This window comes from Cinclus cinclus, chromosome 2 (genome assembly GCF_963662255.1).
Source record: "Cinclus cinclus chromosome 2, bCinCin1.1, whole genome shotgun sequence".
Lineage (NCBI taxonomy): Eukaryota > Metazoa > Chordata > Aves > Passeriformes > Cinclidae > Cinclus > Cinclus cinclus.
Window position 1 is genome coordinate 39,994,712 of NC_085047.1, and position 110,282 is coordinate 40,104,993.

The 110,282-nt window shown below is 44.8% G+C and overlaps 2 protein-coding genes across 3 annotated transcripts; one reads left to right on the forward strand and one right to left on the reverse strand.

Moving 5' to 3' along the window:
* The first annotated feature begins 14,793 nt into the window (after positions 1-14,793).
* Positions 14,794-77,586, forward strand: AMOTL1 (angiomotin like 1). Its single transcript, XM_062514390.1, has 14 exons — positions 14,794-14,878; positions 17,500-17,550; positions 38,172-38,318; positions 39,645-40,521; positions 50,806-51,082; positions 54,852-54,996; positions 56,067-56,156; positions 62,811-62,956; positions 68,828-68,977; positions 72,492-72,682; positions 73,970-74,095; positions 75,332-75,558; positions 76,269-76,538; positions 77,483-77,586. Exons 1-14 carry the CDS (start codon positions 14,794-14,796, stop codon positions 77,584-77,586), a joined length of 2,886 nt encoding a protein of 961 aa, XP_062370374.1.
* A 13,980-nt stretch (positions 77,587-91,566) lies between these two features.
* CWC15 (CWC15 spliceosome associated protein homolog) lies at positions 91,567-107,129 on the reverse strand. Of its 2 annotated transcripts, none has more exons than XM_062514401.1 (7): positions 107,029-107,129; positions 104,429-104,567; positions 102,881-102,993; positions 101,921-102,009; positions 101,092-101,202; positions 92,686-92,804; positions 91,567-92,402 (listed from the first exon to the last, which is right to left on the reverse strand). In XM_062514401.1, exons 2-7 carry the CDS (start codon positions 104,557-104,559, stop codon positions 92,273-92,275), a joined length of 693 nt encoding a protein of 230 aa, XP_062370385.1. In that variant the 5' UTR covers positions 104,560-104,567; positions 107,029-107,129; the 3' UTR covers positions 91,567-92,272. The 2 variants fall into 2 exon arrangements, with proteins under 2 accessions (XP_062370385.1, XP_062370389.1); XM_062514405.1 differs by having other exon boundaries at positions 104,429-104,564; positions 107,029-107,079.
* Between the last annotated feature and the right edge of the window lie 3,153 nt (positions 107,130-110,282).

Sequence of the window (110,282 nt, forward strand, 5' to 3'; positions counted from 1 at the left end):
TCCCGGGTAGAGACACTCAATGCCCAGTTTCATAAGAGAGACCCCTAAGCCTTTGCTGTGCAGGTGGTTCAGCCACACAGCTGGGGGAAAGGAGACTCTGGGGCTGGGAAAATTTGCAACAGGAGAGCTGGATACAGCTGGCAGTGCAAGGAGAGATCTCTCAAGGTAAGCTGGAAGTGGAACACTGTTATTTATTGATGCAGTGATAGCCAGAGAGCAGGCTTGGGGGTGACTGTGTTTGGTTTGGCTGCTGAACTGATGAATTGGAAGAAGAAAAAAACACACTCGGGTGTGGATCTAAATCGATGTTACTTTCTGTTGTTGGTTTTGTCAGTAAAATGGCAGAGTAAAGAAGATAAAGTTCTGGTCAAAACAAGATGTTGGATGGTGCTGGAGACATTTGACTCACTTTGGGTGCTGGCTAAAGGAAAACAAAGGAAACAAAGGGCTCATTTCACAAAAATGCTGGATAGGTGGCAGCTCCCCAGGAGCTTCCCATCCACCTCACTCCTTCACTTCCTGACCCCAAGAGGCAGAAGTGCAGCACCCTGCCAGTGCTCAGGATATGGACTCGCTCCCACCCATCTCCTCCCTGAGAAGTGAAGCCCAGAAAGGCTTTGTTAGAAAAAAGTGTCTGTTTTCAGACAGAATTAGTCAGCTACAGAATTTCTCATCCCATTGCCTCGTACACACATCTCTCTCCATTTGTCTGCTTTTTTGGAGGAGTGCAGTGCTTGCAGCTGGGCAAATGTTTGGCACTTTTCCCCACCAGTTCAGAAGAACTGGCGAGCAGGATGAGATGTGAGGAACAGGAGTTTTGTGGTGAAGATGTTTTGGTGGGGCACTGTTGTTTGTGAGGATGAACTCATTCGGTGCTAGTAGGGAAAAGCAGTCCCAGCTGTATGCGATGTTTTGCTGCCTGGGCAGGACATGGATGGGCAGAGGGGCTGAGCCAAGTTAGCACAGAACGTCCATCACCTCTGCATTTCAGTCAGGCTTCAGGCTGTTAAACACCCCCTGGAGCCTTTCTCATCTCCCAGAGCTGAGCTGCAGAGGGTGTGGATAGTGTCATCTTGGCACGGGATGTGCAGCATCGCTGGAAACGTGTGGAGAGCTTACCCTGGGATAAAACAGTCTGAGCTAAGGCTGCAAAAAAACACTTTTTGAGCTTTATACAGCTTCCCTCCCCACCCCAGCTTTACAGGAGGATCAAATCTCATCTTTATGGTTTTTTGATTTACTAGTTTTGTTGGAAGAAGACTTAGAGCCCAAGACTATACGCAAAGGGTTAAGGATGTAGGAAGCTCAGGCCAGAGATCTGTATTGACCAGGCCTGATGAGGTCCCACTCTTGTCCTGCCTTGACTGCTGATTGCTGCTGCCTCCCAGGTGACTTTTCCACACATGGACTAAAAGTTCCAACCTAAGAAACTTCCTGGCAGAAGTTTTATTGAAAGTGGTACATTCCTGAAATAAGATGGGAAAAAGAAAAGAAAAATAATTAGTTGATAGTTTCCAGGAAACTATTGATTTCTCTGGAAATTGGGAGGCAGTGGGGTGAACACAGGAACCACAGGAGCTGATGCTGATCCTCAAGAGTCCAAGTGTTGAGTGGACAAGGCACTTCCACGGGAAAGGAACATCCCTGAGGTCTCTGTGTGTCCTGGCCGCTGCAGACACAAATGACAGCCCTTTGGAAAACTTCAGAGACTGGTGGGTAAGCTCCAGCACCTGGGAAAATAAACAGCTATGGAAAACCCACTGGCACACCCCAAGCCACAGACAGCCAAGAATAAGCTGTCACAGCTTTCTCCTGAGGGAAAAGAGGTAAATTTGGTCTCCTTCGGGCTCCATCCATGGAACTTACACAGTGTTTTATCCATCATGAAAAATCTTGAAGGAAAAGCCTAAATCTTGGTGTTGTAAGATAATCCATTTGTACATCCAATGTGGTTCAGTGTCCCCAAAGGAAAGGAGAAGATGGGTTTGCAAGGGACAATGTCTGTTTGCTGGGGAAAGACAAGACAGAGATATGAAGGGGATCAAAGACTGCCATAATTTTCTTGGGGAAGCCTAAATGTAGTGGCTTACTGGAAGGAAAGAAAATGGAAAGTGCAGCCTCTGCCACACCATCATTTTGGGAAGAGAGATGGAATTGCTCCGTACCCTAGAGGAGGGTGTCCCCAACTTGCTCAGACCAACTAAAAATGCTTCCAGCATAAGAACAGAAAAGGGCCTGAGAGAAGATGCTTTCTTTGGAGGAGAAGGAGTCAGGCAAAAATTAATGTATTTAATAGAATTTAAAGCTTATTCTTCCTTTATTCATGGTAGCAAAAAACTCCTAAACAACCCCTAAAAAAGTTCGTAGCTATGATATTTCGGATTAGAGGATCACAACGTGGGTAGGACAGACTGTTACAATTAAGTGTATGATAAAGCCAGTTGGAAGGTTTTTTAGTTTATTTGCAGCATCACAAACATCTCGGTATTAATGGAGGTATTTTCTTGGCTATTAAGAAATGTAGGGCAATTGTTTGGTACCATATAGTAAAAAAAAAAAGAGCTATCACCATCCATTTACTTTGCTGCAAATGGAGGGTCTGCTCCATCATTTCCTGAAATCAGGGAAAATATTTTTGACAGGATGAGGTCTCTCTTTGGCCCACACCTGGAGCTGTTTCCATTTGAGAAGTGGTACCACCACTGTTGGATTGCTGATGAATTTTTCAGTAATGTGCGTATGAAAGTAATACTACCTCAAGGGATGATTAAATCACCAGGTGTCTCAGCCTCCAGGATGCAGCTGGATACATCTTGTCAGACTGTTCTTCCATAATTGACCTGAGCAGACACATTTTATGGTTGCTCCTCACCCATAGCTCATACTGGTTGCATGGCATCAGTGTTCATCAGAGTCTCTTGTGAATCACCAAACCAGGGGGTGGATAATTGTTACTTTGGTTCCTTGCTGGGAGTTTAAATAACACACACAAATTGAAACCCCCTTATTGATATAAAATAGAAGTCTAACGAATATTGAGGTAGTAACCTGAAAGGAGAGGAGATGACGTGCTTCACATTTCAGCTGGAACAAATGCCACTGCAATGCTGATATTTTTTATGGTGGAGTCAGGTTTTTTTCTTAAGCAGCAAGGAGACCTGGCTGGAAAATGGCATTTCTCTTTACTGAGATATTTAGATTTCATCTTTTGGGTTTGTTCTGATGCAGAGCATCAGGTCTTCTCTAGTTTTTCATGAACACAAAGGAGAACAAGGCAGGGACTTGGTGACAGGGACTCCCCCACCACCATGCCTTAGATGAGACTGGCAGCCAAAATCTTGCTCAGTGTAATTAGTGGTGGGGGTTATTATTGCATCGTCCTCATGCCATGGGAGTAGCTGCAGCTCCCCCATGCCAGTGGGCAGAGGGAACCCTGTGTCGGGGGGGTTCTGCCCTGGATGCATCCAGATCCTCCTGCAACTAGAGAAGGGACCTGCAGAAAATGTGAAGTAGGAAGTGATCATGGCATCCCACCACACAGTTCACAGGAAAGAGCAGGCAGCCAGGAGAAAATCAGCAGAAAGCAACTGTTGGCTGCACTTATGTGATCCCAGTGGCAAGACATTAGGTGTCTGTGTTATTTATGGCTGGCCCCAGAGGCAGAGACCATCACACCCTCAATAAACTAGCACCAGACTGTTGGGTGTAAGGAGACAAAAGAGATTTGTTTCTCTTCTCCCCAGCACCACAGCAGGACTTTCACATTCACAGGGGAGTGGGTGTGGGCTTGCCCTTGGATGGAAAAACACAGGGCTGGGGGAGATCAGATCTGCACAATGGTGAGTCATGGGAAGCAAAGGTGCTGGATCAGCCCTGAGCTGAATGAGGAAGGTTTAGGGGCCAGACCAGGTGCAGGATGCCATAACTCCCTTAAGAAGTCAGATAGGGAAGGATGGACAAGGCATCATTCACACAGGCCACTGAGGTCTGGTTTTGCCATCAGTTCCTCCCATAGTCATCAACATCACCACCATCTTACCAACTTCTTTTCTGCTCTTGTCTGATCATGTGGAAAGTAACTCGGCGAGTAATTCAGTAAGTAATTCCTTCTGTATTTTTCTCTTCAAAGTTCTGATTTTGTGCAGCACAAGAAGATTGCCCCAAAAGCAGGTTTCTCCAAAGAGAAAAATGTAAATATTTTAGGTCTAAGTCAGTCCTTTGGAAAATATTACAACAAAAAGTGTTTCCTACCTGCAGTAGAGATCCTGCCTCAGCCTCAATTGCATTGAAGGATGTCTGTAGATATTTGAGCAAAGAAACTTCCTCAGTCTGCCCCATCCTTCACCTGAGAAAAAATTATGGTGATTATGGCTGTGCTGTCTGTCAGGGTCTCGATGAGACAGAACTCTTCCTCTCTGACTCCCATCACTGAACAACCCAGGCACTGCTGCTCTTCTCTGCCTGCCCCACAGATAACCTGAGACTCCCCAGGCCAGGGACTTATCTCCTTCCTACCACCAGTCACACTATCCTCCTCTCCCTGGCAAAGGTAAGCCAGCACTGTCTCTGAATAAGACAGCATTATAGGCATGGCATGGTCTAGGGGATTGGGACAAGCCCTCAGCCAAGAAACTCCACTGCTTCTCAAGAGGCAGCTGTGCAGCACCCCACCAGTGTTCAGGATATGCACACCCTCCCACTCAATCTCACTCACGCCTGAGCTGCCCTGTGAGATGAATCCCAGAAAAGCTTTCCTAGGAAAGAGTGTGTGTTTTTAGACAATTTCCTGACAGCAGTGGCATGGCCGCTCTCATCCTGTTGACTGGTATGACCATCTGTCTCTATTTGCTCCAATCTTTTGGGGGAAGGCAGTGTTTCCATCTGGGCAGATGTGTAGTAGAAGACAGGCCCCATTGTGAAGACTTCTTCCACCAGTTCAGAAGAACTGGTGAGCAGGATGAGGACCATGGGATGGGAGTTTCTACATGGGCACCCAGGGGCACAGCTCAGGTGATGTGGCTAGAGAAAGGGCAGGAGGCTGGTGATATTCAGCACCATCCCTTGCCCTCAGCACAGGGTAGGAAGAGAGGAAAGAGTGGATTTACCCACTTTGTGGGTAAACCTTTCTGCAGCAGATGCAATGCCGTGCAATGACTGCTCATCTCTTCCTTGCCCAGACTCACCTGGGAGCTTGGCTTGGGCTGAAACCATCCACTCCATTTGAACCAAGGCAAATTGGTGCCTCTGGCTGTAAATCTCCTGGGAATCTGATGATGCACAGTGAAAGAGCAGTGGAGCACCTTGAGTTATGCAGCACTGGCTTCTCACCCTCCTGAAGGCGGTTTTGGCTCCCCAGGATGTTTGTGCAGGAGTGGATGAGCCTGTGCCATGGTGGGGTGACCTCAGCCCTGCACAGACATGCCGGGAGGAAGGTAAGAGCATGCCCTGAATTAACAGGCCTGGAAAAGCCATCAGGATTTGGTATCCCTGTAATTACAAGCCTACTATTTGGTGGGGTTTTTTTTAAAGAAACTTAACCCAAAGCCTCCATCACACAAATATCCATCAGTTGACTTCTATCCGACCAGTGATTTCTCCAAGTTCCTCCCACTACAGAAGTTGAAGCCTGGTGGCATCCCCATCCTCCAGGATGGATTCTGGTGCATCAGCACATCAGGGGCTTGCTGAGAGAGCTTTGACACTTTCAGTGCTGCTCCTGCTGCTCTACAGCTGTGGTGAGTGAGCCTGGGTGTGAGGAGGGCCTTGGGACATACCTAGCACAGCCAGGGCTCTCTCAGCTCCTCCCCTGTGCACAGGTGGTGGCATGGTCAGTATCTTTCAATGCTGCAGACACTGTCTGCCAAGACAGCCAGCACCTGTTGGCCCCATGCTGGCAGTCACCAAAATGTCTCTTGGCAAGAGCTTGAATGCTCTTTCCTTTGTGGCCAGAGCTATGCCATTGGAGAAGGAATGACAATGCAGGGTATCTGAGGGTCTTTCTTCCCTGGCTGATATCAGCTGCTTCTGGGCCTGCTGGCTTCCTGAATACACAGGCAGTCTGCAACCCACCTCGTGCCTGGCAGCATCCCAACCTGCTCACACTGCATGAAGGTGCTGAGCACAGCCAGATACTGATGGATGCCTTAGGCAATGCTGGCCAATGGAATGGGGTGATAACAACAAGCCTCAGTGTTGGCTCGAATGCTGCACAGCACATTTCTCTTTGTCATCCAGTACGCAGGCCTCCTGGCCCTGGGAATGTGGGCTGTTTGCCTCTTAGGTATGAGTTTTTCTGTCTAACCCGGTAGTTGGAAGCACTTAACAACTAAGGTCAAAATTTTTTGTAATCTCCTGAGTACCATAAGCTATCAAGAGACATGATGGATGGTGATGGTCTTTCAGGAGGTGGAGCTAAAACCAAGACCTGTTCACATCTGCTGCAGGTGTGTGGGCTGCCTATGGTCAAATGAGCTTTTGGATGTCGTGTGGGGTTTGGAGCTTCACTTCTGGGATGCCTTTGTTGTAAATCATATGGGAAAACTGGTCACTCTGAAAAAAGATTTCAGAGTTTGAACATCTGCTGGAGACATTCTCACCCTGGTAAGACCATATTTTCCCTTGTAAGAAGGTGGGGGTAATCAAGGCTCCCTTCACTCTTTGCTCTTCATTGTCACCCTTGTCTCCTCCCATCTGCTTGGTACAAGTGGCTTCTCTGGGAAGTTAACTTACAAGGTATCCCATTCTCTCATGTCATTTATTCCTCTTCTGAGACTGCCCGAGGTGGCATTTGATCATGGCAGATATCCCTTTCCTGGTATCACTTTCCCCAGGTGCTTCTGACTCAAGGGAAAACCCAGGAAGACATCCACCACCCTTATCAAGATGTAACTAGCCCAGACACGGCTGCATCACATCATTTTTTCATTCTGTGTCACCGATGACTCAGCCTTCATTAGCAGCAGTCATCAGGGACTATTTCACCCTATATTTCCTCCTGGCTAGAGGCCATGCCATAACCTGTGCAACCCAACGAGCTCCAGGTTTTCTCTTGCAGTGCTGTGGTTGCTTTTGAGACTGGGCTGCTCCTTTTCCTTGGCACTTCCCACATGTGGTGCTGCAAACTGCTGAGGAAGGCGGGAAGCAGGCAGCCCAGCATCTCTGCTAGTTTTGGCATTTTGGACACAGGAACTAGCAAAGCCTCTGTTTGAGAAGATCTCCTTGCAGGGGTACTTCTGACTGTCGAGGGATTTAGACAGCCAGTTGGGGATTTTTTTCCCCTCTGCTGTGTTTCCGCGGGTTACTTTCCCGTAGATAATTACGTGACTCAGGAAGACAGACGCATACCTCGCATACTTGTGGGAACCATAATGCGATAGGTGGTGTGGAGCATTTTGGAGCTCTTTGAACACACAAGAGCAGCTGAATTCCTGTGACTTACCTGCCCAAACTAAAGCAAGTCCAGGCAATGGCTACATAGTTTTTGTGGAGCTCTTACCCAACAGAGGACAAGCATTTCCCAGGAAAACTCACAGCACCAAGGCACAGGCGCTTTTTGTCACCAGAGAAATCACAGGTGTTTTTTCAGGTAAGATTTACCATTGCTATGTTACCATTTTTTTTAAGATGTTTTCTGAACTGAGGCTGGAATAAGAACATTTCCTCCTATGGCTACACCAAAAAAAAACCAAAAAAAGGGCAGTCGTGAGGTCAGGGAAACAGCACAGAGAAATTATCCTCTCTTAAGTAGATCAGTGATTGTTATGGCTAAAATATCCTGGTAGCTAATTGCCTGTGAAGATAACTGGCAGAGCTGAGGTGTGGCGGCATTAAGAGACACAGGCTTCGCGTCAAGTATTTTAATATTTCAATTGTGGAGTTGCAATACAATTTTCTGACTTTTGAAGAAAACGAGAGAAGTAAAAATGAGAAATTTTATTCCACATGGTGACTTGCGGGAGTTTTCAAATCTCAAACTCACCCCAAATCTGTATTGATATGTGCACCCAGCACCTCCTGTACTGTCATCAGAGCAGTGGTCCTGGAACACTGCTAAGTGGATCCTGGTGTCCTGTCATACCTGTGAGATGGCTGAGATAGGTTTGTGAGCAGCTACTTTGGGACCATTTTGGGGGGCTACACTTGCTCAGTAGTGAGAGTTTGGCTGAAACTAAGGATACTATTTTCAAAGGTTTTCAAGATTTTGTCTGGTTATCTGTGTAGATGGTTGTCCCCAGTTAGAGGTGAGCTATTTAAATGAAGTCATGACACGTAAATAGCAGGTTTTTTATTGGTTTGCCACCTACCTTTACATCCAAAGGGATGGAGAGGATAGATAGGAACTTCTAGTGCCCATCCCCATCAGTGCAGTTGACCTGAAACTACCCACCTGCTATTATGTCCCCTGAGACCAGACTGGGACAGGTCCTCCAAAAGGGTTTTGTCCTACAGAAAGCTTATCAAAAATGCCTTAGGGTTCCTGAACAATGCTGGGATCCTGTCCCTCAGCCCCTTCCCTCTCTGGTCATCCTTGCAGCCCTGAACTGAGTCAGGGATATGGTGGCTGTATTTTGGGGAAGGTTCCCTTTGGAGGAGATCATGTGTTTCCTGGCTTGTGAATGTTTTTGTTTGCCAGGGTGAGGGGAGCAATACAATTTGCAGCTTGCCCTGACATGTGCCTGCTGTGTGTAAACCTGCAGCTTTTATAAAAAGGGCTCCTGTCTTGAGAACTGTGAAGTGTTCAAGTGCTTCTTGGCTCTGGGCTTCTCCTTTAGCTGTCGTAAGATCAGATTAATGATGTATTAGTTCGAGATAACTGCCATGAGATCATGTAATTAGCTTGTGATCATGCTCCATGCCAGTTGGCTGAAACTCAATGCTTAAAAAAAAAAATCTCTTTCAGACCAGCTACAAAAAGGGCTTTTTGATTGATGACATTAACAAATAGTTCATTAGTCACCTTTTGGGCTAATTAAAGGAGAGCATACCCAAGGCAGTAACGAACAGCTGCGGGTGATTAAAGGCAGCCGTGAGGCTGAGCTCTGGGGTACAGGGTAAGTAGTTTATCACCTTGTACCTTTGACCGTGCTCATGCTGCTCCAGGTTAAATGAATTTTGTAATGTCCCCCTCAAAGTCCTGATCCTGCCCTGCTCAGCTCTGTAGGGCTCAGTCAAACCTTCCCATTTCCACTCATATTGCCTTTGGGGAGACGAACAGCTGCAGGAAGGCAGTGCCTTCACAGAGCACTGATACCTGCCCAAGAGTAGCTGCTGCTTGCCCAAGCGACAAGACTTCCCCTTGGCACTGCTCTCACATTCCGAGCACTTGACCTTATTGTTACAGAAGTTGTCTAAAGTTACTCAGTTTTTACTCTGGGCAAAACTGTGGGTCAGGGAATACTTTAACTTCTTGGGATACATTGGGATTGGGAAGGATCTGAGTTATTGTGCAGGCACCATAAGGCCCCTTCAGTGAGCATGGGGAGGGAAGCTCCCAGTGCATGCTTGATGAAAAGGAGGCTATCCCTGTTTTATTGCAGGGTGTTGGGACACATCACAGATAAAGGGATCTGCCTCACAGCACTCAATCCCATGTGTGATTCCTGCAAGGCTGCTGCCTGAGACCTTCTCCAACAGTCTGGCCAAGATCCCTTCCTCTTCTCTGGCTGGACCAATCTCTTTTCTTCTATCCCTGCTTCTTGTCTCAGCCTCAGTTCCGCCTTGGCTGCCCATATCATCATTTTGGTGTGGTGAATATTGATCCCAAGCTCCAAAAGTTGCCTGGAAACCCATGTTAGGGTCAGTACCCTCTCTTGCTGGAGAACACACTAGCAATGGCCAGCCACCCCCTGGGGTCTGCAACATGAACAGAAACAGATTTTTCTCCCTTGTCCCAGCCTCCCTCTCCAAACTGATACTGAACCCCGCTCTCCTTGGTGCACTCCCTGCTGCCCCATCTACCAGACCTCCTATGACTTGTGGCCACCTCAGCTGTTGTGTGGCCTTTCTCTTGTGGCAGCCCCTGCCATGCTCACTCTTGCAGCAGGCTGCTACAAGCTGGTGGTGGCACTGCAGTCACCAGCCCTGGCCTGGCCACCATGAAATGGGATGGTGTGGCTTGGGGCTGCTCTGATCCCAGGAACCACTTGTGTGCACCCCACACTGCCTGGCTCCCCCAGGACAGATGCTACCCAGAAGGGATCACACATGAACACTTCTTAGGTGCTACAAGGTGTTGAAAAATTGCCCTTTTAAATCAAGAAATCATTAAATGCAAAGGGCTCCAGTGCGCTGTTCTGGGGGCACAGACCAGCAAGATGGTGTGTTTCATCAGCCCTAAGTGATCACCAGCCTCAGGTGGTCACCAGCCCTGGTGGTGATCTAGCTGGATCAGAGTGAATTGAGTATCTAATGACACTGTGCCCTGGTTCATTCCTCATGGAGAAAAGGAGAAGTAGCTGAGTTTGTGTCTTCTGGAAGAGTCACTGAGTTTTCCTCCCAGTCAAGTAGGTGGATGCAGTTAGAGCTCTAAAGCTGAACCAAATGCAAGGAGACGTGATAGCTCAGAGAAATGTGAGATCCTTTGTACAGCATCTGCATCTCCACTCTGCAGCACCTGAGTCAGGTGGATGGAGCCAGTTGTGAGGGCAGTGTTTGGACAAACACTTCCAGCCTATACTTGTCCACCAGATCAAGCCCTTGCATACTGTAGCATTTATGGTTCAATACTTTAATCCCTTGTCTGTCTGGGTTAATCTCAGGCCAATAACTTTTATTTGCCTGCTGTTCTGGCCATGTGCATTCTACAGTTTATAGTACTAAAAAAAATACCCCCATGGAGATTCTGAGTGCCCCAGAGGTTGTGTGGCAGATTGGCTTGAACTGGAAATGCTCCAGAAGAGGAGTTTAACTGCGGCTTGTCCTCCAGCAGCCACTCCTGACAGATTAGAGGGACTATAAAACATTGCTGAAATGGTCATTCCAGTATTATGCTATTTTTTCCTGTGGTTTGGAAGAGATTTGCAGGTTAGATTGAAAATGGACAATGTTTTGGGATCTGCATTGCTGTTTATGAGGTACAGTAAAAGCTGCAGAGTGAAAGATGTCTTAATGTATTTAGCCCCTGTTATTTTTAAAATATTATATCAGGATATAGGAGGGATGTGGGTCTTTTCTCACCTTGTTTTTCCTCAGAGGAATGGTGAAAGCTATAGGTGTGTAAAATGAGCATCCCTTGCCCTAAGTGAAGACTTCACACAGAACTCTTTGGAATATCTCACATTTGATTTGTCTTCTTGAAAGGTGGAGGTAATGGGTGTTGATTTTTGACTGCAGCAAGGCTGAGCCCTTCAAGCAGCTGGAGCTGTCATCCCAGCCCTGGTGAGACATCAGCTTGAGCAGTGATGCCTCCTTCTCCAGCTCCTTCTCCAGCTCCACATTTTAGCAAGAGGTCTATTGCATGAATATAAATGCAGCTAGTGGCCCCTGTCCTGTCTTTTCACCCATCCCTTTCCTTCCCATCCCATGCTGTTTGGCAGCCACAGCAGATGGTGGGCACAGTGGTGGACCTCTCTGTGGTGAGACAAGGACCACAGACCCATCTCTGATCTCTGACGCTGGCACTGAACTCCTGACACCAGCAGCCTCTGCTGACGTCAGGTTCTGCTGTGAAGAGAAGAGATAGATGCCCCAAAACTAGCAGCAAGGACTTTTAAGGAGGTTTATGATCTTCTGGGTGCTTGTCATTGCTGGTGTAATTGACCCAAATAAATTTTAACCTTTGCTTTCTCTGATGGTGGTTAGACATGGGTACATGTCAGTGAAGTCAGAAGGCTTTACACCTGCAATTAATCTTCTGTGTGATGAGAGCTCAGGACTCATGTCTATATGATTTTAAGCAGAGTGGGGCAACAGGCAAAGAACTAAAGTTCCTTCTTTCAGAGAAACCAGTAAATACGGAAAAGCCATTTTGTCTTCTATGCTATGTTGATAAATTGCCCTTTCATTCTTTCTGTCTTATGCTTTTATTGAACTTGCAGAAAAACTCCTCCTTTGGCAGGTAGAAAGAAGAAATTGCCATCAGTACACATTGAAGTGATACCTTCCAGTAGTGTAGCTGTACAAATAATAGGTTTTTCATTTCAGTGGCTGAAGGGAAAAAATGAAAATACTTTTTGGTTTGGATCACCCCCTAAAGGAGAATGTTTCTTTTCTTCTTTGATTTCTTTTCACAAGCGTAGCATGAGACTTTCTGGTTTGAGATTGTTTACTGCTTTTCATGACCTAAAAAAATAAGAAAAAAAGAAAAGAAAAAGCAAACTAGGTTACTTTCAAACCAAAACCAGCACTTGAAAGAAAAAGAAAAAAAATTCATTTTTAAAATGTCAAAATGGAACCTTGCTGCTCTTCTCAGGACTCATTTTCTTTTCTTTCAGTTTAAACAAATTACTTAGTCAACCCAAATTCACCTGAAGTCTCAGTACCTCTTAATTACAATTCAGGTGAATTTGCTACATCAAAAAACTCCAGTCCAGCTCTGCCTGTGCATGCAGTGACCTGTCCTGCTCCCTGCTCACCAAACATATATGGACAAGTATTTAATTCTACTCAATTAAGGTGTTGAGCAAGAGAATGTGTGAAATGACTTCTTGCAGGTCTGGCCAGTCAGGGAAGCACCAGCACAGTCCTGGTTCATGCTGGTGAGACCTGGCAGTGGGCTGAGGCAGGGGCTTGGGCTATGCCATGCAGGGATCCACTGGGAGCCAAATACCTCAGCTTGGGGTTGCTGCCCCTTCCTGCAGCCCCTGTCAGCAGGATGGTCTCTGAGAGGTACCAGTGCTTGAGAAGTGCAGTAGGATGGCTCAGCCATGCTTTGCTTCCCTGTGGAGACAGGGCCCCATCCATCTCTTTCTTGGCCTCTTTTCCTAAGGAGATGGTGCTGGTGTGGTGATGTCCCTCCATTGCTATCTGCCTATTCCTCCCAGGAGTGCTCTGAATTAGGGTTGTGACAGCATTAAGTGTCAAAAAAATCCCTACAAATAATGTCAAAGAAAATGAGAGGTGGAGCAGTGATGACCAGCTGCCAGTGTGGTGTGTCTCATGGGACTCCCCTCACCGTGAAATCAGCTCCATTGCTGCCATTTGGGGTCTGGGCTTGCCTCAGACAGTGCTAGGGAAAATCCTTGTCACCTCCTTTTCAACATCTTCCAACAGTGGCAAAAACTTGTTGCATCACAACACTTCCTTAATAAATCAGAGGTTGCCGATACTGCAAGGACTCTATTCCCTTCCAAATCCATGTAATCCTGAAGATCTAGAGATGCATTAAATGCCTGTATATTTTACCTCACCAGGTATCATAGAACCATAGAATCACAGAATTGCTTGGTTTCGAAAGGACCTTAAAGATCATATAGTTTCAACACCCCTGCTGTGGGCATGGATGTCACCCACTAGACCAGGTTGCTCAAAGCCTCATCCAGTCTGGTCTTGAAGACTTCCAGCACCACTCTCACAGTATAGAATTTCCTCCTAATATCTAATCTGAACCTTTTTATAAGCCACCTTTAGGTACTGGAAGGTGTTATATGGTCTCCTTGGAGCCTTCTCTTCTCCAGGCTGAGCATCCTCAACTTTCTCAGCCAGTCTTCACAGGAGAGATACTCCAGTCCTCTGATAATCTTCAGGGCCCTCCTTTAGACTCATTCCAACAGGTCCATGTCCTTCTTGTGTTGAGGACCCCAGAGCTGGACCCAGCACTGCAGGTGGGGTCTGAGCAGAGCAGAGCAGAGGGGCAGAATCCCCTCCCTGGCCCCACTGCCCACGCTGCTCTGGATGCAGCCCAGGATGAGGTTGGGTCTCTGGGCTGTGAGCGCACACTGTTGGCTCATGTCCAGCTTTTTATCCATGAGAACCTCAAGTCCTCCACAGGGCTGCTCTCCATGAGTTATTCTTAGAGTCTTTACTCACATCTGGGATTGCCCAGATGCACAGGTCCAAGGAGTCAAGGTAAGGAAAATGTCTCCATAAGGATTCCCAGGTGCAACAAACTTGTGGGTTGTACAGAATAACTAATAGTCAGGAAAATAATTTAGTGTCTACACCAGAAAGGAACTTTTTAGGGTGGAGAGCCCCCATGTTAACTGCTCAGTAATCCCCATCCTTCCCTGGTGGCTCACACCCACCTCTCTATGGCTGAGGCAGCTGTGAGAGCCAAGTGGCCAGTGGTAGTATTGCCTTGGAATGTATATCTGACTGTAACTTCCAGCCTGCAACTCCCATCCATGGAGGAGCTGGGATGTGGGAACAAGGGCCAGCAAGCCTGCCCAGCCCCCTCACTTGCCAGGACCTGATGGCTGTAAAGCCAAGACACATATCACCAATGGAGGTCTTTGTGAAACATTACCCAAGTCAGAAGCAAAACACCATCCCTGAAAGTATCATGATGGATTAGGAATTTCTAAGTGTTGGTCAGACCTACTACAGAAATTTAAGAGGTCCAAGTGTTGGTGGCCTTTTGATGCAGTGGGGAGGCTTATTGATGTGATGAGTAGAGTCAACAACTCCAAGAGTTGGTCCAAGAGTTCCCTGTGAGTTGTGTGGGTTTTTCTTCAATTTTAAAAGAAATATTTTCTTTTTTGCCTGAAATATTGACAAGATTTTCCTCTGCTGAGGTGAGCTTCTCAGCAGCTGGCTATGGTCTAGCACCATGACAGATGCTCAGAGTATCTTTTGGTTATTCCCCAGAGAGAGCAGCAGGAGACATTGCAAGCAGATCTTTGATGCTGTGGATCAGAGATGGACCCTGGTGAAAACTGGAAGCTGGATGAAACAAACTGGTTGTCCCATGGTGGGATCCACCCCTTTTCCAATGTGAAAGGAGGTAGGATATAATTGCTGGCTCTTAATCCACCCAGTGAAAATGCTGAAAGCCTTCCCAATGTGCTACTGCCATTCACTGTGCTTGCAGTGGTCCCAGAGGTTTTGCTAGCCTACGTCCAGAGCCAGGCAGTACTTGCTATGAAGGTGGGAAAGGTCAGATCCAAACTGTCACACTGACCACTGACACAGTCACTTGGTCTGTGGCTTGTTTTCCTTCTTTGGAGTGGACTTTAAAAAAAAAAACCACCCCCCCCCCCAAAAAAAAAAAAAAAAGAAAGGAAAGGAAAAGGCCTCCGACACCCATCTTTGGGCCAGTTAAAGTGCCACTTGTGCTTGATATAACCACCCTCACTCTCCGCAGGTAGGACTCTGTAGATGATCATGGTTGGGAAGGAGTGACAGGGGAACTGATAGAATATTCTCTTCAATCATATTTGTGTGGGACATTTTAGGTTGGCTGCAGGGATACATGTTGTCCTGGCAATGACAGGGGTGCTGCCCCAAATGGGGCTCCCTGTGCAAGGACTGTCCATCATGGCTTCAACCCACCTTAGCCAGACACAAGATGTTCCACCTCAAGGCTAGAGTTCATTGCTCTCCAGAAGTTCCCTGTTTCAGGAAAGCACTTGGTGCAGATGCAATGAGGAGTAGTCAGCAGTCCTATTTCCTCTATCTATTAATCTCTACCTAATTTCCAGTCAGCTGCTCTTATTTGCTTTTTAATCCCCTTTTGAACATTTGGCAGGAGCAGCCACGAGTGCTCCTTGGTTACCCTCAGGTCATCTGTTTTAACAGAGGTCCCTGTCCCCTGGGCCAGCCCAAGCTGTCCCTCCCTGGGCAGAGTTCCTTCTTTGTCTGGGATGTGCTGTGCCCCAGACTAAAACCAAAATAAACCCACAGCCTTCCAGATGGCAGCACCTTGGGAACTTGGGAACGGAAACACTTTGCTTTGGTAAAAGCACTCGCTTATCTCCATCTGTTTCCCTTGGCTTCCCGCTGATAGTCCAGATGCTGGGGGAAGGGAAAGGGACAAACCAAGATGTGGCATCGCCTTCTTTTCTGTGAGAGCTGAATTACATAAGTAGCTTTATGCTTTTGAACCCATAAGTAGATATATGCTTTTGAGCCCTGGGTTCAATATCCCCAGCAAAGCACCACTGGGCAACATCCTTATGATGGAATGTCTGTTGCTTCTGCAGGTACCCAGCCCAGAGTGGCTCCAGGGGAACAGCACAGGGATGCATGCTGCAGTCCACTCTTCTTCACCATTAGAACAATCTCTGCTTCTATTGTTTCTTAAAAGCCTTTGCTATGTGCATGGTCTGTGTTATTGTTTATAACTGTACTGGTTAAATGCCTGTAGACTTCAGGATTGCACTGTGCTTGTGTCTGTAAAGTAGAGGATGGCAGAGTCACTGCCATCAGGAGTTCATAGAAATCCAAACCAGTTGAACAACTGAACGTGGATATACACCGGCTTTTGGTTTTGTATGCAGACCATTGCTATCCTTAACTCATGGCTCACAACTTTTTCTAGCTGGTGGGTCTAAGAGACTTTTATAACAGGGGGCAAGATCTCTTAGAAAGGGTACAGGTATGGGATTGCTGTAGGGTGTCATGCACCTGCCCTTCTCAAATGTCCTCCTGGGACCCCTATGAATGCAGAGATACAGAGACTCCAGACCAAAAGTTTTTAAAGTCAAGCCCATTCATTGAAAAAATGCCATGAATTGTAAAGGGAAAAAAAAAAAAACAAACAAAAAAATCCACCACAAAAACTCTCATCCTCTGCAATTTAATTTTTTAAAAAATTTGCATTGGGTTTTCCAATTTAGCAGCACTTTTAACACTGCAATAAATATTTGAAAATAGCAAAATCCCCATCAACTATTAGGCAAAAATGGAATTTAACTCTTGGTCACATGTTCCTGTGTGGTTGTGGATCTTACTGGCAGCACACACACTGGTGTTACTGGACCTGTGTGTGCTGTGCTCTGCAGCTGGGAGCATACAAGATTGGGTAGGCTCATTTATGGGATGCAAATAAATCCCCACATGTTTTTGGTGAGAGATGGCACCAGCTCAGGGATTTCCAGAGCTCATGGTCTCACCTGTCACGGGCACTGAGTTACTGCAGTGCTGTTATCAGATGACTCAAAGGTTTGGTCAGCCTCTGAATAATGGTTGCTCCTGCTGGTTAGACCTTCTCCAACTGCTGTTGTTGGAGGAGACTGTAGCGTACTGGAAAGCTTTGCTGCAGGCAGGGTGCTCCTGGCCATGCCCTGGGCACCAGGTAAACTGAAGAAAGGGAGTGAAGAGCTGTGGTATGGACAAAAAGGGGAGCACTTCCAGAGATCCCAGGGAGGGTACAGACAGGGCAATGGAGCTTCTGCTCTTCAGGGTTCATCCTGACAAGTCCCTGTCTTGAGCTGGTTCAGAGGTTTTTCAGTGACAGCTGAATTAAAAGAAAACCCACAACATGCACAAGAAAGCTGTCAGGGTGAACTGGAAGCAAGCTGAGCAGGGGCTTATCTTCAGTGTGATTAAAACAGTGTTGTCACCCCATCTGTCCTCATCTGCCTCTCCAGCTGACTTCCCTAGCATTTGTTCTTCTTCCCTCAGACAATGACCTCTCCGAAGGTGCCCCAGCCCTCTTTGCTCTGGATCAGCTGGGTAAGTCCATGCATGACACATTTTCCTCTGCCTGTTTTCTTTTATTTTTAATGTTGAGTAATTAGGAGGTTATTTAAATGACAGAGCAGCTGCTAAATGCTTTTATATTTATCAGCACCAGTGCCTACTTTCTGTGTTGTTTTTGAATGCCGGTCCATCAGAGGGATGGAATAGCTCCACACTGGATGTGTTTGATAGCTTTCTGTGTTAAATTCATGCAGGGTTTTTTCCCCGGGGAGAAAAGCTGTTACCTTTCTGGTGCAGAGCACTATAGGATGCTGTTGTTTCTTGGCTGGGGGTTTGAGGCTTAGCCAGCACCTGGTAGTGGAGTTTCTGTGACTTTCTCATCCTTGCAAAATGATGAGGGATTTTTCTTCACCTGGGAGGCAGAAGTAGAGATGTGTAAAGCAAGAGAGAAGAGTAAGACTTGGAAAGAAAACCATGTCAAATGAGCAAGGGAAGCTGAAGGCTTCAGAGGCTGAATCCATAGGGAAACCTCATCTGGCAGTGATCTCCCCTTAATCCCAGGGCCAAAGTCAAAAGAGGTATGATTCTAAGGATGAATTAGAGGTGTTCTATGTAAGATGTGGTGAGGACTTGAGCTGCAGGATGGGAAGCTTCTGGAGGAGGGCTTCTGGCCACCCAGCAGTGGAGGTCTGATGTGCATGGAAAGGGGAAAATAACAGAATCACAAAATGGGTAAGGATGGAAGGGACCACAGTGGGGTCATCTGGTCCAACCTCCCTGCTCAAGTGCCATCAATTGCACAGAGTTGCATCCAAATGGTTCCAAAATATCTCCAGTGAGGGAGATCTGCCAATCTCTCTGAGCAGTCTGTTCCAGTGCTTGACAACCCACACAGTAAAGAAATTTTTCTTCATATTCAGGTGGAACTTCCTGTGCATCAGTTTCTGCCTATTGCAGCTTGTCCTATTGCTTGGCTCCATTGAGAAGAGCCTGGCTCCATCCTCTTCACACCCTCATTTCAGACACTCACAGACTGATGAGGTCACCTCTCTGTCATCCCTTCTGAACGAGGCTGAACAGGCCCTCAGCTAATCCTTGTAAGAGGGATGCTCCAGTCCCTTAATCCTCTTTGTAGCCCACCACTGTATCTGCTCCAGGAGCTCCATGTCTCTCTCGTACTCAGGAGCCCAGAAGTGACCAGCTCCCAACCCTTCCTGAGAAAAGCATGCTGGAAGGTGTGAAATAAGATGTGCTGGGAGATATGCCAATCTCAGGACCAGGTGTTGGACCCGCCTTGCTGTTTGGCAGCATGGTGAGGTTGCTCCGGCACAGCACAATGTGCACCACCTTGACATGATTGAGCACTGGCCCTTCCTCACAAAGAAAAGGCACCCTCCTCTTCATTTTCAGGGCAAGAAATTCTCCATACTTGGAGATACTCAAAAGCTCTCTAGACACAGACCTGGGAAATGGGCTGTAGGTGGCCCTGCTCGAGCAGGGGATTGGACCAGATGAACTCCAGATGTCCCTGCTATACTCAGCCTTTCTGTGATTCTGTCACTACCCTGCCACTCTTGAAACCCACCTTGACCCCAGTAAAGGGGTCTCACCATGGGTACTCACTGGGTACTCACCATGTATGGCAATGGTGGAAACTTGGAATAGGAGGGTAAAACTGCAGGAGCTAAGAGAGTGTTTTTTATCAAGTATAACTATCTCCAATGTATGTTTCTGCTGCTAGGAGATATGTTATTGAAAAAAAAATCCTAGAAATACAAAACTGCTTAAAAACTGGTTGGTGCCTCACTGGTTCTAGAATGGGTGGCTCATCAAGTGGGTGTCTTCACTGCCAGTGAGGATATATATATGATCATATTTTAAAGTAGTCCATGTGAGCTCTCTCCACTTGGTGTCAGGAGAGAGACTGCTCTGACATACATTTCACCCAGAGGAGTGTCTTAACAGGGAGTGGGAATAAAGCCAAGAGCCTTCCTTTGGCTGCCTCCTTCATTACCTGATTGTGGTTAAAACATGTCAGATAACTTTAAAATGCATTTTCTGTGACAGAACTTAGAGCAGCTCCTTTTATCCCCTTCGTTTTCCTACTCTTATTTCTTGAATGGAGTCTTTCCTCAGTGGCATGTGCCCACTTCTCCTAACCTTGGCAAAACCTCTAGATCTCAGTATTTAGTGACAAAGAAAAAGCACCCTGTCACAAATAACAAGTTGTGGTAGATTTTAGAAGGAACTCCTTGGACACCATTTTCCTCTGCACAAGAGTTTAGACATCACATCAGTCTGGAAAAGATTATCTAAACCAGTGCTTATATCACCTTACAATTCCACTCTGCTTTCCAAACATAGCACAAGACGTGATTACTTCATCCAAGGTAGACAAGACAGACAAAGAATATGAGATAGCAATACAAGTAATGGAAATATGATTTCTCCTCTTGCTTTCCTCCCAGCTGATGAGTTTTCAGCGGGATTAGACCCCTGATCTAAGTCAGGCACAGCTGTCTGGTTTGCAGTGCCAGGTATGACCAGGCACAGGTTGGAGAGGTAGAGGACAAGACCATCCCAGTAGCACCTTGGATTTATGGTGTGAAGTGATTGTGTAACCAAAGAATACCAGGTCAAAAATACTCAGCTCTGGTCAAAACAGCCACCTGAACAGCAGGATTTCTTAGTAGAGGAGCAGCAGGTAAAGGAGTATTATAATAACAACATGCTGAGACAAAATATCAATGTTGTAAAAAAGCATCGTCACAATAAAAATCACAGAAAGGCAGGTCTGAGCAGGACTTCAGGAAGATAGATACACCCCACTTCTGCCTGGAGGCAGGGATAGTGGCTTCTGTTCACCTATCACCCTGTGTGCAGGGCCAACTCATCCTAGCAGCCTTCCCAGGCAACTCACCTCAGTGCTGTGCTGCCCTGGAAGGGTTTCCTCAGTGTCTAATTAGATTTCCATAATTTAAGCCAAAGGCAGGCGTAAGCAGAGAAAAGGCCTTCCATGGATCAGACTGAGAGTTTCTCGCCCACTCAGCAGGGGATGAAGGGGGCATCCAATGGAGGATAAGTGGAGTGTATCCCTTTTTTCCCTGGTCATGATGTTTTTCTTGACCTCTAGTCCTGTGTCCAGCTTTCTAACAGCTTGTCCCAGCTTGCTGTCAACTGCAAATGTAAAACACTGTGCATGGATCCTGTGCTATTTGTGGAAATGCTGGGATCAAATTCACGAGAGGTTTTTATCATATCATGAGTAACTAACCTCTAAGAAAAGTTTTGACCAGTCACACATCCATCCTTTAATATCTTATTGCAGCCCAGATGTTCCTATCTTGCCTATAGTGACACCATATGACACAGAAGTCATGCTTATACATCAACACAGCATCTGCACCTTCTCTTTCATCTACCAGATTTTTCACCACATTGCAGCAGGTCAGATGAGTCTGACAGCTCTGTTCTTGCTGAATCTGTGCTGGATGTTACTTACACTCTCCTTTTCCACATGCTTGCAAAAATTTTAATGGTTCCAAAGCTTTCCGTGATGGAATTAATAATGAATGGGAAATCCCTTCCTAGCTCTTCTTTCTCTCCTTATCTTAAAGATTTGTGCTCTGCTTTGCCTTTGAAAACCTCTCTGTGGTCTTCTACTGTGTAAGCCAGTGCATGGCTCACCTGTACCTTGTGCAGTAAGAACATTTCTGACGTTCCCTGGAGAAGTACCCAGCAAGGGTGGCAAAAGTGACAGAGGGAGAGAGCAGTTTCTGTGAAAGCAGACTCTGAGTTAACTAGAGCTGAGTTAGGTGGAAAAGAGATGCTTGAAGAAAGGTACAATAGCAGTACAATAATTATGAATGTCATAGAAGTAAATAAGTGCAAGAGAGACACTAACGTAGGGGATGTAGTCCAGCAAAGAACTACAAGGGTGATGAAGGGACTGTGGAACTTCTCCTGTGAGCAAAGGCTGAGAGAGCTGGGTCTCATCAGCACAGAGAAGGAATGGGTCTGGGGCATCTCATCAATGTGTATAAATTCCTGTAGGAAGGTTGTGAAGAGGCTGTAATCAGACTCTTTTCAGTGGTGCCCAGTGCCAGGACCAGAGGCAATGGCACAAACAGAAAGACAGGAGATTCTCTCTGAGTCTCAGGAAACAGTTTTTTTCTGTGATGGTGACCAAGGACTCTCACATATTTCTCAGGGAGGTTGTGGACTTTCCGTCCTTGGAGTTATTCCAAAGCCTTGTGGACATGGTCCTGGGAAACAGGCTCTAGGTGGACCTGCCTGAGCAGGGTGGTTAGACCAGATGACCTGCAGAGCCCCTTCTGATTTCAACCAGTCTGAGATTCTGTGAAAGACAGAAAGGCTTAAAACAGTCTAAAAGAAGTATGCCTTCACTCAGCACACAATTCCATTGTGCAGCTTGCTGCCACAGAATGTCCAGGGTGTCAAAAGTATGAATGGGCTCAAAAAGTGATTAGAAAACATCATGAGAGAAAGGTCTATGAAGGGGTCTCAAACTTGATGATGCGGCTAAAACTTCTGGCTCAGGAAAGGAAATGGGATAATGTACTGGAGGAAACAGCACTTTTAATGATGTATGTATTTTCTTTGCAGTCATCTACTGGGGGGGACAGCAGGAGCTCTTAAACTTCGCAATAATCCAATGTAGTCCTTCTTGTCTTAGGTCAACTGTGACTGACCAGGAGAAAGAAAAAAAATCAGCACCCTTTCCTTTCTTCATCTTCTCTCCCACAGCTTTAGCTGCTGGATTTCAGCAGATATGAATCAGATGGTGACTGTTGTGTTCCTTTTGTTCTGTAAATGATTAAAACAGAACATTTCACACTTGCTTTGTGGCCCAGCAGAGAAATGCTACATTTTTGACTTGGCAAATCCTGAGGTGGAATTTCTGGCTATGGAGAAAGTGAGATGAGGGAGTGAAAAGCTATCCCAACAGAGGAACATATGCAGACTGCTTTTCTGTCTCTCCCGTGCTTGGCATATCTTCTCCCCATTTTCCATTTCCTCATCCCGCCTCTCTTTTCCACCTCCTTCCCACCCCACTGGCATTTTTTATGCTTGCTGCTTAAAGATTATATAATTCAAGATCAGAAAAAAAGGAAGCAGACTGAATAAAAAATGCAAGGTGGAAGCCCCCAGCACAGAAAGCTCTGGGTAGAGTAATGGGAATGTGATGAAATGGAAAAATAAAGAGGGACTGGGGGCTATGAACCTCACCCTGCCAAAATCAAGATGAATATGTATGGGAGATGCAATATATCAGTGGAAACCCCTAGGACTTGCGCCTCACATTTCCTGACAGCCGATCAGAGAAGGAATTAGCTGGCTGTGCTATTTATAAGTGCACCCTGGGCATGGTCAGCTGCTGGAAGAGGTTCCCCACAGCAGCAGCTTGCAGGAAATACTGCTTTGGTGATACTGTCTGCCTGGGGAATAAACACGCCCAGAAATGAAATCCCATTGGATATAAAAGGGAAGGAAAGAAGCAGCTCTGGTCCTTGCCCTGTTTCTTCCCACTGCTTCACAACCATTCAGCTGTTTTTTTTTTCTTTGTTATCCTGACCTCATCCCATACTGGAGTGAATCCAGAGAGCGAGTGCTCTGCTTAGCCGTCTTCACCAGAAACCAAAGAGGTCAAGTTATTAGAGAAAAATGAAAGCTCTTTGGCAGAACTGGAAAAACAGATGTGGAGAGATATTTCTCCTGCCTCCAAATACAATGCTGCCTATGAAATGATGTGTATCAGAGGCAATGTGATAAATGTGCACAGTTGTCATGGTAGAAATCTTAACAGTGGCTAATTATTTAGCACGATGGGTTTCTTTGGGGTTTACTGGAGCTGAGTTTACTGGCTGCCAGGTGACAAGATTACTTAAAACCCTTCTACAGATGTGATTTAGAAAGTGGTGCTCCAATGCTGCAAGAGGATCTGCCTCTGCCCAGCAGCTACAAGTCTCTGCAGGGCAGGTAAAGACTGTGACTATCAAGAAGAGAGAGAGTGTTCTCCACCTGAGGTATGGTAAGGATATCTTTTATGTCAAAGGCTTTGTGGCTTTTATTTGCTAAATTTGCCTGGGTGGAAGCTTCTATGCAGTATATCCTGATTCCTTGATTCAGCTCTTGCTGTGGTCTTCGGATTGCAGGGCAGCTATTTGTGCCATCCCTAGAGGTGGTGTTAACAGGACTGGAACCCTCTGTCTGCCCATCAGCCACTGTTAAAAGCAGCAGCGACAGCAAGAAGTGGAATTGTGCGCAGGCATTTGGGGTTGCTGCAGTGTCAGGCGGAGCGGGACGATTATTTGTTTGCTTGCAGCATTTGGAATCTGTGGGATTACACGCATGGCTGGCTGCAAATGTAATGAGCATCAATACCCGGGTGCACTCATGGTTTGGGACGGCTGATGTAGCCTTGCTACAGGGCCTCAGGGGTCCAGCCCCAGGTCTGCCAGTAGCAATTGCTCAGAGCTCCCCAGCCAGCAGGTGTTTGGGATGGTGCAGGGATGCTGAGTGATGCAGGGGGCTGCTAAGGACCAAGCCATGGTGGCACCTGGAAATGCTTCTCCCTTCCCATGTAGCTCACCAAAATGCTTGGGATATCATGAGAGGTGTTTGTTTTCCCTAGTGGGGTTTAAGAGACATGGGATGTGTAGATATATCAGTCTCCTGAATCCAGGGCTACCAGGGAAAAGCAGGAGGGAGGCAGTGAAAAGAGGTGGCACTGTCATATCCTGAAAGGAGATATCACTGTCATATCATGTCTGCTGACCTTACTACTGGAGTTCTGTGGCACTTGGTCCTGGTTGAGCAGGTTAGAACCAAAAGGGGTGAAAAATCAACTTTCCTTTCCCAAATTCCTTAGAAGAATGACATAAAACAAACAAACACACAAAAAATATTAAAATACTGGAGCTATTCCCAGATTGAGGGAACAATATATTTTAATAAAATATATAAATCAACAAATTACTAAGTACATATGAAATTTATTAACATATTTGAGCTGCAAAGGGAAGAAGCTTGAGTGGCAGTTGCCTTGCCCTCCTGGGCAGACACAGCTCCCCAGAGGTTATCAGACATATCAAACCACAAGGGGTTAGAAAACTCCCTCTCCAATCTGCCATCCTTTGTGGCCACTTACCAGTTTATCATATCAAAATGGAATTGCACAGGAAAAAAGATTTTGAAAATAATGTGGAAACACACACCAGAAAATTAATACTAGGAGAGAATATTGAAACAATACTTTAACTTCAGCAGAAAAAAATCTTCCTTGGGAACATAACAGCATGGTTCACCAGGTCCTTGTAATTTTGCTGAAAGACAAGATGGCAGATAATTTTTTTCTTGATATATTCATTCTTCTAGCACCAAAATCAGCACTGATCACCATGCAGCAGTAGGTGAAAAGGGAGTACAAACCCTGGAGCCAGAATGAGAAACAACAGGCTGGATCTCCTTGGCCAGGGGCAGTACAGCCAGATTGCCCCCAGGCTCCCATGACACAGATTGGGAAGCAGAATAACCAAAATAATGTGTCCCATTTTGCCCAACCAAATGATAAAGTTGGAACATGACAAAAAGTGGCACTTGAACTGCCACTTTGAACTGGACTCAGTGGACTCACTGGACAACAGTGCCTTCATCCCACTTCATCTGCCACAGTGAACAGGCACTTAACAAGCAAGGGTAAAACTTCACCTTCATTTTACAGCTGAACTGGTACATGGTTCACCTGTGTTTATGGGCAAAGCTAACCTCTCTGAGGGAGGTAGGAAAATCTGGATAATCCAAGTCAAATTCCTCTTGTGGACTGAGGTGTTTGTATTGTCAAGGTTCCCCCATGACTTTGCAGAGGATTTAGGCACTTGAAAACCTGAATTTGGGCTTAATCTTCTCCCACATACTCAGGGCATCTGCAGATCTGCAGATCTGCAGACAAAGGAACTGAACATCTACCTCTAATCCAAGTCTGGTACCCTAAGCACTGGCCTGTAGTTTTTCTTCAGAAGAGGTCAAGGATGTGATGGTTCCACTTGCCCCCACCTCAAAAAGCAGCATATTTGCAATTCACTGCTCCCCTGTTTGAGCATAATCCCAGGGAGACAGGTAAAAGATGCTTTGGTTTCAAAGCTTCAGAGACACATTGCAGGGACAGCACCTGGCTGGCACCTCACCTTGCACACAGGCATGAGGGAAGGGCACCTCCAAGGATGCCCAGCTCACACAGCAAACATTGCTCTGGTGTAACTTCTGTCACGGGAGATACACAGATGCAGGAACTGAGGAACCTGATTTCACCACCAAATATTTTCTCCTTTGCCTGTTCCCGCATCCTATAGCTTCCCTGCATCTTGCATCTGAGCAAAACCCAAACTTTGAGCAAAGCTGGGTTTTGTGATGCCTCAGACTTCTGTGATCCACAGCACACTCCCAGTGCTGCTGGCAGTCCTCTGCATCCATCCAGTCCTGTGGCAACGGCACTGGGCCAGGTCCTGTCTTGCTGTGCCCCTTTATGGGGCTGTGGTGACAGTGAATGATTTCTTCAGCCTGTTGCTGCATTTCTTCCTACCTGCCTTTATCAATTCGGCACAATACTGAGGAGGGAGAAGCCACCATCTGTCCCTGAGAGAAAGAAATACAAATACAATGGACAATCCTGGCATCACCTGGCAGCTTGCTGGACTGAAAGAGGCTGAAGCACAGAGACGGGGAAATCCAGTGTCCTGGCAGTGCCATTCATCCCAAAAGATGCCTACCCTATGGGGCAGTGCTGGGAACAGGGTGTGTTGGGACTGCCCGACTCAGCCTGTGCCCACATGGCTGTAGAGATGGGAATGAAGAGCTGTGCAAACACCAGAGGAGCTCTTCTGCCGTGTTCCCTCCGTCAAACACTCGGCAGCAGGGCTGGAGCGGTCTGGGGAGATGGAGCAGTGGGTCACTCCAGCCCTAATGAATACTCATCCCGTGGAGCTGGTGTGCCAAACCACAAAGACGTGTGGTGGAGCAGGTGGGCAGCAGGGCAAGGGGCTGCGCTCAGGAATGGGGCGCTGAGTTAAGGGACGGGGAGCTAAGTTATGAACGAAATTATATCCCCAGTCAGTCCACGAACAACCATCGGCTCCTCCACGCACAGGGAAAAGCTAGAGCTGGGGGAAACGAGGAGGATATCCAGGATTAATTCACGGGACTCGGCGTAACTCTCACCAACAGTCCCGCACGGGACCAGGGAGCCTGTGCCGGCACTTGGTCCGGATTTAGAACCCGAGCATCCCCAGACAGGGGACAGAGCAGCCGTGCTGCCGCACAAGCTCATCCCGGGCGTACCCAGGTGTGTTCAGAGGCTCCGGGCGCGGCTGCAAGCCTCCCCAGAACGTGCCTCCCCCACATCCCCGACAGGAGGGGGAGAGGGGCGGGCAGAGACGCCGCTCGCCGGGAGGTGCCTGGGCCGGCGCCGGCCCTGCCCCGTCGGCTGTCCCCGCCCCGGCCCTGCCCCGTCGGCTGTCCCCGCCCCGGCCCTGCCCCGTCGGCTGTCCCCGCCCCGGCTGTCCCCTCCCCCGGCTGTCCCCGCCCCGGCCCGGCCCGCGGCGGCCGGCGGAGCGCGCCCGGCGGCGGGGAGCGGCGCGGATGGCAGCGGTGCTGCCGGGGACGGCGGGGCGTGGAGCCGGAGGTAATAGCGGGAAGGGGACGGTGTCCGTGTGTCCCCCTGCGGGTTCGTGTCCGTGTGTACATGCTTGCGCACACGTGTGTCTGTGCACCGGGGGTGCGGGTGCCCGTGCCCACGTGTGTGCCGGGGAGCGCGCCGGGGTGTGCGGGGTGCCGCTGCGGGATGTCGCTTCTCATGCCCGCCCGTGAGTGCTGCCGTGCCCCGCCGCCCTCCCGGGAGGATGCGAGAAGGCCTGGGCAGCCTTCCGCCGGCTCCCGGACCCAGCGCACCCCGCCGCTCCCCCGGGCTGCGCGGAGCCCGCAGGCGGTGCGGGAGCGGCCCCGAGTCCGCGCTAAGCTGGCCCCGAGTCCGCGCTAAGCTGGCCCGCCGCTCCGTTAGACCCGAGCCGCCAGCCCAGCGGCCGCCGCTGCTCCCACTCCTCCGCTCCCGGGAATCTTCCCCTCTCCGGGAAGGCAGGGCAGCGCGGGGCGAGCTCCGAAACAGCCGCGGTCAGAGCGGGGTGTCCGCAGTATATTGGGAAGGAGGAACGCGCCGGGGGTCCGCCGCCCCGGCGCTCCCGGGAAGAGGGAAGCGCCGGCCGGGAGCGCGGGGAATGTTTCCAGCGGCGCTCGGAGCGGCCGCTGCCGTTTCCGCAGCAGCGATCCCCGCGGGTCCCCGGAGCCGGGCTGTCACTCGGAGCGGCCCCAGATCACCCACGGGGGACTCCGGCCCCGTCCCGTCTCCTCCCGCGGGTGCATGGGGACACGCAGGAGGGGCCTCCTACACCGGGGGAGCGCTTTCTCACGTTGTTGTTGCAGGGGGATGGTGAAAGGGAACTTTGTTTTATATTTAACCTTCCTACCCATGCAGGGAACAAAGATAAACTCCGGATAAAAAAAAAAAAAAAGTTAGTATTGAAAGGAAAAAAATTCCCCACGACGTGAATTTAACCCGAATCCTCCTGCCAGGTTTTGTGATTCATAGCTTCAAGTACAGGAAGGTCGCTGCCTGTGCTTTTTCCTCTTTCGATGGAAAGAGTGGGTTTTTTTTCTCTTTCCTGGTGCTGTGCGAGCATCCCGGGAGCTGTGGGCAGCTGCCACTAGAGGTGAGGATCTGGTGGCTGAGGGTCTGCAAGGCCCTTCTCGGGCATCCACTGAGTTCAGGTTATGTCTTTTTATGTATAGAAATAAGCCTAAAAGCTTCCTGAGAGAAGGGTGGCAGTGAACATGAGTTGTATGAATTTTCCTGAGCACAGCTAGCTGGCAGCGCCATTCCTGCTAACAGGTGTGCATGTATATAGTTATATATAGACATTATATATATATATATATGTAGATACATGTTTGTGTATTTTTATATATTTACATATATATAGACATATACTGTTGCGTATATTGTGTATGAATAAAATGTAGACTATGTGTATATATTTATTTTTATACATGTGTATATATACGTAGTAATTTCTAGTGGCCAGAAAAGCTCTTCCAAGGGCTCTATAAATACCTTATCAAGAAATGTCTAAGTGGTGAGGGCAGGGAATATTGGCCGGGCAGGAGCCCACTGTAAAACCGTCTCTGGGGCTGTGCTGGGTGCATGGTATGGCCCTGCATGGAGGGTCTGTGTGCTGCCCAGCCTTCCTCATCCCCAGACATGACTGGAGCAGTGATGTGAGGGGATGAATTTGGGGAGGCTGGTCTTAGGTTGTTAAATGGGGAAGATATGTGCCCCACAGTGTTGCTGTGGCTGGGCCTCCCAGTTTCCCCAGGCTGTGTGTGGCCAGTGGGACACCCCCAATCACCTGCATATCCATTCTCATCTGTCCTGATGTCCATTGCTCCCCTTTTCTCTTGGTCAGCATTTGGGAGGGGAAACTTGGCTTTTCCTCTTCTTTTGGTAAGCACTCAGCTGCTGGAGGAGGGCAGCTTCAATCCAAAAGGGCATGCGTAGCCTCTCCTAAATCCAAATAGCTGCAGGATTAGTGACAGGCAGTTTCCAAGTCCTGGCCTCCCACGGCGATCTGGTCCAAACCCTCTGTGCATTAGTCTCTGGATGGAGGGATGGATGCATGGATACAGCTCTGGTGCTCCTTGCAAGAGCTCCTCTGTGAGGAAACGCCAGCACAGAGCCAAAGGCTTTGCATTTCTCCAGCAAAGACACACCTAAGGGGGTTGAAAGGGATCCCAGCAGCAGGGAGGGTCAGGTACAACCAGACACTGTGCACACGAGTGTTTCAGGATTATGCGGAGATGTTACTGCTGATCATTGCAGCTTTCCTTCAGGAAATGAAAACCTGAACCCACAGTACCTTTTCTTCTTACTGATAGACACGTAACTCTCTTTAAAGGCCAGATCTGGTATAAATGTTATTTGCTGCTAAGGCAGGAGTGTGTGCCCTGTGCAGCCTTCTTGTCCTGGAAAGCATTAGGAGAGTGGCTGCATACTTGGATTTTCACACACAGACTATCTGCTAATGTAATAGTCCCAGTGGAAAGTTTAGTGCTCGGGAATATTTTGCAGATTTGAGAAAAATCCCAGGAGGATTTTTGGTTTCATACAGCAGTTGCTTCTTGGCAGCTTTGGAATAGATATAATCTGGTCCCCATTTGTGTCCTGAATTTTTAAATGGGATGGCCTGCCTTCCACTCAGGGCAGAAGTAGAAATACATGGAAGTAGAAAATAATAGCAACAAGAACAACATCACCTCTAAAAAAATAAATTCTTAGGCCAACTTTTCTGTTCAAATATTGCATTTAGGAAATGTATATGTCCATTTTTGGTCCTTCTAGTGACTTTTTGAATAGGTGAGATGCTTCTGTGGGTGTAAGGTTCAAGTAAATCTGTAGAAGCTGGTGAAGCTGCTCCAGGTTTGGATTGGTGCATATGGGAGCAGAGTTTGCTCTTACCACACAGTAAGGTGTATCCCTGCACATCCACTGGCTTCCAGTGGCCTTGTCCAGGTCACATGTGTCCCACCATGGTGTGTGGCTGTGGTTTTCCTGATGCATGTCTGTCCCACATCTTGAAGTTGTAGCATGTCATTTTTGTGCAAACCAGGCAATGACAGCACATGTCAAGGCAGCACCAGCTGAGGAGAGGGGTGATCTACAGGGGCATGCCACGTCTCAAGGACACATACCATGGGGTTAAATCATTGAGCAGCACTTGGGACTATCTGCTCTGACCATGTTGGATGACACAAATATAAATGTGCTTTAGACATCAGTAACTCCAGTGATCAAGTCTCAGGCTGGAAAATAATGACATTGTTAATTTAATTAATGAATTAATGATTTAAAATGCTTTTAGTGAAATTCCTCCCTGTGATGGCTGCCTGGGACGGACAGAGGGTCCCTGCTAGTGACATGTCCCATCTCCCGGGATGTGTCCCTCTCTGCTTGTGACCAACACCATTTTGAGGCTGGTTTTGATATGATGGCTCCACAGCGGTGGCTGTTGCTGTGATTTTCCCTGTTCTAAATCTGAGCTGAACCATCTGGGAGCAAGAACTACAGGCAATTATCTTGTTAGTACTTCTGTGTATAACACCTTTATTAAATTTCTGCATTTTGAAAGTGACTGAATGTAAATTGAATGTAATGATTTAATAACGGGAGGATCATAATTGTAATATATATTCTGGTGGGAAGAAGATTTAATTTCTTTTTGCTTTAAGTTATGGCACTTAAGAATTGTGCAAAGACTCTGCTTAGTGTAGGGTTATCACAAGCAGTTCTTCACATAGACCAAGTGAAGAGCTGTGGATCCTTAGGATGCTTTATTGCTTGTGTTCCAAAAAAAAAAAAAATTGAAAAAATCTCTAGAAATCTGTACGATAGAGTTCAATGCCCGCCTTTTCAGTTAGAGAGTACTGTACAGCCTTTGTACTATTTTTGTTCTGTCCTTATCCCAGGCTCCTTTGTACGCTGCAAGTTTGTGGGAATGACTCAGGGAGAAAGCTATTTAACCTAAAGGACACCACTGGCAAAAAAAAAAAAAAATAGACGGATAAAGAGCAACGTCTGTGACTGTGAGTGGGAACCAAGAGGAATATTTGTGTGTGTCTGAGAAAGAGACCCCAAAACCTCCTCCAAATGGGGTGAAAAGAATTCCTCTTCTTCAAGATGCTGTTTATTCAGTTCAAGAAGGGAATTTTATAACACAGTTGCTTGAAGTGACAAGAAACTAAGACTGAATGATCCACAGACCTAGTTCCTATTTCACTTCTGGTTAATTAATGGAAGGGCTTAAATATCCAAGGGACACTGATCATGCCACTGCTTTTCTGTAACGTGATAATTTTTAAAGGCAGTAAGTACAGCAAAATTTATCATGGCTTAAACTCCTGCTCTACAAGTGTCTTGTCTGTATGTTGTAGGTGATTGATGATTTTGCTTTTTTCCCCCCAGTAGAAGACGATTTCCTTCCCTAAGAATTTATGTGATGAATTTTTTATCTTGGAGGTTTTTTTATTGCTTGGAAATCAGAATTTATAGTGTAATGAAAATGTCTGCAGACGGTTGCTGGGCTGACAAGTGGTGTGGCTGTAGCAGAAGTGTTGTATCACTCATGAGCTCCATGTCAGCCTTTGTATTTCACTCTTTTACCAGGAGTTTCTTCCCCTACTTTCAGCTCTGAATAATACTTATCCTTTCATCTCAGAGCAGCAGTGCTGACATGAGCCATCATTGTGCCACTGGCACTTTGATCAAAGCAGGAGTTTCAATTATTGATTCAATTCTTTGAATAAATTTAGGCTGTCTGTATATGTAGACTCAGTGTTGTAGCTGCGAAGGCAAATGTACTTATATTGTAGAGAGACCATAAAAATGCACATATTTTTGCAAAGCCCAGCACAGCTGCCTAAGGAATATGCATCTCTTACTCCATCGGGTTAATGCCCAGGTAACTGTTTGGCACCTGGAGGTGTGATGAGAATACTGTGCCTGTATCCTACCTCTCCTCTGGGGTGAACTTGGGTTGAGGGAAAAACCAGCATGTTATTCTAGCATTATAAAACCTGCTACCATCTGAGATGAAAGAGTGGTGATGGGCACGGCTTGCACACCTGATTTCCATTGGGAAGGCGGAGAAGTGCAGGCATCCGAGGGGATCTCCCGGGGAAGGCGGGCTTGGCTCCACTCTTTCCTGTATCCATCTGATCTCCTGCCAAGTTTGGGAGCTGCTTTCAAAGCACATTTGCTTTGCTTCTCTCATAGGTTTTTTTCTCCCCTGCTTTGGTTTTTGCTGAAGGGAAGCATATATGAAAATAAGCATTTGATGCTGAAGTTTCATGGCGGATGTTCATCCTTGTAGGCAGTTAAATTTGGACATGTTAGCACAATTCTTTGGTAGAGATGGGGTTTGGCTGCCTCCATTGCCTATTCCCATTAGTCTTGCTCATGCTTTCTTGGACAACGTACTTTCTGGAAAGTGAAACTACAGTACCAAGAATGGGTGACTGCAGGAACTCTTCTTGAACAAGGCAATAACACAACGAGGATCCTGGAGCTGATACTGGGATAAGGATTTCTTTCCCCAGAGTGGTGAGTTGTGGAGGTGTAGCTCGGTCTGATAATCCTGCAAGGCACAGGAGTGCAGCTTCTTTTGCTTTCATGTGGGAAATGAGAGGTGCTGCTCACTCACATCTGGTGTGCATGATGTGTTTTGGATTTTTGTCCTGCAAGATATTGCTCTGCTCCTGTGAAAATAATATTAGTGATGCTTGTTCAGCCCTTGCAGGGCTCAGGAACCCTAGTAGCAGATGCAAGGTTTACACAATTATGGGGTGTGAGGATGAGTCAGCCACCCCAGAAGTGACCTAGAAAACTCATGCATTGACTGGGGAGCTGCTGATGGAAAGCAATCACCAGTGGCTGCCTGAGCCCCTGCACTTCACTGAAGCTGTGGCTGCAAAAGAATCCCAGAACTGCTGGAGGTACCAAAAGCATCACTTGTGGCACTGTGAGGAGTCCAATTTTAAAACCTAAACCAAGAAGCGAGACACGCGAGTTTTGTTTGTTTGTTTGTTTGTTTGTTTGTTTGTTTGTTTTTGTGCCAAAGGAAACTCAAATCTTCCTCCCAGATTTGGGAAAGTGGCATGTCTGAGTGCCTGGGATACTGCAATTCCTGCTGTCAAGACTGGGCCAGTGCTTAGGAGAGGATGCACATGGAGGGGTGTCCAGCCTCCACAGAGGGTCCCTGTGACCCACTGCAGGGACTGATTGGTCCACCCTGGGCAATTCATGGCACAGTCTTTGTGCAGCCCCTGGGACCTTGGAGTGTTTTACTGTCCTTTAGTTATTTTCCTTAAATAATTATCTTCCTTTTTTTACCTGAGATTTTTGTGCAGCAACAGGGCAGAGAAAATATTTTAGATGTGGAATAAGGTATTTATACTCCTTTTTGGCACAGCTATGATACAGAAGGACAGATGTGGGTTTGGAAATGATGTAATTTTTGTTCTGTCATTTTTGGACTTCCCTTATGTACTGTGGCAGGGTTTATAGGAAAGTGTAAAGCTGCCTTACTTACTTCTTAATTTCAGATGATTGCTTAGGATGATATTTGAAATACCTCAGTCTCTTTTGAACCAGCCGGCCAGGGTACAGATTGAAAGAGGAATTTTTGGAGGTCAGTTCTGTGGTTTTGTTTGGCTGGGTGGCTTTTGGGTGCTAGAGGAGGAGTCATACGTGCCAAGAGCATGAGCTGTGCTGCGGGCAGCCACATTATGTTACCTGGGTGGGCAGTGGGGTGTGATGCAGAAACTCATTACCTGTGCTCTGCCTTGAGGTATTGCCTCTAAATAGCAGCTGAAAAACTGTGTTTTCACAGCTGGCATCTTTTCATGTTCTACTGAAGACGAGAGTAGTAGTACAGTTTGGCTGTAAGAAAGCCATCTTCTCTTACTGTTTTTGTAAATTTGTTTCATGGAGATGCTGTTACTGCTTTAAAAACATGGCTTCCCTCTCATGTCACAGCAATGAGCTTTCTATGTGGTTTACTTAAGATCCTTTTCAAAACCAGACTGTAGCCACATCAGAAAAAGGAAATATTTAAGTGTTGCTCCACTGTCTCTGGGTCCTGGCTGGCTGTCTGGTGTTAATCTTAGCAACTGATTCATTTAAATAGTTTTGAATCTTCAAATGAATTGCACTGCTGTGCAGTAACCTCCAGGATAATATGGCTGGTTCTGTACAGTAGAATGCATGCTTATCTAAAAGAAAAGGAAAACTAATTGGTGTCAGGCAGTCACTTAGATGTAGGAGAGTCAATAGAGATGCAGAAATGAAGGCCTGGAGCAACTACCAAATTTAACTGGGCCAGAGCTTGCCATAAGAGACACTAGATACATGGCAATTGGAGGCATCATGTCTATGGACTGGGCTGCTTTCTGGGGCTGAGGAGGAGAGGAGAGGAGAGGAGAGGAGAGGAGAGGAGAGGAGAGGAGAGGAGAGGAGAGGAGAGGAGAGGAGAGGAGAGGAGAGGAGAGGAGAGGAGAGGAGAGGAGAGGAGAGGGCTCAGAACGGCTGGCAGCTGCCTGCAGGCACCTATAGACACGATGAGGTTGGTTCTGCTTGGTAGTGGCTATCATAAAACATAGGGCAGCAGCTGTGGTTTGTGTCTTGTTTGGATAAAAAGCCATTCCCCAGGGACATGCCCCTGGCGGGGTGATGATCTTCATCCTAGGTTGCCCCCAACTGGCTTCTTATTCCTGGCTGCTGGGTATCACTGCTCTGGCACCAGGAATCAGTTATAGGGATGAAAATTGCTCTTCTGGTGAGCATTGTAGAGGAATGAGGAGGTCTGGGAAAGGAACAAGTGCCTGATCATTGGATGGGTGCCTTGCATCATGTCAGAGCTGAATGTAATAAAGCTTTCCCTTCAGAGAGGGAAGCTGGGATTTGGAAGGCTCCAATGACAGCAAGGGGAGAAAGAAATCAGCCTTGCTCCAAATGGCTTGTGAGGTTCCACTAAGCTTTCAAGTGGTGCCTTATTGCCCATGATCTGGATTGTGGCTGTGTGCCAAGCACTGATCTCTTGGCAAGTGTTTGCTGTGTTACACAGAAACTGGTTTTCTGTGTCAGGTACAGCTGACATTTTATTACAACCTACTGTGAATGAGCATAAAATATTGTTACATAATTTTTAACCTAATAAAACATCATTACATCATTTTATGATGATAAAACATCAACATGGGTGCAGTACAGTTCCAGTAGTTTCTGCCTGGATTGGTGCTACTTGATTTTGACTCTGATGTAACAGAGATCAGAAACTGAGAAGTTTGGCAGATGCTGGCATTTACCAGTCCTGATTTCAGTAGAATATTGCTTTGCCACGACAACCAAGGAGAAGTGGTTAGGTGAGAATTTCTGCTCCTGTTAAAGAAAAAGCCACATCTTTGTTCTCCATCTTGTAAAATTTGAAACCATGACCCAAGGGTGCCTACTGACTCAAAATGCAGAAGGCGAGGATACAGTTTTACTAACAGTTTATTTCTTTTGAATTTTCTTGGGTGAATGGTGGGGCCAAGCCAGTATGTGCTGGCTGCCCAGGTTGCCTGTAATCTTTGAAGCTGCTTGCCTTCTTTGTTGGGTGTGCAGGTTTTCTTTGCTTCACCCCAATCTACTTTTTATTCATAAAACAAGCTTAGGTTTGAAATGCACTGGTTACATACAGGATTCCAAATTCCAAGGCAGGACTGTGTGTGTGGAGGAGCAACGAACGGTGTCTTTAATCCTATTCTCTACCAAAATAGGCCAATAATTTTGGGAATTGGTATACTTGAGATTTCCCTTGGGTCTGTGTCAGCATCAGCACAATTTACAGACCAGTCTGCTATGCTTGTTTTCACAAACATATATGGCTTAGATCTACTCAAGCAAGCAATCTTTCCTTCTTGCTCTCTAAATATAGATAAGTGCCATACACATTCATGCATAATATGAATGGTAAAGTGATGAATTCATTAACATTTTGCAGAAATGCCTATTTCCTCTCCTCTTGGCACAGAAGAAAATAGTATCTTCGTGCCTGTAGAAACGACAGGCTGGATCCTACCCCCTTGTTATCCCCCTGCTGCCTTGCTCCGTGCAGTTGCATGGGGTTAGTGATGACGTGTGTAGTGTATACAGGGAGCATGCAGTTAGCTGAGTGCAAACCAAGCAGTCAGGATTAATAAATCCAGGTCATTCGTGGATGACTGTTTTTCTTGCAGAGTGGGGTGCTGTGGATCCCTGTGCTTGTGAGCTTCCTGCCCCTCAGGGATGGCTGGATGCATCACCAGTGCCACTTTGAGCGCTCTGCCTCCTGCTCAAGCAAGTCCTTGGCAGTGGCTGGTGCTAGAGGTTGATGAGCATTCCCTTAGCCTAAAACCTGTGACAGCCAGTGGGGTGAGTGGAGAGTGAGCCTGCTGTGTGCCTGTCTTGCCAGGGAACTTGTGCCAGGGAACAGCCAGGAGATGCTAATTTCCAAGGTTTGAACCTCAAAGAGCCTCTCTTTACAAAAATGAATAAATTCTCAGAAAAAAAGATAAAGTAAAAAATCATAGAATCGTAGAACAGACCAGGCTGGAAGGGATCTCACAGATCATCTCATCTAACCTTTTGAGGGAAGGAGACAATTTAGATGAGATTATCTAGGACAGTGTCTAATCACATACTGGAAACCTTCAGTGATGGGGAGTCTGCCATATCCCTGGGGAGGTTGTTCAGTTAGTGATTGTTTTCACGGTAAGAAGTTTCATCCTTATGTCAAGATGAAACATCTCTTAGTGCAACCTGTGCTTGCTGCTCCTTCTCACTGTAGGTCTTTGTGAAGAGAGAGCCTCTTTCCTCTCTGTAGCCTCCCTTTAAATGCTGGAAGACTGTGATGAGACCTTCCTCACAGCCTGCTCTTCTCCAGGGAGAAAGGACCTAACTCCTTCAGCCCTTCCTCACAGAACAGGTTCTACAGCCTACTGATGATCTTTGTGGCCCTCCTTTCAACCCTGTACAGTCTGTACCTTTCTTGAATTGTAGAATTATGCCAAAGTCGGTTGTGGCTTGAAATACAGGGTCAAGCCAATGTCATTCCTGGTTTAACACTGCTGTGATGCATTTTGTATCAGCTTGTTAAAACGAGCACCCCTGAGAACAGATTTAGGATGAGCCTTGTTGTTTGCCAAGTTGTGAGCAGAAAAGGCCTTAATGCTGTGTAAGTGCTGCTCAGCAAGACTAAAACGTCCCTGTGTTATCAACAATGTTTCCAGCAGAAATCCAAAACACAGCCCCACGCTAGCTACTGAGAAGAAAATTGACTCTGTCCTAGCAAAACCGGCACAGTCCAGCCATCAGTGTCTGTGGGATGCTGGGACTGGGGCATGCAACTCCTGTGCAGTTGGTCTCAACACAAATTCCCATGGCTCTCCAGCTACATCTGCTCCTTACCATATTAAGAACATCTGGACAAAATGATTTATAAACTCTTTCCCTTGATAGCACTGGTTGTATTTTATGTCTCAGCAATTTTCTGTATTGCTAAACTATTACTCATGAGCAGATTTTGTGGTAAAAATATTCCTACACATTTAATGTGTGGCTGTGTCCTCACCTTTCATTCCTTTTACCCGCTCCCTTGTTCAGTTTTACACTGGCTCTGTTGGTTTCATGTCCTGGGGCTATGCCTTGATTTGTGAGCTTGTGACTCCTCACTGTTAGCTCTTAGAAATCTTTCTCTGTACCTGGACGGAGGACCTTGTAGGCCAGGCTGGGTCAATGCATGGGACAGTGCTGGTGACTTGGTGTTTTGTTCCTCAGAGCTGATGTTATTTGGGAAGTGCGGGCTGAAAAAGTGGTTTGCTTACTGAACTCAGGAGGGCTTCTCAGCACCTAGCTATGCTCAAGAAATTTTTTTTGACTACTATCATAAGTCATGGCTTCATATTTTGTCATTCATACAGTTTCTTTACTGGCATTCTGTTATTCTTTCTTACAGGCTCCACATCTGTTTGTTACAAGCCTACCAGCCCTGTCCCAGTGCTGGAAGACACTGGCTTTCTTTACCAGGATCACCAGTTGTTTACTGGTAGGCCTGAAGCGTCCCTGCTAACAGCTGAAGTGATCAGTGCCAAAGAAAAAGCTGGTAAGTGCACGGCCACACTTCTGTATCAACCTACTGTATTTACTTCCAGGTTTTTCCCAAAGTATAAATTGAGCAGTTTAAACCATTTGCAAGTAATAGAGAGTTGAAGGGCTCTAGGAGGGAAGGATTCTAAAGGTCTCAGCCATGATTAAATCATAGAATATGCCGAGTTGAGAGAGATCCATTGGGATCATCAAGTCCAACTCCTGTCCTTTTGCAGGACACCCCAAGAATCACACCATGTACCTGAGAGCCTTGTCCAAATGCTTCTAGATGCTTAGCTTCAGGCAAGCTCCACTGCATTTATAGTGCAAAGATGGTGCCGTTGACTCTGAATGACTTCAGTAGCCTGTGTTAGGGATGTGTAGCTAGTCTGCTGTGCTTCTTAAAAAAATGCTGGCTTTACGTCTGTGACCATAATGCCTTCCTTGTGTTGACCTAGCAAAATTACAACAGTTAGTATTGACTCCCTTAGAAATAGTGTTTTCAGTCAGAAGAGAAATTACAATTTTAGAGGAAGATTCCAGAGCACATATTATTTTTAGACCTTTAGGGCTATTTCATTATCAGTTCCATTTCACAGTTTTTCTGTGACACATTTTACATTTTATTTTGTTGTGGCACACAGTACACTTACACTTTCGGCCATCAAAAATACAGCAGTTGCTATTGCCATGCAGGCTGCCTCTGCAAGTTGTGGGAGCCATCTCCAGGGAGAGGTCAAGCACTAGAACAGGTCAATGCCCCAAGCCTGTCAGTGTTTAAAGAGGCATTTGGACAAGGCCATTAATAAAATGCTTTAACTTTTTGTGAGCTTTGAACTGGTCAGGCAGTGGGATGAGATAACCATTAGATGAGATGGGCTCCTATTCTATCCTGTCCTATCCTATCCTGTCCTGTCCTGTCCTGTCCTGCCCTGCCCTGCCCTGCCCTGCCCTGCCCTGCCCTGCCCTACTTAGAAAATACCAAATTTCCCCATGACATGGAGTGCCCCTTGTTGGTTTAGAGGGAGGTTCAGAGCTGTGGGTACAGGACACATGGAATATTATGGAGGAGAAGGCCAGAGAGGGGACTGGAATGTGTTCCTAGGGGCCACTCCAAACAAAATTAGGGTTTAGGGGTGGAGGATGAGCAGTGCTCTGCCTCCTTCGTTGGCTTCCAGCCATATCCCCTGTGCTGCCAGGGGAATCCTGGCAGGACACTGCCTGTGGGATGCATCCTGGGCACGGGGTCACCATTGTGGGATGTAGGAAGGGAAGAAACAGCAGAGGGAATTAAGACCTCCTGGACAGCAGAGCTAATGGCCACCTCTCTCTCCCTGTCCAGCTGAGGAGACCGTCTGCACCCTGCGCCCACCCAGCTTCCGCCGTGTGCCAGAGGCGGAGATGCGAGGGGCGGAGGAGGTGGCAGCCGGCACTGTCCTGCAGCGCCTGATCCAGGAGCGGCTGAGGTATGGCAACCCCAGCGAGAACATGAACCTGCTGGCCATACAGCACCAGGCGACGGGCAGCGCCGGCCCCTCCAACAGCACTGCCAGCACTCTCTCTTCCGCAGAAAACCTTGCTCCCGAAGACCTGCCAATGGTCCAGCCGTCAGGGCGGCAGGAACCACAGGGGCAGGAGCACCAGGGGGACGGTGCTGCCATGGAGAAGCAGCCTCGGGCCCCGCACAGCACCGAGGAGCTCCCCACCTATGAGGAGGCCAAGGCCCAGTCTCAGTTTTTCCGTGGCCAGCCCGTGCCACCGGCCACCGCCGCCACACCGGGTTTTTATGGCTCCTCCAGCCAGAAGTCCAGGACGGAGGGGAGGCCGACAGTGAATAGGGCCAACAGCGGGCAAGCGCATAAGGATGAGGCGCTGAAGGAGCTGAAGCAGGGCCACGTCCGCTCGCTGAGCGAGAGGATCATGCAGCTCTCTCTGGAGAGGAATGGGGCCAAGCAGCACCCCCCAGCCCCAGGAGCTGGGAAGGGTTTCAAGGCAGCCCCACAACCCAGCAAGTCCACGGACCCACGGGGCCCGCCTCCCGAGTACCCCTACAAAGGCAAGGCAGCAGCCCCAGGCGGCAAGGGCCAGGAGCACGGGCTCTTCTACGGCGAGCAGTCATCACAAGATGTCCTCAAGGCCGCCTATGCCGCCCCCCAGCCCGCCCGGGCAGAGCTGGCTCTCGTCCGCTACCAGCCACCCCCAGAGTACGGGGTCAGCAGGTAATGGCCATTGGGGTGGGCCTGCAGGGTCGCCTTGTCCTGCCCAGGAGAAGCCGGTGTCTGTGGGGCTTGGGCCTCTCTAGGCATGGCCAGAGTGAGCTGTAGCTCCAGGTACATGGTGGGGACATCACACCCTGCTGCGGGGACGTAAAATCCTGTGGCCAGGATGGCAGGCCTGGGTGGTGGGGGAACCTGCATCTCCCAGAGGACTCTATAAACTTATATTCCACTTACGTGCTCCTTAAATCTTCCCACAGAGCTCACATGGGGCCTTCACAGTACTGGGCCCCTCATGCCAGGCCTCCCTGTGAGCACAGGTTTATTGCAAACGCATTAGAAATAATCCAGTGTTTGCTGGCTGTGCACTGATCCCTGTGAGTGGTGCAGGTCCTGCCTTCCGAGATGTGGTGGAGTGTTAAAAGCTCCTTTTCCTTGCCGTACCTAAATGCAAGTGTTTCTCTGTGTCATCTGTGTCTCTTTGACCTCAGACAGTTACTTTGTTCGGTTTGGAAGTTTGGAATCCTTTGGTGTGAATGTGAACGGTTTCCATGTTGCAAGCTGCCTCATTGGGTCTTTACTGATCCCAGAACCCCCAAAGGTTTTGTTGGCATCACCTTTTAGTTGCACAGTTTTTTTACCACAGCACAGACACCAAGAAAATGTTATTTAACTGACCTGGCTCTTTCTGTCCAAAATGTGTAAGGCATGAAATGCAGGAGGGAATGCTCTGCTTTCCCATGTTTGCAGAAAGGATGGGTTTTGTGTCGAGACAGATAGAAACTCAAAGTGTAGTTTCAGTGACAGGGGCAAGCAAGGTGGCTCTGACAAGTGGCAGGCCTGCATTGAGTCTTTCTACAGCTACATGTATGGCCATTGTGTGGAGTTTATGCAGTTTTTTTCAGAGCAAGATGGTATTTTTAAGACCTCAGCAAAAATGTCTGTTTATACAAACAAATACCTATATTGATGTGAAAGCAGCTAGGGCCACGCTTTCCTGCAGTTGTTTGTGATGCTAACAAATATCTCTAGCACCAAGCAGATTCATCGTCGCAGAAAAGGAGCTGCTTTGGGTGCTTTTATCACTCTCGCAAAATGCTGGTTCAGTAACCACAGAGTGTTCTGAGTCTGTGCAAGTAAGTGGAGCTGGATGCTGCATGCAGTGCTTCAGCTAACTGGGAATGCCAATGGGATCAAGTGGAAAACCCTTTGGGGCCACTTCCAGAGCTTTACCCAGTTGCCTGATCAGCAAGGTTAGTGCTGAGAAACCCTCTTGATTCAGTGCAGATTTCCGTGCCAGTCCTCAGCAAAGGCTGGTTCACTCCAGCAGCTGTGGGGAGAAATTCACTGGCTCATGATGGTGGTCACTGCTCGTTCCAGGCAAGGCAATGTTGTTTACCCCCAAACCACACTGCAGAGGGCATGTCTGCTACCCTTGTGTACTGTTTTCTTTGCATGCTGCTGGAGGAGTCTCCCTCCTGTCAGGTATGGGGGCACCAGGGGAAAGGATATGCAGTGCAGCACAGGACTGGCAGCATGACAGAGCAGAGCTGCCAAGTTTTGCACACTTAGTTCAAAAATCTTCAGTGGTAACTTTCTTGAAACTCAGCAAGGGCCTTAATACTTCTCAGTCTGCATCCATCCCTGCTGGCTATGACAGCAAGCTTGTACGGATGTATGTTAGGGGGTTGGCATGGCTGGGGGTGATTTCACCAAAACTAGGTTTGCTCTAAGGTGTATGGTGTCTCTTGAGCTTTATTTAAGGCAGTTCTGGATCCTGATGTACAGGTGGTTATTTTCAGGTTATTCTTGGCTCCTTTCACATGATTCCTGGATTTTGGGGGGGTTCCTGTCAGTGATGGGGGAACATTTAGCTGTATTCAGATGTCAGACAGTGAGCCTCTGGGTCTCAGCAAAGTGGTGGTCTTCATCCTCATCTCAGGCTTCTCTATATTTTTTAACACAGGGATGTTCACTTTCCTTCAGCACACTGAAATGTTCATTGCCTGGGCTTTTTCTCAATTATTATGAACTGCTGTCACTTAAAACCAGGAAATAAACTCAGTTTATTCTTTGCTTATCCCAGTTTATAACTGGTCCCATGGTCTGTAGGATCCCTGCATAGTCCTGTCACCCAGGAAGATTTGGTTGACAAAACCAGTTAGGAGGTGACTGTAGTCCCTTAGTAGTGTGCTTAATCATCACTTGTCATTTCTCTATCTGCAGCAGCTGTGCTCCAATGCATCCTTGCATGCATCTTGGGCTGCATGACAGCATGGGCTTGCCCACGTCTGGGATGGTTAAAATGCAATTTCATGAAGTGGCCTCTGCGCTAAATATTTCAGTCTTTGGAGAGGATAAAGGCTGGTTGCCTATTTTGGGATGTCAGCCCTGTCTTTACTAGAGTATTTGTCTGGGCAGCAGTCACTCTTGGAGCCCTGCTGGAGGAGTGGGGTGTGGAAAGTGGGGGCTGTGTTACACTCCTGAGTTGCTCCCAAGCACAAAACCTTCCTGTGACTCTGCACTTGCTCACTGCTTCTCCCCTTACCTGTGCTCTGGGGAGGCTCACTGCCAGGACCTTGAGAGAATAGGCTGAGATGGTGGACTGCCTGGTTTCATAAGGTTAACAGTAGGGGTAATGTTTGGAGAGGCTGGTTTTTCTGTTAGAGGAACAAGTGAGGTGAGGAAGTTCAGCTTTCATCTCATCAGGAGAAAAGAAGCTGATGGATACAGACCTTTGCTCATGGTCAGACAGAAATCTTGCATACTCCAGAATCTCCTTCCCTCTGTCTTGATCATATTAGCTCCCCATCCCATCCATCCTGGTGTCCACTGGACAAGGTCCATACAAGACGCTTCTGTGTTCCAGAAAAGAGGAGAAATACAGAGTGCATTGGTCCAGAAAAAGCACTCAACAGGGATGGAAAAGACCTGAAGGGTCACTGAGCCCCCACTTCCCCACAGTGTTTCTTTGACAAGGGAAGTGTGGCTGGAAATGGACCAATGCTGGCAGAGAGCTGTTGAAGGATAATGGAATAACTGTAGCTGCTGCTTAACTTCCTTTTTTGGTTTGACTTTTTCTTTTGCACATGACTGGTTTTAAAGGAAACATTGCCTTTATAATCATCAGGGTGAAATCTTTATTGTGAATTTCTAGGTAATCGGTGTTTTACTGAAGAAGTCTGATAGTTATGTCATGTAGGGGTGGTCTCAGCATTTATATAAATTAGATTTAGTGACATCTGTTTTATGGATATCACAGTTGCAGAGCAGAGCTTGAAGCTTAAAGGACAAAACAACCAGAAGGCAAATAAAAATAAACCAATTTTTTCCTTTTAAAATGTCAGTATTTTTAAGCCAGTTGCTTGATGCTTGGGGCCCTGACTCACAACTTCTGAATGCTTTAAGTTGGCCAAGTATAATAATCTAGAAAACGTTTCCTTTCCTAGATGTGCAGCTATTCCTGAATGGTGTCTTTGCTAACTTTCCTTAGGTACAGCTTTAGAAAGTCACAGTTTGTTAGGTAAAAGGGCTTGGAACTAATCTAATTTGTTTTTTTTGCACATTGCCATGAGTTAATTCTAGTTTGTGAAACACTCAGTCCTGGTGAGTATAACAATCTCCATATGGAGAATCCATCACTGCCTTTACAGCCTTGTTCCACTAGCTAATTGCCATCTCTGGCATAGGTCCCCATTTTAGTTTCAGCCTGTATTTTCTAGTTACCAGGGATTTTGCAAAATCTTTGTCAAATACAGTGAGGAGAACTGTGATATCAGTCCTTTAATACGTTTAACAGATGGAGCCTGGAGCCCTGTACTTACTTCTCTATTGTCAAAATCCCCTTTTTTTTTCACAGTGGAAAGCCAACCTGAACACTGGTTCAGTACCAGCTGAACCAGAGGCTAATCAGATGTAGTAACACCTCTGATTTGACTCAGTGTTCCTTGTTTACATAGTTCATTAACACTTGCAGTTGGCACCCTGGGATCTCCCCATACAGCTTCTTTTCCAGTCAGCCATGTGAGGGTTGTCATAGCCCAGGATAGTATTTTCCACCGTTGTACTTTAGCTTGCTGCATTTATTCCTGGATGGATGAACTTGGACCAGCTCAAGTCAGTACTATTTCTCCATGTCCTGCTTAAGCAATGATCCTGACGACTTGGTGCAATGAATCCTCTTCATTGATCCCACTGGCTCTTGTCAGATCCGGGTATCTTTTATTTGGAATGATTTCTTTCTCTCCACTATTAATAAAAATTGTGTATGATGCAAACGAAGCCTTGAACTGGAAACTCTGCTTCTTACTGAGGGGAATTAATTTGTGGTACGTGCAGAAGACGACCATGCAGGAACCTTTTCATTCTGATTTAATCCATGAGCATTGAAAGTCAGCATGCAGAATCAATGAAAAGAGCAAATCTGGGCAGTTTTTAAATACATCCAATTTTTTTTAATGTGCCTCACAAAATTCCACCTTGCCAGGATGTAGAAGTCTAAAATTAACTGCTGAAATAGTCTGCTGCTTCTCTAGTTATTTGTGTATTTATTCCCCCCACACATATTACTGCTGTTTTCAGACAACCTGTTGATATTTACTGATTCAGCCATGCTGGTGGCTGCTGACAGGACACGAGGAGCTTGTTTTCTTCCCTGAGACAGCCCAGGCAGGCAGGTTTGCTGACAGTGTGGACAAGCTGAAGGATGTTACACCCAAACTGACTTGTCCTGGCTTTTCTCTGCAAGGATAGCCCAAATGTGAGCATGGGTTGGAGGCTGTGCTTCCATCTGACGTGAATGCTGGCAGCCCTGCAGAGGAGCTTTGCTTTGTATCCTCTCCTTCTGGTCTAATATGCCTCATATTAAAATAAATGAAAGAGAAATGAAGCTGTTTCCACAGCTTGGTGTGATGCTTTGTCATTTCCTATTACCCTGCTCTGTTATTATCTCAGCTGGTTCCTCTAGAAGTGCTGAGGTTGAGGAAGGCACCTTTTCCTTATGTTGAGAATCTGTTCTGAGCGTGGATCACTGTGAGGAAATACAATAAATATCCTGTTCCTACTGAGGATATGTTTGATAAAGCATATCTCTTTTTGGATTCTAATTTTGCCCTGCAAAATCTTTATGTAATCACGCCAAAGAAGCTGAGTCAAGTCTTTCCAGAACTAACAAATGTCACCAACAAAATAGTGAATTCAAGAGATGTTGGTCAAGTCTGCAGAATGTTTTTTGAAACAAACACTTGTGTTTATGAGGTGCTGCAACTATTGCTGATTCCATAAGACAGAGAATACCATGAGGGCCATCCCATTTCTTTCTGTATCACCATTTTGTGATGGATCTATAATTGTGTTTCCTTGCGCCATGACCATCAGACCGGGCTTGCTGACTTTCCCGGGATACTGTTTTTTCCTGCATGGTCATAATACTGTTTCTTCCATGTTATTCAGTGAGACAGAATAGCTTTGAAGTCTGCTTTGTGACTGCAGAAATCATAATGAAACCTGGTCTGAGGTTAGTATCCAGACTGAGGGCTCCCAGTCAATGGGCAGGAATAAGCACATTTCACACACATTTTTATTCTCACTGTAAGGTAAAGCCTAAGGCAACTTCAAAGAACTGCACCTCAGAAATGCCTTATTTTCATCGCTGACTCAGCCAGACCATCCACAGAAGATACATGAAGTTGTGAGATAAAGTTCCTTGGGACAGTCTTTGAAAGATGAAATAGGCCAGTCTCCCCTAGAGGCAAAGTAAGGCTGAGAAAGATGAGCTAAATAGGTTAGAGGAGAGTATTTTAATTATGAATGTAAATGCCATCATGTGTTGGAAACAAAGTCCTTCCTACACTGGCCCCTTTCCATCCCTAGACAGGGGAGAGCTTCACTGTACCTGTTGCAAGGCTGAGGTGGAATTTCCTTTCCAGAACATCTACAGGCATTTTAATTTTATTACTAATACTGTGCTGCTTTATCCGACAGCAGGTCTTTTGTATTTATGATTTTCTGGTCATCAACAGCAAGTGGATGTTACTAGTTTTCCTTTCTATGTTTCTTATTCCTACATAAAGTTACAAATTCTCCCCAGACTCCTCTGTCTTGGTAATTCTTGCTCCCAGGTGATCCAGGATAAGAGGAGTAGTAAGACCATGCCTAAATGTGGGGGCTTGGGCAGCCCCAATATCTTGAGGGACTTCTTATGAAAGTGAAGTCTGTTAGGTATTTTGCTGAAGACATTGTATTGCAAGCTATAGGTAGTATGCTGTTATATGTGTATCATGAGCTATGTCTGTGAAAAGAAAGAGAATGCTTGGTGACCCCAGCACAGTAGCCCTTGGAAGCCTCACTGCCTGCTGGTGCTCTTTATTCAAAAAGCTGTTTTCCTTAAATAATTTTTCTTTTTTTCTTTCTTTACAATACACTGCAGAAGCTTATGGGTGCCCTACTTCTACAATAATGTCAACAAAAAAATTGTTTTTAATAGAAATGTTGTTGAAATGTTGTAGAGATACCCAAAGCACGTAATGTCACACTGTCACATGCTTTTAAGAAGGATGATTTTCTACTAGAATGTGTTTGGCTGAAAGATTTTTACCTGCTGTAATGCAGAGTAAGATCAACATTTAAAATACAGTAAAAGCATTGTGAGAATGTCATTCTTTACTAAGCCCAAAGGACCTCAGGATAATCCTGATTGCTGCGTTTCTTTGGAGCTTTACATGAGAATTTGGATAGGAACTAAGCTGATGTTATAGCATTCCTATTTTTGCACATGTTTTGCAAATATTTTGCAAATGATTTGTTAATGTGAATTGCTGTGTTTATTTTATTGCATATGTAGTCAGAGATTTTGGAGTTGGATAAGTCAGAACTAAATTGGGACAGATTGAACAAGTAAAAAGAAAGTTAGAAATGTTAATTTTGTTGAACAGCTGTGCTTTGAGAGGTGTAAAGTCAGTTATACCTGTTCAGTTTCCAATCTGGGAAACACTGGAGAATCTCTCCTGCGGCCATGGCTGCTGAGTTTCTGGTGGCTGGCAGCTGCTATTTGGTGTAAATCTTTAGTAGCTCAAAAAGTCATTTGCAGTTCAAGAGCATAGACATCTCTGTGGTGTTTCCTTCCTCTGTAGTGTAAAGCTAGACAGACTATAAAGTGACAAGAAAATATTAAATTGATGAAAGGCTCAGATTTCCCAAAAGTACAGTGCCAAAAATTTATGCAAGTGTCTAAAGGGTGGACACTATCCACTATCTATGGACAAAGATTGCTGTGCTTCATAATGAAAAACTGCTGTAACTCCACTGGTTCAGATATGGAGATTAATTTAATTCTATTGCTCTACACTATTCCCATAATGAAGTGAGAAAATCTGTACCTGCAGCAAATCTAAATTTTCTTCTTGCTACTAAGTGTCTTTGTAGGGGTGTAGCTGTATCCAAACAGTTGAGCTTTTACTTGCATAAAACCAGTGGTGCCTTTTCTTTCGGTAAAGACGAACAAGCTCACAACTGAATTAATTGCTGTGGTAAAACACATGAGCACAGACTGGCTGTCAGCAGCATTGAGGAGGTACTGAGTTCACATTCATTTGTGGAGCATTCTTTGCACTGTGAGTGACATCCCTCACTCATGATGTTATTTATTGTTCAGATTTTTGAGCAAAAGAATATTCAAGTCCCACAGTGGGCATCAGGTCCCTTGCCAGGTTTGCACAGAAGGAGCACCAGAAGGAAAGAGGGACTGTAGGGATGGTGTGAGAACTATACCCATGATCAGAGGGCTAGAGCACCTCTTCTATGAAGAGAGACTGAGAGTTGGAGTTGTTCAGCCTGGAGAAGAGAAGGATCCAAGAGAGATCTTTTTTGCAGCTGTCTAATACTTAAAGGGGGCTTATAAGAAAGCTGGAGCAGGACGTTCCACCAAGCCTATAGAGATGGGACCAAAGGAAATAGCTTTGAACTGGAAGAGAATAGATTTAGATTAGATACAAGGAAGAAATTTTTTATGCTGAAGGTGGTGGGGCACTGCAACAGGTTGCCCAGAGAATTCTGGATGCTCTGTCATGGGAAGTGTTCAAGGCCAGGTTGGTTGGAGCCCTGAGAAGCCTCCTCTAGCGGGAGGTGTCTGAGCCTGTGGAAGGGTGGTCGGACTAGATGGTTTTTAAAGATCACTTCCTATCCAAGCCATTCTGTGATTCTATGAATTCCTGTGTGTTTTGTTGTGAAGCACAAAACATATGGCAGCTCCCTGGCTTCCTGTCTTTTGGAAAGTTTTATCCTCTTTCAGTAGACATTTAGCTCCTTAGTTATTAGGCATCTGGCATCTCTGCCTGTGACTGAAAGCAAACTCTTCTGGCCCTGCAAGCTGCCCAGGGAGAATGGCCCCTCTCCTGTGCTCTTGAGCTGCCTCCATGGGTGTTTAATTTACAGGAGAGACATAGCCTTGGAGCATGTCTATGCCAGGCAGGTAAAGGCCAGACTGAGCTGAGCACAGTTTTCCTCAATGCTGGCTGAATGAAGCTCTGCAGGGATCTTCTTCCCAGGGACATTGGTCTCTACTTCTGACCAGGTTAGCAGGATGCTTCTGTTTGGTGCTTCCTCCATTTCAGTACCTTTCTGTGCCAGAATGGATGCATTGGGCAAAGCTGGGATGAGAGTGTGGGGCTATGTGTATGCTGTGTCTGAGGGCCTGCAGAGCCTGATTTGCTTTCACTCTAGTTTGGACAGAAGATTAAGGCTGAATTGTTGGCTTGCTTTGCTATCGTGTGTCTTGGCAGGGACAAGTTTGTTAGAGCAGTGTTGTTCATTTTCTAGGGCAGAATTTTAAAATTGCCTTCACTTTTCAGCTTTGTTCTACTGCAGTGGAAGGAAGTGGTGGGTTATTTTCTGTAGAATTAGGCCAACACTGAAGGCTTTTTAAAACCCTGTTTTGAGAAGCTGTGTAGGTGCTGAAGACAACAGTAACCATAATTACTATGTATTTATATAGCACAAAATTGTCTGTCTAAGAAAAAGCATTCATGGATCTTTGAGGCCCAGTGGGGTAAATACATCTGTTCATTATGCCTTGTGCCTGTGTAGGATACAGAAATAAAGGTAATGAAATCAACAGCAAGCCTAATAGCTTGTAGTTACGTTAAAATACAAATCCCAGAAGGTGCTTGATTGCAAACTCAGGTGAAGTCCAGCAGCCAGCTTATTTTCTAGACAAACTGGGCCCTGAGGTACCATGTGGTCTGGTGGCCTTTAACAATATCAGTGTAGAAATTTCAGAACTTTGGCATCGGGGCTGAGGAGTGGCTCAGCCTGTACACTGAGATTTTGCCTGGGGCTGCTTCCCCTAGCTGTGTCTTCAAGGGCTGCCTGTGCAAGGGATGGAGGGATGGAGATGGATAGGGTGAGGGACTCTGATCCCACCTGGCTGTGAGCTTACCCTCACTGCTGAGACATCCTTTTGGATTATCTTCCATGGCAAATTATGATTCAGGTGTATTAAAGAGCTGCCTGCTGACAGCAAGCCTAGCTCACAAGCAGATCCACTACCTGATTTCACTAGAATATTGCTCTGCCACGACAACCAAGGAGAAGTGGTTAGGTGAGAATTTCTGCTCCTGTTAAAGAAAAAGCCACATCTTTGTTCTCCATCTTGTAAAATTTGAAGCCATGACCCAAGGGTGCCTACTGACTCAAAATGCAGAAGGCGAGGATACAGTTTTACTAACAGTTTATTTCTTTTGAATTTTCTTGGGTGAGTGGTGGGGCCAAGCCAGTATGTGCTGGCTGCCCAGGTTGCCTGTAATCTTTGAAGCTGCTTGCCTTCTTTGTTGGGTGTGCAGGTTTTCTTTGCTTCACCCCAATCTACTTTTTATTCGTAAAAAAAGCTTAGATTTTAAATGCTCTGGGTAGGGAGCAGTGTTTGAAGGGTGAGTAATGCATCCCTTGTATTTTCTTCAAGCCTGCAGGCTTATGCTTCTCAGCCATGGCATTTGTGGGAAGGGGAGGCAGGGAGGGGCTGGCTGCTGCTGAAGTGTTAGCTACACACCTAGACAAAAATGCTGGTTTTGAGTCAGTGCTTCCTTTATCTGTTCATACCAGATGTGTACGTCACTGTCAAGAGCAGGTGAGGAGACAATTTACCCAGTCTCTGCTGCGACTGTTGGTATTTAGGATTTGTGACTGTCCAGTTACAACACTATTAACAAACCACACAGCCATTAGGTGGAAGCTCCCATAAGCATTTAGAGGGCGTGTGGCTCTAACACTTGGCCCATGTGTGCTTTCCCACAGCCGACAATGCCAGCCTCCCTTCCCGCCGCCGCCAGCCCAGCAGCACAGCCCCATGTCCTCACAGGCCACCGCTGGCCCTCTGCTCCCGGGCTCCTTGCCCCCGCTGCCAGCCCCTGCGGCCACCCAGACCCCGACGCTGCCGGGCCAGCAGCTGACACCCGACGCCTTTGCCATCGTGGAGCGGGCACAGCAGATGGTAGAGATGCTCTCCGAGGAGAACCATGTGCTGCGGCAGGAGCTGGAGGGGTACTACGAGAAGGCAGACAAACTACAGAAGGTAGGTGTAGAGATTGGGATGGGGCCTGGCAAGGATAACCATCTTGGTACTGCTGCCTTTGGGCAGCTGTTCTTCATAGTTATGTCACTTCAATGGAGATGCACCACTGGCCATTTCTAACCACTGCCTCTCCATGGTGGTCTCACAGAAGGATAATCCTGTGCCTTGTGGGCTCCAATGCCTTTAGGATGAAACAGGGCAGGCAACTGGATATTTTCCTCTTCCATCCTTCCATGCTGGCCTCACTGGTGCTTTCCCTAGAAGTCTCCATGGGCAGTATGTTCCTGGTGCAGCGGGGTCCTGCATCATCGGCACAGGGGTTAGAGATGCAGGTGAGAATCATATGAAGAACATGTTCTCATCTGTCCAAGCAGTCTTGTCCACCACAATAAGCTCGCGTGGTGCTCTACAGTCTTTGGAAGTGTAACAGCCACCAATGGGGTTGTCCATTGTTTGGGAATGGATTAACTGGGTTGTCTTAGAGGCTTTCAGTTACTGCTCCTTGAGTTTCTAAGATCTGATGTCAGGCATTCATTTGAACATGTTGGTTCCAAAAGCGCTGCCCCTTATCTGAAAGAACCATTTGGTAAAGATTTTGCTCAAACCCCATTTTTCTGAAAGGTCCTGCACGCTCTTTCTTTTCTGTAAGCATGCAGTTTTTTTCAGTGGAGAAGGGGGATGTCTTGCACACTGGCTGGGGTCAGAAGGTGAAGAGTTATATCAAATGAAGTAGAAGTTGCTTAAAACTGAGGCTCACTGAAGGCAAATCAGAGATGCTCCCCAGATCTGCTGGCTTTGTGTCCCAAGGGCTCAGTCCAAATAACTTTTTTAGGACCCTGCACTACTATTTCATCTATATCTCCCCACCACTTATACACAAATGAGCTTAGACTGCAGGTCTTTTCTCTCTGAATTTAGGAGTCTATATAGTAGCTCACTTTTTTTGTATGCTGCGCAGATCACGGTGCTCTTGGAGACACCCTTAACAGAAGAAGAAGCATCTCTGAGACACCATGTCCCAGCCTCAGCTTTAGGAAAGATCTGTGACAATCTGTTCAAACAGATCAGAAAAAAGACCAGGTGTTTTGTAGCTGCTGTCTTTTTTGCCTCCTTTTCTGCAACAAGATGAGTTGAGTTTGTTCACAGAATTTCCTAAACTTAGTTTAAAAATTTTTTGGCAGCAACATGAGCTATTTGTGAAGAAATCTGCAAAAACTTTATTACTGACTTCCCTGTGGCCTTTGTGGGCAAAAAGAAATATTCCAGCTATTAATTTTACAAAAGCTGCGTTGTTCAGTTAAAGGTATTTAAGTGTAATGCCCTATAAATATTCTGGTTTCTTTCACACTTGGAAATGGCTCTCTCTTTATCTTGGATGCCCTGCAAGTCTATTGCATCAGACACCAACAGAAAAGTATTCAAGCACGGGCTGAAGTCTCACTTCAGTCAATAAAGTATGGACTTGAGTCCCATTGACTTTGGGGGAATGTAAGCGGAGTATTAAAGTGAAACACACACTCAAGTGCATTCTTTCTTCAGGAAACCAAATCTCTAACACATGGTATCCCTCCCATGCTGCTTTTGCTGTGTTTGAACACAAGGTCAGGGCAGGTCTCCCTTGGTTCCCACAAATAATTGCCTCTGAAAATGTGACTTAGTTAAATTACGTACTTTGGATATGAAAACCCTTCCCTCTTGTTGCAAGTGGAAAGGTCAGGAAGGAGTACTTCTTGTTTGTGGGTAACAGTTTTTTTCTAGGTTGGACCACCTTTCCATTACTTTTGTTTGTTACAGAATAGGAGATGTTAGAGAAAGTCAGCCTGACTTGTAGGACTCCCTAGGCATTTGTACAAACAGATCAGATTCTGAGGGTTGTCGCATTCTCAGTTGTGTGTGCACAGACTTTAGTATAGAGGTACAAGGTGGTGATGAATCCCTGTGCTGTTTGATGAGTTGCCTCGTTTTCTTACCTAAAAAGAGTTGGAGGAGGAATTGTGTGCATTTAATTTTGAGCTTTTTGAGTGATTTTCCCTTTTCTGAATGGTGTTACCTTGCTGAAGTTTAATTGCCAGCCTGGGCTGGCTCTTCCCCATGCCTCATGTGTGGGTTGTTTTAGTGGGTTTGCTTCAGGAGCTACAAGGCAGAGAAAAGGCTGAATTGTCTTTTTTCTCCTCCGTGGAAGAAGGAGAAGGAAATCCCAGAGCTGTTGAGAAACACCAACACAATTTATGGCTGTTCTTCTGCTCTGCTTTAATTTTGTTCAGTGCTGATGGAGCACTTGCTACAGTAAGTTTTTGCCTCCAGGGCTGAAGGCTGTGAGGTGATGTGTTTTGGGAAATACCAGCATAAAGAGGGACAAGCAGAGCCCTCGTGGTAACCAGCAGCATCGGGCCAGACAGTTAGGCTGTGGAAACCCACTTTTGTGCTGGCAAATCTGCTTTGCTGTGGTAGGAGCTCTTTGGAGAAAGCATCTTCTCCTGCAGACAGTGGCTTACCAACTCCCTGAACAATTCAGAGTGAACCAAATTAAAGCATCTTGCTAAGGGGATTGTTCAAATCCCTCTAAAGCATTGACAGGGTTGGGGCATTGAACACCTCTCTAGAAAACCTGCCCAGGGTTTGACCACCCACTCAGTAAAGAAACACCTCCTCATGGCCAGTCTGAATCTCCTCACTTGTTTCAGCTTTTCTGCTTAAGCACAAGCTGGAAGCAGAAATATTGAGGAAGGCAATCTGTTTTCCCCATCATGGCTCTGCCAGGCTTTCCGTGGTGCATGGTTTGGAGGTGCTACCTGCCTGTGGGCTGTATCTTGACAGAGTAGCTCCAGCATTGTGGGAAGTGCAGATCCAGGCTGCTGTAACCTGGCTGCATGTTCCTACGCACCCAGTGGGGTGACAGCTCCAGTGTCCTTGGAGCCTTCATTCTGCTAGTACTGGAGCTGGAAAATCATTCCTGAAGCTTACTGAGAGGGACCTAACTCTTCAGCAAGTGGAGGTGAGCTCACACCCTGGCTTCAAAAATCATGAATCTGTCCCAGCCGTGGCTCAAGAGGCCAAAAAAGCACCAGATTTAGAAAGGTATGTGGGAGGCTGTATATGTCTTTTGGTTTTCCAGCCTGTGCACGTTATCAAGCCTTTCTCCACAAACACAAGGGCCAGGCATGCAGGAAAAGATTCCCACATCAGCATTGATAATCTCTGCTGCAGTGATTTTACCAAAGGTGTATCACTGAATATGACATTATCTTAAAGATACATGAGGCCAGAGCTGAGCCTAAAATACTTTTGGTGGCATTCAGAGCTCAGAGATAAGTTCTGGATCAGGAACTTCTTGAATAATATATGTTGCCTCCTACGTGCTCTGGGAGAGAATACAGCCCACACAAGTACACCGTTTCTTGTTTTTTCTCCTCTTGGTGGCATTAAAGCAATCCCCTTGTCATAGATCAAAGATGAACAAGCAGTTCCATCAAGTCTAGCCCATCTCAAGCTTTTTTTGGAGCTGCCAGTGGGGCATCCTGGGGTGTTGTGACATGGTGAGCTGCCCCACAGGCTGTTTACAGGGGTCCCCTCTGCAGGAGCCACCAGCATTGCTGGGGCTTCGTGCCATTCTCTGCCAGGGAGATTTGTCATTGCCGAGTTGGTGACTGGCATGACACTGGACATGAGCATTGCCCTGACCCCTTGTGTCTTATTGGAATGTGTTGGGCAAACATTGAGATGGGACAAATTCCTGCAGGGCTTTAACAGGAACTCTCTCTCCTTTCAGTTTGAAATTGAGATTCAGAGGATTTCAGAAGCTTATGAGGGTTTGGTCAAGACCACCACTAAGAGGGAGTCCCTGGACAAAGCAATGAGAAACAAACTCGAAGGAGAAATTAGGAGACTTCATGACTTCAACAGGGATCTCCGTGGTATGTTACAGCTGCTTGTGGTTTTTTCCCCTTTGGTTAGTGTGGTGTTTCACTTACAAGCTCCAGAGCAGCAGGCTTTAGAGGAGTGGCTTCATACAATATTTAGCAACACATCATGAAAAATAAGGCCCTGCTCATTGGCATTAGACAAATCTGCTGTCAATCCCCTGGTGGCAAAAAAACCCTTCTGGCAGAGTGTAAGAATTAGCTCCACATGGTGCCTTTGTGTTGAGCACTTGAAAATATGGATTTGACAGCAAGGCCACCAGTCACAGTATCCTGTCCACTCCTGAAGAGCTGAAGAGCAAATTGTAATGTAGAACAATGCTGTGTTACCCATAAATCCCCAAGGTCAGTGTCTTCACAGACTAGTAGCGAGTATCAAAGGGTATCTCTTTTTAAGAAACTTAAAATTGAGGATGCATCCTTTTGAGAAAGGAAATGGAGGATATGTTGGGTAACTATTGCCCATCCAGGTTCCTGGTGGGGGTTACTTTGGTACTCACTGCTCATGCAGTGAGGTACCTTCTGCAAGCTGACTTACAATTTTTGTAATGGTGCAAGTTGGGCCATGTGGTCTTTTTGAGGGGCAGAGGTTTCTGAAGGCAGGACCTTCCCAGGGGAAGCTGTCCTTGGCTGCAGAAAATGCCTTCTTTCCCAGGGCATCCTCAAGGAGTGGTGTCACTGGGCTTGGGACTGCCTTTCCCCAGGATGTCTTGCTGCATATGGGGCAACTCTTCACTGCAGGAAAGCAGCCATCCCCTTGCAAAGCTGGATAATTCAGATTGCAGATACCTTGTGCATTTTAAGTAGTGTGAGAGGTGATTGCCTTGGCATGTCAGCTGTGAGTGGCAGAGGCTTTTTTTCCCCAGTTTCTGTGAATCTGAATAACACAGCTTCATGGAAGAAGTCAAAGGTCTCATCTTTTATGTATGTGTCAGCCTCCATTTTAATATCCTCCTTCAGAGAGTCTATTTATACTGCTGTGCTGGCAAACGTCTTATTTTCTTGGTTGGCCTACAATTTTACATACATATATTTATGCTTGAAGTATTTCCTGTTTTTTGCAGAACGACTGGAGACAGCCAATAGGCAGTTGGCCAGCAGAGACTTCGATGGGCATGAGGGTAAGGGAACAGAGGGCCTTTATGCCACTCAGAGTGAGTACTGTGCTTATCTGTTTGGAAGGTGCAGATATATATATATATATGTATGTATGTATGCATATATACATGGTGGAATAGAGGTGAATACTTTGCTTTTAATTGTTGTCCTGCTTGTGGCTTGGTTTTACTCAGCTAATTCATCACATACTCTTGTTTAAGCTGCAGACTGGATTGTTTAGGGTAGAGTTATTTCTCTCTGAGCACCAGAACCAAGCAGTGGGAGTTTATGGTAACACAACTTAGCTTATTTTTGATAAATATTTATCTGAAATTGTGAAGTGTTGCTTGCAGAGATGATCTCTAGGGATACATGCTTTTTAGAGAAGCCAGATTCTTCTCTTGGCTGGGAAAAGCCCAGAGTGAAGTCTGCTGACTAGTTGTCAGTGCAGTGGTTTGACTAACAGTAGAAAGAGCAGAACTCAACCATGCTACTTACAAAGGACTGAAGTGACAAAGATTTTACAGCTTATATTGCTATGGAAACATCCATTCCCAATACATTGTAGGCTCCCATGCTGACTGGCCATAGTGCTGCTGATTTCCTTGCCATGCACTGATGTATGTGTGACCATCCAACCTGAGCAGCTGGATGTTTTGTGGCAGTGTGTGGCTTCTTATGTATCCTAAGCATCTTCAGCATGCTTCCAGAGGGGCTTGGCCACCTGGAAGCTGTACAGTATCTTGTGAGCTTAAATCCCAGAGCAGCTTATTGCTGTGTACAGCTCATCTTTCTGTTTTATTGCACCAAGAGCTTCCTTGGAAGATGAGCTGCGACTGCAGTGGAGAACCATCCACCTCCATTAGCATTGCAGAGTTTGGTACTATTCAACATGCCTCACCACCAGCCCTGTAATGTCCAGCAGCTCCTCCAAATCCTGGAGAGCCTTCTCCTGGCTCCCACCAGCAGCAGTGATGCCAGCACAGCTGATTGTTTGGTACATCTGTGCACAAACTAGAAAAGAATCCTGGGATCTTTTCCATGACGTGTTAGCTTTGCCATATTAGCAAATGTCTTAAAGGTGTGTAGATACTGCTGCAAATCCAATGGGATGATCTCTTAAGGAAATGGCATTGCTGTATAAATCTTGTCATCCTTGGGAAGAATTCAAATGGCATAAGCTGCTCAGTAGAAATTGAAGACTAGGATCTGCTTTCTTCGTGTAGAGACAGCCTGGCAGTATTGCTATATGCTATTAGCTACAAGGAGGAGTTAAATCCCTGGGATGGACTCAATTTGAGTTCTTTTCCAGTAAGAACATAAACATGCTCTGTGCTTCTACTGATAAATATCTAGCAATGGAACTTTGTGCTGTGCGCTCAGCATATTGCTGCAATCAATTCACAGCTTACAAACAAATATAGCTTTTTGGATCCTATCACATAAGAAGGTCTGGATGCTTGGAGTATCTCCTGGCTAGGCCAGAGAGCTAAATGTTACTAATGCAATGCAGAGTGCTTCCAAGAATAGAAAAATGGGCACATGTAAAGCAGGTCCTCTTCAGTCATGTTCTTTGGGCTGCTGGGACATGCACAGTACTGACCTCGATGTCAGGGTATCTGCCTGAAACACCCTTCTCAGAGTCCTTAAAAGGTTCTGCTTGGAAGTCCTCTGTTGCTGACTGCATTTATACGCTGATTTTTGTGTGTTTCTGAGTCTTCCACAGGGTCAGACTGTGACTGGGGTTCTGTTGTACCTCACTGCTGACCTTGGAAGGACAGTTGGTATCTTCCTCATGTCTTTTAATGTGGTGCACAGGCAGAAAACTGAGAAGAAGGAAATGAAGTTTTAGCTGCTTTTTATACACTGAGATTGAAATAATAATTTTTAAAAGAAGAGTAAAAAGTTTGCTGTGAAAGTGATGGTTTGTTTTTTACCTAAGAGTAGCAGGTTGTTAAGTAAATGCAGGTTAGTAAATGCAAAACTTAATTTTCATTAGGAAAGCAAAAGCGGATTTCTAGTCCCTATGTTTGTAGAAGACAGCTGGGAAACATGACCCAAGTTATATAAGAAGATTCCAACATCACCAGTTTCCTAAAAGTTGTCATTTTTAAGCTACTCTGGTGATGAGTTGAAGAAAAAAAGAAAATATTCTTAAGGTTGGTAATACTGCATACCAATTTTTCTATGGTAAAATTCCAGTAATGGGAAAAACTCCTTGAAAAAAGAAATCTGACAAGCAGGATGTTCAAGGATCATTTCTTAGTTGCTCGCAGAGCTTACCATTAGCAGTACAGCAGTGCAGAGCAGGCATGCACTCTGAGATGGAGACTGCAGGTGACAAAAAATACTTTTTCTTTGCAAAAATAGACAAAGCCAGGCCACATGCCTCTAAGTATTGAGTACTAGGCATTTGTGCCTAAGAGAAATGCTACTGCTCTGTCAGGGGCTGGAAAATATACCATATTAGTTTCAAGATAATTATGTGATGTTTTGTCAGGGAAAAGGACTTTTTTAAGGAAAGCCATGAAGCAGTGAATGATGAAGGCATATGGGCCCATACAGGCAAGAGAAAAGACAGGAGGAGGTTAAGAGATGCTGTGGAAAGGAAGAGGCAGGAAGACTGAGGATGGTTTCAAGGCTATAGGGCTGAGAGGAAGCTTACAATGTCATATCTTGGGAAAAAATATGTTTTGGTGGAGTGTGAGAATTTTGTGTGTTTTTTGTGGGGATTTTTGAACTGTGGGAGCACTGTTTTTTCAGGTGTCTGAGACAGATTGAGGCCTGTGCCCATCCACATGGCTCTGCATCTGTTAGTGGGGATGCAAGGACAGTTTTAGCAGAGTGTTGATAGAGTCTTACGCTTTGTGGGAGTGTTCAGTTCATATGCCATGAACTTGTGTCTGTATCTCTGTCCCAGATATCCCAGGCAAAGAAATGTTCCCATTTCCAGACTGGAAATAATCAGGAAATAATCTGCATTGCTGCTCCAGGCCTTCCTTGGCCCAGCTTTGTCAGCATCAAACCACAGCTGCAGAGGACTGAGTGAGGTTTGGACAGATGGACAGTAGCTCTGCTGCTCCTCTGGAGGGAAACCTCAGTGTCTGAGCCTGGCAACCTGGCCCTATTTAATGTGCAGAGAATTTAGTAAAGCTGTGGAAAACCCTCTCCTCTTTGGCTTCTTGGTGTAAATACTGATTCATTTATTTTGCTTATTATTATGGGGTGGATACCAGCTGCTGAAAGGTCTTTGGAGCAGACAACAACATCCTGTCCTCATTTCAGATTCCTTCTGACAGTCAGTCTGGGGAGACTGTCAAGAGCATGAGGACCCATCCTGCTCTTGATCCCCTGTCTCAGCTATGGCTGTTTGGGAAGGTTCAGCCACTGGAGCTGGCTGGGACAGAGCTCAATCTAGGTGAGCAGAAGAGGTGACTCCTGTGCCCCATCCTGGTACATCAGCTGGTCCAAGAGTGACTGGCAGCTGCTGTTGTGGTGTACACCTGTGACCAGGGATGGTGGGTGGCAGAGTTCCTCCACACACTTGCCAGTCAGGAGCTGCAAGACTGACAGGAGGTTAAAGAAGTCCCTCAGGTTTCACTGAGGAAAGGCATGGTTGCTGGAAAGCATCTGTGGAATTAACAGCTGTGAGTGAAGAGCCACCATTGGGAAATGAAAACTTGCATAAGAGAAATTACTGGAAGTGCTGCAAGGGATGTGGTATGGGAGCCGCTCTTGTTTGCAGGAAATCTCCTGCAGCCAAATTAGTCTCTGGCTGCTGTAATTTGATATATTTTCTTCTGCCAGCAGTGGTCATTTTGTAGTAGCAAGGACCGTCTTTAAAATAAGTCTATGTTGCCACTGTGCAACATCAGAGCAAGGCAAAAATCAGCTTGGGATGTACTGAGATGATCATTAAATCGGTCAAATAAGTTGATACTTGGATGTAATGTGTGCTAAGGTGGGTGTCACATCTGAGTTACACTAAATTTGTGTCATCTCATGCCTGTGTTTTTTTGTCTGAAGTTTCCATTTCAAAGCAGATTCAAGACTTTCTACTTTTGATGTACTTGCCCAACCTGGAAAGTCAGCCTGTCTGAGAAGTGCTGAAACAGTCTCCTTGCTTTATCCCCTTTCTTCTACCCAGCCAGAGTACAGGTGTAATATCCACAGTGTGTGGAGGTACAACAGTCAGAGGCAGTGTGTAGAAAGCTATGAGATTACAATTGTGAGCTGCAGCAGTGCAGCCTTTTGGGAACTGTTCTGTAATGGGGCATGACAGAACACAGAAATAATTCTTAATTATTAATAATTAAATTCTTAATTTTAGTACTTTAGTTAAAAAGGTTTATGCAAATGTAGTGCAATAAAGCAGTGTTTTTAGACTTTAAGGATACCTTGTTTAGGGTGTGTTCAATTAAGTCCTTCTTCACTAAAAATTAATGCAAGTACTTATAAAATTACCTCAAGGATTTTACAGGATGAAGCTGATGTGGAGAAGTGTTAAGAGCTGGGGAATTTTTTCTTTCAGGGAATTTTTCTTGCCAGCTTTCTAGTGGTGATTATTTTGTGTGTTTGTGTATAATTGGTCCTCTTCTGGTGGGATAGAAAGCACAATACAACAGGGTAGGCTGAGGACTTCAAGTTCTATGAATGGAAGTTGGAGATGAAGATCCCAAGTCCTGTTTTGCTATGTATTATCCCCATGTGTAACATGAAACATGGGTTTCAAATCCAGAGCAGAGCACGTGTGGTCCCAGTGTGAGATGCTGGAGTGCAGGGCTGAAATAGCATTCATCTTCCAGCTTCCTTACTCTCTAATGACATTAGCTCCCTGATAATTTGCCCAGATTTACACTTTTCTACAATTGATATTACTGTTCCTTCTGGCTAATCTGATTGAAGTGAATATTTTTACACTGAAGGAAGAGGTCTGCATGTCTAATACAAAATCCCTTGCCAACAAGGGAAGAAGAAGGCCACCATTGTGCCAAGATGTCTCATAGTGGCAGTTAGTGGTGCAGTGTCCACAGCATTCACTGGCTTTGCTTGTGGGCTTTGCAGTGACCAGCACGATGGTATTGCTGACAGGAATTTTTATGAGGTGCTGAGTTCCTCCTTTTAGGATAAATGAGAAGACAGCTGGGTGGGTTTGAACTCACCTCGTCCACTTTTGCATTGTTTCATGTGGCTCAGCTTGTGTACATCTCACCTCATTGCAGGCACCTGCTGATGGTGCATGAATTAAACCTGTTCTCATCCCACCTGACATTAAGGAAGAATGTTGCCTTGCTAGGGGTAGTTCAGGTCTGAAATGGAATGGCTTTGACTGCGTGAAATTTTCTGACCTTGCTTGGGGGAAGGTAGATTGTTGGGCTTCCAGCTTGAGTGGTCACATTTGGGTGACATGGGCTGGATATTTGGGGCAGATTTCCCATGTTTCAATGTTTCTGAAGTAACTTTTCACTTCAGTTAAAAAATAACAAATTATGTAATGCTATGTTTTAAAAATCAAAAATCAAAGCAACATTTAATTGATGTAAAATAAATTTTTGGAGGAAATTTTCTTTCCTGGAGGATTTCCAAGTATCTATTTCTGTTGTCATTCAGAACAAAGGCCAGATTTTGAAATTTCAGATGTCACTGCCCCTACTTACTCAAGTCATTAACGGTTTGTGTTCTAACATCAGGGATCCAGTGATTGGCCTGTGATACTCATGTTCCCAGAAAAGGCTTCTCAGCACTGTCAGGGCAGAAGCAGATGGAGACAAGCATTTTCCCAGGCAGCTTGCCAGCAAAGTCAATGGTGGGCCTGCAATTTGTTGCTGAAGACAAAAGATGTGAGCAGAGCTGACTGAATTTAGCCAGATGTTTATTTTTTTAATGCTGTTTATTTTTTTAATGCTGTTTTAAATCTTGCCCACAAAAGGGAGGATTTTTCAGCACAGAGGTTATCTACGTGTTTTAGTCTCGCTTGTGATGCTTAACAGAAGGGTGGCACTGGTCACTGAGTCCTTAAGTCCTGCAGGTCTAGAAGGTCACTCAGGGCCCCCGTAGGCCGAAAATGGCTCCCACAGCCTCCCTTTTCTCTGCATGGTCAGAGGAAGTGTGTACAGAGGCCTCCTGTCGTATTCTTCATTACCATTTTCCCCTCTTTCCATTTTCAGTCTGTCCAGCCCAGATCTGTGCTCACTATTTGGCTTCTTCATGTTTTCTGTGTGTCACGATCACCATCCTTGCAAATAAAAAGCACGAGGCGCAGCGCAGCCCACATCCATGGGGCTGAGCTTTCTTGGACCATTACAGAAGACAGCAGCATTGAAGCTGGCAGCTATAAGTTCTTGATATAGGGTATTGTGTAAAAAAAAGGGTAATTGGTGCAAACCAAAATTCTGCTGGGGGATGTGCTAGCTTTGGCCAAATGGAAAGCTGTGAGGCAGTGCTGGAGGCCACAAGCTCTGCTGGTGCAGATGCAGCCCAAGCTGCCCCTTGTCTCTGCTGCTGATGTAAGGCTGGGCACTGAGGGGCTGAGTCCTGGCAGTAGAAGCTCCTTACCTGCTCTGTCTCAGCACTGTGTTGTAAAGGCCCTACTCGCTGCTGCTTTTCATGATTTTTGTTTTTCTAGGGAGGTGACAGCTTACCTCTGGTCTGTGGCCTGGGGCCTGTGAGCTGTCCTCATGGAGTGGCTCTTGTTCTTGTCTTTCTTTCAGACAAAGAGCACTTGAAGGAGAAGGAAAAGTTGGAGATGGAGCTGGCAGCTGTGCGTTCAGCCAATGAGGACCAGCGGAGGCACATCGAAATCCTTGACCAGGCCCTAAACAATGCACAAGCCAAGGTTATAAAGCTGGAAGAGGAGGTGAGGCATGGACAGTATTTCTGTGAACTGAGGGTAGACATGGCTAATGGTTAAACCTTTCTCCATCCAAGTCCTGATTCTCTTCTACGCACAGGGTGCTAGGTCTTCCTGTTTCCCTTGCACTTGTCCTTTTATAGAGAAAATGTGTAGTTGCACAATATGGAGCCAACCAAGCAAGCAAAGGAGACCACAGATGTGTCTGGAGCAAAGTCTTCAATGTATAACCAGGAACAAGATCAAATTCGACTAGCTGGTGGCTGAGGTAATGGTAGGATTTAACAGAAAAGTTGAATAAAAAGCTGACTACTCACTAGCTTAGGACTGTGATAGAGACATGTGGTGTTAGTGTATCCCATTTCTCACCAAAGAATACCAGGAAGCTTTTGAGATGCATACAGCAACACAGCAGTGCAGGCTTGGTGATTTCACATCTTAAAATATCTGGCCAGTCTGGCTGGAAGCAGACTGGCTGACCAGGATTTAGAGCTACAGGTTTCATTTGAGAGCTGAAGAGAACCTATCATACTGTGAGGTCCAAGAAGTGCAAAACTCCCAGGGGATCTTTAAGCAGTAATCATACAAGCCTGATAGTGAAAATAGGTGTTCAGATAGGAAGAGAAATCCCAGGCACTGGGGTGGATCTTTAAACTGACAGACAGAGCAATACCTAGTACTTGGAAGCTGAAGCTAGACAAATTCAAAGTGGAAATAATGCTCAGTTTTAACTGTAAATAAGAGTGACATTATCAATTCTCCATTACTGGTGAAGAAAGTCTCAATTTATTGTATTCCTTAAGGACCTTCAAATCAGGTGGTGTGGATCTAATGACTATTCGAAAGTCTATGCATTCTAGCAGATCGAGCAAAACTGTCAAAACAGGCCTTTTTGTCCTTTTTAGACCCCTAAAATCTCTGTCCCTGGGACCAAGAGAGGAAGAATGTTTTATGGGGGAAGTGAAAGGAACATGGTCTTTACTACCTAAGTGGCCACATCATTGGCAACAGGAAGGCCCTTGATGAACCTCTGCCCTAGCAGATTTGGTAGAGGTTCAGGCTCTGGCGCAGACTGTTGGCATGATCTTGGGCAGCTCTGTTCCCCTTCAGAGCCTCATTTTCCACCTGTGCCATCTCCAGGGCTGGCCAGGGGAGCAGGGGATGCAAGGGAGCTTGTGGGGAGCAGAGAAAACCTTTCCCAAATGCCTGCAAATAACTTAAGTGCCCTTCATTGTCTTGGAAAGATTAAGGGAGAATTGACCTCTGCGATTTTTGAATGTTTATAATTGACATTAAAATGACAATGACAGACTCCCTGTTAGGCTAACCAGTGGTTACCTAGAGTCTGGAAGATTTAACGTTCTATATGTGGGTGTTGAAGGCATTGCTGGTTTGTACCTGACCACTGGCCCATTGTGACTCCCTGTTTAGAAATGTTTTACAAACACCATTTCCTCAGATGGGTGCACTCAGCAGCAAGAAGAGGATCACATTAAGTTTAGCTGCTCCTTTGTTAGTTAGACTAAAGCCTGTTCACTATCTGGGTGTATTTGGGGCAGTCCCTTTGGGCTAGCTGCAGGAGCCAGGATATCTTTAATTGTACATAATTCACTTGACTCTCCTTGGCTGAGAGGCAACCTGAGGTTTCATATTTGCATTTCATTACAAAGGGCTGAATAAAGGAATGTTATAGGTGGCAATGCCTGTTTTTGCACTCATGGCATCATGCAGGGGATGGGACGAAATAGTGTTTTGCTTGTGTCTGGTCCACAGACTGTCAGTGTGGTATTGGCAGATAGCATTGACTTGCTGAGTAAAGACTAGTGAAGGCAGAGGCATATACAGTGATTTCCAGGCAGGTGGTTCAAGAGCCTACCTTGTGTCTGCTGTATTGTAGTAAATATGTTTGGAGCCTTAGGGGTCTAAGAGCTTGGCAGTAGTCAGGTTTTAGTCCAGTCATCCAACAGAAATGTACTTCTGCTGGATCCTGGATGGTGGACAGGTAGAGCTGAGGAGAAGTTAGATGTTCCCCTCTAGGGAGCTCCTAACCTGCCCAGGGTATGGTAAGTGTTATGGAGGTGGTAAATTCCTGCCTGGGGCACTGTAGTTGTTACAGAGGTGGTAATCTCCTGCCTTGGGCATGGTAGATATCAGAGGTGACATATATGAAACTGATGCCATGGTATTTGCCAGAGTATATCAGAGTCCTCAGCCTGACAAACCCATGTTGATCTAGTATCTATCTTTTAATTTCTTTTTTCATTCTAGGGGCAGTTCAAATGAATTTTAGCCTAGCTGCTGTGTTTTAATGGTTCAAGGCAGTGTCATGCAGCTGGGGTGAAGTGCAGTTAACCTGAGGCTGCCAGCATGTGCCCGAGCTCCAGCACTCAGTTTCCCTTTTGTCCTGTTTCATGGCTGAATCAGAGCATCTTTTCAACAGTCTCCAGTGATTCTGGATCTTAATTAGACACAGGCAGAAGATATGTTGCAGTGTTAAACATCCATTTTAAACCAGGCATTTTTACTATAACTTGGAATACGTTGAGGGAAACACAAATTCAGTCAAATCAAAATGACTGTTATTATTGTTAACAGAGCTCTAGCTCATGCACTTCTCTGTAAATCTGCCCAGATTTCTTCTACCAACAGCATGTAATTAGCAGCATTTTAAATCAAGCCTTGAGAAACAAGCAGTAGCTACTAGGTTGAATTAACATAAGATACTGTTCTATGCAAATCTGCATTATCCTGAGTGCCTGCTAGTAGAAGGATTTAATTTAAAATGTGTAGGTGGTATTATCACCACATGTCATTTAGCATACTGCTGCTGGAATCATGTGTCTGTTCCATGCTTTGAGTAGAAAACTAAATAACTGGAGACGGCTCAGAAAGGAGCTGTACAATTTGTTTGGGGTCCAGAAGCTGTTCTTTGCTGGGAAGAATTAAAGTGAAAAGTTGTCTGAGCTTCAGTCTGTGCACATGAACATGGATCACAGAATGGGTAAGATTAGAAGGGACCACAGTGGGTCATCTGGGCCAACCTCCCTGCTCAAGCAGGGTCATCCTACAGCACATGGCACAGGATTGTGTACAGATGGTTCTTGATTATCTAAAGTGAGGGAGACTCCACAATCTCTCTGGTCAATCTATTCCTAGTGCTCAGTTGCCCACAGAGTAAAGAACCCCCAGGTCCTTCTCTGCAGAGCTGCTTTCCAGCAGGTCAGCCCCCACCCTGTACTGGAGTATGGGGTTATTTCTCCCCAGGTGCAGGGCTCTGCGTTTGCCGCTGTTGAATTTCAGATGGTTCCTCTCTGCCCATCTCTCCAGCCTGTCAAGGTCCTTCAGGAGGGCTGCACAGCCCCATGAGGTATCAGCAACTCCTCCCAGCTTTGTGTCTGCAGGGAACTTGCTGAAGAGGCATCTGCCCCTTCACCCAAGTAATTGATTAATAGGTTTAACAATGCTGGGCCCAGTATTGAACCCTGGGGGACACCACTAGTGACAAGCCTCCAACAGACCCTGTGCCACGCTCTGAGAGCTGCTGTTCAGCCAATTATCAATCCTCCTCCCTGTCCACTCATACACAATTCCTGAGTTTACCCATGAGGCTGTTGTAAGAGACAGTATCAAAAGCCTTGCTGAAGTCCAAGTAGACAATATCCAGTGCTCTCCCTTCATCCATCCAGGGGTGGAGGAAGAAGGGATTGCTGTCAGAGAGATTAAACATTGATATTTAACATGAGGAGATAATGACATGCAGTGTTTGGAGGCTGAAGCTGAGAAAATCAGGCTGAAAATAAAGAGTTAAGAGTAATTAGCACTGAAACAATCTACTTAGAGTGATAATGGATTTTCCATCTCTTACAGTCTTCCATTCAGATCTCATATCTATAGAATTCAATTGTTCAAATTGGAATTACATTTCTAGCATGGATATTTTTCCAAGACCCGCTCACCTTTACTCAGATTTATTTGTTTGGATGATCCCCTTTTAGCCTTAGCTCTTCTTCATCTTTATTTTCCTAATCTCCAGGACAAAGGCAGTGTGTTCTGGCAAGTTTGCTGATCTAGTGAGGAAGTGAATTGTTTAATTAAATGCTTCTTGCTCTAGTAGATCACAGTTTGGAAACAGAACAAGAAGTAATTTGCTTAAATTGCATAAGAGAAAGCCAGATTAGGCATTAGGGTAAAGGTTTTCTGGCAGTAAAGGAAAATAAGCTGTGAAGTAGTTTGCAGGGATAGGTCATGTAATTGCTACCCCTGGGTGATTTTGTAAACAGCTTATACAGATATGTGCCAGGTTTTATGTGCAGTTGATCCTACTGTGCAGCAGGAGGATGGATTGGTACCTCTTCACTTGCCATCCAGTTTTGGGCTTTTTGGAGGCTGTGTGTCTGTGAGGTGTTGGACCTTAGTGTTACATATCTCTGACTGTAGTCACCCCTCCCTTGTGGATCCATGCTTCACTGGCAACCCAAATTAATTTGAATTACATGGTTGTAAACTTTGTGTTTTAAATGCATTGGTGATTTTTTGTTGTTGTTATTGTTGTTGTTTTTGTTTATGAATCTACATGCAGAATAGAGAAGTCTGGAGACTTGGCTGGAGAATCTCCCTATAAACTTATGAATGTGAGAACTGTCTTGTTGCATATCTCCTGCAAAATTGTTTTCGAAGGTGGTGGGAATGTGAGCATTGCCTCACTCACACACCCAGACGTGTGTGAGTGTGAGCCCTGGGGCCTAGAGGGCTACTCCTAAGCCAAGTTGTAGCTGTTGTGGTACAGGACCCTGCAGCATTTGGCAGGACATGGGACAGCAGATGAGGTCTGCTGCCAAAGAGAGACCCTGGGGGAGCTCCCTAACCCTCTCTATCCATGCTGGTGTGGGTGGAGGTGACACAAACACCTTCCTACTACCAAAATAGCGCATGCAACAAGAAGCCTCTGCTGTGTGGGTCTTGCCAAGTTGTGAGCTTCTGAGGAATGCAGTCTTCACGCTGCTGCCAGAGACTAGTGGGGATTATAATCTCATTAATTTTCAGGGAAAGCCCAGGGAGCTGTAAGCATTAGCCTAGATTGCAGCAGGGCTAAGGAGGTCACTCTGCCAGTTGTTGGTGCTAGGTGTTAAGGAGGCTTGTTTAGACCAAGCTATGCTTTTGCTGTGAGCAAGTCTGTATTTCACTTCCCATGATATGGATGGATTTAGGGTGACAGAAGAGGAATTCATACCCCTTTCGGGGTATGATGCTTGATCAGTCTCTGGCTGTAAAACCCTGCATTGCAAAATCCTTGTGTCATGTTTAGCCCTTCAGTAGTTGCATTATAGATGTAAAGAGGGCCTGGCTTTAGCTGCCAGGACATCCCATCTACAGATCAGCATGGACAAGCCTGTGAGCAGGATAGAGTAGGTGGAATGCTTCTGTCTACTGGTACTCTGCTTGTTCCACCTGTGTTGAGCAAATATACAGGAGTGAAGAAAGAACCCCTTCATTTGGGTGCAGGCGGTGTGCCGAGTGTCAGCAGTCAATAAAACCCACAGGGAGTCCTCTTAACTGGGTCCATCCTGTGTGTTTGCCCAAAGAGTATCCACCAACATTACAGCTCTTGCTTAGAAGTGGCCTGGGGGCTTCCTGGTTAGCAATCCCCTGTGGGTGGAAGATCTGGGGCAGCATTCCTTACAAAAAGGGTAGCTCTGCCCCAGCAATGCCTGCTGTGCATATTCTCTGCCCATCAAAGCAACACCATCCATTCCCTAGAGAAACTCTTGGAAGCAAATGACCAAAGCCATGCTCAAGCCCAGTGAGTGCCTACAAGTGCACAGGGGTCCAGGGTGGGGTACAGTGCCCTCCAGACTGCTGACCCCCTGTACCCCACAGCTACGCAGGAAGCAGGCCTATGTGGAGAAGGTGGAAAAGCTGCAGCAGGCGCTGACACAGCTGCAGGCAGCGTGTGAGAAGAGGGAGCAGATGGAGCGGCGGCTGCGCACACGCCTGGAGCGAGAGCTGGACTCGCTGAGGATGCAGCAGGTGAGGAAAGGGTGATATGGGCAGGACCCCAGTACGAGGCCTTTGGTGTTGATTTTAACAGAGATGGTCACTTGCAGCCCTGCCAGGTGAAACCATGCCTTTGGATTTGGGTTGTTGGGCTTTCCTCCTAAACCAGTCTGTTGGATAGGGTCTTGGATCATTAGAAGTATTCAAGGTCATTTTGGATGGGGCTTTGAGCTTGTAAAGTTTTCCCTGCCCATGACAGGAGGACTGGATTTAGATGGTCTTTGAAGGTCCCTTCCAAACCACCCTTCCAAACCCAAACCACTCTATGATACTTGTTCCTGATCTTCAGCAGAGGATGGGGCTGTTCTGCTCTCAGGCTCTGGATACAGTTGAGCCTTGCCTGCTGCTGGGCTGAGATGTCCTGGATCCCCTGCCCAAGGGCAGACAGGGGAAAATGTCCTTCCAAGTTTCTCTCTAGTTTTTGCAGATTGTGCAAAAACCAGCTCCACAGAGAAGGACAAGAGGAAGGGTGCGGTGCATGTGAAATTCACCCCAAAAATTTTAGCCGATGTTTCATTGAAAAGGCCAAGTAGGATGATGTGAGATCTGGTAGGAGCAAGACCTAGGCTCATATTTGGTCTGTGCAAAGCTTGAAGTGCATGGTTCACAGAAACTACAACTGGTGACAGATCTGGAGGCAAGTGATGTCATCCTCAGACAATAATTTATTTATATATCAGTGCATTCCAGAATGGGCTAGGAGTGTAGATCTGAATTTCTGTGTGTGTCCCCTTGTTTTTCAGCAGCCGTGTGTCCTTAGAGGAGTGTTGTTATGCTTGTAATTTATACACAGTTACTCCTTTGTTATAGCACCTTCATCCCTAAGTCACAAAGTCAAGTCATCTTGATAAGGGAAAAAAAAAAAAAAAGAAAAAATAGAGGAGGTTGCAGGGAGAATTTCCAGGCTGCAGCTTGCACCAAATGCTAAATACATGGGCTTTGGCCCTGGAGGAGAGTGACTAGATAGGCTAAATGTATCAATCTACAGCTTGGGGAAAAACCAGCAACATAAGCAAAGCGTGATGCTCTTGGAACTCTTGAAGGGCTCACTCGTATCTGTCATCGCATGCATCTGCTACTATAACCTTTCCTTATTTATAAGCCATTAGTGGACACCAAAGCAGCTGTTACACAGAGCTTGTGCTGCCAGAAAGCAGAGGGGCTGATCCTGCTGACAGGATGCCATTGGGAAATAGCTCTACGGTTAGGGTCAGTGTCAGTGGTTTGCAGAATCATGAGGTGGCCAGACCTGAGAGCATCCCCTTCCTTCTGGCAGCCCCAGGGCAGGGCAGGTGCCACAGCACCCTTCCCAAGGTATCACTCTGCTGCTGCTCCCTGCAGACCCTTCTCATTAATTTCTACTCTTTCTTGCTGCCATAGAAGTGTTTTAGGTCTTTCTTGCCCAGTCCACCTTGGGCTTGGTGTTCAGGTCTTCTCAGGTCTTCCCTGAGCCAGCTCTCTTCCAGTTTAACAAAGGAATTACATGGAATATGACATGCTAATGCCATTTGAGGAAAGAGCATCTGAGAAAAATACAATTAAAATTCCAGTGAAGGTAAAACTAGAACTAAGAAAGGGTGGGATACAGAGACAAATTGATATGTTAAGTAACAGGGATGAGCTGTTGCTGAAATCCTTGTCTTGGGAATTCAGGCTATGTCTGTTCATTTTGGCAGAAAATTCCTCTGTAATTTACAGATTGTTTAATTTTAATTTTTTTTGGGTAATTAGCAATTGGCTTTTTGGGTTGTCATGGTTTTCAAATGCCTGTACCCATTCCATCTAGTAAGTTTTAAGAGGATAAATACTCTTAACTTCTTGTCTCACCCATCAGCTTTGAGAGGAAACTTTGGGGTATTTTTACTATTGCTATCTATACTGTTTATGAGCTACAATGCTGCAGGGAATCACATGGCAAAAAAAATACCCCAGCTTTTTGCTTTAGAGCTGTCTTCTCTGAGTAATCAAAGTTACAGCTACAGAAACGTTTTCTCATTGCAGAGAAAAAAAAGATTTTCTTTTCTCATTTTTACCAGAGTCAGCAGAAGGGACCCAGCCCACAAGGAGACAGTGAGCCAGAATCTCTTCTGTCCCTGGCTGACTGGTAGCTGAGTCCAAATGGCAAACCTTCCTTATCACTGACGCATGAATTGGGACCAATAAACAAACAGTCAGCACTGCAGGCTCAGTGTGCATGGCTGGCAGATGTTTTGACTCAGAACATGACAAGAACTGTGATGTCCCAAGATACCATTTGTAGATCAGGACCACACTTCCAAAATACTACGCTCCTGACAGAGGTTTGACAGCATTTTTGCAGGAGCAGAGTCACAGCCGTTGTTTCCAAGGGCCACTCCATACTGCATTTCCAGAAAGCATCTTCCAAACACGTTACTGCACCTGAGGCAAAAGCTGCAGCCCTTCCCTGGTATCTACGTTCAATGGTAAAGCTTTGCTAGTGGAAATTCAAGGTGCAGCATGAATGAGAAGCCAGTGCTCCTGAGACATGGTTTCCACTTTAGCACAATACTGTTCGCCATGGAGTGTAACAAATCTCTTGCATTTTTTATTTCAAAATTAATTTATTTCTTCTGAGCTCTCCCAGAGCTTCATGCCTCTCCCCTCAGTGTGTACTCATCGCTCTGCTGAGCCAAGAACTGGATCTGTCTGCCTCTGCTCTCTATCAGCAGTGAGAGGAGCTCAGGGTAGCTATCCATGTTTAGGTGACTTAATTAAGTGCTGTAACTGGGTGGAATAAATCCCACTTGAACAAGCAGGCAGGGTTTTTGTTTGTTTGCTTGTTTGTTTGTTTGTTTTTTCTTGCAGCATAGATAGAAGGAGTTACACACCCATTGCAGCTTGTCAGCATCCCCTGGGAGCCATCTCACAGGTGTTTGGGGAGCTTCTGCCCCTCTGGTTAGAAAGTTAGCTGTTACACCGCAGAAAACCTCCCCTGAGGGCACAAGAAAACTAATGTGCCAGAAGGGACAAGCTTAAATGCATGGCTGGGATATTTTCCCATGTGCTGCTTTAAACAGGGTACATGTAACTAGGTCACAAGGTGCTTTTTTTCAGCTTTAGTTTATAAACCCTCTAGTAATGACTGCCTGTCCATACGAAGCACTGCCCAGCCATGGGTATGAAGTGTCAGCAGGAATAGCTTTTAAAGCTTCGTTACTTCTTTTCCTACCAACCTTTTTTCCTACTTTTTCCCCTGGCTTGGGGTATCCCAGGAAATCTCTGCACATCCAGGGTAGCAGCTAAATCCTTGCTTCTGTCATCATGGTCTGGGGAAGCATGGGCTAGACTTGCATATATGGTCAACTCGCCTGTTCTCCTGCAAGCTAAGAGGTTTAGCCTGAGATTTCCACCTGCCCCTGTCAAAAGACATGGGGATGTGTTTGTATGTGCCAGAAAACTGAAGAAAAAAGGGTCAGCGTGCCATGTTCAGCAGGGCATGAATATCTGTCACTGTTTCCACTGGCAGAGACAGGGCACCTACCAAGCAAGCAACCTTCCAGAGCATAATGCCCCAGCCCTCATGGAGCTGGTGCGGGAGAAGGAGGAGAGGATCCTGGCCTTGGAAGCTGACATGACCAAGTGGGAACAGAAGTATCTGGAGGAGAGTACGATCCGGCATTTTGCCATGAATGCTGCAGCCACAGCTGCAACGGAGAGGTAAGATGACCTTGTTGCAAGCAGGCAGCTCTGTTCACCAGGGGAAGTATGGCAAAATGATACAGAATGGGTGTTTTCTTAAGGCTGGATGTTGCTTGACTTTCCCTGCTGAGTCTCACTGCCAGAGTTAATGCACTTCTCTGGGGTGACATGTCAATAAAATAGAATGGTTGAGACAGGATTCATCCTTCTGACCGGGTCCAAAAGGTCCATCAAATCTAGGCATGAGATTGAAACAATGGCCTCTGGCAGTCTCGAGGTGCCAAATTACATAGCACAGTTAAGGCAGCTCCTCCCCGTACCCCAACAGAGTGAGCAGGGACTTGGTATACGGCTGCACCCATCCCATGGCCTGCAACAAGGTTGTTTAACCTAGTTTTAAAAACCTATAATAAGGGAAATTTCCTAAATACCCTTTTTCACCACTTCATTGATCTTCAAACTAAAATGTTTTTCCTGATAACTAAGCTGAATTTCTTCACTGCAAATTACCTCCATCGATTCTTGTCCTTCCCATGTGTACGGGATGAACAACAGACCACTGTTGATGTTCAAACAGCCTTGTAAATATCGAAAGACAGATATTCCCTGTTGTATTTTCCCTTGTCTGAACTAGCTTCCTCCCCTCAGCCATTCCTGACATGCCCTAGTGTAAACCCTTTCCCATTCCCATTGCGTATGTCTGGGTAATATGTCTCCAGTTTGTATGTGTCAAAGTGTGGTGGCCAAAAGCACAAAAGGCAGTGACACTTCCCAGTGATCAGGAATATGGGATAGTTAACTTCTTGCCCCGGTTTCTTAGGAACTAAATCCCCAGAAAACATCCTAAAAAGAGTTTTCCCTTTGAGACGTGTTTAGTGTGTGACTCAAGATGGACTTTCCTTTCGCACTCCAATCTAGACAGAAATTCCTGTGCTGTTTTTCAAATTCCAAGGTGTAGAGCTTTGTTACTGGTACATGGTTCTTGTTGACTTGGGGTCTGGTGAGTCCCTCTGATGTCTGACCCTATCCTTCTGGGTGGCTGTTAGCCCTGTGTGGTTCACCCATGATTCACCAGCATGCTCTCTGTTCCTTTAACCCAGTTAAATTAATGGAATTAATGACCCAGCCCAAGCCAAGAGTAGCCTGTAACAGGATGCCCAGGGGCGGACAGGTTGACAGACAACCGTCGCCGGCTTGCTCTTTGAACATGGGTTTGGGGTTTTCTTTGCAAGTTTCAGTCTCACTTGCAAAAGCCACCCTCACAGTTTCAGGAACCTGACTCACTGTGGTGAACCTCTTTTCCAGGGATGCCTCAGCCCCAAGCCACTCACACAATGGCAGCTACGGCGAGACGGCGCTGGAGGTGCGGGGCTGGCAGGAGGAGGAGGAGATCGTGCAAGCCAACCGCCGCTGCCAGGACATGGAGTACACGTAAGGGATGCTGTGCCATTCCTGCTTGTTGTGGTCTTGGGGCTGGGCTCAGACAAACCAGGATGCCCTTCTGTTCCTTCCTACATGTCTGGAAAGGATGGGTTTGGCTTCACTTTGAGTTAGTTTTGCTCTTCAGCATTCAAACAGGGATTAAAGAGTTGTTGTCACTAGATAACTTCCTCCCCGCCTTGCTGTTAAGCCTTCTGTGACAAACTCCAAAATTTTTACAAAGCGGAGGCTGTTCCATTATTAAAAGCAGTCTGGCATGCAAGGTCATGAATTTGCAGACACTTTTATAAAAAAGGTTTTTGTTGCGTATGGAAAATAACTGGGTTTTTTTACTGGGTTTGGGTTTTGCTTTTCCACTCACAGATGCAAGCTAATCCTGTTTCCAGGGAAGTAGTGGAGTAGTGCCACTGCCTCATAAATACAGATTAGCATCTTGTGTTTACATTGCATATTAAATGTGTGATGATGAAAACTAAAGCTTTCACTGCTTCACAAAATGCACCTGCACTGTATTATATACTGTAGAGTTCAGTCAGGCTAGTCATTTGACTGTCAAAGTGTATGAACTTTTGAAAAATATAGCTTTGTAGTTGTTCAGTATGATTTGGTGTTAATCATTCCTGGAGAAGAATTCAGATAATCTCATTTTTTTTGTAATTTGAGAGTCTTCAGGGTCTGTATGAGAGAAGTAGTGAGCTTTGCTCAGCTCTGAACACCATGTGCTGATTGTTTTTGCAAGCAGTGAGGGAGAAGGAAGAGCCCAGACCACCTCTTAGAGAAATGAGAAGGAGCTCACTTCAGCAGGTCTTTACTCCAGATGACAACAGATCTGGATCTTGGGGTTAACACAGTCTGCCAAAGCATAGTTTCCAGATTTGGCCCCAATGTATCACAGGGGTGGAAATTGCCTATGTGTTTTATTGTAAAGGTAGCAATGTGCAGCCTGATCAGGATACTGCCCACTGCTCCTGCAGGGTTAGTAAAACCATAGCATAGATGGGTTCAGTTAACTTTGCAGAAAAGTTTTGGCTTAATAGCTAGAAATGGTGTCTGTATTGAAGTGCATGGTTAACCTTGGAGGAGCTGCTGGGAGCTGTCTTGTCCAAGTATCCAAAGCCAGAGAGGATGGAGCAGCAGGGCATCTGCCTGGGGACCTCCCTGGTGTGGAGACCTGCCCATATGAATGCTTTTTTCATTCCTGTAAGCAGAACATTCATATTTTGGCAGAATAAAGAATCTCCATGCCAAAATAATTGAGAAGGATGCCATGATCAAGGTCCTTCAGCAGCGGTCGCGGAAGGACCCTGGGAAAGCTGACAGCGCCAGCCTGCGACCGGCTCGGTCCGTGCCCTCCATCGCTGCTGCTACAGGTGTGCATTCACGCCAGACCTCGCTCACCAACAACCAGATAACTGAGGAGAGGAAGGAGGAAAAGCTCTGGAAGGGAAGCATAGGTGAGTTCAGCTTTCGCTTAAACTTTGGTTCATCCATCGCTTCATCTTAATCCTTCTGCTTGAGCTTAGCAAAAGTGCCTTGGCACGCATTGCTCTGACAGCTCGTTTCCAGAGCACTTTCCATGGGCAGAATGTGTGTCCTTGTGCTTAAGGCAAAAACCAGTCATTCTCTAACCTTGCATTGTATCTTAATTACATTTTTAATCATATTAAATCATTCTGCACTGATTATAGGAAGCCATATTTGAGGGAAGTCCTCCCAGATACACGCACATAATGTTTGCAGCTTTATGGGAGTAAATAATAAATTTGGGCTAGAAATAAAGCCTGAATAAAGTTAATCAAGAGGATGAGCATCCCTTTGGATAGGACAGCATGATGTGATGTGGCAGATAAGTGGGAAAATCAGTGCAGGGCTGCCCATTGTTTGGGGCCACATAGGATGGGGGTGTGGAGGTGTGCAAGATTGTGTCAGGAGTAAGTGCCAATGGGGTGGGTGTGCAGAAGGGGAGGCAGGGAGGGGAATCTGCTTTCAAAAAGCTGTTTTGTAGGAAAGTACAATGTGGATGCCAGAAAAAACAGCATCAAGGGGAAAAGCCAAGCCAAACTAAATGACTGGAGTCATACCCAGCCTCATGTAGCTCTGGGGTGGGATGGGGGACAGCACATACATTTGAGCCAGGATGTGACTGACCTCTCTGTGTTTTCAGGGCTGCTCTTGGGAAAGGAACACCATGACCACCCATCAGGCCCCTCACTGCCTCCACCTCTGCCCTCCTTGTCTTGCATGCCTGTCCCAGTGCCAGCAGCCTCCCATGCAAAGACAGGCAGCAAAGACAGCAGCACCCAGACGGACAAAACCGCTGAGCTCTTCTGGCCTGCCACTGCCTCCTTCCCCGGCCGGGGACGCCTGGGTACCACCCCCTCACACAGCCCAGCCCCACGGCCCCTGGGGACACGAGTGGCCAGCGAGAAACTGGGTGAGCTCTGCCAGATCCCCCTTCAGTGCCAAATGTCAGCATTTTGCTGACAGCAATCCCCCGAGACACATCAGTATTAACGGGGGCAAGGTGTGGCTGTGTGATGCTGCCACAGTTTGTAAGGTACTGTGGGGGTTTCTTCGGGGAAACTAAAATTGTAGAGAGAGAACTTTCTAAGGCTGCCCAGACTGGCTTTGCAGGTCTTTGTGCTCGGCAGCTTCTGTAAAGCTCCGTTCATCTGTGGCAGGCAGAATCTGTAATTATTCATGCTGCCAGATATAAAATTATAGTTTCACACCTTGAAAACACTCCACACCTGCTCACATACTCAGACTCGTTTTTCTTTTTTTTTTTCAACTGAAACCATGGTTAGTTAAAGCAACATTTTCTCCCTAATTTTTAAAGGAAAGCTGGGTGGAATAGTAAGGAGAAAGTGGAGATCTTTTTTTTAGGGGGGATGAAGAAGTACAATTTTAGTTATTTTCGAAAGGTGGAAACTGCTGGTTTGCAGCTCTAGCAAAGGAGACATTTATTTTATGCACATTATTTTGAAAAACCCCACACATTCATCATCTCTCAAAAGCAAGTTTTCCCTCTGAAAACATGCTATGTATTAAAAGGGCTATCACAGAACTAGATGGTCTTTCGCATCCCTTCCAATCCAGACCATTCTATGATTTTGCCTAATGAGGTTCTTTGGTCTGTATCTCTTAAATACCATCTCTGTGCCTGTCCTCGGGGTCTGTGCACACTGACACACCTGCTGCCATTGTATGGGGAATTCAGCATCACACGTTCTTAGTGTCTCAAACAAATTTGGTTTTCAGTATGTAGGATGTACAGGTAATACATGCCCCACCTTCAAGGATTGGGTTGATATTTAGCTTGAACAACTTGCTGTTGAATTTGGACTGAAGATGAACTTTCCTTTCTTTCTATTGCAGAGAACTCCAGCCATGGGAAACTGTCTGACAGCAAAGGCAGAGTGAGCAGCCTGCTCCACAAGCCTGAGTTTCCAGATACAGACATGATGGAAGTCCTCATCTGAGCAGAGGACAGCATCTCTGGGGTTTTGTGTGTGTGTACAGCCAGGCCCAAGACAGTTCTTGGTGTGCCAACCTTGAAAACTAACCCTGAGAGTCTGAAAAAAGACAAAGTGTATTCCCAAATTGAAGCTAAAGTCTGATATGTTGAGACTTTTGACCAGGCGAGAAGTCAAGAGCACTGAAGAGGAGTGATGAAATGAACGTCTGAGATCTTCTGAACAGAAAGGGTTGTTGAAAATAGCAAGTGGTGTGCAAAGAGGAGTGTTGAGGAAAAAGGAAGCTCTGGTTTCTGGCATCAAGAGAAAGTGATGAAGTTACAGACTGGTTGTGTGCTGCTGCTCTGTTTTCCTGCCTCTACAACCAGGACAGGGAGGGAAATCCTGTCTCTTTGGAGGCCAGAGAGACTTTCTGAGTAATCCAGGAAAAACTTGCATCTTCCTCAGTATCAATGCACTTCTCAAAGGTTTCAGTCTCAAAAAATTTCACTTCTTAATTTTTGCGAATAATTGGTCTGTAGATGTACACGACAGGTTCTTGTAAGTATTTGTTTGAAGTGGCATTGGTGTGGCTTTCCTAGGCAGGCAGGTCAGGTGCCTCTTTCCTGGCTGGACGAGTGTTTCTCTTGGAGCCAAATTTACAGTACAAATATTCATGTCTTGCAACCTCAGAGCTTGCTGAGACTTCTTTTTTTGAGAGGAGCAGTTGTTGGCTGGAATTCTCCTGGTGTATGAATGTAGAAGGGGGAGGGGGGACCCTGCCTAAGCAAACCCTGTTGTAACCATAGGAAAGTTTCTGGAGGGAAAGTTGGGGGAGGATTCCAGCAGCCCCCTAAATGGCTGTGCATTATAGAGTTCCTTCAGAGGGGAGCTGCAAGGATTTGTTTTTAGAGGAGTTAAGCATGTGGGATCAGAAGATACCTCTTTCTGGGCACTGGTTCATAATACTGGAAGAATCAGTGTGTTAGTGGTATGAACAAGATTTTTCCTTACTTTCAATTCTAATAGCCAAATCCTACCTTCCTTGAGCATACAAACCTGCTGTTCAAGCTGATGTGGGATTGGACATTAAGGAGTGCAGGAGCAGGCTGGGAAAGGTTTAACTGCAAAGCAGTATGTGAGCATCATGTGTCTTCTGTGCCAAGCTGCGGTCTCTTTTCACCTTATTTTACCCAGGGTGGAACATTTCTTATTTTCAGCTTTGTCCCTGAATTCAGTAAGAGGCAGCCAACTCATTCTCTGTGTTACTTGTGGCTTTGTGCACTGCACATGCTGATGGGGAAATTTTTCTCTGTGAGGCATTTCTGTACTGGGTTTGTGGTTCCTGAGTCTTGTGGTGCACCATAATGACTTTAAGGAGAGCTTGGCTTTGGGGAAAAGAGCAATGTGACCTAATGTGAAGTTGCCTAGAGTGGAAAAGTGATGGGTGCTAGAAGTAATCGTGCACTCAGGGCTGGCTCGAGGTCACCTCTTCCCATAGGTGACTAATCAGAGCCCTTGACTCTTGAGAGCACCAGGCATTTTAAACTCTGCTTTCACCAAAAACTGAAGTCCTTGTGAACTCAAAGCCTTCACAGGTTCACAAGGCCAGAGCCTTGTGCTCAATCCTGCCTGGCTGATACCTTTTCTTTGAAAAAGAACAAAATTGCTATGTTAAAGCTATGCACTTATTTTTGCGTGTACCTAGAATTAGATGTATGTTGTTGTCACGCTCTTTCTGAGTTTTGCACTTGTTAAACAAAGTAGTGATAGGTAGGTTGTGCAGGAAGCAAACTCTGTGTTTCAAGTATTAGCAGCTTTGTGTTGTGAAACCAAAGGTGTAAAACCCTTGGAAGATGTTATGCAGCTTAATATATGCCTTGTAAGATATTTTTTTTCTCTAAAGTTTATTTAAATGTTGTAATTGTTTGCATAAAGGCCAGGACCGTGTGTGACATCACCACTGCCCCACTTTTGTGGCTCTTCCTCAAATGTCTGTGTTAGGAATGGGGCAGGAGAAAGACAAATCAAGGGAATGCAGGTAAAATGTTGGCGAATTTTTAATTACATCACTTTTTATCCAAGAAATAAGGATACCCAGGTGCTTGGAAGTCCCTAAGCATTTCGTTACCAGCTGTAATATTTCTTTTGCTGAAACTCTTCAGTAAGTTTTGTGCAGGCAGACAGTGAGGCGTCCAGGAGAAACAGTTCTGGATCAGCGTGGATCAGCTCCGAGTTATGTTTGGTAGTGGTTCAGCTCGATTTCTCCAAGTCAGCTAGAGTACAGCACTGCTCCTTGGGGAGACCATAGTCTCTCCAGTTTCTGCTATCCAAAGCTGGCTTTACACTTGATGCTGTCCCAGATTCATGGTCACATATAGGAAACTGTTAGAGACAGTATGTAGGCAACTCTTGTAGGCAACAGCTCAAATAAACCAAAAGGTTCATTCTCACCAGTTGTGTTGAACTGAAGAGATGTTAGTTTTCCTGGAGGGAAGGTCTGGAGAACTGGTGTGTCTCCCTCCAGCCCAAGCACTAGCAGGACTTGCATGGAGTACTACTGCCATATGTTAGCCCCACTGAGCAGAGCAGCACAGCTCCATTTGTGCTGGCTTTCCCAGCTCTTTGAACTATTTTGTGGTTTTGGGAGACTGTGCTGTAGCCATTCCATGTGATGTCGGTGGTAACTGGTTGTAAAATACTGTCATTTTTTATTGTTGTTGGTTGTATAGAGATGTTTGTGTACAGTGTTGTACAGCTGGAGGGTTATTTGTACATAGGGGGGGAAATGAAGGATGTTATGTGTCACCCCCAGCAAATGTTGATATTGTTGGTCAGCCAAAGATTTCTTATTCTTTGCTGTTTAAATTTGTGCCTTACTATTGTAGATAATAAATGTATAAACATGTTTATTTTCTCACTTTTCCAGTGTGAATACATTCAGTCCTCCTGAAAAAAAGGACTTAAAAATTTATTTAAGCTTTGCAAGCAATATGCTAAGACTAAGAGGGGATACCTCAGGGACTTTTAAGGTGGCATCTTCTCCATTTTTCACAGGTGTTAATGAAAGGCCCCACAGCAGGTGACACCAGTAGATGTATGTGGACATGAAATCAGTGGGTCTCCAAGGCAGAGGATCAAACTGGGACCTTGCCCAAGCAAGAAGAGCATGATTTTAGAGGTGATCAAGAAGAGATGATTTTAGTGAGGTCATCTTCAGTGGAAGGAGATGGGAGGGGAAACTTAATGAGATATTTTGGTGAAGATGTGAATATTTTTTAGCCTTATGTTCCTGCTAAGTATAGAACTCCCACTGATTTTTTTTTTCTTGAGAGTCTGGGGCTTCTTTATTTGGCAGATGTTGGATCAGTGTGAGCGAGGTTCCTAAATATCTTTTATATCTAGATGTTCTTGAGTTATATACTATGCTCAGTGAGGAATAAAGATCAGATGCCATTTCATGCTGTAGGTGCTGGCAAGGGGAATGTTCCAGCCTGGTGGAAATATTGTTCCTATGTTTGTTTATGCAACTGAAATAAATGGGGGGAAGGGAGCAAAAGTTAGCCAAGTGTCTGGCTTTGAGTTAGGGAGGTTTGTTCAGCAGGCTCTCACATGCTCTTGAAAGTGTCTGTTAAAAAATTCCTGAATCAGGTCCCAGGGAGCTGCAGGCATGAAAGGCATGAATGCCACTAAGGGCCTCTCTTTCCTATGAGTTCTTCTCTGCCAGTCCCAACCTTCTATCCCCAGATCCTTGCACACATGTTAAAAAACAACCTGTCCTGAGCAGGAGTGTACCAGCAAAGATCCAGGGGGGTTGCAGAAGCTTGAGGAGAAGTTTGCTTGACCCAGATCCCAGCACTGCATGTTCCCCATGCAAGCACAGGTCAGCCTGACCCATCTGATCACTCCATCTTCAAGACATGGCAGCTGGTATTATTTCTTCTGCCAAGAACAAAAGTTTGGTGATTGTTGAGACTGTGGCTTTTCGACTTCCTTCAAGTCAGGATTTGACAGTAAAATTTGGTTTTTCAAGGCCATGGAAGAAAAGAAACTAACAGAGGCCAAACCAGTATTAGAATGGGAAAAGCCTCATGGCCAGCTGTGTTCAGGTATAATACGGAGGGGGTTTATTCCATTTTTGGGTTGTGTCTTCACCACAGATGCTCCAGCCAAAAAAAAAAAAAAATAAAAAATCACTGTAACACTGCCTGCAGGTTAAATATATTTTGCATATTAATGTCAGGAATAAACATGCAAAGAAGCAAACTTCAAGAGTCAGTTTGTTAAAACATTAAAATACATCATTCCAAAAGTAAGTAACAGACCTGCATCATGTAAAGAAAGAGTTCAGAAGAGCTAAATATATTAGCAAGATTGCCATTTAGAAGCATTCAAAAATCTAGTCCCATCCAAGATAACAAGACATCTTCAGGATTCACTTGGAGTCAGTGCACTGTGCAGTTGTGACATCTCTTCTGCACTGGTTTGTTGCCACATTTGGGGCTTTCTCCTCCCAAAGTTTGAGGGGGCAAATATACAAACAGCGGTGAGGTGCATTCTTGGGGAAAACCTGTGATTTCTGACATCTTTAAATACCCTCTGGGTCTGGGCTTAAGGTACACTGCAGTGAAACATGAAAAGTTCAGATCTCACTCCCTGGCAGGAAGGATGCTGCCAGGTGTCTGCTTGTCATCAGGATCCCCATTCTGGGGTCTGGACGCAATCCAATGAACCGGGCTGGTCTGAGCACCCTGCTGTGTTCCTTGACCACTCTGAGTCAGGTAAGTCAGCCTGAAGGTAGTAACCCTCCTCTGCAAACCAAAGCAAGTGGGGAAAACAGCACAATGTCCACAGTGCAGTCCCACCTGAGAGAGGGGTAAGAACATGAGCAGCTGTCATCGTGCCACTGTGATTAGCGTTCATCCAGACCTTAAGCCTCAGCTTCGAAGCCTTGTAAAACCAAACACGAGTGCCCAGCATTCCTGAGCTATAAAAGGCCCAGGAATTCATTGACTCGAGGTATGAAGACCACAAGCTATTTTCTTTCATACCGACCACTTCAGCTTTAGATGAACCAAATATCAGTGTGCATATTTTCCAGAGTAACCCTGCATGGCCCTGCTGCAGTCCAAAACTCAGTCCTGTGCCCTCCAGTCTGACACAAAGCAGGGTAGCAATTAAGAGATGAGACCTAGATCCATGTTGGCCCCTCATCCTGTGAGAGGCTGAAGACCTGCAGCAAAGTTTTGTGCTGAAAGGGAAGTTTTTTCCCTGGTACCACGTGATGAGGCAGCGATGGAGCTTTTGGCAAGCTGAAAGTTGGAGGATGGCAGTGCCACCACCTCTCAGAAGGTCATACTCATACCTGACCATTGTGGTGTCTTCTCCAGCTGCTTGGTGGACTCTTTGACTCCTTGTTCATGGCTCCCCTGGTGCCTGTGTGCCCTGGAAGTGCCCTCAGTTCCCTGCAGAAGCAGGGTGGACAGCCAGTGACCCTCCAGGCATGGGAAGCTTCCTCCAGGACAGCTGGGCTCAGAATGAGAACAGGAGGCTGTGATGGCAGCTGACATTCCTCTGCCCTGGTTTGATCAGCCCTTGATCAGCCCAGGTAGGAAAAATCCTACTGGGAGGAAGCTCCAAGAGGGAGAAGGGTGTTGCAAGGTGTGAGGAGATGGAGGTCCTCTTGCTTGACCTTGGAGCAGTTGGAGTTACTTGGAGCAGTTTTAAGATGACACTTTCATAGGCTTGCTATTAAAACTGCAATGCAATTTAGTGGGCAAAAAAACCTGCTGCCTGGTGTAAATCTCGCATCTTAATTCATAATAGGAACCTTACAGACCACATGTAGTTCCAACACTCCTACCCTGGGCAGTGACAACTTCCACGAGACCAAGTTGCTCAAAGCCCCATCCAACCTGGCCTTGAAGGTTTCTAGGAACAGGGCAGCCGCAGCTTCTCTGGGCAGCCTGTCCCAGTATCTCACCACCCTCACAGTGCATAATTTCTTCCTTATGTCCAATCTAAACTTTTCCCCTTTAAAGCCATTACCCCTTGTCCCATCACTACATCCCCTTGTAAAAACTCCCTCCCTGGCTTTCCTGTAGCTCTGGCTTTGGTCCTCTCAGTGCACATCCTACCCTGCTTCTCTGCTGCACCCTCTCACCCTGCTGCCTCCAACATCTTTTTCCAGCTCAACCCCGCCAGAAAAATGCAAGTGAAAGCCTAGGCGGTCAGATTCCCATGTGCCACCGGTTTTACTGCTCAGTTTTAAGACTGAACAGCTTAAGAGGAAGGGCCTACCCTCATCTAGGTCTCTGTACAGTGCCTTGCACAGTGGGGCCATGTATGGCAGCCCCAAATCATACTCTCAAGCTGTAAATAAGGATATTTCTTGATGAAGATGATTATTATCTGCATGCCGGTTCTGTGCACCTCTGGTTTTAAAATTAAACCATTGTACACATTCCTCAATCTGGTGTACAGGTCAGAGCCCTTTCACTTAAGGTGTTAAATAATGCCTTATCCCTGCCACAGGGCTTTTTTTAGATGGCTGAGCCTTTCTTTTCAGATGCCGTGAATGCCTTATCGTGTTACCCAGATGGCTGTGTGCGCTGGCTCTTCTGCCTGCAGGGCTCTGAAGCCTCACCCGACCCCGAGCAGGACAGCACCACCAGCCTACATCATCCCTGTCCCCACCCACCACTAACAGGTCCCCTGTGCCATTCTCCAGCAGCCACGGGCAACTCCAGGGCAAAGCCAGCCGGCACAAAGAGTCTGCCCCTGTGCCGGAACAGCGTGGGAACCACTCCCTCTGCTGGCTCATCCTGCCTGCTGCTAAAACCGGGAAGGCTCTGGCATGGGGGTTTTGTTTGAAGGGTGAGTCCAGCTTGTAATTATGATGCTAATACCAGTAGTATAAAACTTACAGTAATTATAGTAGCTGCAGTAGTTGATGGAGAGAGAGAGCAAATAAGACTCAGACTAGGAGGAACATGATCTAGTTGAAAATGTTCGCTGTCATTGCCTGGGTGTTGGACTAGATGGCCCTCAAAAGTCCATTGCAATCTAAAACATCCTATGATAAGGCTGCAAATAAAAAATAACAATAGGAATCAGAACAAGAAAATAAGAAAAACAGAAATAGGAATAGCTGTAATTTAAAAAAATGGTTCATTAGAGGAAACAAGAAAATTATGAAGAGAAGGAGAGGAAGAAGGATGAAAAGAAACCTGGCCACCTCTAGCAGCAAAAGAAAGTTTGAGTATGAAGAAGTTGATTTTAGAGTGAGATAGACATTCATGCTAAGGGAAATTTTACTGTTATCCCCAGTGAGCCCTGGCTGTGGCCAGGCCTGTTTAAATGAAGGCCTTTCCAGGTAAAAAAGCTTGATCTAAGCACAGGGCTTTGAGCTTCCAGCAAGATAATGGGATCGTGTGCTTGTGGGAACTGGGGTTGCACTCAAAAACTAGTTTATTACATAGCCCCTGGGTGCAGAAGTCCTCTGTACATCATCATCCAGTTGAACTCTTCAGACCCAAAACAGCTACCACAGACCAGGTTCATCACAGTTTTAGAGAGGGATTTCATACACCACTTTAGAGCAAATATTAACCAGCAGTTGACTGGTTTAGTCAGCCTTCATCCCACACATCAGCTTTCTCCTTGGCTCTTCTTCCAAGCAGCAAGATTTTTCCCATGTGAAAAGCGTGCTTGAAGTTTTAAGTAGAAGAGATTTTTCTTTCTTCCTTCTCTCTAAAGAAGAGACTTCTGACTTTTCTCAGCCTAATGGCAACTTGGCACCATGGAAGAGGTCCTCACTGCCACAGGTGTACAGATTAAAAAGTGTTGGGCTGGCAGTGTAGCACCCTGCCACTGATGCCCTTGCACTGCCTTTTCGAGTGCCAGTGTCCCTGGAGCTGCAGGCTCTGCAGCATTCTGAACCCTAACACAAACCCTAATGGCAGCTTATTGCTGCTGCTGAGATCCACACCACCATGGCATGGTGTTCAAAAAAGTTTAGAGTGAGCAATCTGGGTACCCTGCTGTGACAAAATTCCTTCATTTCATGTAAGTAAACAAAATCTTGAGATTTCAATGAAAATTATTCCATGATTTTTGCTTCATTTTGATGCACTTCCTTTCAATTCCCATTCATTGTTTTCAATTAATTCCTTCATGAAAATTCTTCGTCTCTTGAATTAATTGAAATCTCGATATTTCATTTAATGAACTAAATGAAATGAGGAATCAAGAAATGAAATTAAATGAAAAGATAGTAAAGGAAATAAAATGCCACAAAATGAAATAGAAAAAAAAATATATTCTGGCCTACTTAATGGTGGATGAAAAACCTCCAAAAGAACCAAGCCCTGGACTCACTCCCCCATTTCCAGAACCTGTTTCTTTTCCCAGTGCTTGTCCCACTGCATCCTTCATGCTCCTACTCCATTGCCCATATACTTTCTCTGTTTCTGCTGCATTAGCCAAGAAAACTTGTGGGGAGTTTTCAGCTTCCTGACAAATCTCTTTTCTTAGGAAGAGCAGTTTCTGGATTAGTCCAAAATGATGCCATTCAGCATCAAACCACCCCTCCTATGCCCAGCTTGCCACCTTGGATTTGGAGCTGGTATCCTTAAATGCTCAGTTATTCACTGCTCCTGCAGCTGGCAGGGGCAGTTCATCCTACCAGACTCCGTGCATTTGGTATGAAAATATAGAAGGGACTCTTAGGATGTCCAGGATGTTTAAAACCCTCTTTGGTTTATTGATATTTTCACTCTAGAAATTGTATTTCACTAAAAAAAATAAAATAATTCCAGGTATTTAGAAACATCTTGGTCTTGCTCTCCCATTTACAACAGCAAGGACCAAGACTAACTCCACCACAGCCAGCACTATAACACTGGGATAAAACCAGGGCCACGCCAGTCACAGGCTTAACATCTCAGAGCACTGTTTTTTGAGCATTCTAGGACAGAAATTAGGGCTTTAAAATCTTCCAGTTCCCTTTCAGATGCCTCTTAACTGACCACAATCTCAGACACCGCTCAGATTTTCCCCAGACACTGAGTACTTTGGAAAGCCTCTTCACTGGCCCCTGAACTGCTTGTCAAAAGAGAAACTATCGATGCTGAGAGTCTGAAACTCATTCTTTGGGGCAGCTGAAACAAGTGCTGCTGAGGTGTGGAGAGCAGACAAACGAGTCCACCTGGTCCCACTTAGTGAGTTATCACCTCTTTGTCCAAAGCACATTGCAGGAGTGGGAAGAGCTCCTTTCTGTCCCTGTTACTCTGATCATCTTTCCTGCTTATCCATCACACTCCTTCCCATCTATTCCCTATAGATCTCAAGATCTATTCCCTTTACTTAATTTCACCATTTTGTTATATTTTTTTTCCTTTAACTTTCTGCATCTGCTAGTTCTGCACTGTCTTTCCCTCCAGCTGAGTGCAGTCCAAACACCCCCCAGGTCTTCTGTTGAAATTTGTCCTCATATTCCCTTGTACCAAGGCACTTTCTGGCATCTCTCCATTTTCTTGCAACACACTCACTCCAGTTCTCAGATTTGATACTTGGCAAGGAGTAATTACTGGGGGGGGGGGGGAGGGCAGAAGGGGATGAAATTAAATAACAAACCCACTCCAAACCAACCACTGCTGAAGCGCAGACAGCAAGGCTACAGTAGTAAGGAATGGAAAAGCTTTATCCATACGTACTTCCCTTTGCAATCAGCAATTGCTAGTAGCTTTCTGTTAAAGGGAAGAATAAAATTAACAATGCTTCTGATACACATCACTGCTAATTGGTGAAAAATAATGACTTTGAAAATGTGGAATTTTAATGAAATCTTCACGCCAAAGGCATTCTCATTCTGGATCCAGACATGCTCTCATACCCTGCCACTACAGCTGAGCTAAGAGGAACCTCAGCAGCCAAAGGCATGTCCAAAGCTCCATCCTCCTGCAGGAATCTGACCTGGAAAGTGTGAACTGAGCCAAGTGACCAACACTGAGCACTTCTCCTTCTATCCCCTGCCTTGAGCAACATTGATCGTCTGTGTCTCTCTTGTGACCACCTTATGCTCTAAGGTGGGTCCTTGTCTTGCTCCAAGTGGTTCAGCACCAAAGGTTCATCCACTTCCATCAGGAACAGAGAGCTAGGCAGAGCTGGGATGTCAGGACCCTGCTCTCTCCTCAAGATCCAGGGTTGGGGACAGGAAGAGTTTACATGCCTGGGCCACTCCTGTAAATTCACAAAACCTGAAGAAGAGCCCAAACCTGAACCCTGCTTCCCTCCCATCTCAGAGCAGGGCTAAAATCATTGATTAATCCCTTTGCTTTCTGCCCAACTCCATGAATATAACAAGTTCTGCAACACAAGTTTATCAAGAGAAATAAAATCTGGGCCACCATCTTGGCTGCAAAGAGACTCCAGAGCCCTGATTACAATCCTTGCTCTAACACCTACATAACACCTATCTGGCTTTCATTCTTTATTGGAGCAAATGGTAGAAAGGGATATTACATAAAGAAAGACTTTCATTTGCTTTTTATGTTTTAATTATTTGGCTCCAGAATTTTCTAAAATTATTCCTTCTCTCACTTGAAAAGATGATGCATTGAAAGAGAGAATATACATTTTCAAAAGTTGGTGTTTGAAAAGCAAGCATAAATTAAAATATGAGGTGGGCATAAAGCATCTGGAGATTTCAGCATCTATGAATAATTTATATAGCTCTCAGAAAATATGATTTATTGTTGTTATCACCAGCATATCTGTGCTCCAAGTGAGATGGATTCAGCCCTCAAAGTTTAAAACTGCAAGGAAGTTCCAATGAAGTCTTACCTTCTAAGATAAATCATGACACTGCACTGCCCAAAACAAGTCTTACAGTGAGAAATATGATGAATCCATCTATGGCTAGGAGAAGAAATTGGGGAAGTCAGTTTAATGCAGTCCTTTCGGAGGTGCAAGTAACAGTACTCATCACCAGAAGAAAGAAACCCAACAGGACTCCAACTTCTTCCACTCTGCGTTTGGTGCTGACAACCTCCATTGCTGGCTGGTTTCACCACCAATCCCAACCACCTATGTGCCATCAACTTCAACTTGGCAACCCCAAAACAAAGTGATCAACCACAAAGGACCCCCATCTGAAAGCAAGCAGATTAAGTGGCAGATGTATCCTTCACCCTCATCCAACTCAAATTCACAGCTTGTTCTCCCAGAGCAGGAACAATAACCATTTTTCAGTGGAGGAAGCCCAGCTGCTTGAAATCCTATCCACTAGAAACAACTCAGAAAAAACACGAGTATTTCTGAGACTATGCCGTGAGAAAGAAAGAAAATCGGAGAAGTGCCTAGACGTGATTCTGACTTTCCCTAAAAAAAACCAACCAAACAAAAAAGCCTCAGACTCCAACTAGCTCTGGCTACAGATATGAATAAACACTTGAGTCTGAAGCACTTTCTGAGCTTCAGTACATCCCTTCAAGGTTTGAATCCTAGATTTCTTTGAAATGAAGCGCTTGAGGGCAACAGCCCTCATGCATTTGATGCTTTGACCTTGTGTTGAGATCTCTCCTGCAGCATGAAAGACTTCTAGATACTTGTAGTTGTAGACAGAAATTTTAGCACCTCAGTGGGATACCTGCCCAGCTGAAAGGAGACACTGGACTGTCACCACAGCAGGCACCAGCTGGGCTGCCCATGAGACACTCCAAGGCAAACAGAGCAAGTACCAGATCACCCCTGCCCCAGGATTTTACTCCAAACAAAATACGAATGAACAGAGAAAGTGGAACTCACCAAAAAAAAGGTTGGTTTGGTTGGGCTTTTTCTAGAAAGAACTCTTTCCAGGCATTCATTGGATGCCTACCTGTAACAATGTGAAACCCTGAAGGATGCAGATCGCAATGTTGCTGGTTGCAATAGGAAGCCTGCAACATCCAGCCGTCTACTTTAGGAAGACAAATAGATGCTAAACGTTTTTAGAACCCTGTATACACACAGCACAATTATTTCCAGCTGCAGGACTGTCATTAGGCTTTATTCCTCATCCTATTAATCCCTTCAGAATTAGAAAACAAACTCCAAGAAAAATTTGAAAGACGAGGCTTTGTAAAAAGACCTTAGAAGTTTAACTGTCTATGGAAAATAGATCCTAGTTTTCAGTTGCAATGCTGTTCCAAATGTAGCCATAGACAATGGGGAAACTGTTTATAGAGCAGATAGGCTTTGCCTATACCTATCATTTAGAGTAAATTCAGGTGTTGCTTACAAAAACACAGGATTAAACAATCCTGATTGCTAGGAACTGCAAAATAATGCCTTCCTTGAAAGGCTGAACATTAGCTTTCTTCCACTTCACCTCCTGGAATAAGCTGCCTTTGCCAGGTCCACTGTCCTTGTTGAAAGCTATCTGTCATACTGAACAGAGGTTCCTGGGGAAAAAAAAAACACTGCTCAGAGCAGAGGTGTAGAATGTCAATCTGATTTTTTTAAGAATTCAAAGTCATACTGCAGTTTTGCAAAAACAAATGACCTGCTTATTTTTCCTAGATGTGTGCAAGAAGTACAGTAGAAAATTAAACATCAATACAGCATCAATACTGAAAGCACTTCCCTGACAAAAAAATCATAGAGCACTTTAGATTTTCCAGCACTAGTAAAGAAAGTTCAGTAATTAATGATACAAAACCTACTAAAAGGCAAGATTTGAGATTCCTTAATTATCATATTGTGTTGGTGTATTGCTGAGTCCTCAGATTACACTCATCTCACACTCCAGGAGGTTAAAATACAAAAGCTTTGAGGGAGAACACCAGAGATAGGATCTGCAAATTCTGTGGTGGAGCTGAAGAACAATGCCAACAAAAAAATTCAGATGAAGCTGCAGCCTGGAGCTCTACAGTCCCTACAGATCTTTCTCCAGAACATGCGAAGGAAGGAGCTGCTGGGAGAAATGACCCAGCACATCTCTATGCGTTATGCCTAAATTTAAGAAAGGGATGCTCCTGCAGGTGTGCAGAACAGCTGCCCACATGCCTGTGGAAGACCTCATTCAACCCCAGCCATCTGACTTCTCTAAGGTTTCACTTTTTCCAAGAAAAGTTATGTTACTTCAGGAACACCAATGATGGTCACTCTCCACTTGTGATTTTCCTTGAGGGCATTGAACTGGCGTTCCATCTATGTCTCCCCCATCCAGTAAAACTCTACGCTCACTCACTTTGGCACAGCAATTACATCTTGGAATACTGTAAGACCAATGTATTTTTTTTGTTGTTGCCATGACAACTATGCTACTAGGTTGGCCCTAAAGCAGCAGCTGGCTTCTCCACTGCTAGGCCCTGACAAGAAGCCCTTAACTTCTTTTCTCCCTACCTTCTAAACATGTTGCTTATATACCAAGACTTTAGTCACTTTATTTTAAGGCAGTTACAAACTACACCCATTTTTCTGCTTCCCAAGAATCATTTCTATCATGAGGCAGGCAGCAGAAATAACACAAACACATATTCCTCCAGAAGCTCACATGACCCTAAGCATGCTGAAAAGCTTGTTTCCCAGTAAAGGTGAATATGAGCTGCTGGCATCAGTAAGCTATGCATAGCTTAGTGAAAGGGTGGCAAATACAGCTAAACCTAAGGAACGCTTTCACAGGATACCAGTCACACCAAACAAAAATCTGAAACATTGTGCTCTGCATTTAGTCTCTTAAAAAGTAAATCAGGTAAGTTTTCAAATTAAGAACTTGAAAATAATACTAAGAAACAGCATCTGTGAGAACAAACTCAATTGAGCATAAATAGACAAGGAAAAGGGTAAGAATATTACATAAATACATCTGAGTTCTGCCACTGTCACCACCCAGGCAGGGAAGAAACTACACCATTTTGAAAATGTTATGCTCTTATCCAGTGCATCACTTGGCCAAAATTTCAAATGCAACTGAGACGACAGGAGAACAGAAACAAACAAACAAACAAACAAACAAACAAACAAACCAACCTTCAGCTGTTTTTGCAGTCATACATATTTTCCACTGTCCTAAGTGTTAACGTGGACATTGGAAGAGTAAACAAAGTGTACTATGGTTATCTTGATATCACCTGTTTGATAAAAACACTTGCAAGTTTCTGACAATTCTATTATTGCCACTAAAGGACCATAGGCACAGACTGAAAAAATAAACTAAACACGAAGCTTAACTGAGTTTCTAACTAGCTTTTAAGGGAGAGTCCATTTTGCTACAGAAAGTACAGTTCTTTTCAGCTTACACTGCTTACCATACTCAGCTCTTCCTCACCTTTGATTAATATTGACTTCTGTCTAAGTTGTGTAAATTACAAACCACCATCACTACAAATACAGGGCATTTTGGAAAGCAATTTGTCAACTGAACAGCAGTATTTATTGCAAATCAGCTTTTCTCTTTTACCATTTACAGGGTGGACAGTAAAAGTAAATACACATGAAGAAACAAACATTCATGAGACACAAACTGGTTTAATTAAAACTGTAAAGGAAAACAATATGCAGGAATAAAAACTGCAGATACATAATTCACTTATTAATTATGAAGCTGTTGCTGATCCTGGAAAAGCATTTGAGACTCCGTGACCAAACATTCAGTCTTAAATTCTGAGGGAAAGGGAGGGAATGGCTGTGACCTACCAAGTCCTTCTGCACTACTGCACATAAAACTGCACTACTTGATATATTTTTCCATGAACTTTTTGTGAAACTCTGATCGCAGAGTATCGTTGACGAATCTTTTGTCCTTTTTTGTTTCGTCGATCCCCTTGGCACAGTTCTTGAAGACAACATCGTCATCCCACCTGAAAACAAAAGTTTTTCATTTCAGTAAGCTTGTATGAAAATTAGGTGCGATATACAAAAACATAAAAATGGAGTTTGACCCTCTCACAGAACAACTAGTCATTAGGACTAGATTTTAGTCTTTCAGAAAAGATGATCTCTTTTTCTACCCCAAGCTATCTCCTGCACACTTGTAACAAGATCTGAGGAAGGAAATAGAAACCAGCTACAGTGGTAACATTTTCTGACAGAACAGCTAGAGTCAGCAAGGGGATGGGTGTCACTGAACACACTGCACAGTACCTCCTTTTAACTTTGAAGTTTGCCTGAGGCTGTGCTGGCCCAGTAAGATTCAGCAGTGGGTTACCGCTCAGGATGTTTTCCATCCGAATTCTTTCTTCTTCAGCCTTTTGCTCTTGTTCCTGAGAACCAGAAATGGATATATTATTTTTCTAGTTGGTAGAGATACACATTCTTTAGCTTTGAACATTCACACAGATGGAGCTTTAATACTTAGCTCAGACTTTTCAGAGTGTTTGGCACTTATGTATGAGAAGAGGGATAGAAGTAGAGATACTCTGCAGAGCTTAACTTTGCTAATGACCTGTCAAACTAGCAATGCTCATATCAGCTTTAGTTAGCTGTGACATGACATCAAATATTCAGGTAAATTCTAGCTTTACCGTACACATACTTATTATATTAAAAACTGTATACACATTAGAAGATTTTCTCTATCCCCGTAAGAAAAAACAGCATGTGATGCAATATTCACTAGGTAGAAGAAACCATACAGCATGTGGAAATTTCTCTATTTTCAGCAGCTGTTTGGATTTTACAACTACAACTTCCCTAGGGACCAATTAAAAAGAATATTGAGAACCCCACAGTGGAAGGAACAGAGGATGTCATAAGACTGGTCAAGAGTTTCAATATTAAGAAGCAGACAAATTTTCTTGTCCTTGTACTGTCAAATGCATATAACTCAAGCCTACGTGAAGCAATGCACTACAAGCAAAACGAAGTAATTCCACTGCCCACAATTCCAAGCTCTATTAGCACATCTAGTGACTTAAATGTATACAGACTTCAAAAATAAATGTTTTATATTAATTTTACATTTTTTTCCACAAGCTTTCACAAATATTGCAGGGAATGTTCTTTGATGAAAGAACTAGTAGGAAAAAAAAGTAATTCTTTAAATTAGGATGGCTAAGTAGGTTTCCTACTCTGAAGTATGGTCTGAAGACACTCTGGTTAAGAAATGAACTGAAGCCTCATTAGCACTGCAGGAGAATCAAACCATGGCTTTTAAAAATGATATAAACTAAAACCAGAGAGGTCACGAGGTCAGGGTTTTTTCCCAAGCTGGGAAAAAAAAACCCCTGCAGATAATTAATTACTGAGGACTTCTACAGGATCCCAAGAAAGGAAGCTGTTTATTTGCTGCTGGAGTTTACAAGGTCTAAATGCTAAACTTGATGCCGATGCTAGCCAGAATTATCTAGCTTCAAACATTTAATTAATACTAAGTTATTTGTTATTACCTACAACTTAAAATATTTTTTCCACTAAATTGATCAGGTATGTGAAATTTTGGATGGGGGCCCTATCCCTGGAAGCATTTAGGGTCAGGCTGGATGGAGCTCTGAGAAACCTGGTCTAGTGGAAGGTGTCCACGCCCACAGCAAAGGGGTTGGAAGTAGATGACTTTTAAGGACCTTTCTAACCCAAACCATTCTGTGATTCTATGAAATGTTCTTTTAAAATACCTCAGCTTTCTTAAGAACATGGATTTAATGTTCACACAAATACCAGATGATGCAGGCAGGATCACTGGTAAAGATTTTATTTTTCAAAATCTACTCAAGTTTTAGTTATGAAAAAACACCTAACATTACACTGCTTCTCACAAAAAAAAAACAATAGTAGAACCAGCTGCAATTAATTGCCAGTGGGATGAGAAAAGCTCCCCAAAAGGGTACATTGCTCAAAAACAAAGTACAGCTTCAGGAGAAGCCCTGCAATGCCCTTATTAAAACATATCCCTTGGAAAAAATTACTCTTTCCTGCTACTGTATCCACGCAGCTTTAACACAAGCCACAACAATTAAAAGTTATTAAGACAAATCAACTAAGGTTTTGAATTTTCAAACAGCTCTAAATCTAACATTCACAGTCCAACTTCTATTATTATCATCCCAGTAAGTATGGAAACATGGAGAACAAAAATATTTGAAAAGGGACAGCAATTTCCTCCCCTATCAGAAATATAAACTCAAATTATACTTTTCCCTGTGGATCAGAGACAAGAAACGTATGCAGCTGCTTCTGCACAGAATGCCAACCTTTTGATTTACCATCTCCCTTCCCCAAAACCTGGTGTAGCCAAGAGCCATGAAATCCAATTTACTGCAATCTGTTGCCATGAGTACGGACCAGAAGTCCAGCAGCCCCCAGATTATTGTACAGCACATGCATGCAAAGTACTGCTTTGAAACCAAGCAAAATCTTGTGTACTGGAACAAGCAAAAACCCAGTACTGCTATTCAGGTACTTCCCAGGAGGTGATCAGGTACTGTTTACTGTTATATTGTAATTTACATTAGCAAATTACAGCTGGATGCAAGCATGCAAAGTTTTCTCTGTGTTGTCCAAAATGAGGTGGGCTATGCACCATTAACTTTTATCTCCAAAGCTCCATTAAAAGTGAGGCTTTGAAAACACAACAGGCCTGGGAAAAACACTGAGAGCAAATGAGAAAGCTATAAACCAAAAAATTCCTAATTAAGAGAAGGTACCACTACTAAGATCACTGTAAGAAATTAATAGCCCTCTGTTGAAAAATGGTTTTGTGGAGACAACTTCTTCCAAGTTTATGTATGCAAACAGATACAGCAGCTTTTCATTTTAGAGCTGGACTCCAGGTGAACTCTTCTGAAGGCAGCAGGTAGAGCACGGCACAGTCTTACCCTCAAACTTGTAAGACATTAACTTCAGCCATGACCCAAAGCTACTGAAACTATGCATCATGCACTACCTTATCTGAGGCAGACATTACTATTTTGGTTTGGGTTTTTATGATGCATGGAAATGCATCCACACACCACTGACAGATAACTGATATAGAGAACTACAGTGCACTCCCACATACAATGTTTTATTAGAGGTCAAAAATCGACTGGAGTCAGCCAGCACCTTTTCAGGTGGAATTGCAGTTCCTCTTCCCTCCCTTTCCCCATTTCAGATTTAATCGCATCAGCTCCTACAAAGCTAATCACTCTCCATCATGCATAAAGAGGAGCAAAAAGCATTCAGTCATTTGAATGGCAAATATTCAGAACCACTTGGGAAAGACAAAGCCAATATTAAGAATTGTAAAAAATATGCATACAGTACTCCAATGTACTTCCTACACACAGATGCACATTCTAATTTCCTATACTAAGATTTTTAAAAGGCATGTTACACATCATCCCAACTTTTATCTGCTTTGACATAACCCATATAACAGCCTTCAGACTCAATCAGCCTGACATAGTTAGATTTCTGATAACAAAGAAAAGCATTAAATGATAAAATGTGGTGATAAAAAAACGAATCAAAACTGGAATAACACTTTTAAGAAGTATTATACTACAAGCACTAGTGTTAAAACTAAAAAAAAAGAGATTCAGCTCTGGGTTAAGACACCAACTGCTGGACATGGTCCCATAGGCACCTGAGCTCATGTCTTGGCAGAGACCTAGAGGATACAACAGGGAGCCAAGACAGCTTTTGTGCTCACACTAAATTATGATACAGGAGACCAACCACACTCCAGGTTCTACTGACTGCATCTCCACTGCACCACCATGCAGGCCAGGATACACAACTTGCACGTTGGCCCCAAAACTTGACATTTCAGGCTCAACTAAGTTCTGTCTACAGCTGATTATTGCTAGCAAAAAAACTGCATTGACTAAAGTCAAGTACAGTTGCAGAGGACTGGAAAGTGGCAGATAAACTAAGTGGTAGAGGCAATCTTGGTAATTTCTTCCCTTGGCATATCTGTTTTTGACTGCAAAGGAAAGAAACACTACCATGTTTATTTTGAGCATAGTTCCTACCCTCAGCACAGAGCAAGATTACAGGAAGTGCTGAAATTCCCCAAATGATTCCACCATATTAAAGTCAATTATCCTACTCAGTTTTTATAGACACTGAGCAGCTGAAAGAAAACCTGAAATACCCACATTTCTTGGAAGGCTGAAAAAAAAGATTAAAAAAAAATTGCATAACCTGATTTAAATGGTAGCTTTCGAATGAGAAACTATGAACAGCACTGCCTTTAGCAGCAGGGAATGAAATTCAAGAATGCACAGATCCACCCCAGTTACCTGACCCTGTGCAAGTTACTCTGTGCAATGCAGATTCAAATACTTCATTGAAACTTCAAAAATGAAGACCACCAAATAATCACAACGGCAGTGTCCACATGCAGCTTTGTTGTCATTTTGTCCAGAAGGAAAGGGATGCTATCATTAGTTCCTGGCAAGGGTTAAGTGTTCCTGGCATGTCTCAAACACTGAATGAAGTAACATACTCTGCCATCTGCTTTTGCCTCTTTATGGAAATTTCCTTAATCACTGATTTGATCTTCTAGTTTTAGTCAGACCCTTAAGATTTGAGTGAAAAGGTTAGTATCTCACTTTCTGATGTTTTATTTGGAAGCCTGTGACACTGCTAAAACAGGGGGCAGAGCTAAGATTTACTCTGGTCACTGGTAAAGTAATAAATTCAATTATAGAGAAACTTGGTGAAATAAAACTGTTAAGAAAACAAATAAAAAACTTTAAGTCTGCTCTCAGCTAAGCAAAAAAAAAGACTGGTTATTAAAACAGGTTTGCTGGAACTGTACATGTGCATTCAGCTGCTCACTGGTTTGAAGTTTCTTTTCACTTACTTCAATTTACTTTCTAAGGAAGCACTCGAAAAACAAGAACACTGCAAAGCTTAATTTAGAATATTGAAAGGTTTCCTGAAACCTATCCGTTGATGGTTAATACAGACATCGATTTAGTGTTTGTATAGTTTTATACTGACCTAGAATTATTCCACAGAAATGGCTTTCAAAACTAGAGTTTCCTAGTCAGCTTAGTGTTTTCTAGAAACAATCTAAGATTACAGTTGTAGAGGAAATATCAGGAGGACTCCCATGCGCAAACAATTTTTAAAAAACATCCACAATATTTATTCAATAGTTCTACATAACTTCAGGGAACTTAAGCATTTTGAGAAGTTAACAAGCTTTGAGAGGAACTGTTTATTTGGCTGACAAACTATTAGAACCTCTTAATATTGTCAAAATTAGATTTAGAGGATTTCTATGGAAGTTGGTGTTACCTATAAGGGAAGCTAACAGAGAACAGGATGCCTCATAAAAAGCAGATTCTCATATTTTGTTTTTAACTGTTGTTTCACCACAGATGCATTTGGAAAGAAGCTGTTCTCCTTTAATGGCAACTTAAAAAATGGATACCAAAGTGATGAGTGAAGACTATTAACAAAAATACAGTTGACTCTAAATGAAGTTCCAGATGTAGCTAGACTAGCATTTTAATAAATCAAAATAACTAAAATATCAGGGGAAAATCTACATATGGCACAGGTTTGGGATATATTACAGTACTTTACCCACTCAATCTTGTTAAGATCCTGGGATGTTCCAGGAAGATGACATGAACAGACACATTAATCTGCCTGTATAACAAAGGAGTTTGAGAATGATGATCAATGTGTAGAGAGAACAGGTATTCACTTCACAGTTTCCCTTTGCCTGTTGAGTGGCTCACCAACGTTGTCTACTGTGGACAGCAGCATTTCAGCAGGTAAAGCATTCCTGTAGCACAGATTAGCATTAACAGCAACTACAAAGTTAAGACTCCACATGAAATGTTATCCTGAAGTTATCCGAATTATTAATACAAGGTTACTTACAAAATTAGGTCTAAATTATGGCTTGCAATACATAGTTACATGAAACTCCATGCATCTGAAGGAAAAAGGAATCTATATAACATAACTCTAAAATGCTTAGCCAGTAACACCTTATTTCAAAGCCATGGAACACAAGACATAATCTAAACAGACTGCATACTAAAGCAAACAACACAAGACTTCATTTCAAAGATGACCCTTACTCCTAAAGATTCTTTCCAAGGCCGTGCCCCACTCTGGCTTTCACCTTTTCCACCAAAATAATCTTAAATTTCCTATTCCCAAAAAAAACCCAAGAAAATAAATTCCAGGTACCTGTAGAGCACCCTCTATTAACTGAAGATGCCAATTTTAAAGATAGTCTACGTGCCACCAACCAAAGTATGAACACTGTAGGTCTAGATTCTCAGTGTACAATAGTGGGCACTATTGCAAACAAATGACATGATTTTATTCAGTATGCATGCAGCACTGGAAAAAACCTGGTACACACCCTGCTGCTGGGGTAAGAAGAAAATCCATAAAGGTAACACATTATACCGGTAATAGAAAAATAAAACAAGTGCTATCCCAAATACTTCATGGCTTTTAGCACCCTCTAGTGACAGAATTTCACGGGGATTATGATGCTCCTACTTTCCATACATGATAAAGGAAGCAGGCACTTGGTTATCTGAGCTGCAATTTACTAACCATTATTTTCCTAATGCAAGTTTTCTAACTAAAATGTGACAAATTATGCTGTTTGATCTTGACACATAATTTCAACCATCAAGCAAAGTGAAAAATCCACACAGACCTAAGCTTTCATTTTAAGTACTGTGCAAGGACAGCTGAGGACAAAATCTTTCCCACACATGGCTACACTTAATTTGTAGTTTAGTACGTTTCACATAGGAATAAATGGTCGAACAGTTGACAGTGTTTTTCAGTAAGTTTCACCATGCTGTTACTACAAAAGACAATTCCATTGCTTCATGATGTGCCTCAAATGCCACGATAAAGAGACAAGAGATGCTTGCTTTCAGGCATCCTTTAATGCAGAAAATCTCTCATAGGCCAGATGGGCAATCAAGTAACAACAGTCTTCTACAGCACAATTTCTGCAGTGAAGCAGCACGGTACAGCTTTCAGCCTTGCATACTATTTAAGTGCAAAACTGCAGAGCTCACTGGTTTTACAGGCCTTGTTGATTCTAAAGGTAAATTTTTATATTGTTAGGCAAGAACAGGCTTGCAATGACAATGCTACCAGCAGCATTTAAAACATTATCCTCTCCTAGCTGTTCCTAATGTCCGCTGGAAGCTCAGCCCTGTTCACTGCCAGCTAAGCATTCATGAAAAACATTAACCTACAAATGCATGTTAACCTACAGGAAAGGTTTCAAGTAGTTCAGAGGCATTAAAACATTAAATTGTCAGAGCAGCCTTTGATTAGCCTCCTGATCAGCATCCAATTTGTTTATTTAGCATGTTCTAAAAAAATACCTCAGATTAGTTTGTACAAAGGTGACAGGTGGCTTGGTTTTCTGACAGACTCTTTGTTTGGTGTTTTTGTTTTGTTTTACACTAATAGATAGTATACTTCTAAAAACATACAAAACTACTTCAGATAGAACAGTTACAGAAGGAACCAATGTTTCACAAAAGCACGATAATTATTTAAGCCCTACTCAAAAAGAGAAATCACTTAGTAAAAGCGGATGGGGGAATGCTGCACATATCCACTATTTCTGATGCACCACCAGAGGAGAGTGTTTCAGCAGTGCAGATGAAATACCTAGACTCTAAACTCTGTTGCAGTACAATGTTAGAACCAGTACCCAATACAAACCTAAAACCTGGTTAAGTTTGACAACACAGACCACTCCCAGAAACTAGTCCAAACTCCCAGTCCCTAAAAGTCCAATCAAAAGTTAGGAATTTTGCTAATGCACTCCATCCCAACAATCTCTCTTACACCAAGGACATAACGGCACCATCAGCATACGATTTAATCCCATTGACAGGAAAACATCAAACTACAGAGACTTTCCTCCCCTTTCAAAGGAAGAACATGATGTTTCTGTCTGTAGAGAGAGATTATAGAGAGGTATGAAAGCTACATGTGAATTGAGTTTCCCAGTTCTGAAAAGACTATTGCTGCATTGTTATTTGGTTTGGCAGAGACATTTTTCAAATGAATTTGCCTGTGTATAATCACACGAAAATAGTTCTGGTCTTACAAAAGTTGTTCTTGCAACACAGCACCAAAGTTATGAAAGGATAACTACTGTTTAAAACCTGCAGCCATAAGAAACAGCATCAAAAAGCAAAAACCTTTATTTCGTAAATAAAATTGGTATTTCTTGTTTCATAAAAGCTAGTTAAACTAAATTACACTGGATTGCATGCAATTCACTAATGTCATTATATCCTCTGGTATGATAGCTGAGTGCAGAGGACTTGCACATGAAATCAAGATTATCTTGACTCACTGCGCGCACAAAGTGTATGAAAAGTGAATGTTTCAGTGAGTAAAATGTTCAGTATTCCTTACAAACAAAAAAATTCTTAACAACTATTAGCTAGAAGATGCTAATTGCATGGAAACAATCCATCATACCTTAAAGGAGGTTTAAACAGCACTTTGTTTGCCAGTTCTCACTCATCCCAGGTACTTAAGGCACACCAGTTTTAATAGACACCATTTCACAAAAAAACAAGTGCTATTTAATGTGCGAGATTTTACCTTTCGAGCTTGTTCTTCAGCTCGTTCTTTCTTGATCTTTTCCAGTTCAGCCAGAAGAGCTGCAGTGTCATCGTCATCACTGTCTTCCAAGTCCTCATCTTCATCATCTTCCTAATAGCAACAAATGGAAGGCAAGAATCAGCTCATTCATTTTCTTTAATAAAAAACGCCCTTGGGCTGCCCAGCTAAGGCTACGATTTGCTGCTGGCTGATTTCTGAAGTACTTGGGTAACAACAAATACAAATAAGGTTTTCGCTCTTTTATAGTAAAGTCAAGAGAAAAATACATTTGTTCTTTTGGGATGACTGCAATTAAAAATGCTGTGTAACTGACAGACTCTAGAGAATGGCTGTCCTCAATCACTGTGATACAAGAAATTCTGTGTGCCTGATTATCCTGTCCTATATTGCTGGGACCAAATACCACAGGATTAAAACACCCAGAGCTTATTGTCAAGCCTTTGACTTAACTCTCAGATGTCAGCAATAAGAAGTACATTCAAAGGCAACCATTTGTTGCTCATGCAGACAGTCATTTGCAGGTATCTCAACAGTTCTACCCTTGGGGAATTCCAACTAAGCCAGCGATAATTCCCTGTAAGTGGTATTTTCAGTTTCCTAGATTTTTTGTGCTTTCCAAGAATACCATTACAGCATGGAACAGAATCCTCTGAACCATTCTGGACTTTCACCACAGTACAGAAGCTGTAAAAGGAAAATACATTGGAACCTGTCTGAAACCTTTAGGCAACCTAGAAGTACGTATTGCAATAGCAAATCCTTAAGGCAGGGTAACAAAAGGCAAGAAGACAGAAAAGAGGATACGTACATCAGTAAGAGGATCATCTGCATCAAGATTTGCTGCAGGAATCTGGTCTAGACGAGGCTTCTTAGACACAGAAGATGAAGTTGTATGTTCTATGGTGTAAGAGTTAAAAGAAAAAGTGTCTAAGTCACTTCTTTAACAGCATCTTATGTCAGAAAGTAAAAATCTTCACAATTTGCCTTGCATTAGAGTAAGAGAAACCAGCTTATGCTTACTTTCCCCCCACTTCTCCATCTTAATGCCCATGTTAATTCCACCCCCTAGGAAGCCTCAAGAGCAGCAATAATATCGCAAACTTAAAGTCTGGTTTCCAGACGTTTTTTGAAGTCATTATTTCAAGAAGTAAAAGTACAGAAAAAACAAACAGATGTGGAGAAATATTATTATATATATCCAATTGGAGGGTCCCTATTTAAGGATTATTCCAAAGCATTACTGTTGGCTAGTTTGTCCAAACCACATGTACTTTTTTCTGTGAATTTGAAAGCCATGCTTAGCTTCACACCTAAAGCACAAGAGGTTGTACTTTAATACTAAAAATAAGTATTTCTTAGAAAGCTCTTTGATTTTGTCATTACTTCACCATATCTGAAAAGAATCACATACTTTCAAACAGATTTATTGTTACACCAATGCTGTAGCAGCAGAAGATGAGTCATTACTCTTTCTCCTTCCTGTTCTCCTCGTCCAATTACAAAAAAAAGCCCTTTATTAGCTGTTGCCAATTCATTACCATTATACTGTATCAGCTGGGCATGCTTTTCTACTGGCTGGCCTAGATTTCTGCTAGCATGAAGCCAGCGGACATTCCCTTGCAGGTCAACAGTTCTGAACTATCAGGCCAATACCCTAAATTCTACTCTCATGACATGCTGTCTGAACTACAAACTTCTTACAACATCAAATTTCATGCAAGAGCACTGTTTCACAAAGGCGTTAAGATTTTTCTTTCTTGGCTTTTACCTCTGGTTGGTCTGTCTCTGTTCTTTTCTCTTGCAGCAACTCGCTCTCTCTCCTCCAGCTCCCTTCTGAAATCACGGTTACGCACTTCTTCAGGAGCATCCTGAGTGGTCTGTCTAAAATAACACATGGAAGAAGCCTGAAGTTTGACAGACTGCAGCTGGGGACAATTTTATCATGGAGGCCAGTAAACCTTGGGGTGAACAGGTAAGGATAGGGAACAAGAACTGGGTTCCATGTAAACATATGTGGATTCTCTCTTCAGCAGAGCCCTCCTGTGGTACATGTGCATTGCACACACGGACCTGCCACGCCACACACTCGTACTCCTTCTGGTGGCTCTTAAATCAATGAAAAGATCCCACCTAAATTCCTACAAAACAGGATGATGAGACATCTGTCTGTATTTCACTATGTTGAAATATTCTGTTCTCCAGCAGTCCAATCCCAGTGTCCTAGTGGACATCCACAAACATCAGTCACCTTTTTTCACTGTTCTATCAACCAAAGTTACTGCTGCAAATCCAATCTCTAAGGCTTACAGGTAAGACCAAGACTAAAACATCATTTTCATAAACCTTTTCTTCTCCATGAGACCAGACCATGACCAATAATAAAAAAGTTGGGAGAACAGGCAAAACACCTTGTAAGTACATGGTCACCCCTCTTTTATATAGTAACATACTGGCAAAAACAATGAACTACATATATCTGAGCCACATTAAGTTCCACCTAGAGGCTGCTGAAATTTTTGTGGATAACTTGAAAAGAACTAGTGAATCAAAACAGCTTTTAAAGTGCAAAAGTAAAACCTTAACAGTAATTTCACTGACAAGAATAACATCAATTAGATAAAATGACCATTTTTAGATTGACACATTTAATTTAAAACCTATCATACTGACTTCCAGATTTTTTTACTCTTTCAAAAAGATAAAATCTTATTATGCATTTCAAACAGAGGAAAATATTCCTAAGATGACTTTATCTTTCTCACTGGTTAAATAAATTTCTTCTCCCAAGATCTGAGTAAACCATCTGCAGTTTAACATCAGCTCTTCAAACACATCCCACTATCTGAGTGCTATTCCATGTCTCTCCTGTGTCCTCTTAATGCCCTTACGAAGCAGTCCTTTGCCAAATACATTATGTGGTTTTCCTGCTTTTAAGATGTGTTCAATTTCACTTCTCTCATCCCATCTTGCTCTGCAAGTGACAGTACTCCCTGTGGCTCAGCCCCAATGCCAACTCACTTTCCACTTCACTGCCCAAGATGTTCAGTCTCCAAAGCTTGGTTCTTCTGATAATTCATGTGCATAAACAGCAACAAATTATCACTAAAATTCAACCTCCCCAAATCACCTGCACTGCATTTGAACTCCTAGCTCTGCTTTTAAGACACTCACTTTTAGCCCATTTGCTCAGCAATGCTCTGGACCTTGCTCAGTGTTGAGAACATCAACATGTATTGAGAAAATGTTGGAGTACCACTCATAACAAAACAGTCATTCCCAGCCTGCTTTGCCCTAACACTCAAAAAATAATACCAACCTGTATTTGATTTTAGTATGAGAAGGAAGATCTCTGCTAGAATATTGTTTGGATAGCTGGCTTAAGTCTCCTTCACCTTTCCCTCTTCCTCCTCTTGCAGGTTCAAACGTTGGCCTTGCTGCTGTTGTCATCTTGACTGCTATAGAATCAAGGGATAAAACAAGTTGTTACTACAACTTACAGTGTAGGACACTCATTAGGAGCTACTTTGCTCCTGGAACTGTAGAAGCAGTGACAAGTCCTACTACAGTATACCAGCTGTCACTGAGCTCATCATTCTCAAAATTTAAGTAGCATTTTATTGGCAGAATCTATTCAGGTTTCAAAATAGTCTTTTCCAATATGCTTGAAAGATGATACATGGACTCTAACTTAAATATGAAGCTACCTTTGTAAAGTATATCATAACACCAGCCAGGAACTGATCTCCATCCTTAAAGCAAGCAGTACAGTCTTGTAACTAAACTCTTTCCCCTCCTGAAAAACTGCAGTCAAAAATGACTGCCTATGGGGATGACCCCTTCATTATTCCCCAGACCATTCCTAGGTACCACCACCAGAAATGATCACAGAGACCACAGTGTGCCTAGGATGGTGCTGATCATTAACCACTGATGAACATGAGGCAATGTAAAGTGCAAGGAAAAAAGCTTGGATAAATGGAGAAGTTGTCACCAGCTCTCCCCTAGAAACTGCAGTAAGTCAGCATGTCCTAAAAACCAAACTGGTGGATGCCCAAATTTCTACTATCAGTTATTCTGTGCATAAGAGTGAAACAGGCTCCAACTAGCCTCAGCCACGCAGACACCCTATGAGCATACATACACTGTGCTCAGCACTGCCTGATAGGACCTGGAGACCCTGCAAACCCAAACCCCTGTGCCAGCCAAGAGTTTGAGATGGTTAATCAGTGCTGGAAAACACTGCGTGATGGCTATCAGGACATGAGGGAACAGCATGAAGCTGAGTCAGGGGAGTTTTGGGTTGGGTGTCAGGAAAAGGTTCTTTCCCCAGAGGGTGGTTGGGCACTGGAACAGGCTCCCCACGAAAGTGGTAACAGCCCCAAGCCTGACAGAATTCATTTGGACAATGCTCTTGGGCACATGGTGTGACTCTTGAGGTGTCCTGTGCAGGGTCAGGAGCCGGATTTGGATGAACCTTGTGTGTCCCTTCCAATTCAGGATCTTCTATAATTTTGCAAATGAAACAATTCTCATTTTGGCTTCACCAAGGCATGCATATCCATTAGTCACAGCCTAAAGATATTTAGAACAGGAGAAAGAGACCTGTAGAGATATGTAAAGGTATCAATCCTACCAACCATAAGACTGAATGTTGAAAGGTGAGAAGAGAACCTATTAAAAATATTAAGAGGCAAAATAAACAAAAGACATAGTTTCATTTACTTTCGTGGTACACAAACAAAAGTTATTTATGCTCTGCTCATTTCGTTAATTTGTCACTTTGAATGAGAGCACAAAACAACCAACTTCAGCATCAAAATGATAATATAATGAGTGGCTCAAAGTAACATCCCATCAGGCAGAAAAGTTACTGCCACCGAACTACTACTCAAAACCAAAATTAACAGAGGGAAACACCTTTGAAAAGAAGTGAGGCAGTAACCAGCCTTAGCTTGTTAATCGATGACAGCTGACATTTTTCAGTGATGCTGTACAAATCAGCTGAAGCTCAGTGAGCCATTTTAGCTCTCTTGGCACACATTCTGCAAAGAAAGTCACTTGCTCCCATAACTTATCTGTCCTAATTATATGTAACAGGGGAATCCACAAAATCAGGTGAAGAATGAGATTTGGGGTGACCGCAGTAGTTTTGGGAAGTATGAACAAATAGTCTGGAAAGCATTCCTGCTTCTCTTAGCTTACAGAATCAGTGAGGTTGGAAAGGATGTCTAAGATTGTTGAGTCCAACCTATGACCAAATACAATCTTGTCAACAAGACCAGGGTACTAAATGCCAAAATCCAGTTTTTCCTTAAACACCTCGAGGGACAGTGACTCCACTCTCTCCTTGGGCAGCTCATTCCAACGTCTAATCACCGTTTCGGTAAAGAAATTCACCCTAATGTCCAGCCTAAACCCTCACTGGCACAACTTCAGGTCACTTTCCCTTTCTGGGAAAAAGAGACCAACGCCCACGTGGCTCCAACTGCCTTTCAGGCAATTGTAGATAGAGATAAGGTTCCCCTGAGCCTCCTCTTGTCCAGGCTAAACAACCCCAGCTGCCTCAGCCGCTCCTCACAGCACTAAGTTCAGTCTGACTAGACAGTCTGTATTCAGCTTGGCCTTCAAGGACCTAGACTCACCCTGAAACCTCCCAGGTTTCAGAAACACCTGAAGAAGCCTCCTTAGCGGAGGAGTTATCGGCCAAGAGGCAATGGCCGAGCTCGGCCTGCAGATGAATTGCCCTGGCCTTGCCGGGCTGCGTCCTCACGGGGGGATACGAATCGTAGCGTCAGGCCCGGCCGCAGCCCGTCCCCTCACCGGGCTCGCCTGTCCCCCCGACACCCTGCCCCAGGGCCGCCTACTCCGCCTTCAGAGCCCTCCCGCAGCCTCCCTGCCGCTTTCCCGGGCACTCACAGCGCGGCCTCCTCCGCCCTGTGCAGCCGGGCCCTACACCGCCACCATAGTTCCGCCAGGCACCCACAATGCACCGCGGCGGGCCATAGCCACGGGAGCTCTGACCATAGAGAGGGGCGCGAGCGTGTCCGCCATGATGGCGCCGGGGCGGAAGCGCGCGGGGGTGGTGGGTGCCTCGGTAGCAATGGCGGCTGCGCTGCGAGGGTCAGGGCAAGGAGGGATGGGGTTAAAGAGGGAGGGAGGGAGGGAGGGTTGGGAGCCTTGGAGAGATAATAGAGGAGGATAGAAACAGCGGCACGCGGAAGAAAAGAGAGTATTTTAGACATTCTCTTTATTGGGGGGCGTGTATTAGCAACATCAGCCTGAGTCTGACTGTAACGTAACAAGCCACGTCTGACTTGTCCTTGCAGAGAAGCCCTTTACGTGGTGTAGATGTTCTTACAAAAGATTTATACTGGCTATAAGGAAAGACATTTTTTACGGTGGCCGTGTTGAGGCGCTGGAACAGGTGCTCAGAGAAGCTGAGGATGCTCCATCCCCGTAAAGCGTCCGGGGCCGGGCTGGACGGGGCTTTGGGCAATTCGATCTAGTGCAAGATATCCCTAGCCATGATGGGGGCGTTAGAACTAGATGCTCTTTAAGGTCCCTTCCAACCCAAACTGTACTGTGATTCTATAATCATTGCTGTCTATGTAAAGAAGCCAAAGCTCGAACAACGATCACTAAGGAATTAAATCCCTTTCTTAAAATGCAGCTCATTCTTTGTGTTTATTGCTCCTTTTGGATGCACTTTATCACCAAACTTCCGTGAATCCACACTAAGGTATGTGAAGTAAAAGGCTCCCCGATCTATGAACAAATGAACACGGAAACGTTTTCCTGAGTGCTGGACACCCAACATGCAGTTTAGAAGAGAGCCCACAAGAGGTCCCGCAGATACTATCCTGGGAGCTTCAGCAACAATGGAAATTGCACCCTTTGTGTCAAGGAGCCATCCCAGAAAGCACTTGGGAGAAGTGGGCCTTTAGTATAGAAAGAAACCAATTATTTTAAGCAAGTTAAGCTTCACTCTGAAGTTGGACAAATAGTGACAGTTATTACTGTGTCACTTCCTAAGAGCTATACCTGTCAGTAACCAAGTATCCAGCACTGCATTTTCTCATCTGCGAGCCTGTATCAGCACCCTGTGAAATGGGTTTATGATTTCTTCCACTACAGGCAGTTTAAACTCAAGATCAAACCTTGCAAAGAAGTCTGGCTTTGGGACTTTGGTGTTGGGCTGCAGATCACAGCAGCCTGAATTGAGCACATCATTCTGTGATGGTGGGTGTTATTCCTAGATTATAAATCTGTGGACTTTAAATCAAGAGGCATTTACTGTTATGCTAATTTGACTGTCATGGTGCAGCAGAATGTTATGTTTTACTCATAACATGTCCTGAAGGCAGTGCCTCCTGTTCAGTTGTAATATCCATCTGGCAGAAGGTATCAAGTCTTGATTAAAGACCTCAAGAACCTAAGGGACTTCTCCTGCTCTTGGGTTAGAGGAAAATGTGAGCATTCCATTGTGTGTAAAAAGCTAACACAGTCCCTGCTCTGAACAGATTGGAAGATTGTTCAAACAGTAAAGGAATGGCTTTGTTTCTTTGGCCAAAATTGTTTTCCAGGGACCTTCCCTTCCCCCGCATTGTGTGTATCAATGTGAAGTTGTGTTTTATAGTCAAGGGCTTGGTTTCCTTAGAAGACTTGAGCACTAAAGAAGGACACTGGTGAAGTGGAGGTGCCTGAGCCCAGAGTCCTAAAAATACAAACTCAATTTTGTTGCACAAGCACCTAACCTTCACAGGTCTACGACTTTTGGGTTTAAAGATCTCTAAACATACAGAGGTTTTCCCAGTCTTGAACTTATTTGAATTTAGTTTAGGAGTAAGAAGTTTAGCACCATATTGTCTCCAGGGCCTAACACTGATAACTATTGGTCTATTCCCCAGCTCAGGTGCTCAGATATCCTTCATCCAGTAGTTATTCTCAGAGCATGTCCATAGTCCATGAGCTTTTCAGTCCCTCTGGGTCACATCACAGAGCTCTTTCCCAAGCAGGGCTCACACCACATATGGATAATTATTGTCCCACCAGGCAGGCTTTGACATTTAGGGACATTCTCCGTGTTTTTGACTAGCCAAGCATAAGGGAAGGGATTAAAGATCCACCAAAGTGCAGGGATGTAGAAGGGGACACCACTCAAGTTCAGTGGTAAAGGTAGCAACTGTGAATTACTGTGTTCCTGGTTTATGCATTGTAATGTCATCAGATAGTGTAAACAAGCAGACAATAACAAAACCCCAGATCTTCCCCATTCCCATAGCTGCTCCAATCTTTGCTGAGCAATTTGGCTGTGGCGACCCTTAGAAAGGTATTGTGTGCTGCATGGAAAACATGAAAAGCAGAAGTCACCACTTCCCTTGATCATTTCCTCCAGTGTGCAGTTTAAAACTGCATCATGTTTTTATTTTCAGTAGTCTTTGTTTTCAACCATGGGTACCTTTTGTGCCTTGCTGTGGTACTTTTAAAAGCCGGTGTTGTCACTAGGTATTTATACGTTGTAATCTAGTCTTGCTGCTGCCTTTGGATAAAGTAATCTTTTAGTCTGGGCTTTTTTAGTCTTGGGATTGTTTTCTTCCTCACACCAGTTATTTGAGGGCTTTTTCTTGCTCTCCATCTATCAACAACTAACATATAAAAAACTTTTTCAGCATCATCTCTATCAATGTGAACTTGAGAGATATAACCACTTTCCACCCACAGCTTTCTATGTGGTTATTTATCTGAGGATTACACTGGCCTTTTTACCCACACCACTCCACTGGGGGCTTGAATCCAGATACATATCCATGGTGATTCTTGAATCCTTCTCAGGGCTGTCATTTTCTGGATTAGAAAATTCCATATAGTCTGCAACAGCTGCAACAAATATGTTGAGCTGCAACAAATAAACATTTGGTTGCGTTACAGGCACTGGTCTTAAAAATAAATCCTTTGCTGGTTTTACTGGCATAGCCTCTTAGTGTCCCAAATCCTTTATAGCACCTGTACATACTCTCAGTGCAATTTTGTATTTGCTTGTGGATCACACTGGGAGACCAGCATTCTTTGGTTATCCCAGTGCTTTAGGATGTAGGTCTCACCAAAACGCTGGTTGTTCTTTGAGATCATGGCAAGACTGCAAAAGACATTGTGTCCTGAAAGAGAACAGA

Coding starts and splice junctions, on each gene's coding strand:
- AMOTL1 (XM_062514390.1), top strand. CDS start 14,794: ATGGACCCTGGTGAAAACTGGAAGCTGGATGAAACAAACTGGTTGTCC. Junction 54,997..56,066: donor CTTCAACAGGGATCTCCGTG/GTATGTTACAGC, acceptor TGTTTTTTGCAG/AACGACTGGAGACAGCCAAT. Junction 72,683..73,969: donor GCCACAGCTGCAACGGAGAG/GTAAGATGACCT, acceptor CCTCTTTTCCAG/GGATGCCTCAGCCCCAAGCC.
- CWC15 (XM_062514401.1), bottom strand. CDS start 104,559: ATGACAACAGCAGCAAGGCCAACGTTTGAACCTGCAAGAGGAGGAAGA. Junction 102,994..104,428: donor CATACTAAAATCAAATACAG/GTTGGTATTATT, acceptor GTGTTATTTTAG/ACAGACCACTCAGGATGCTC. Junction 92,805..101,091: donor CTGAAGAACAAGCTCGAAAG/GTAAAATCTCGC, acceptor TCTGGTTCTCAG/GAACAAGAGCAAAAGGCTGA.